Below are 144,179 nucleotides of genomic sequence, written 5' to 3' on the forward strand. Positions count from 1 at the left end.
ACCTACTCCAACAAAGCCACACCTCCTAATAGTGCCTCTCCCTTTGGGGGCCATTTTCTTTAAAATCACCTCAGGCACAAATAGCAGAGCTTTTATATCTCTTCCTCATGTGAGTCATTGGATAGTGGATGCTCCAGAAAGGCCTGACCTCCAACAATGCATCTAGCTGCTCTCTCCAGGTTAGGCAGCCTCTAAGGACTAGAAGGACCTGATGACTGTGCTCCCTGTGGCTATGAAGCATATCTTTCCTTAAGAGATCCAGGGAATAAATTCTTGTCTCTGACAGGGAGCCAGATGACCCTTTTCCTGTGGGGCAGGATGTGGTTTTCCTGACAGGAAAGAAAAAGGATTTGTTTTGAGAGATAAGAGCTAAAGAAAATTAAGTCTGTTTCAGTATCCACACTTAAAATTCCAACATTTGAAAGGGAGAAGGGGGAGGGTGAAGAATTTAATGTTGGTGTCAGCTACATAGTGAGTTTGAGGCTGTTCTGGGTTCCATAACGCCCTGTTTCAACAACAAAACAAAACAGACTGCAACAGAGACATGAGCCTATGGTCCCAATACTTAGAAGACTGGGGCACAAGAATCTCTTGAGCCCACAGCAAGACAATGAAACCATCTGAAAAACCAAAAGATTGGCAGAACAGTAAGTAAGCACTTAGTTGTTAGAACTGCACTGCTCAACAAGAACAGCAGTCTCAGGGCTTCTATTGCTGTGAAGAGACCCATAACCACAGCAGCTCTTACAAAGGAAAACATTTCATTGGAGCTGGCTTACAGTTTCAGAGGTTGAGTCCATTGTTAGCATGGTGGCAAGCATGGTGGCAAGTAGGCAGACATGGTGCTGGAGAGGTAACTGGGAGTTCTAAATCTGGATCTGTAGGCAGCAGTAAGAAACTGAGTTGCATTAGGCCTAGCTTGAGCTTCTGAGTCCTCAAAGCTCATCCCAGTAACACTTTGCCCCAAAAAATACTCTAACAAGGCCACATCTCCCAATAGTGCTTCTTCCTATCAACATATGGGGACAACTTTTCATTCAAAACACTGCAGTAGCACAGAATATAGGTAGTAGTTGTTCATCTATGTCATGCATTCCATGTAAGAACTGTGATAAAAAGTAAATTGCAGGCTATTCCTCTGGTCTTTTATTATCATTATACTAGTGAGTCTGTGCTTACTTGTAGTGCTAGATCATAATGACCATTGTGACTATAGTTCCAGGCCTTGAGTTTCTTCAGCTTAAAGAATTTTGTTACTTCATTTCAAGTGAGACAGAATTGTGTGTACGGGGGTGGGGGTTCAAACCCTATCTTGTTAGCAATGAGAAAAGAAAGGAAGAAAGGAAGGAAGGAGGGAAGGAAGGAAGGAAGGAAGGAAGGAAGGAAGGAAGGAAGGAAGGAAGGAAGAAAGGAAGGAAGGAAGGGAAGAAGAGAGAGTGAAAAGGGGGAGAAAGGAAGGATGGAAGGAAGGAAGGAATGAAAGGAAAAAATGAAGGAAGGAAAGGAAAGGAAGGAAGAGAGAGAGTAGAGAGAGGAAGGAAGGAAAGGAAAAGAAAGGAGACGAAAAGGAAAGGAAAGAATCTAACTTAAATTTTGATTGTTTTTGTCACAGTCTCTTATTAACAGTGAGTAGATGTGTCTGTCAGGAAAAAGTATAGTATCTCTAAAGTCTCAAAGGCTTAGTGCTGCAAAGATTGTTTCTCACATTGTATAAACAGCACAATTGGTGGCAGACTGCGCGCTATAGCCACCCAAGTAACAGAAGCCCCACCATAATGAGTGAATTTCTTTCAGAACACATGACTTCCTCCCAATTACATATACAATTATTATCCAAAATCCAATTACATGGCTGCAACCTCCAGCAAGGTAATCTGTCGACTGTAACCTTTCTGTGTGTGTCTGCAATAGCAAATAGAATTAAATGGAGAGTGAGCACTTATCACTGGCTCTGACACAATGAGGAATATTTAATTATCTGAGTATACAGAAAAACCTGGTGAATTTTAAAACCCCTCTGCCATTTTTGTTTATTCCAGATGTTTATTTTATGTGTGTTGGTGTTTTGCCTGCATACATCTGTGTACCAACATGCATGCCTGGTACCCATGGAGGTCAGAGAATAGAAGTGGATCCCTGGAAATGGACTTATGAATGGTTGTGTGCCACTCTGTAGATACAGGGAATCTAACACAGGTCCTTTGGAAGAACAGACAGTGCTCTTAACCAAGGAGCCATCTCTCTCATCTGCATTCTTGTTTTTTTTTTTGCTTGTTTGTTTTTTCAAAGCACAGCTGTGGTATGATTCAGGGTCTTTCACATCCTAGGCAACTGTTCTACTCTGGAACCACACTCCTAAGCCCCATCAGTTACTCCTAGGTATATCTGAGCTAAGTAATTCTTGTTTGAAGTGCATGCTAGCAGCACATAACAATTGTTTCCGGAAATAGACAGTTAAATTACACTTTGATATAATTTGGTAGTCAGAGATTATTGGCTTGATTTGTGTATAAATCTTGAAATAGTTGTGTTGTGCCCAGATTACGACCCCCAGAGAGAGAGACCACCAGAGAGGCCCAGACTGTAATAAGCAAGGTTTAATCAGCATAATTCAAACACGTTTGGAACTCATCTCCATCCCTGTTGCAACAAGGTAGAGAGGAGTTGCATCTCCTCTGTGGGGTAAGCTTTTAAAGGTATACCTACAAAGAGAATCTTTGAAGATGCTTTGGCATGGGTACAAGGACTTTTATTCCCTCCCATTCTGTTAAGTCAGCTTTGTTTTTGTTCTTTTTTTTTATTGAGAAAATGAGAAAAAAAAAACAAGTTTCCACCTCCTCCCAGCCTCCCATTTCCCTCCCCCTCCTCCCACCCTTCTCCCCCTCCCCCACTCCTTTCCCCCTCCCTCTCCAGTCCAAAAAGCAGTCAGGGTTCCCTGCCCTGTGGTAAGTCCTAGGTCCTCCCCCCTCCGTCCATATCTAGGAAGGTGAACATCCAAACTGGCTAGGCTCCCACAAAGCCAGCACATTACGTAGGATCAAAACCCCTTGCCATTGTCCTTGGCGTCTCATCAGCTCTCATTGTTCGCCATGTTCAGAGAGTCCAGTTTTATCCCATGCTTTTTCAGTCACAGTCTAGCTGGCCTTGGTGAGCTCCCAATAGATCAGCTCCACTGTCTCAGTGGTGGGTGCACCCCTCGTGGTCCTGACTTCTTTGCTCATGTTCTCCCTCCTTCTGCTCCTCATTGGGACCTTGGGAGCTCAGTCCAGTGCTCCAGTGTGGGTCTCTGTCTCTATCTCCATCCATCACCAGATGAAGGTTCTATGATGATATGCAAGATATTTGTCCAGTATTGCTATAGGATAGGGTCATTTCAGGTTCCCTATCCCCAGCTGCCCAAGGAATTAACTGGGGACCTCGGCTTGGGCACCTGGGAGCCACTCTAGGTTCAAGTCTCTTGCCAACCCTAAGGTGGCTCCCTTAACTAAGAATTGTGCTTCCGTGCTCCCCCATCCAACCTTTCTTTATCCCAATCCTCCTTTTTCCTCAAGTTCCCCCCTTCCTCCCCTTCTCCCTTTTCTCTCCCCATCTCCCCTAACCCCCATCCCACCCCACCCCCAAGATCTCAGTTTTCTCCCCGGCAACTTTGTCTACTTCCCATAGCCAAGAGGATAACTATATGTTTTTCCTTTGGTTCACCTTCTTACTTAGCTTCTTTAGGATCACCAATTGTAGGCTCCGTGTCCCTGTTCTTGAGTTAGGCCATCTTTATCAGCCTGTACCAGGTGGCTGGCTGGGCTGAGCTAAGTCACCTTGTGCTCAGAATCTCCTGGGTGGGAGAGGGGAAGGTCACTATCTTCCTGGGAAAACATTCTGCTAGGAAATTTCTTCTCGCCCCTTTGAGAATAAGGGGTGAGGGTCCCACAAGTTGGACTGTACAAAATGATGTACAACTGAAAAGTTGTGTTGATGTCCACACCAACTCAAGTAAATAGAGTAGTGTTGTATCAAAACACCAAAGAGCAAGATAAGCATTCTTCCATAACCCACTTGAAAAGGTAAAATAAAGAACTTCTTGAGCTGGGCAGTGGTGGTCCATGTCACTCAGGGGGCAGAGGGAGGCAGATCTCTCTGTGAGTTTGAGGCTAGCCTGGTCTACACAGTGAGTTCCAGGACAGCCAAGGCTACATAGAGAGACCTTGTCTTGAAAAGAAAAAAAAAACATAAGAACCCCTTGGGATTGTTTCTATGGATTATTTCCTTTAAAATATAAGTTAAATGTTTCCTTTAAAGCCATGCCATCTAAGATGAGGTATGAATATGACATCGGAATACCTTACATTCTCATATCCATTCATTCATTCTCTCTCTCTTTCTCTCCCTCGCCCTCCCTCCCTACCTCCCTCCCTACTTCCTCTGGCCCCTCTCCTCCTCCATACCTTACTGTGTAGCACATGTTGACACCTACCTTGTGATCCTTCTACCTCCCAAGAGCTGAAATTGCAAGCATGCTCAACAGAGCCTGGCCCCATCTCTTACTTAGTTCAATAAAATCCAATTCGTTAGCAGACAGGTACCACAATTTCTTAAGTCCTTAATTTAATAAAGCTTTGATTCATTAACAGATAAGTACTGCACTTTACCTCCTTCAAATGAATATATGATTTACACTCACTCTATTGTTAGACGTATATTATATATAAGACATTTTCCTCTAGAGAGAGAATGGTGACCATAACAGAAAAAAAAATTCTGACCCATAAAGAGTTTACATTGCAATGGATAAAGACAGGCAAACAAAGCATTCAGTAAAATAAAAGTTATATCAGAAGGTTGTATGTATTAAGGAGAAAAATAGGGCAGTAGATCCAGGAAGATAGATGGGGACTAACATAAGACTTATAGTTGCTTGGAGGATGCAGGTGGCACTGTAGCTCTGTGTTAGAACACTTGCCTAGTGTGCATGATGTCATAGCTATGAGTACTGTCAGAAAATAAAGGAACTCTTTGGGGATTGGGATCTGAGGAAATAGGAAAGAAGATGAGAGCTTCCTAGAAGACTACTATGAACCAAAATAAAGGTTGCAGTGAGAAACAGATAAATAAGTACTCAGAGATAGATTGGTGATGATAAAGGTTGTGGTGAGAAACAAGTAAGTAAGTATCCAGAGATTGGTGATGATAAAGCTTGTAGTGGAGATCGGGTGGAGGTTCTGGAAAAAACTATACAAATATCTGCCAGTGGAGGAATGTAGAACGAGGAATAGATTTTTGTAACCAGAGAATGTACAGTTCTGGAAATCAGTCTGGAGTCTTGCTCTCCATCAATCTGCCTGTCTTTCCTATGCAACTGTAAGTTCTTTGAAGCCAATATATTGAGTCAATAAATGTTAGATTAATAAATGTCTATAACATACACTTTCAAATATTTTGGCCAATAGTTTTAGAAATTTTAAAGAATAGTTTGAGGGTAATTTTAAATTAGGTCACCTTGAGTAGGCTGAACTATATTTTTCAGAATTTCTTTGTTTCTGTTTAGGGACAGTCACAAAAATAGATCCTGAGAACTGAGCATTGTGGTTATGCCCAAAAGTCCATCACTTGAGAGGCAGAGGTAGGAGGAATATGAATTTAATGTCTTTCTCAATGACATGGTGAGATCATGGCTAACCTCAGTTACTTGGTAAAACCATGGCTAACTCAGCTTACATAAGACTCTGAGAGAGGGAGATGGAGATTCCAGACTCAGGGTAATTTTCAAGTAGGAAGCAGCAGTCATTGCACACATTGTTGGTCTGCTTATTCACTTTCATGATGGATGATAGCACAAAATAATTTTACTTTAAGAAAAATTAGTAAATTGTTTATTCTGAGCCACAATCTAAATATGATTGTTCATGGCCCAAGAATACAAATTCAAGTTACCCTGAACAACATGTACTGAAATAAAACCTTTTACATAAACATTTACAAACCAAGGAACAAAGGGTGTCGTAAATCAATGCATTCAACAAATTCCTTGGTGATGATGTTCAGTAGGCGGAATATAGCAAAATAGGAAACTCTTTCCCATAGGTTTCAGGAGTTATCTTGTCACATTCTTAGCTCTAGGGTTTTGGAAGGTGGCGATCTGCTAATCTTAATACACTCCAAGTATCCCATTGCCAAGTAATCATAAGAATGTTAGTTCATATCCCAGAGTTAAAGATAATTGGATTTTTTTCTAAAAGGCCAAAGATATCCCAAGATAATTATGGCTGTGGACATTTAGTATTACTTCTCTTACAATCCCCATGTTTTGCTCACCTGGAGTCAAACATTCAACAGAATTTTTAACACAGATGTAGCTTTATGGGGATACAAATACTTCAGTTATCAGCATTCTTAAATAGTTAAGAGAAAAACAGAGGCCTGGAAATATTGCTCAAAGGTAAAGTATTTGCCTGGTATGGCCTATGTTCAATCCCTGGCAACCATCTCTGACACTCCATTCCCAGCATATACACACACAGGTAACAAAGAGTGTTGTACTCATGAAACAAGACAAGAACACCGTAATCAAACATTCAGAAAACAACCCAAATCTAGACCATATACTTGGAGAAAGATCTCTTGACCCTAGGCATCGGAGTCCAAGACGGGCAGCATAACAGAATCTTACCTCCACCAGAGAAGAATGCATGAAATGGCTACATTAAATACTCTTGTTAAAAATCCAAAAATAGTTTAGAATTGTTAAATTAAATTTAGCCTAACTCACCATGGCACATAACCAACTGTAACCTAACTTAAAGTGGAAACAAACTGCAACTTAACAATATATTCTTATGACAAGTAACTGAGTCTCCACCCATTATAGCAGTTTAGTTTTCAGCAAAGCATAGGATCCAATGTGCTCAGATATCTTTAAAAGACAAACACCAAAATTTTGTTCAATCCAGCTATTTCTACACATCTATTGCCTTTTGATTTTCTTTTTTCTTTTTGTTTTCTTTTAGTTTGGTTCGGTTTGTTGTGGTTTGGTTTAGTTTGGTTTGGTTCTTCAATACATGGCTTCTCTGTGTAGTCCTGGCTATCCTGTGTAGTCCAGGTCATTCTGTAGACCTGGCTGATGTTGAAGTCATAGAGCTCTGCCTGCCTCTGCCTCCTGAGTGCTGGGATCAGTCTGACCTATTCTGTTTTTTATAAATGCTGCCTACCCACCCTGGTGGGTGGTGCATTCAGAACTTTTGTTAATTCAGAGTGCTGCCATTGTATGAATTCTGTCTCTGCTTATGATATAACTTCTATTAAATTTAGTTTCTTTAGAGATTTTTTTCTTTTTACAGAATTACTTAACATAAATTTAACTTCAATAGAAAGGTGCTAGGAAAGGAGTTCAGCCACAGATCAGTTTTCTCGCACTCATAAGGCCCTTGGTTCAGTCCCCATCACCTCACAGACATTAAAGAAACGAGAAAGAAATAGAAATCTCTTGAAAAATACAGATTAAGAAATCACATTTTCGTTTTGGCACTTTTTGTTTGTGTAGTGGTATATTATTTGTATTTTGATAAATAAATCTTACCAAAAGACCAGGGGCAAAGCTAAAGCCACTAGAGGTCGGGCAATGGTGACACACACCTTTAATCCCAGGATTTGGAAGACAGAGTCAGACAGATCCCTGTTAGTTCAAGGCCACCCTAGGCTACAGAAGATCAATGCAGAAACAAATCCAGGGGATGGTGCCTCACATCTTTAATTTCAATCCGAGGGAGTCATATGCCCTTAACCCCAGCAATAGAGAAAAAATAAAATGAGAGAAGAGAAAGAGCCTTAGCTTGGTTTAGTTTGCGGTTGCCCTGCCTTGGTAGAGGTAAGACTTCTTGAGTGGCTTGGCTGCTTTGCTTTTCTGGTTTTCTGTTTGAACCCTAATTTCTGGGTTTTTATTATTCATGATATATGATTGCTCTGATGAAACCAATACCTGCATTCTGAGGTTTGCTGTGAAGAGGCCTATATGGAAGGAAACTTCAGAGAAACAGAGACTTTCCAACAACTAAATATTTGAATTTGGAAGTGGCTGTCCTTTGGTAGAAACTTAGGATGACTGTGGTCCCAGCAGACACATTGATAGCAGCATGTAGAAGAAGCAGAGGTACTCATTAAGCCAGCAGAGGTACTCAGCTAAGCCACTACACTTGAATTTCAGATCCATAACTGGGACATAAGAAAAGCTATGTAAGCACATACAAGACATAATGTATCTTTTTGGATTTTTTTAATTTGAAACAAATTTTTTGAGACAGGGTAAAATTTGATCATATTCTAGCACAGGGTAACCTGGAACTTGTTATAACCTAAGCCAACTTCAGATTCTTGAACTTGAAGCTCCTGAATGCTGGGCTTATAGTTGTCTACCACCATGTGTTTAGTGTTTGCTGTTTTGAGTTGCTAAATTTGAGGAGAACTTATTATGTAGCCATAGATAACTAATACACAGATAATGATTACTAATCTCAAGCCAGTTGAGTTCTATTCAGGTGTTATAAATGACATGTGATCTCTTATTACAGATATTTGTCCTGGGGGAATAAATACAGAGTAAATAGGGAACATCCCACTTGGACTATTCAAAATGATACAAACTTTGTTCTTTTCTTTCTATCTGTCTAAACGTGCCATACAATAATTTTGGTAGAAAACACCAGGGCAGTCTCCAAAGAAAATGATAGGCTCACAAAAGTATGGCACTAACACTAGAATTTGGTAAGGCTGAGATTTTTTTTGGTTTTTTGAGACAGGGTTTCTCTGTGGCTTTGGAGCCTATCCTGGAACTAGCTCTGTAGACCAGGCTGGTCTCGAACTCCCAGAGATCCACCTGCCTCTGCCTCCCGAGTGCTGGGATTAAAGGTGTGTGCCACCATCGCCCTGCAAGGCTGAGAATCTTAAAACCTTGAGGAAAAGGAGAATTTCCAAGACTGGGAGTTGGTTCAGTGGATAAAGCATTTGCTGTGTGAGCATGAGGTTGCAAATTTTGATCCCCAGGACTCATGCAAAAGCCAGGTGTGGCAAGAACTGGCTGTAATCCCAGGACTGGAGTGAGAAAGGCCAGTGGCTCCTGAGTACTTAGCGCCAGGCTAGTCTAGCTGAAACTGCAAGATCCAGGTTCAGTGATAGACCCTATCTACAAACTGAAGTTGTGATAAAGGAAGATTACCAGGCTGACCTTTGGCCTCCACACATTGTACTCATAGTCAATGCTTGCACACTACAAAAAAAGAACTGGAAAATGTGTTTCTTTGTTTGTGAAAAGACTTTCGTGAGAAATTTTCAGAAATGAATAATTGGCATTCTGTCAAGACACCTAACCCTGAGTGACATAGACAATTATTAAGGTTGTGTAGTATAGGTATGTATGTCGTGAGAGAATTGTTCACATTGCCACTCTGCTGTAGAGTCAGCAGCAATTGGCTGACTCAGATTAGCCATAGAGATATTGGAAGACTGAGGTAGTCAGTTAGGTAGGGACAGGAAGAGAGAAGGGGAAGCTGAGGGGGATTTCTGAGACTTTTGGAATGGGAAAATGTGAAAAGTAAGGTCAGCCAATCACCCCTTTGCTTTTCCTTAGATTTATCAGGTTTTTATCTCAATGTCTGACTCCTGAGTTTTTATTATTAACTACTACAATTTAGGTAAAATTACTTATATAGAACTGATGGCCTACAGTATAAGTTTACAAACAGCTGTGAAAAGCCAAGACCCCTCTAGCTTCAAGATTAGCCTTGGTTCTGAACTTAGTCACACACACACACACACACACACACACACACACACACACACGTATTACTATATATATAAAGTATATATATGAGTATTAAAAAAGCTAATATATATAGAAATATGTCACTATACCCAGTTGTGAAATATTAATAATACAAATATGTATATTTGTGTTTTACTTTGCTTTTTGATATGTACATAGTGCTGCACTGACCATATAATTAATAGTTTTCTTCTATGTTGAGAAAATAAATTCCATGAAAATAATGACAACTATGCTATTAGATTACAGCTCAAAAAATTCTATGTGAAAAAATCTTGAAGTTTTATGGAACTGTTTGGGCCTGGGGAAATAGCTTCTATGGCGGAGTGCTTACCTGACACTCACAAAACTCTGAGTTTAATCCCTAGCACAGCAGAAAACTGAGCATGATGGTGCATGCATTTAATCATAACACTGGGAAGTTGAAGGGTTCTGTCATTAAACCCAGCAAGACACTGGCTTAAGTCCCCAAGCACCACAATAAGAAGTTCAATTATCTTCAACTACATAGCAAGTTTGAGGCCAATCTTGGTTATATGAGACCCTGTCTTAAAAAAATATCCTGCTTTTGTAGTTTCTAGATAGTTATTTTATATTGCAATCAATGCTTTGTATATGTTTAAGGATTTAAAAATATTAAAGACAAGCAAAGCAAGCACACAGCTGAGAAACAGAGGCAGGAAGATTACTATGAGTCCAAGGACAGGCTAGACTATATATATAATGAATAACAAGCCAGCCAGGGCTACATAGCAAGATTCTGTCTCTAACTAAATGAATAAGTTATATCAAAATATTAATTTAATGCCTGCACTAACAGTGGGACCTAAACAAATGGAAACAATCAGATAATATTTCATGTAGAAACTAATGTTTTTGCCAGATCAAAGATGATAGCACTCATTGAGACAATGGAGGAGGGGTAGTAATGTAGAGCTCTGGAGTAGAATACTTGCCTAGCATGCCCAGTGCTTTTCTTTTTGTTGTGACGCTCAGGAACAAACCAAGAGCATCACATGTGCTAGGGAAGGGTTCTGTCACTAAGTGAAGCAAGACACTGGGTTAGATCCCCAAGCACCACAAAGTATATGATGATGGTGGACAAGAAAAATGATTTTTTTCTTCAACACTTGTAGTAATATGGGCGGCGAGGCTGTGTCCCCAACACCCCAGCCGCCTGCCCGGCTAGCTTATGCCCCGAAATAATTACATGGACACTGTATTCTTTTAATTACTGCTTGGCCCTTTAGCTCTAGCCCTTACTGGCTAATTCTGATATCCCGATCAACCCATCTCTAATAATCTGTGAGCACCGGTCTTACCGGGAAGATTCTAGCCTAAGTCCATCCTGGGTCAGAGCTGGGGCATGGCGTCTCTGAGCTCACTTCCTCTTCCTCCCAGCGTTCTGTTCTGTTTACTCCTCCCACCTATCTTCTAACCAATGAAATGGGCCAAGGCAGTTCCTTTATTAGCCAATGACCTTCCTCCATCAAACACTCATAGGTTCTTAGTAGCAATGAAGTCCTATAATTCAACAGTAAGCATAATAGGAAAAATGGGCAATTTTGTTAATGAGATATTCCATATAGGAGTCACTGTAGTAATTTTCAAAGAAATTGCCTTGAATGGTAGCTTACAATGCATCTTTAAAAACAACTAGTGCTTTTTTGGCCATTTTTCCTATTATGCTTACTGTTGAATTATAGGACTTCATTTCTACTAAGAACCTATGAGTGGATAAAACTGGACTCTCTGAACATGGCGAACAATGAGGGCTGATGAGGCGCCAAAGACAATGGCACGTGGTTTTGATCCTATGCAATCTGCTGGCTTGGTGGGAGCCTAGCCAGTTTGGATGTTCACCTTCCTAGATATGGACGGAGGGGGGAGGCACTAGGACTTACCACAGGGCAGGGAACCCTGACTGCTCTTTGGACTGGAGAGGGAGGGGGAGAGGAGTGGGGGGAAGGGGAGAGGGGTGGGAGGAGGGGGAGAAGAGTGGGAGGAGGGGGAGAAGAGTGGGAGGAGGGGGAGGGAAATGGGAGGCTGGGAGGAGGTGGAAATTTGTTTTTTTCTTTCTTTATTGTCCTTTTATCAATAAAAAAAACAACTAGTGCATTTCCAGCTGGGCATGTTATCACTTATCCATTCTCCTAACTCTCAGGAGGCTGAGGCAGGGCCATCATTAGTTCAAGGCTGGCCTGAACAGAGGTAAGAGAAAAAGACAGGGAAAACTGAAGGGACATGGGGAAAGATAATCCTGTTAGCCTTCTTAATCTGGTTTATATCTCTTGCTGTCTGAGGACCAAGAATTTTGATAGAATTAGCCATACCATACCAAAGACTTACTCCAATAGAAGTATATTTATCTGATGATCTCAAATAAGAGTATCGAAACAGCTAATAACTCATGCTAAAGGTCAAAATATATGTCATCATAAACTCATATGATCTTGATTTTAGCTTTATTAGCTATCTTTTCTCACCCATAAATCTGAACAAGCAACTCCATAGACCATTATACAATCTCCTTTACAAAATGGCCTTGAACTACTGATTCTTCCTGCCATCCCCTGAGTTATATCTAACCACACCCTGTTAGGCAGTTGATCTGAATTTCCTGTTGTGGGCGTTTTAAAACATGGTTTTATGTAGTTCAGGGGTGCCAAAAGCTAGCTGAGGCTGCGAGACAACTTTTTTCACCAGAACCTCCTGCTCCCACCTCTGGAGAAGGAGATTACAGACCCTTGTGCCATTACCATGATTTGCAGAGTGCTGAAGAATTGAATCAAGGACCCTTGGTGTGCTAGGAAGGCTCCAGGCTCACTGAACTGTATCTCCGGTCCTGCTAAGAAAGTCTTTTAGATTAAAAAAAAAAGAAGAAGAAATCAATTCACCTCTTAATTCTGAAGTGTTTTATGTAATCTTTAAACCTAGTTATACATTACAACCTTTGAACAATATAACTTCAAAAGCCATAAAATCACATGAGTAGCTATGACATTTCACTTAAATGTGTATCTTTTTATGTATGCGCTCGGGCCTGTCTCTTTGAGTCTGTAAACCCAATAAACTCCAATTCTGCTTCACATTGACTCATCCTGAAATTTTGTGGCAGAAGTCAAAAGCTTGATTTAATGGCGTAGAGGTCCCTGGAAGCTCTTCAGGCTGTACAGAGAGCAACATCAAGTTGTTGCCCCGCCTGCTCCTGTGGTAGAGCCAAAGTAAATGCCTTCCTACTGGGCCATATAAAAAATTGTCTCCAAAGAGGAAAACAAGTAAACATTTCAGACAAATAATAAGACAAGGTAAGTCAGGACACAAAGGTAGACAATTTGGTGACAGGGGAAAGAAATGAATTCCTTTACTGGAGCATCTGACTGAAATCTCTTGCCAGCTGCAAGTCAAGAATTCTAACAAAATACTATGTATATGTGTGCACATGGTCGTTCACACAAATGCTACAGTGCACATGTGGAGGTCAAAAGGCAACTTGCATGTGTAACTTCTCTCTTTTCACCATGTGGGGTGAGTTCTGGGTCTCAAAGTCAGGTTATCAGGTTGGTGGCAAGTATCGTTATCCGCTGAGTCACCTCACTTGTCCCTATATTAACTTTTGTTTACAATAAAGACGCCCTTAATTCCTACATTTTTGTTGTTGGGTACACCTTTGAAAGCACCTTATATTACATTTCAGTTACTCAGCAACCTTCTGAGGTCATTTTAATAGTCTACCAAAGAGGCGTATATGACTGTAGTAAAGACAATGGAGTGAGACTCTCCATTGAGAAATGCATCCCACACTCTCTTCTTTCCCTGAACATCATTCTTATAAAATAAAAAAGCACCACTCTTATAAAAGTTACATGAAGCTGTGTCTCCATCACAGCAGCCCACTGATAAATGGAAAAGAAATGTAATCTATAAAAGCAGTACTTGGGGGAAGCTATGCCTGTCAATCAAACATTCAAACATAGGCAAACCTTGTTCATTTAGATTCTTCTTGTAGCACTGTTATTTTAATCTGAAGTTGTGGCTGGAAGGCTTTTCACTATCCCAAAGTCCTCCTGGACCAGTTTCTCTGCCTACCTGTTCCCAATAACCACTCAGAGGCCCAAATCTCACCAAGAAAAAAAAAAGCCAAATGAAAGCAGTTTATTAATTGAGATTCAGGTCTGAGGCAAATGTGATAGACCTTCTACCTCAAAGATTCCCCCATTTTCAAAAAGGGAAGTATCTCAAGGTTTTCTTTTCTTTTTTCCTTCCTTCTTTCTTTCTTTCTTTGTTTTTTTTTTTTTTTTTGTTGTTGTTGTTTGAGACAGGGTTTCTCTGTAGATTTGGAGCCTGTCCTTGAACTAGCTCTTGTAGAACAGGCTGGCCTTGAACTCTCAGAGATCCACCTGCCTCCACCTCCTGAGTGCTGGGATTAAAGGCCTGTGCCACCACTGCCCTGCATCTCAAGGTTTTTCTTGTGGAATGGTGGGTTTGGGAGAGCGAATGTGTATTGTTGAAATAAGCATGTCCATGTTCAAGTCCCCAGTATCTCAGACCCATAGTAATGGCAAGACCTTTCCCTAGTCAGACTATGGATGTTGATTAACTGTTGACTTTGAGACAAATTAAAAAGAATATGTTCAGAAAACAGTCAGACACAGCTTCCTATTCCTGGGATCACTGCAGCCTGAGACAGCTCCCCTATGGAGATCCTCTACTGAGAGTAGACCTCCTCATGCCCCTGTGTAGAACAAAGCAGCTGAGGTTTCAGGCTGCTGCTTCACTTTCATTGGAGCAGACAACTCACCTGACCCCAGCTTTTCTGTAAGGCTCTTCTGTATGTGTGTCTGTCATTTTTTTCATTCCCCTTTGTCCCAGACAAGGCAATCTGAAAGTGTTCAGGTCAAGGCAGTGGATGGGAAGTTCTCCGTCTCTGGGTCTGTCTGTGTCTTTTCTTTGACACTTTGTTGCTCACAGCTTTCGCACAACTTCTTTTTGAATGAGCTTCAAGCCAAGTTTCCAGGGCTGCCGTTAATAACACCATTCAGTCCAGTTCTGTAAGTAAAAGTGATAAAGGTTGGGAGGAGGAGGGTGTGGAAGGGAACAAAGCTGAGATAACAAGACTGTTGACATTGCATATCAAATATGAGGGAAAGGTAAGCAATTTCTTCCTGGCTAGGCATGGCTTATTTCTCAAACGTTTATATTTTCATCTGCTTTGTAGGGCAAGTAGGGCCCAATGTTGTCTTTGTTCTTCCTGCAGAAAGGGCTAGAGTTCCTTTAGTATTTGGAAATCTGTACACTGCATTTAGTCAAAAAGGAAGGCCAAAAGAACACTCCTACATCTGTTTCTCCTTAACTGCCTTCATTTTGTTACTGGTAAAGGGATAGAGACACAGTTCTATATTGCTGCCCTCACTGGTTTGAGGAGTTCCCCTAGACTTTCAGGACCTTGATCCAGGTCACACTGAGGTTTGTGGCTTTGATGTTCAGTTGTGCTGGAATTCTTGCTACTTTCTTAGCAAAGGCCCCGGGTTGCTGTTCTTTTTTTCTCTTTCCCATCATGGCCCCAAGATTTTTTTCTGCTTTTCTATTCTGACTTATTATCTGCTTCTGATAGACTGAGTTTCTATCTTGCCACAAGCTCAACCACCATATTTGTGAGAGGAATATTTATATTTCCAATAAGAAGCTGCATTGCATTCTAGATCTGTTAGATGTAGTAAGATGTCTATGAAAAAATAACAAGATTTAAACTGCATTCAGATATATCATTGTCAGGATCCAATAGGAGAATCAACTTGTGGTTCCTTTAGGAGGAAAGAGCTGTGGGGGCCTCAGCAACCTTCTGAGGTCATTTTAATAGTCTACCAAAGAGGCATATGTGGCTGTAGTAAAGACAACAGAGTGAGACTCTTCGTTGAGAAATGCATCCCACTCTCTCTTCTTTCCCTGAGCATCATTCTCACTATTAACCCCCATTCCTAAATATTTTAAAAACAAGTTTTAATACATTCCAGCTCTGTTTTATATTGGCTTGTTCTGAAAAACCAAGCATCAAGCTTTACTTGAGTGAAGAATGCTGAGACGAACTACCCAGGCTGCTACAAGTTACAGCATGAAGCTGTGTCTCCATCACAGCAGCCCGCTGACAAATGGTGTTAGTTTCCTCTGCCACCTGAAAGTTCACTGCAATGAAGTGACAAAACATTAAATAGGAAAAAGGACACTGCTTTCTCAAAACATTAGAACCCTTCACACCTTTGGAAAGTTAGATAAGGATGGGGAGTTGAAGATCTCACACCTTTCTTCACAGAGAAGAGGAAGGTCTTGAGAGACCTTAAATAATTATTAAGGAAATTAATAGACCCAGGGACAGAAATTAGCTTGTACAATGATTCCCTTTGGCATTTAAATGAGCCCATGGGACTGACAGCATCTAGAAACAAAGTCTGTCTCAAATAGGCACTGAAATTACCTGGCACGAGTGAGAAGGAATCATAAAACACACACCCGCTTAGAAGTTTATTAGAGGGGGCGTGTACAGGCCTGGGGAATCCGTGTGCAGAGAAAGAAAGATGGTACATTCAGGATTTTAAGAGCTGCCTAGCACATGCACACAGAGTTTTGGTGTAACTACCTCATATGCAGATGAAGGGGCTCAAGCATACGCTCAAGGGCTTAGCTGAGTCATACATGCATGTAACCATGCATGCACACATGGGTCACACAAGGCCCTTTAATTCAGGAACTTCTGCCTGAGGATTGTCTTCATGTGCATGACTCTAGAACCCAGAAATCCAACCTTATTTGTGGCTGAATAATTATATTCCACCCTTTTGTTTATTATAAAAATTTGAGAGTTTGAGGGTCTTAATGGGTGGGAATGGGGCATTGTAAGGTCTCTCGTGACTGCTTTATGCTGATTTTGTGGGCATTGTCAGGCCTCTGGAGACTGCTTTTTGCTGATTCTGTGAGTATCAGGGAGTTGAGATGCTTGACCATGTTCTGGGGTGGCTGATTACTGTTGTGTTTTTCTGGGCTCTGTGGAACTGACTGGCTGGCAGCTTGGATCTCGCAAGATGCTGGAAAGGCAGAGAATTATGTCTGGAAAAAATTTTAGATCCTGGTGATTAAGGGAGGAGAGTCCCAAGATGGAAGACAGAGGGGGGTTCTTTTGGACAGGGGTAGAGGAGGGATTTTCCCAGGGGTTCCCAAGACCAGCAATGATAAGGAAATAATTAAATTATACTTATTCTGGGTAAGTCTGGTCCATTTAGGTAGGTCCAATTGGCTCCCTGGAGCTTATGGGAAAAATGTTTGAAAAGAAATAAATTTTATACATATGAAAAGCTTATGATTACAATAATATATTGTAGGAATGGAAGATTGTGGGGAAGGGGGAAAGAAGGGGGAATTATTGGAAAGGGGAATTATTAGACCCCTTAATGTTTTACCTGAAGTGAATCTTAAGGCACTTGTTTTCCTTTAGCATCATGGTGTTACTTCAACATCCAGGAGACACTGCTGCAGTCAGTGATAAATCTGTTATGTTAAAGTCTGTTTTGTGAGTTTTTGGAGTTTGAGGCTGCAAACTCGTTATTGTTTCTTACCAACTGGGCTTTTGACAGTCCTTGTACCTCTGACTCTATGTTTAATGATGGTCTCTGTGATAACAGCTAAGTGATTAACTGGAAATTTAAGCATGACATTGGAGATATAGAGAAGTTGGTAAAGCAGATAGGAGAAAGAGGAAAAAGGAGAGTATATGGAGTTTTGGCACAGGAGAGTTGAGTACAGTGATAAGACTTTTATTTTTTCAGAACTGGAGAAAGAGTGACTCATCTTGGTGCCCTTTGGAACTTAAGGGAACAGGGCCTTGTTTGAGTTTATATATACACACACACACACACACACACACACACACACACACACTAGGGAGTATCTTGAGATGGAAGAGTGAAAGGTTTAAAGTGGGACAGGTGACTCCAATGAGGACGTCCCTTGAGCTTGGCAGCTGTGGGAGTTACAAGAATTACTTTAAAGGGGCCCTGCCATTTAGGAGAAAGGGGTGAGAGGGATTGATCTGGGGGAGAGAATAGTACCTGATCCCCTATTTTAATTGGCGATGGGCATAAATTAGCACATGGTTAAGGTAATGAGTAGTCCGTAAAATCCCCTAATAGAGAGCAAAGATAGGATAACAGCAGAGTAAGCAGGTGATCAGGAAAGGGAGAGGTTTTAGGTGAGAGGCTGGGGACTAAAACTGGCCACCCATACATGAGTTCAAAGGGCGAGATGAAAAGGGGGCTTTTGGGGAGAGCCCTAAGCCTAAGAAGGGCCAGAGGCAAAAGTTTTACCCAGTCAAGGTGAAGCTCCTGTGACATTTTAACAAGAACATTTTTTAAGGAACGATTAGTTTGTTCTACCTTCCCTGAAGACTGAGGGTGGTATGTGATATGAAAATGCTAGGGAATTTTAAGAGCCTTAGACAGAGTTTGCAAAATCTGGGCCATTATCTGACTGAAGAGAGGTTGGGAATCCAAAATGGGGAATGATTTCTCAGAGAAGAAATCATCTGGGCCCTCTTGTTAGTGTTGGGAAACCCTTCAATCCACCCAGACACGGTGTCCACTAAAACCAGGAGATATTTAACTCTTCTGACCATGAGCATATAAGTAAAATTCAGCTGCCAGTCAGTTCCTGGAAGGGAGCCCCTGGCCTGGTGGGTGGGGAAAGGGAAGCTATGATATTTGGTCTTGGGATCTGACTTTTGACAGATTTTACAAGAGGTAGTGATAGCTTTTAAGAACTCTAAGTCCTCAGTGGTGGGTCAGAGGTGAGCCTTGACAAAATGAAACAGAGCTTTGCTATTAGGATGAAAGAGCTAATGTAGGTAGGACAGAATTTGTTGGGTGTCAGGGGGTGTCTGTGAGAATGAGGGCTGTACTGTGTTGTGCCAAGATTACTACCCCCAGAGAGAGACCACCAGAGAGGCCCAGACTGTAATAAGCAAGGTTTAATCAGCATAATACAAACATGTTTGGAACTCATCTCCATCCCTATTACAACAAGGTAGAGAGGAGTTGTATCTCCTCTGTGGGGTAAGCTTTTAAAGGCATACCTACAAAGAGAATCTTTGAAGCTGCTTTGCCATGGGTACAAGGACTTTTGCTCCCTCCCATTCTGTTAAGTCAGCTTTTTCCTTGTTCTTAGAGCAAGGCCACTGTTCTTTAGTTAGGCCATCTTTATCAGCCTGTACCAGGTGGCTGGCTGGGCTGAGCTAAGAGACCTTGTGTTCAGAATCTCCTGGGTGGGAGAGGGGAAGGCCACTATCTTCCTGGGAAAACGTTCTGCTAGGAAATTGCTTCTCGCCCCTTTGAGAATAAGGGGTGAGGGTTCCACATACAGTATAAACCCCCTAAGGTGATTGAGGTAGGTTTGGTCTCTGGAATGCTGCTGTTCTAGCTGCTTAGTCAGCTCAGTTATTACCCTTGGAAATACTGTTAACTGTTTGTCTGATGAGACCGACAGTGAATAATCTCTCTCTCTCTCTCTCTCTCTCTCTCTCTCTCTCTCTCTCTCTCTCTCTGTGTGTGTGTGTGTGTGTGTGTGTGTGTGTGTGTGTGTGTGTGTGTGTGTGTGTGTGTGTTTCAGTGCTGAATACAGAACCAAGGTCTCATGAACGGTAGGCAAATATTCTGCTATTGAACCCAGTCCTAGCCTCTCAAGGCACTGGTGATTTTAATCTGAACCAAATGCAGTAGCCTTCTAATTGTTTTTTCATGCTATATTTGTCCCCTTTAACCCATACTTCCCATAGTAGCTATAACATAGATTAGATCACTAAGGTTCTCTTCTTAAAATTTTACAATGGTTTCTAACTGCTCATAAATAAAACCTCAGTTCCTAGATATGTGTGGCAAGATTCTACTGGGACATTCTCTTGGTTACCTGTAGAAAAAAAATAACTTTTTTCAAGTTTCATGAGTTCTTGATTTCAATAGACCCCTGTAACAAAAGACAGATTAGCAAAATAAAAACTAACAAGTTATTAACACATTCAGTACACTGTACCTCGGAGAAATCACAATGAAAAGTACTAAAGGGCTGGGCTGGGTGCAGTGGCACAAACTTATAATCCTAGCACTCAAAAGCTAAGGTAGAAGACTAACCATGTTAGTCCCACTGGTGTGGGAAGTTCTTCTGTGTATGTGCTGCTTTTATTGGTTAATAAATAAAAAAACTTCAAAGACTTAAAGTTCTTGTCAAATAGATCTTTCACTTCCTTGGTTAGAGTTACCCCAAGATATTTTGTGCTATTTGTGGCTATCGTGAAAGGTGATGCTTCTCTGATTTCCCTCTCTGATTCCTTATCCTTTGTGTATAAGAGGGCAACTGATTTTTTTGGAGTTGATCTTGTATCCTGCTACATTACTAAAGGTGTTTATCAGCTGTAGGAGTTCTTTGGTAGAGTTTTTGGGGTCGCTTATGTATACTATCATATCATCTGCAAATAACGAAAGCTTAACTTCTTCCTTTCCAATACGAATCCCCTTGATCCCCTTATGTTGTCTTATTGCTATTGCTAGAACTTCAAGCACTATATTGAAGAGGTATGGAGAGAGTGGACAGCCTTGTCATGTTCCTGATTTTAGTGGGATGGCTTTGAGTTTCTCTCCATTTAATTTAATGTTAGCTGTCGGCTTGCTGTAGGGCAGGGAACCCCACTGCTCTTTGGACTGGAGAGGGAGGGGAAGGGAAATGGGGTGAGTGGGAGAGAAATGGGAGGAGGGGAGGAGGAGGAAACTTAATTAAATAATAAAAATAAAAACAAAACAAAAAAAATAAAAAAAAACTGCTTTGGGCCTATAGCAGGGCAAACAGTGATAGGCAGGGAAAACTAAAAAGAATGCTGGGAGAACAAGGTAGAGTCAATGAGACACCATGAAGCTGCCATGGAGCCGCCAGAAGGGAAAGACATGAGCTGCCAGTTGGAACCTTGCCAGTAGGCCACAAACATCATGGTAAAATATAAAATAATGGAAATGGGTTAAATTAAGATGTAAGAGCTAGCCAATAAGAATCAGGAGCTAATAGGCAAAGCAGTGGTTTAAATTTAATTAATATAGTTTCTGTGTAGTTATTTCAGGGTTGAGCGTCTAGGAGCAACCTAGCAGCCTCCTCCAACAAATTGGTGCACCAACGTGGGTAAGTACATTCATATAAAATCCTAAGAGACAGGAAATTCGGGATCAACCTAGCCCAGGATCCAGCAATACCACTCTTGTGGGGCCTGTGCTTCAGTGGATCTCCTTGCAATTGGTGCAGGTGGGGTCTATGGCTTAGGTGGTCACTCTTTTTCCTGGTGCAGGTGGGGCCCTACCTCTGGTAGTTGCTGTTGTGACTCTGGGGCTCCTCTCTAGGTGCAGTAGAGGCCAAGGCTCCAGTGGTTGCAGATGTGGTGGGGAACTATTGCAGGTGTGGGGGAGCTGCTCCCAGATCTCTGGGGCTTTGCTGCTGTTTGGGTGAGGCCTTCACCCAAACATCATGAAAAGTTTCTGCACTCGAAATAAGCCTTTCTGCCAATGCAGTAATCCAAATCAGATTAAATCAAACCAAATTAGAAAAATCCCAGGTTTAATAGATACAGATCCTCCTGGATAGCTTTCCAGCTCCCCAAAGAAAAAACAGGAAAGGAAGACAGAAAAACCGCAAACTTGTTCACTGGGGGTCACTTTAAATACTCTGTGAGAGTGGTCTTGAGCATCTCTGGGGAAGGGGTCATCATTTGGTGGGCTTTCTCGGGGGTGGAGTCTGGACTGAGGCAACTCTCAGGGGAGCAGACTTGGGTTGGAACTTCCACCCGAACATTTTTTAAACTCTTTGGATATTTGGATGCCAGGGGATGGGTTGAGGCTTTCATCCAAACAGCTGGGTGGGGTGGTGCACGGGATGTACCTCAGGGGGCTAGGGTCAAGAGAGTATGGTCCTCCAATGGAGAACCCAGACATTCACCTCACAAGGAGCAGTCAGGGCTAAGGCTCTAGTAGTCAGAGATGCAGTGGGGATGGTTGCAGGTGTGGGGAGGCTGGTAGTGGGGGGTAGGGTGTGGACTATGCCTGGGGCTAGGGCCTTCTAACAGGGAACACAGACAGTCACCTTTTCATAGACAGTCAGGTCCAAGGCTCCAATGGTCACAGATGTAGTGGGGGATGTTTGTGGACGTGGGGAGGCTGCTCCCAGGTCTCTAGATGTTCATTGGGTGGCAGTGGGGTACAGGATGTGCCTCTGGAGAACTAGGGTCTAGAAAGCAGAGTCCTCTAGCCTAGAACTCAAACAGTCACCTCTCCGGGGCAGTCAGGGCCAAGGCTCCAATGGTCACAGATGTGTTGGGGGATGGTTATGGATGTGGGGAGGCTGCTCCCATGTCTCTGGGGTTTTACTGGGTGGGGGTTCAGCACAGGATGTGCCTCTGGGAACTAGGATCTAGAGATCATGGCCCTTCAACTGGGAACCCAGACACTAACCTCTCCAGGTGCAATCAGGCCAAGGCTCCGGTGAAATAAATGCATTTTCAAAACTAAAAATAAATAAAATAATCAAAAGTGATATACTGTGAAACTTTGGAAGAAGTCAATATGAAACTTTAGAAAAAAGGCTTACCTACATATTTCAGTTTAAAATACAGGTATTTTAAAACTGGAGATAAAGGCAGAAATGCTGAATTTTCATTTGTGATACATTTTGCATAGATAGGCCAATGGTTTATATTTTTGATATTTAAGAAGCTCATATACATCAATAAATAACAACATGAATAATTGAATTATACAAATGTTTAATGATACAGATCCAGCAAAAACAACCTCCAGTAATAAAAATATAACTTAAATATTTCCCCATTAAATTAGCACACACTAAAAAGTTCTAAAATGCCTAAACTTGGTGGGGGAGGGAGGAAACAAGCGTTTTCTGCAAGTGAGGTAAAAGCTAACAGAGTCTCTTTGAGAAGCATTTTAACATTTTACATTAAAACTAAATAAATAATATTCCTTTTTTTGTTTGGTTGTTTTTGGCTTGCCAAGACAGGTTTTCTGTGAGTAGCGCTGGCTGCCCTGGAACTCACTCTGTAGCCCAGGCTGGCCTGAAACTCAGAGATTTGCCATTGCCTCCTGAGTGCTGGGATTTAAAAAAAAGAGCTTTGTTGTTGCTTGATTTTTGAAACAGAGCTTCTCTACAGAGCCCTGACTGCCCTAGAATTAGTTCTACAGAGCAGACAGGACTCAAACTCTGAGATCCTGTCTGCCTCTGCCTCCTGAGTGCTGGGATTAAAGTTGAGTGCCACCATTCCCAGCTTTAAGAATAATGTTCTTTTATTCAATGATGCCCTTAGTGTCTGTGCTGCTGGGGTTATACGTAGGAAGTGGTCTCCTGTGCCCATGTGTTGTAGAGTACTTCCCGCTTTCTCTTCTATCAGGTTCAGTGTGTTCGGACTGATATTGAAGTCTTTAATCCATTTGGACTTGAGTTTTGTGCATGGTGATAGATATGGATATATTTTCCCAGCAGCACAGACACTAAGGGCATCATTGAATAAATGGGACCTCCTGAGACTGAGAAGCTTCTGTAAAGCAAAGGACACTGTCACTAAGTCACAAAGGCAACTCACTTACTGGGAGAAGATTTTCGCCAACCCCGCAACTGACAAAGGTCTGATCTCCAAATTATATAAAGAAATCAAGAAACTAGACCGTAAAAGGCTAATCAACCCAATTATAAAATGGGGCACTGAGCTGAACAGAGAATTCTCAACAGAAGAACTTCAAATGGCCAAAAGACACTTAAGGGCATGCTCAACTTCCTTAGCAATCAGGGAAATGCAAATTAAAACAACTTTAAGATACCATCTTACACCTGTCAGAATGGCTAAAATCAAAAACACCAATGATAGCCTTTGCTGGAGAGGTTGTAGAGAAAGGGGTACACTCACCCATTGCTGGTGGGAATGCAAACTTGTGCAACCACTCTGAAAAGCAGTGTTTCGGTTTCTCAGGAAATTCGGGATCAACCTACCCCTGGACCCAGCAATACCACTCTTGGGAATATACCCAAGAGAGGCCCTATCATACAACAAAAGTATATGCTCAACTATGTTCATAGCAGCATTGTGTGTAATAGCCAGAACCTGGAAACATCCTAGATGCCCTTCAACGGAAGAATGGATGAAGAAAGTATGGAATATATACATAATAGAGTATTACTCAGCAGTAAAAAACAAGGACTTCTTGAATTTTGCATACAAATGGAAGGAAATAGAAAACACTATCCTGAGTGAGGTAAGTCAGACCCAAAAAGAGGAACATGGGATGTACTCACTCATATTTGGTTTCTAGCCATAAATCAAGGACATTGAGCTTATAATTCATGTACCTAGAGAAGCTATATAAGAAGGTGAATCCAAAGACAAACACATAGGCATCCTCCTGAATATTAACCTTCATCAGGCAATGAAAGGAGACAGAGACAGAGACCCACATTGGAGCTCTGGACAGAAATCTCAAGGTCCAAATCAGGAGCAGAAGGAGACGAAGCACGAGCAAGGAACTCAGGACCGCGAGGGGTGCACCCACACTCTGAGACAATGGGGATGTTCTATCGGGAACTCACCAAGGCCAGCTGGCCTGGGTCTGAAAAAGCATGGGATAAATTTGGACTAGCTGAACATAGCGGACAATGAGGAAGAATGGGAACTCAAGAACAATCGCAGTGGGTTTTTGATCCTACTGCACGTACTGGCTTTGGGGGAGCCTAGGCAGTTTGGATGCTCACCTTAGGAGACCTGGATAGAGGTGGGCGGTCCTTGGGCTTCCCACAGGTCAGGGAACCCTGATTGCTCTTTGGGCAGATGAGGGAGGGTGACTTGATCGGGGGAGGGGGAGGGAAATGGGAGGCGGTGGCAGGGAGGAGGCAGAAATCCTTAATAAATAAATAAATTAAAAAAAAGAATAATGTTCTTTGTTAATGTTAAATGTTTTCTTAAACGAACCTCGACACCAACGCAAATCATCCCAATCAGACTGAATAAGACTGAATTAAAAGACACCCATGTTTAATAGATGACCTTACTACCCACTGACTGGGAGAAGATCTTCACCAACCCTGCAACAGACAAAGGTCTGATCGCCAAAATATATGAAGAACTCAAGAAACTAAACTTTAAAATGCAAAATAACCCAATTAAAAAATGGGGTACTGAACTGAACAGAGAATTCTCAACAGAAGAAATTCAAATGGCCAAAAGACACTTAAGGTCATGCTCATCCTCCTTGGTGATCAGGGAAATGCAAATTAAAACAACTTTAAGATACCATCTTACACCTGTCAAAATGGCTAAAATCAAAAACACCAATGATAGCCTTTGCTGGAGAGGTTGTGGAGGAAGGGGCACACTCATCCATTGCTGGTGGGGATGCAAACTTGTGCAACCACTTTGGAAATCAGTGTGGCGATTTCTCAGGAAATTTGGGATCAACCTACCCCAAGATCCAGTAATACCACTCATGGGAATATATCCAAGAGATGCCATATCATCTCTTGTTCAACTACGTTCATAGCAGTATTATTTGTAATAGCCAGAACCTGGAAACAACCTAGATGCCCTTCAATGGAAGAATGGATGAAGAAAGTGTGGAATATATACACATTAGAGTACTACTCAGCGGTAAAAAACAATGACTTCGCGAATTTTGCATGCAAATGGATGGAAATAGAAAACACTATTCTGAGTGAGGTATCCCAGTCCCAAAAAGATGAAAATGGGATGTACTCACTCATAATTGGTTTCTAGCCATAAATAAAGGACATTGAGCATATAATCTGTGATCCTAGAGAAGCTAAATAAGAAGGTGAACCCAAAGAAAAACATTTAGTCATCTGCCTGGATATGGGAAGTAGACAAGATTATAGGGATGAGGTGGCATGGGGCTAAAGGGAAATGGGGTGAGGAACGTGAGAAGGGGAGAATGGGGGGGGAGCTTGGGGGAATGGGATGGTTGGGATAAAGGAAGGGTGGACACGGGAGCAGAGAAATATATAACCTAATTAAGGGAGCCATCTTAGGGTTGGCAAGGGACTTGACTCTAGAGGGACTCGCAGGTGTCCAGGGAGATGTCCCCAGCTAGTACCTTGAGCAACTGAGGAGAGGGAACCTGAAATGACGCTATCCTATAGCCATACTGATGAATATCTTGCATATCACCTTAGAACCTTCATCTGGCGATGGATCGAGATAGAGACAGAGACCCAAATTGGAGCACCGGACTGAGCTCTTAAGATCCAAATGAGGAGCAGAAGGAGGAAGAACATGAGCAAGAAAGTCAGGACCACGAGGGGTGCACCCACCCACTGTGACAGTGGAACTTATCTATTGGGAGCTCACCAAGGCCAGCGGGACTGGGACTGAATAAGCATGGGATGAAACTGGATTTTCTGAACGTGGCGGACAATGAAGGCTGACGAGAAGCCAAGGACAATGGCACTAGATTTCGATCCTAATACATGAACTAGCTTTGTGGCAACCTAGCCTGTTTGGATGCTCACCTTCCTGGTCCTGGATAGAAGTGCGAGGACCTTGGACTTCACGCAGGGCAGGGAATCTGGACTGCTCTTCATTCTCAAGAGAGGAGGGGAATGGAGTGGGGGGGAGGGGGGAGGAGGAGGGGAAGGGGTGGAGGGGGCGATGTGTGCGAGGAGGGGGAGGGAAATGGGAAATATTTTTTGCAACAACTAAAAAAAATAAAAAAGAAGGCATGACGTGAAAGACATAAAGAATAAATGAAAATTAAGTTATAACAAAACTAAAAAAAATAGATGACCTTACTCCTGGTGGTCCCAGGAAAACATGGAGAGGGGAAGAGAGAGAAGGGGAGACCACGCAAAACCTGGAGACCACGAGTTCATTCTGGGTGGGGTGTTAAATAGCCTGTGGGAGTAGTCTTGACCTTCCCTGGGGAGGGCTTACCATTTGGCAGGTTTTCTTGACCCTACCTGTGACCGGATCATTGTTTGGTGGGCTTTCTTAGAGGTAGAGTTTGAACTGAAGCAACTCTCAGGGGAGAGGGCTTATGCCAGGAGCTGGGGTGAAGCCCCTGGGCAAACAATCCAGACTTTTTGTATAAAAGGGTGTTAGGGAGCTGGGGTGATGCTTCCAACCAAACAGTTAAAGCAACTTATTTTTTAGAAGCAATTCCAAATATATGAACAACTTTATTCAATATATATTTTAATCATGCCATTAATTCAAATTGCAAAAATATGAGAATATACATGTGCTTCCTTTTTAAAAGTCAGTGTATTCATTTGATGAAGTGTTACACAGTCATTAAAAAGTGATTATGAGTTCATAAAATATGGAAAAAGCTCATAATTTAGTGTTAAAGTGAAAGATACATACATTCTGTAGTTAATCTCTATCCTTGAGGAGAAAATTTCACCTCCAGCTTGTAAACAAGCATTCCTACGTTTGTATTTAAAATATTTTTTCTCCCATTAAGATACTGAAAAGATATTGTGTAGGCAGGAAAGAGGGCTCAGTGGGCAAAACACTTGCCTGCCACCAAGCCTAATGAGCTGACTTCTAACCCAAGGACCCCCATAGTAGATAGAGAGAACTGACTTCCACATGTGTGCCATGATACATACACCTAAATGAAATAGTTTGCAAAGAAAATATGTCTGTATTAGTTTTACTTAGTTTTAAGATACTCTATATAATAGATGTAATATGTCCATATTAGTTTACTTAGTATTTATTAGTATTTGTATGATTCAATAACAATTGGAGCAGAAAGTAATACGTAAGAAGGTAAAAATCTTGTCTTACTGTGCTGCAGTTTTCAAGGATTTAAGGGCTTTTATACAGATCATTGCTCTTTTTGCTGTAGAAAATGCAGAAGACTATTTACTGAACTGCCAAAGGGATTTTACTTCAATAATGCTTGACCCACTAAGTCATGAGTAATAAAGTCTGGGGATGTTTTGTATTAATGTCCACCAGGGTTAACACCTCAAGCTGTGTGTCATTAACTGGCTGCTCCCTTTGTTGTTTGAGCAGCCCATGCCAGAAGTGAAAGTCATTGCTTTACAGCGTGCTCAGCTGCTGTAAAATACAATTCATTTTTAGGGCCTCAAAACCTAGATATGTTCTATTACATTTCCAGAGGAGTTATTTCTTTCTGGTGCTGAGAATGGACCGCAGGGCCTGCTGCTTGCTCGGAACCCATTCTACCACTAAAGCTATACTTACCAATGTGTTGACTACAAGATCTTATTATGTCTCAGATATCCTAGTACTCAAATGTAGCCAAGGATGAACTCAGTTTTATGGCCATTGTCCTGCCTCAGCTTCCCAAATGCTAGGATTATAGGTGTGTACGACTGTATCCAAATTGTACAACGTTTTTCCCCTTTTCTTTTTATGCTGTTGATGATCAAACCCAAATTCTTGAAGGGAGGAGTCCTCACTGAAGTGTTGCAATTGTCTTTCAGGAAACAAGAGGAGATGGAGATTCTGCCCTGCTGAAATCAAAGCCCATTGACTTCCTTAGCTCTCCTACTCTTTTATATCTCTGAATAAAGTGATTTGATCACACACACACACACACACATACACACACACACACATACACACACACACACATACACACACACACATACACACACACACACAGAGAGAGAGAGAGAGAGAGAGAGAGAGAGAGAGAGAGAGAGAGAAAACTGAAGTAAAAAACAACTAAAAAGCAACTCCATCTATAATATACTTCCTAAGTCTCATTGCCTCCAGTGACTTGAGTTTGATATATACAAAAGTCTATTTCTATTTAGTGTAGTGCCTTACATCCTAGCATTCAAGGCTGAAGTAGAAGAATATCCTTAAGTTTGAGTTCACTCTGGGTTATGTAACTAGTATCAAACCATCAGTGGCTACATAGAAACGTCTTCTCTCACAAAATATATTCCATTACTGGAACAGTATGTAAAAAAGCATGCATGTATTATCCAGAAATTTGTTAATTCTCAAACACTTTAAATATTGCTTCCTCACTACATTTCCAACTAAAATAGTATGGTGAGAAATACATCAGTTGTCTCCCTGCCCTATGACTGCAACAAAAACACTTTTGTTAATATGTAAAAAGTGTGTCAACTTGACATTATTAAAACCATAAAATGTGTAAAAATAGCCATATAAATACAAAACTAAGAGCTCCATCACTACTTTGTACTTGAATTTTATTGTCTTATTTCTTCCCAGTGGGGTATGCTTTTAAAATAACAGGGTAATATGAACCTGGATTTCAAAAGCAAGTAGCATTTATTAGATATTTATTATTATGTTCCAAGAATAGATTCTTCTACAAAAGCAGTCATCAACTCTCAATAGTTCCTCAGCTAGAGGTGAGTCTTCTCAAGGCCCTCCCCATCAATGCTGGAGTTTTGCTTTAATGCAAGTCTTGTGCAGATAACAATAGCTGTGAGTTCATGTTTGCAATGGCCATGCCGTGTCCAGAAGACAGAATTTCACAGCCCTCCTCCTTTAGCTCTTACATTTTTTCCACCCCCTTTTGTGGTGTTTCCTGAGTCTGTGTTGTGGTGGTTGATATAGATGTGCTGTTTAGAACCAAACACTCTGTAACAGTTTTTTTCTTTTGGGTCACAGCTAGTTCCCAAATCATGACACAGAGACTTAATAGTTTTGAATGCTCATCCTTAGTTTAGCTCTTATTTCAATGTTTTTCTCTTTATCTACATTATGTCTCGGGACTTTCAACATTTCATTCTTTCTGTATATATTACTTTCCTGCTGTCTCCATGTCTGTTTGGTGGCTACCTGGCTTCTGGTCCTGAGTGGGTCCCTCTTTTTCTCTCCATTTTCTTTTTTCTTCTTCTTCCTCTTGTTCTTGATTTCTCCTACTACTTATTCTCTCTGCCTGCCAAGCCCACATATCCTCTCCTGCCTAGCTATTTAATTGTTCAGCTTCTTATTAGACCAATCAGATGCCTTAGGCAGACAAGGTGAGACGGCAACAAATCTTTTCATGATTAAACAAATGTAGCATAAACAAATGTAACACATCCATATATTAATTAAACAAATGCATCAGAAACAAATGTAACACATCTTCATACAATTAAAGTAATATTCCACAGCAGAAATAAATGTAACACATCTTTACATAGTTAAATATTCTAAAACAGTACTCAAAGTTACTTATTCTCATCACTTTGGCAAGTAATTCCACTCTGCATTAACCAATGATCATTGCAAAAGTAAATTCCTTTGAGGACTTTTGACCAAGGAGCCAATAAGAAGAGGACTGGGTACTCCATGCCACTGTTGTATAGAGGGCACATCCTGATTGACAGATCAGTATTATAGCATGCAGCAGTGATTGATAACACCATTGATTCTTTTCTTCCCCAGGAGATTATTTTGTACTTTTCATCACTATGAAAGTTAGTCAGTAGAAAAGAAGTTTCCTCTGTCTGTTTGAGGTTGATTTCCTTATATTCTGCAACTAAAATATGCAGTGTCTTCAGCAACAGGGTTTTACTATGCAGTTACAGTAACGAAGAGCAATGACAGTAGTCTGTGTTGTTTAGAGGGCCTCTGAGGATACCTGAACACAGGAAGGAATCCTCTTTCTGGCACTGAGATTTTTTTTTAATAATCTATGGTTTCTGAAAGTACTGTCCATCTATACAAGGTACCTGTGCTCAAATTCCATTTTAAAATTCTATTGTAAATTGTCTTACAACATAGTGTGTTTCTACAGGCTTTTTCAGATATTTTTAATTTTGGTTAACCCACCTCATCCTCTCCAATCCCACATCCTCCTCCCCCATCCAGTATTTGAAACCACTAACCTCCAGTATTTTCCTCCAACTTGTTTAATATCACATGTGTTTTATTATCCACTCCATCTATTCATGTCCCTTCCCCCCACCCTTCTCAAGAACCTTTCCTGGATTCCTTATCTCTGAAGACACTTTGCTGTAAAAATTCCTACAACTAGTAGCCTTTAAGTTGCCCACCCACTTGAGCATGGCCTCTTATACTATATATGCCCGTGTAAAGCATGGGTCTGGCCTCTCTTCCGGTGGTGTGATTCAGTTCCTGTTTTCCGTTCATACAGAGGATTGTGGTCTGTGAATCTATCCCTAAAAAAATAGCCCTTTATTATACTCAGTTCTGAGCTAGTGTGGGATTTCTTTTTAGCATCCTTCATCAACACTTCAAGTTAAACATACAGTTTTTGGAAGTAAGGTCTTATGTAGCCTAGGCTGGTCTCCAAGTTGCTCTGTGGCTAAGAATGCCTTTAAACTCCTCATCCTGTCTATGTCTCCCAAATAGTGGGAATATAAGCATAAACCACTATACCTACATTCTTAGTATTCAGTAGAGTAGCATAAGCATATGGAGAAACTAGAACTCTCATAGATGGCTAGAAGGAAATAACATAGTACTACCATTTTGGAAAACAGTAAGATAGTTTATTAAAACAGTAAATGAAACAAAATACCAGAATTTCATCTTAAAATATGTCTTTGTGGTGGTTGATTTCTTATAAACATGACACAAGCTAGAGTTATTTGGGAAGAGAAATTTCAATTTAAAAAAATGCCCCCATCAGATTTGCCTGTGCTCAAATATATGGTACGTTTTCTTGGTTAATGTAGGAAGAGTGGCTGGTTGTTCTTCCGGCTGCCCGGCCAGCTTAGTCCTGAAATACCACACAGAAACTGCATTAATTAAATCACTGCTTGGCCCATTAGCTCTAGTTTCTTATTGGCTAACTCTTATATTAATTTAACCCATTTCTATTAATCTGTGTATCACCATGTGGCAGTAGCTTACCAGGTAAAATTCCCAGCATCTGTCTCCAGTGGCTTTATGGCATCTCTCTGACTCTGCTTTCTTCCTCCCAGAAGTCAGTTCTGTCTTCTCCACCTACCTAAGTTCTGCCCTATCAGGCCAAGGCAGTTTTTTCATTCATTAAACAATACAAGCAATACACAGAGGGGATTCCCACATCAGGTTAATCATTGATCATTAAAATGAGAAGGCAAGGCCTAGCTCACTGTGAGCAGTGTCACCCCTGGGCTGGTGCTCCAATGTGCTATAATTTAGAATGCTGAGCAAACCATGAGGACCAGACCAGTAAGCAACATCCCGCATGACCTCTCCTTCAGTTCCTACCTCTAGGTTCCAGTCCTGTTTGAGTTCCTGTCCTGACTTTTTCAGTGATGGAGTGTGACCTGATAGTTGAAAGCTGAAATAAATGCGTTTTTCCCCAAGTTGCTTTTGGTCTTGCTGTTTATCACAGAAATAGAAAGCAAACAAAGTCAGTTTCTTTTACACAAAGGATCTTTGAATTGAAGAAAATTAAGAAGCAGCAAAAAGAATTGTCCCTACCTTCCCTCTTTTCTGCCTAAGAACAGAGAATGCTTTACTGGTGAATATTCTTCATCAGCTAATACAACATTTAGGAATCTACAAACAAAATTTATCCCAAGATCCCAGGTAAGACATAGTGACTTATACCTATAATTCTAGTCCTGGGGGCCAAGAGCTAAAGGACTGCAAAAAGTTTGAAGCCAGCCTGGGATACATATTGAGTTTCAGGCTAGCCAGTGTTATGAAATGATGCCCTCTTTAAAATTAAACAAGCCATCACCACTGCCAAAAACAAAAAAATCCAATACCCAAAACCAAACCAAACCAACCAAACAAACAAAATACCTGTTCCATTAGGATCTTCCCATGCATTTTCCTTCCAGCAGGTTTTCACTTTAGAAACCCAAAACCTTTCCTTTATCCTACCATTTCTTCACAATTCTCCCTCTCACACATACATATACACACCCGAGTGACTTTGCATTAAAGTTTTCCCATGTGATATGCACTGTACATCTAATACTTAATTTTTCTTGTTAATATGTCTTTTATAATGGCATTTGTTTCGATTTTAATCTTATGAGAGTTAAGGAGGAATTCTCTTTCCTCTTTAACAAATACTCACTGCACAAGGTAGCTATTCTACTTGTAGATACTTATCCAAGTGAAGTGGAAGTATAAAACCATAAAAAGACTTCTATACAGATATTCACAGTAACTCTACTTGTAATAATAAAAACTCAGATTACACAAATGTTCATCAGGAGGCAAATAGATAAGCAAATTATAAGATATCCACAGTTGTCAGCATGTACAAATTTCCACTACTAGCAACAAAAGAGTGAATTATTAATACATAACAATTATTTTTTCAAAATAATTATGCCAAAGGAAAAGTCAGATTATAAAAAGTTCCATTTGATTCTATATATAAAAAATTTTATGAAATTCAAATTTTTTTAGGAACAATAGAAATATCAGTGAATATTTGCAAGTTAAATGTTTCAGTTGGGGTGGGAGAAAGGAATAAGAAATAAGAAAAAAGCTCAAAGAAACTTAAGGAGCTGGTATGTTTCCTTTCTTCCTTCCTTCCTTTATTTTTTTCTTTGTTTTATTTTACTGTGTTGTGAGACATACTCTCACTATGTAGTCCAGGATGGCCTTGAACTCATAATCCTCCAGCTCTGCTTTCCCCGTACTGGTATTACAGGCATGTACCACCACATTCAGAACAAATATGATCAGTTTCCTAAATGTGGTTGCAGTTCCAACTACATATACATATGCAGAAGCAATCCAATTATACTAAAGTATGAATATACAGTTTGTTGTGTGTGAATTATACTTAAATAAAGACCCTAAACAAAAATAATATTCAATAGAAGAAAATTTGTCAAAAAATTGATCTACAAGGAATGGAGATGTAGCTCAGTGATGAAGCACTCGCCTGGCATATATATGAGGCCTTGTCTTCTATCCTTAGCACTGCAATATATGTATATAATCTTCTAGAAATTTGCAGAGGACACTCGCCTGACAAATCACAGGTTATTATACATAATACATGGATGTGTATATGTATATATGTAACATGAGGGCCTGCTTGTTGGGAGTTTCTGTCCTGCCCAGTTCCCACAGCCAGTAAATTCCCAAAGAAAACCACACAGAGGTCTCCATAAGTTATAAACTGATTGGCCCATTAGCTCAGGCTTCATATTAGCTCTTATAACTTATATTAACCCTCATGTTACATATATACATATATATGATTATTTAATTTTTATGTAAAGAGATATAAAATGTATACAAACTTTTTTAAAGAATCACTTGGGGAGACATACAAGGACTAGTAATAGTGGTGGAAGGTCCTCTGAAAGAGAGAGTCACTATTTGACCAGGTCTCTATAAAAATAACAATACAGTAATCAGAAATTGGTGAAAGCAAAGGAGATACTTGAGGAAATAAAATATTGGCCTAAATGTAATATAAATTTCTTCTATTTCAGAAAAGAAATATGAGAAAGAACCTAGTATGGTGCTGCACACCTGTGATTCTAGTGAAGAGGTGGAGGTAGGATGATTGTGAGTTCAAGGCCAACTGGGCTATATATCAAGATCTTGTATATTTTAAAAGTTTGTATCAAAGAAGGAGGAGGAGGAGGAACAGGAAAAAGAGGAGAGGGCAGGAGACAAACAAAAAAATCTTCTAGAATTTACACTGACAAGTCACAGGTTATTATACAAGCCAGAAAAGGTGGTTGTAAGTGAAGGTGAACATAAGAAAATATAAACCAAACTAGAAAGTTTTTCTTAGTGAAATTCTTCTTGTGACCAATTTACCTAAGCAATGCATTAATATATAAACTTAAACCCAATTGTAACATTTTACAGTTTACTTAGAGATTGGGGCCAGAGGGGAAAAGAGAGAGAACAGAGGTGTAAGAGAGCTAGAAATCAAGTAAATAAAGATTAGAAGCCTGGGGATTTGCCATCTCTGACTTAATGTACCAGGAAGAAGATATCTTAAATGAGTTAGGATTATTGCATCTGCTGTCCTCCTTCAAGCAAAGGAATAATCCTATTTACTACATCTTCTCCTCAGAGGCAGTTTTGGAGCTGCTGATTCTATCTAAATCTTTTTAGAGACTCCTGGTAAACAAGCTCGAGATGATTTGATGAACCTGAGCTCTGGGTTTTGTTTTAATGACCTTCATGTAAACAGTATGACAGGATTCCATCAAAATGTCCTGACATGGCAAATGGCAAGCATTTGCAAACACACAAGTTTGAAACAAGCAAGAAAATGACAAGGAAAACAAAAATTACCAGAAAAGATGAGAGGAGGTGGAAAGAACCAAAGTATTGAGGACAGAAGACAACAGATAATTTGGATTTAGAAAGGCAGATACTTGGAATAAGTGGAACTCACAATATTTACTGATGAAACCAGATTCATAAAGCTGCTATTATTAATTGAATATAGGAAAATTAATAAGAATTACTCACGTAAAATTTATATGTAGGAAGAATAAAGTAACATGCCTCTATTGCTAGAGCATAGAATATATACTAGAGGTGAAGAATCTAACCAGGCGACAGACATTGTCTTAACAAAATTCACTTAGATACAGATATTCCTCAGACATTACCAAATAAGCAGAGAGATTAACAGGAAAAGATAAGCAAATATTTAATACTACTATATCTCATGTATACATGTGTCCATCCATAAGCCCAACTCTCACCTCAAAAAATAAAAAAAGTTTATTATAAAGTCACATATTAACACTCCTGGCCAAGAAACACAAATTTGCATGACCCTAAAGAACCACATTCTAAAATTGTAATAGTTTATTGAAGTTTGACCAGTCATTGAACAAAAGATAGTCATAAATTGAAGTATTTTTCTTTACATGAATGGGAACATCAGGTAACAGATTACAGCAATGTTGAAAAATTTCACCTATAGACGTCAGAAACTATCTTATGTTCTTGATATCCTTTGGGCTAGTAGAAGCTAGTGGTCTTTTAGTGCATTCCTAAAGGATTTTCCTAATAGTAATAGTCACAAGAATGGATGTTAGGTAGTGCACACAAGCTAAAGAACCCAAGATACTTTGGCTCTTGGCCTGCAATATTTTGATGCTTGACAAAGATGAAAGTTCTACAGTGCTTGTAGAATCTTAAATAAGTTTGGCTTTTTTTTTTTTGGAAACTTCAATTCACATGTAGGAGGTACATTTCCAGGTAAAATGAGTAAATCACAAGCCCTTTTTTCAAGCTTACATACCCTTATTTTCTGAAACAGAAAGAGAAGTCTGAGGCCAATTATGAAGAGATCCCAAGGGTAAGCATATAAACAATAATAAGTTTTGTTATATAGATTTTTTTTTTTTTTGGTTTTTCGAGACAGGGTTTCTCTGTGGTTTTGGAGCCTGTCCTGGAACTAGCTCTTGTAGACCAGGCTGGTCTCGAACTCACAGAGATCCGCCTGCCTCTGCCTCCCGAGTGCTGGGATTAAAGGCGTGCGCCACCACCGCCCGGCTTGTTATATAGATTTTTTGATGTCGTTATTATTGATAACAATATTTAGTCATTTGCTTGTCCTTTTTCTGAAAGAGAGAGAGGGATGGAGAGATAGAGAAAAAAAGAGAACAAGTGGAGCTACTCTATGTAGATGTAATTTCTCCTACCAAAGGTAATCTGTTTTCTGAGTTTCTCCCGTTGTGATAGTATCTTCTCAAACTAATCATTTCAAGAGTTATGCATGGTGCCACAGGTCTGTAATCCATAGCAGTTGAGAGGCTGACCAAGAAATGTAGAGAATTCAAGGTAAGCATTGGCTTCTCAGTCAGTCCCATACTGGTCTTAGCTTATAGAGATATGAAACTAGATCCCCTCCCCCAAAATTGAGCTCAAAATAATCATTACACCAAAAAGGCATATTTTAGGTTGCCATATTAGTCCCTTACAGTCATTGTGAGTTGGGATATGCTGGTCTTTTACACTGAAATACAAATAAAAGATAGTATACAATCTAAGTTGTTAATAAAAATTCAAAATGGAAGTGCTTCTACAGGAACCCCTGGAAACTTGCCTGCAGTGGTGGCTATGTAACTCAAAGATAATTCAGCAGAAAATAAAATTAGATCGAAATAGAAAGGGCTGCTTGCTGTTTTTCATAGAACCTAGAATATTTATATGTAAACCATGCCTATGACATATTCAACTTGGCAGCTTTGTCCTTTGTTCTTTAATTGTGGGTAAATAAAATTTCAAAAATGGCAGTAGGAAAAGTAATAGAGCATGGATTTGTCTGTTCCCACGGACTCCTGTTTCTAAGAACACTTTCCATGGAAGTTATTCCCTCCCTGACTCAATAGAAGTCAAGCCACTATTCTAATCATTCAAAGAGTAATGAATAAAGTGGTCATTACCACTAGAAGTCAATAGGTTTTGAAAAATTCAGTAGTTGGTGAGTCTTGGCTGGCTGTTTAAGCAAATGATGTTAATGATTTCTGTGCCAGTCTGGATAGCAATGTGTCCAAATGAACAAAATATCCATGATTACATAGGAAACCAATTACACTGAAACATAGTAAAGTGTTAAAATTTTACAGTAAAATAATATAGGTATCTTAATTAGTAACTTAAATAGCAAGGTCTAGAATTGGGGATTTTTATTAACTTTGAAGCATCATATCGATTGTAAAAGGATTTTATAACACAGCTATATAATAGTTAATGCCTGAGATTTTTGCTGGTGACAAAGTTACAAGTGATATAGGGTAGTTTATTTTCTATGCTTATAATTAAGACATATCAATTTCAGTGAAGTTAATGTAATCAATAATTATTTTTTAATTTACTATTAAAGACAGGATCCTTATTCCTTGGCATCCCAAGTTCTATAAACATGTGGCAACATCATACCCAGTTGACATTTTTTTTTCTTTTTAAGAACGCAGTTTCTGCGGTTAGATAGATGGTTCAGTGGTTAAGAGCGCTTGATACCCTCGCAGAGGACCAGGGTTCCCAGAACTCACATCAGGTGGCTGGAAAACCCTCTGTAACTCCAGTTCCAGAAAATGTAGTACCATCCTTTGACTACTGCAGACATGCACACATGCACAGAATTAAAAGAAAAGTATCTTCACACACACACACACACACACACACACACACACACACACACACACACACATACACACACACAAAACTGAAGGATTTCTAAAAGCACAGGTGCTCTGCATTTACAATAAGAGCTGTTAGCTTCAAAATTCAATTCCAAACATGGAAGCAATTAAAATTAGTGAGAGAAATAAATGTAAAAGAAACAAAACGAAAAAGGGGCTGGAAAGATGGCTGAGGAGGGTAAGCCATTTGTCACTAGATAGACCTGACAGCCTGTGTTTGATCCCCAAAACTCACAAAGGAGAGAACCAACTCTTACAGACTTTTGAACACATTAAATGTGGGACCCTCACCCCTTATTCTCAAAGGACCAAGAAGAAATTTCCTAGCAGAATGTTTTCCCAGGAAGATAGTGGTCTTCCCCTCTCCCACCCAGGAGATTCTGAGCACAAGGTGACTTAGCTCAGCCCAGCCAGCCACCTGGTACAGGTTGATAAAGATGGCCTACCTCAAGAACAGTGGCCTTGCTCTAAGAACAAGGAGAAAGCTGACTTAATGGAATGGAAGAGAGCAAAAGTCCTTGTATCCATGCCAAAGCATCTTCAAAGATTGTTTTTGTAGTTATGCCTTTAAAAGTTTAGCCCACAGAGGAGATACAACTCCTCTCTACCTTGTTGTAAAGGGGATAGAGATGAGTTCCAAACATGTTTGTATTATGCTGATTAAACCTTGCTTATGGTGGTCTCTCTCTGGGGGTCATAATCTGTGCACAACACTAAATAAATGCTAAATAAATAAGTGTAAAAATATGTTGAAAATAAGTTTTATTGATGCTCATCTTCATCTACCTAAACTGTCCTAAGAACTTGAAGAAAAGAATCCTATACTCTTTCCAGAGCAGCAAATTTAGAATGGTATATTGAGCAAGCTTATATACTGTATTACTATTTGATTTTTTAAAAAATGTTTTTGGAGACAGAATCTAGGTATTAAGCCCAGGCTGGCCTTGAACTTTTGCTACTTATGCCATCATCCTTTAGTGCTGGGATTGCCACCAAGGATTCTTCATCTTTGGGTGATGTTTTTCAGGCCCTCACTCAAAAGTATAACATACAAAGTAGATAGAATTTCAGTTCTGCTTATCAGTTGCCATAGTAGGCCCCATTTTTATAGTTGGTCATATTGCAGGGTCAAATGCAACAAGGAGCACAACACAGATTCACCTGGAATTTCTTGTTTGTTTTGAGACAAAGTCTCCCTCGGTATCCTATCTTGTCTCAACTTCCTGTGTGCTGGGATGCAGGCACCACACCTTCTTTACTACTTAGGATTTCTGAGTAGACATCCAAAGACTGGAATATTTACAAAGGTATGAACTGGGTTAACCAGAGATGCTGAAGCATCCACAGATTAGCAGCTGCTCGATATGGCTGTGCATGGAGAAAAACAGTGTTAAGGGATACATACCAGCTGAGAGCTGAAGCTATGGAGGATGGCAGCTGTAGTACTGTGGAGTTGACCAAGACCACGACCTCAGCTTAGTATTAGGTGGGGCTAGGGACAAAAGGATGTTAACAGTGATTGAATAAACACGTGAACTTTCTTTCCTGTCCTTTAGTCCTTTGTTGGTCCTCACTCCCATGGACCAAATTGACCACAACTTTAAAGGCAAGGGCACCAAAACCATGCATCTTAAGCATCTTAAGGAGGTCACAGCAGAACAGAGAAGGATGCAAAATGGGCGTGGAAGAGGAAGAAATGGAGGCCAGCATTTGCCTTCAGCCCTTTTAGATGGTGTTTTTATAAAAACAGGTCGAGGAAATTGAAGCTAGTTATCTGGCTTATAATTCAAGTCCTTCTTTAAATGGATGCTTTTAAGGAAGGTCCTGTTTGCCTCAAGTTCCATATTGATCAAACTGTGTAGATAACCGTTTGTTTATCATGCCATTTTCCTTTGCCCCCCCCCCTCAGCCAGTGGGGATGCCTGGAGCTGTAATCTCTAAAATGAAGCTGATTTGAACTTAATTGCTAATCTACTCATGGAGGGCACTGCCTGGCTTTAAAAACAATTCTTGTTTTTCAAATTATGTCTTGAAATATTGAAAGTTCAGGGCATGATTTAAAGAAGACTGGACTTAAATTTGCCTAGAGCCACATGATTCAGATGATATTCTGACTCTTGTCTTTTGAGGCGAAGCAAAAGCAAACACGTTTATAAATGTCAGACATGGCCCCTCTAGGCCCTCTAGGGACTATTGATATAGACAGCCAGAGCCAGCATTTAACAAATTATCCAAGGGACTTGATTCAATATCATCGTTGACCTGGAATCTGGGAAAGAATTGGTGCTGATGTGTTTGGAAAGTTTTAACCTTCTCTCAATATTCTGCCCTGCACATAGGAACTTCTCTTAAAGGGGCAGTAGTTCTTGGGATTTGAGGCTAAAAACATGTTCTTGAACCATAAAACAACTGGGATTAAGGATCCCCTTTCTCATCTCCACTCAAGTCACTTGTCATTGTTAAGGAACTTAATCACATTTGTGCTTTATGTTCTTGGGAGATATTTTTTGAGTTCTTTCATTTGATCCACATGTATCATATCTCAGTAGGACTCCTTTATACTATAGGGCATATTTCAAAGTGTTTTTATTATTGTTTTCTATTTTTCCCAGCCCAGTCATAACTGTCAAGATAGACTAAAGACCAATTTCACTCCTGCTGGCTACCATGCAGATCAAATAAACATGCACAAAATACTAATGCTAATACTACTAATAATAAATCATTCACAAAAACTTCTGGGGCTGTGGGACTGGAGAGATAATAGCTCAGTTGGTAAGGAGCTTGCCACACATGTATGAAGATATGAGCTTTATCCCAGAACCCATATAAAAAGTCAAACACAAAAGTGGGCATACCCTGTGATGGCCGAGCTTGAGAGGAGAGAGAGGCAGACTGGCCAGCCAGCCTAGCTGACACAGCAAGTCCCAAGGCCTACTAAGTGACGCTGCTGCCTCAAGAAGCAAGATAGGCTGCTCTGCTTAGGAACAACACCAGAGGTTGTCCTCTAGCCTACACACATATGTTCAAGCATTTCTGCATACACATATATACTGACATACACAGAAACACAAAATATGAGTTCAAGCAGACTAACTTAGGTGTCCTGCTTTGCTTTCCATTTCTGTGATAAAAAAAAAAAAAACAGGACCAAAGGCAACTTGGAGAAGAGATGGATTATCTATCCCAACACTTAGGGAAATCAGGGCAGAAGCTCAAGGCAGGAACATGGAGGCAGAAAGTGAAACAGATATTTTGGAGAAATGTTGCTTACTGGCTTGATTCCCATGACTCGCTCAGGGTGGCACTACCTGAACAGACTGGATCCTCCCATACCCATCATAAATCAAGAAAATGCCCCCATATACTTGCCCACAGGCCAATCTGATAGAGGCATTCTGTTAAAGTCTTTCTTTCTAGATGACCCTAACTTGTGTCAAATTGTAAAAACAAACAGACAAACAAAAAACCAAACTAGTTCATGTGCCAAATGTGGATTATCAACAGCATATATGTTACTTTTTCCTCTCCTAGGGAATTCGATAATTCAAGGAATAGGCAAAGTAGAAAGAGATGGCAATGTGGATTCAAACAGAACAACACAATAATGGGAGGAACGAACTTTCCTTGTCTTAAGAATTAGATAGTTAACTAAAAAGGATTCAAAGAAGAGCTATGTTTGAGTTCAAATTTCCTTTCTCCCTTCCCTGTGAATTTAGAAGCTATGGATTACATTAGAACAGGGCTAGGGCCTGGCTTCACTGGTAGAATATTTTAGCACATGTAAGGCTCTGGATTACATCTCTAACATCAAAAAATTACATTGGAAATTTTTTGTTCTCTCTCTCTCTCTCTCTCTCTCTCTCTCTCTCTCTCTCTCTCCTAGGTCTGGCCCTTTATCCCCAGATGCCCTGGAACTCACTGTGTAACTCAGGCTGACCTCAAACTCATGGTGATCCTCCTGGCACTCCATTTTGAATGCTGAGAATCCAGGTGTGAGCTACCATACTGCCATTGGCCACTTTCAAGTCTCCTTCACCGCTCACATATCCCACCTTCTACAAAAATGCAGAAGGTGGGATATGTGAGAGGAGATGCCCAGTCATTGCTAAGATGGAGCTGAACAGGACCAGATGGAAGTATTCTTGAACAGGGCAACAACTAACACATATTTAATTTTCCACATCAATCTAAAGAAGTATATAAGCCAGGTGTGGTGGTATATCCCTGTAATTCCAGCACTCAGGGGAGGATGGTGAGTTTAAGGCCAATTTTGAACTTTTTAAAAGAAGGGAAAAAATGCAACAGAAGTTGCTTAGTATCTGACATTCCTAGGAGACACAATCTCACTGCAAACTCCCAGTTCCTCTTGCTCTTACAATCTTTCTGCCGATTTATTTATAATGATCACTGAGCCTGAGGCTCAGAAGTTGTCTCAGTTGGGACTGGGCTGCACAACTCTGCATTTTGATTGGTTGTGATTTTCTGTAATTGTCTCTGTTGCAAAGAGAAGTTCCTTTGATGGGGGAGGGACTACATTCTTCTGTGGGTATAAGTACCAACATTTCGATGTAGTTAGGGAGTGTGATGGTTAGACATGCAAATATAGGCAGGGGAAAGCTCACAAGGCCTCAAACCTACCAAAGAACTATGGGAACCTAAGGAATGCTGAATGAGGACTAGAGAAAAATTCTTTTCCAGTGAAGCAAACACCAATTGGTTATTAGATACCAAATGGTGAGCTCTGAAAACATACATATGAATAACATTATACAAACTTATAAGGGTTATTTGTTTAGTAATACACACATACATATATACACAGGTATATATACATATATATTTCTCTCTATTTATCTAGTTAGCTACCTATTGTTTTAATGGGGAGCTATACTCCAGTTCTTGTTGTGGAGACAGAGTCTTACTATGTATTCTAGATTTGTCTGGGACTTAGTATATAGCCCAGGCTGGTCTTGAACTCATTATCCTATTATCTTAGCTTCCTTGATCCTGGGATTATTATAGTGTACCATATAAGCCAGACCAGTTGTTATATAAAATGTTGAGATTTTTGTCTGTTGCTCTCTGGTGAGTGAACTGATGCTAATTTTTGTAAGAATAATGTGTAAGCCAGAGGACATACTTAACTGCTTTGAGCTAAAGGACATACACATTAGATTAATGATGACAAGTGATTCAAAGTTCACCATTTCCACCAGGTGGGGACTGGACTGCCAGACCTCTTATTTATAAAATCATGGGATTTTTCTCCTTATAGTTAATAAAATAAAATAAAAAGGAATACTTGGAATAATCAGAACTCAGAAAGGCAGGCCAAGCTAACCGAATCTGGGATCCTGTGTTGGGGTTGCTTCACAAGGACTGCATTTTAGGGGTCAGGGATTTGGGGAAGGAAAAGTACATTATCTTCAGGTGAATCCACTTTCCTGATGGTTGTCCTCCAGCCAGGTCTCTTAGAGAAGGAGACCTGGACATGGGGAAATCAAAGGCATCCCCACATAGAGGTAGATTTATTAGTTACACTAACAATTGTGAGGATCACCTCAAATTTGACATCAACCTAATCTATACAGTAAATTCTAGCCCAGCCAGGGGGCTGCACAACGAGACCATGTTTCCATAAAGAAACACTCATTTATTTCTTCTATGTCGACTATTTGACAGTTTTTGTAAAGAAGAGCTTCCCATTTTCATTATGTGTGTGTGTGTGCGTGCCTGTTGCACGTGTGTGCGCGTGCACTGGAGACTGCATGCCAAACCACATTTAAGGAGATCAGAAGACAATTTTCAGGGTGAGTTTTTCACCTTTCACCATGGACTCCAGGGATTGAATTCAGGTTTTTGGGCGTGTGAACCAAGAACTTTTACCTGCTGAGTCATCTCACTGGCTGGGGATTCCCATTTTTAGTCCTTTTCTCTGTATTTGTAACAGGGATAAAGAGCAGAAACACATTGGTAAAATACAATGGGCTTTGGAATTTGTTTTTACTAAGAATTATCATCATTTTTGTTTTTGTTATAAGATGCGGTCTCACACTCTAGCCCATGGTGGACTAGAACTCATTATATAGCTTGGGTTAATCTCAAGATCACAATGTTCCTGGGTGCAGGGATTAGAGGTATGTGCCACTATAGCAAACTTTACAAGTTTTTAAAATTACATTTGCTTATTTGTGTGTGGTGGGGCACACCTATACCACAGTGCACATGTGAAGGTTGTGGGACCCTCACCCCTTATTCTCAGGGGGTCAGGAAGAAATTTCCTAGCAGAATGTTTTCCCAGGAATAGAGTGGCCTTCCCCTTTCCCACCCAAGACATTCCAAGCACAAGGTCACTTAGCTCAGCCCAGCCAGCCACCTGGTACAGGCTGATAAAGATGGCCTAACTCAAGACCAGTGGCCTTGCTCTAAGAACAAGGAGAAAGCTGACTTAACAGGATGGGAGGGAGTAAAAGTCCTTGTACCCATGGCAAAGCATCTTCAAAGATTCTCTTTGTAGGTATGCCTTTAAAAGCTTACCCCACAGAGGAGATGCAACTCCTCTCTACCTTGTTGTAATAGGGATGGAGATGAGTTCCAAACATGTTTGAATTATGCTGATTAAACCTTGCTTATTACAGTCTGGGCCTCTCTGGTGGTCTCTCTCTGGGGGTCATAATCTGGGCACAACAAAGGTCAGAGGGCAGTTTGTAGAAGTTCATTCTTTCCTCCTACCATTTGTGTCCTGGGGATTGAACTCAGGTTGCCAAGCTTAGCACTACGTTCTTTCCTCCACTGAGAGTTGTCTCTCTGACCCCATTACAATTCTCTTTAATACTCAAATTGTTTCAATTTTATTTGGTGACTTTACTTACAACAAATGTGCCTTCTGATTGGTAAGTAGTAGCTGGACTGATAGACACTCTAAAAAAGCTGTAAATTATTGAAGCAAGCTTAACCCCTGGTTTCTTCTAGTGTGATGACTGCTAATCTTGTATCTCATGTGAGAGGCCTTAGAAACTAAGGATTATTTTAATAAAACATACTTGCTTCTCTGAGGTATAAGGTTGCAAACCTAGGCTAGGTCTCCCACTTGTCTCGTGTGAATCCTGTTCCCTTAGACCTAAATTATCACCTGGAATACTAGACAGAACAGTTGGAATCCAGTTATTTGGACTGTTGTGTGATTTGGCAAGCAAACACTAACTGCCTGATGGCAAGTGCTAGTGTTTGCTGTATATCTCTTTCAGCTGATTTACAACTAAAACAGGTATACCTAAGAACTGGAGGTTTTCATAAAATCCATGAAGATGTCTTAATAAGAGCTGAAATATTTTTTAAAAATCCAAAGAGCAATTTCATTGCTATCTTGTGTATCACATCCTCACCCATTTATCTATAATTTATCCTCATATTTCTCGAGAAGTAAATATTTTTTTCCATGAGGATATAAATGCACAAGTATAAAAGTATGCTGTTTATATTCACAGCTTGATTTTATAAGTGGATAATATCCTGGAAATTATTGCAATTAGTCAGAGCCCTTCATTTTTAAAATTTGTTGTTTGGGGGCTAGTGAGATGGTTGAGTGCATAAAGGCACTTGTTGCCAAACTTGATGACCTAAATTAGAATCCTGGACCTACATATGGTAGAACTCCAGAGTTTCCTGTGATCTCCACAAGAAGACCAAGGTACAGGTATACCCACACACAAAATAAATAAATACAATAAAATTGTAATTTAGTGTGTCATTGTGTAGACATATGGTAACTCAGAAAACTAAACTTCCATGAATGGGCTTATAAACAATTCCAGAAGCTTTGCACGCTAATGTTTACACATAGCCCCAATTCATAGGGAGGCCAAGGTGAGGAGGATCACTTGAACTCAGGAGTTTGAGGCCTGTTTGATCAATACAGTGTCACTATGACACTCCATGTTCAAAAGAAAGAAACTTTAAGTAAAATAAATAGAAGTGGTATCTCGGGTTGTGAGAGGGGTGGATATGATCAAGTTACATTATACGCAAGTATGAAATTTTGTCAACAAATAAAAATTATTTTTTAACAAAATAAAATAACCATGTGTTTGTGGAAGAATACTGTTAGACTAAACTCTCCTTTGTCTCCCAACCACTCTCCTCACTCCCTAGCCATCCCCACCCCCATCCCCCTAGGGCCTGGAGCTCACGTGACAGAGTAGGCCAGCAATCCTTAAGTCCTGGCCTGAGGAATGCTTGATTACAAGTGTGTGCCACTAAGTTCTATACTGCCCCACAACCCTTCCTTTTTTTTTTTTAATTACACCTTAGGCTTCCTTTAATTTCAATTTTAAACTGTAGTGCCACTTAATGTGTGATATCGGAGTTATTTTTCTCGCATACTTGTTTAGACTCTGGTCGGTTCCCTTGAAAATATACCACAAAAAACTAAGAACCGCTCCGCAGAACAGGAATTTCATCCCCACCCTTCTGCCCCTCCCCCTAGCCCGTACAATACAGCGGCGCGGCTGTGCGGCTGCGCAGAAAGCCCCGCCCCATGACGTCACCGGAGGGCTAGACCAAACTGAACTAAGCCGAGTTCCGCCACTTTGTCCTTCGGCTTTTTCCCCTTTACATATTTGCTTTCTTGGGCCCACCTCGGCTCAGAACTCTTCAGGTTAAAAGATACTATGAAACCGGAAGGTTACTAATCCGCACTGCTGAGCGCGCAGATTCCGCTCACAGGCTCCCCCCCTCTGTTCGCGGTGGTATCGTCCAGGCCCTGAGGGCGGCGCCCTAGTCGCGCACTTTGGCGGGAAAGGCGGAGCCGCCCCGCGCCGACGTCTCGTTTCCCCGCCTCCGAGTGGGCCGGGCCCTTGGGTCGGGCGTCAGTCTGGTAATGGCTTGGGCCCTGAAAGCTGAGCGCTGTTGAGGGGAGGGTTCATTCAGGCTTGCCTTTCGCTGAGTCCCGCCGCTGAGGGAATTATGGCCGAAAAGAAGGCCTCCCCAGGCGGCGGCAGGCGTGGCAGCGGCGGCAGGGGGCGTGAGGGGGAATGGGCCCTCGGAACTCGGACTCCCCCTTCCCTGACCCCAGTGGAGATGTCCCACCAAGGCAGCACCTCTAGCAGCTCACACGAGTCCTCCCACTCTCAGTCGCAGACCGCCTCCCAACCCTTTTCCTCCGCTCACAGGAGCTGGTCCACTGAGGAGCTGTTTGGTTCCTTCAGTTCCATCAACCTCTCTGAGCTCAGTGATTATCCTGGCCAAAGGAATGATCCCAACTCAAAGTCTTGTTCCAAGGACTTTAACGTCCCTGGGCAGAGCGACCAGGTCCCCATACCTGCTTCGGACTCGTCCCACCTTAGCTCGGTCTCCCAGCACCTATCTGTACTAGAATCCTTCCCACTCCCGGATTCATCCCTTTCTTTTGGGCAAAGGTCCTCGGTGACTTTTGGGCAAGTGTCTTCGGTGCTTTCTAGACCTAGCACTTCTCTAGAGTCAGAACTTGGGTCTACCCAAGTCTCAGTGTTCAGCACTCCCCGAGGGTCGGTAGAGGAGCCCACTCCACCCTCATTGTCTAGCTACAACTGGGGATTACCACTAGAACTTCCCGAAGAAAGTAACACGTCCCTGACTTCCATACAACTACCCAACACTCCAGAAAATATCCCACTGGTGTCGGCAGAAGACTCCTCCATGCACTTTGTGTCCGTTTCTTCTTGGTTATCCACACCATCACCTTCTGCACCCAGTTTCCCTTCCCAGCTGCCAGTACAAAGCTCACTACTTAGGTCCCCACCTCCCCCACTGTATAACCCCCTAGGCTCGATGCAGGGACGTCCTCCTCCAGTGCCTTTTCTAGGGCCATCCGTGCCCAGTGTGTGGGGCTCTCCCTGGGTTTCTCAGCCAGGATCAGCCCCGCCCCTGAGCGCTCCCCTTGTCGTTGCACAAGGGCCTGCTCCGCCCTCAGGGCCGGGCTCCCCCTGGGTATGGGTAGAAAGATCGGCTCCGCCCCCGGACACTAGGCTAGGGGCCGTACAAGGGTCTGTTCCACTCTGGGCGGTCCCCTCTTTTAAACGCGAGTCTTCGGAGAATCTCACCCAAACCATGACGAGTCTGGAGAAGTCGAATATCTCAGGCCACATGTTCGACGTAGTCGTGATTGGAGGCGGCATCTCAGGTCAGTTTGTGTCTTTAACAGTAGCTTAAGGGGACCTGGCTGACCAGGTACTTGCAATGTTCTTGTTGTGTTTGGCAGGATCTTTCTCCTGCTTGTGAGAGTGTTTCTAATGGCAGGGCCCCAGATCCTGCCAGATGGGAGCAGGAGTTGGTCCCTTTCCTGGTGGTATGCACTAGTGGAGGGAGGCAAAATAATTTGACTGTTACTACTAAATACTAATGATTAATTAGTTCTTGCTGTGCACGTTACATGAGTTTCCTCTGCTCTCAACAGTCTTGTGAGTGGACAACACATTTACTATTTTACAAAACCAAGAATCTGTGGTTTGAGAGTTTCAGTAACTCTGCTGAGGTCTAATCTCCTCCCTGGGAAGCCGCAGACCTCTTTTCTTCCATGTAAGACTATCTCTTGCAATTCTTGAGGTGGTTGCTTGGCCTCCCTCATTTCACATCCTTTTCTCTGAATAGAATATCAGAGACTGTTGAAGTCGGTCATAGTAGAATTAGTTCAGTTCTGCTCTTCTCCAAAACACCATTGCTTAGGAGATTTGAGTAGGTAAAAAATGAGACAGAATCCTTTAGGAATAGATAATTTTTTTAAAAAGGAGCTACCTACTCCTTTGTTTTTTCCTACTTCTGGTATTTTTTTTTTTAGAACTTCAGTAAAACTGTGGGGTATTTGTTGCCCAAAGGGAATCTCTTCATAAAGCAAGAGCTGAGGGTGGGTTAGGGAGTATCCTGCACCTTGTCCTGGCTTAGATGGCTTATCAAGTAAGGAGTACATGAACATTTTCTCTATTTTCCTGGAGACTGCTTCAATATTTGTATATTAAATTGCCACTTATATTGTCATTTTGGAAAATTTTAGGGATTATGGTTTGGCTCTATGTAGAAGCCCAAACTGAAATGTCCCCTTTCCCTCATCTGTACTTAGAAAGAGGGAGATAGACTGGAGAGGGAGTAAATAGGGTGACTCCAAATTATCCATTTTAATGTATGCCCCCTTTGAGTTGACCAGGGATGTGCTTATATATTAATTTTAGATGCAGGTAGCTTTGGACTCACCCTGTTCTGTGAAAACAATCTTAATCACCAGCATGGTATGAACTGCTTCTTTGGTAGTCCTAGCCAGTGGAAGCATTTGTACTGAAGCATCAGAGGGAAGCAGATCCTGGTGAAGAGTTAGAAAAAGGAGGACATATAATTCTTTCCTTCTTTCGTTTCTTCTTTCAAGAAACACTTGTTGAGTGCCTACAGGTTAGTGGATTGGCGTTACCAAAAACCTGGTCCTTCTGAGCAAGTACCATAGAGGCAATGTGGTTGTTTATCACTGGAATATAAATATGATAATATGTAATATAAATTGGTTAACACCATACCACAATTTGCTGTTTTGCTGGGATTTTATTCTTCTTTTTTTCTTGGTTTATCTCCAATGGTCCTTAAAGAAAGCATTGTCTTTTTAAATTTTTTTGATGTTTGATTTTGAGTGTAGCCGTTAGCAGCTGAACTATCTCTCCAGCCTGACTTTTTAAATTTTTTATGAGACAGTGTCTCATGTATCTCATGATGGCATCCAATTTAATATGTAGTCATGTATGAACTTGGACTTCTGATTTTCTAACATATGACTGCCAAGTGCTCAGATTGCAGATGTGGGATAACATGTCTGCTTTATGTAGTATTGGGGATTAGCCCCAGGGCTTTATGCCTGGTAGGAAAGCACTCTATCAAGTGAGATATATCCTGAGCCCTGTCTTTTGTTTTTCTTTTGTCTAATTGCTTGGTCTTTCTCCTTTTTCACACTTGACTCCTAATATTTAGTCATCAACAGATGTGTATTTTGAAAGTAGTTGATGAACCTTACACTGGGATCCTTTCTGATCTCATTCTAAATGAATTACCAGCTTCATACTAAGTCGTGTTACAATTTTGCTTTCTTCTTTTGTTTCGTGGTGGTACAGTATTAAGACAGGGTCTCGTGTGCCATAGGCTGGACTTGAAATCCCTGTGTATCTAGAATGGCTTTGAGCTTCTAATCCTGCTTCCCCCTCTAAGTGCTGGGATTACGCTTGCATGCTACCATGCCAGGTATATTGATTTCTTATTTCTAAAATTACATGAAACCCCACAAAAAGTTGACCCTATTCTTGGGAATTATTAACTAGTTCATTTCTTTGGGAGGGTCAAAGAGACATTTTTCGTTTGCTCAATGTGCTTACTTATTTCAGACACCAACTTTCAGTTCACCAGCAATATTGGAAAAAAAGTGTCATTTCTACCAGTCACATCTGAGAGATTTTAGGAGCCAAACTGACTAAATATTCCTTTCTGTGTGTTGTCATCCAAAATGATTTATTGCTAATCTGGATGTGGGTGCTTATCTGACTCGGGTATTAGATACAGGCTGAATGTTTCACGAACATGAACATTCTTGTAAACTCCACGTCTCTTTATTTAGGCTTGCCATATCCGATGATGTGAATCCCACGATACAGCCCTAGTTTGTTTGTTTGACACAGGTCCACTATAGTCCAGGCTGGCCTCACATTTCACATTTGTCTGTAGTAGAGGCTACTATGATCTCCTGATCCTATTGTTTCTATCTCACGAGAGCTAGAATTAAGGTAAGGCCACTCCTCCCAGCTCCTGTATCAAATTTATGTATTTACTGAAGCTGAGTTGGAAGATTTTTTACAGTAATATTATTAATATAGATTTTAAGATCAAGGGTTAAAGGACAGTGGCAATCTGGAAGGAAGTTAAGATATGCTTCAAAGCATGGATCTGGGTTTCACAAAGATGAACAGCTCTGTGCCAGTTTTAAACACTTTGGAATATTCCTTAAAACTTCCTTGTTAGGATTTATATACTCTAATCATGCTACCTATGCAACTATAATCTATGACCAATAATTTGCCGTGTTAGGCTAATGTGTAGCTTCTAGAAGAGGACATATTTTAAATGGTGTTACTAATAATTGATTCACGTGTAGAAAGCTTATCTTTGTACAAAGAATAGTATTTCCATTTTGTCATTAGAAACATAAGACAGAACATTTCCAACAACCATAATACCCTATTTTCTGTCCACCCATCTAATTAATGCTTTTATCCTGTGTTAGTGCTTGTAAAGGGAAACAGCCCTGCTTATAATTCATAATCTATAACCCATCCCTTTTGAAAGAACTTCCGTGTTTTCTGTGATACTATTGAATACTGAAATTTTATCATCCATTGATCATATGTTTTCCATTTTCTTTTAAAATCACCTTGAGGCTCTGCTGTGCTTCTTGTTCTATACTCCAGTGTTCCCTTATGTATAGAAAGTTCTCAAGTATTTAAGTGGAATCTTTCTCTAAACTCATATGCCATAATTTATCTTTTTATGGATATTTTCCACTTATATAATGCAGGTTCCTCAGTTCCTTGACTCTTTTCTTGGAATCCATCTTTTCCATCATTTTTGATACATCCTTTTTCTCTGTTTTTATTTAATTTGTTTACTTCTGAGACAGGTTCTTACATAGTTCAGGCTGAATTTGAAGTCACCTTGTAGCCTAGGATGATCTTGACCTTTCGATCCTCTTGTCTCTGCTTCCTGAGTACTAGGATTACAGGCTTGCGCCACCACACCCTATTTTGTTTTTATGCATTACCAGGGCTTTGTGCATGCTAGGTGAACACTGCCAAATGAGCTACATCTCCATCATGTCCTTTTCTTTCATCTTCTATACTTCCTTACTAATTTTTTGATGTGCTAGACAATAAACACCAGGCTTCATGTATGCTACGCATATACATCTACAACCTACTTACATCCTCAGGCCTTTTGTATTCCCTTTTCAGGTCCTTTGAGCTGGACTGACTCATTTTCTGCTTTCTCAGTTACCGTGTTCAAGCCCCCATTTCCAGGGCACTCTCGACTCCTGAAGCTTCCATGACTATTTCTAGTGGCTGTGATTTACAACAATAACTCTCTTCACATCCATCCTGCATGCAGCATTCTCCCAAGCTTGATTGATTTACTTTAAGCACTTCTTTTTCACCTTTCCACTCAAGTTCTGCAGTGGTCTCAAATTACAAGTGTTTCAAGACCTAATCCACACTGTCAATTATCTGGCTTCACTTTGTTGAACAAATAGTATTACCCACTTTTCCTCAATATGGATGTGAGATTTAATCACAGTGCTTTCTGTCTTAGTGATAGTCTGTTTATTTTGTCCATTTGTCTTTTGTGTTTTCATCTTAGCATAAGAAGTGCTTCTAACAGTTCATCCTGTATGTTCTGCAATACCTGGATAATCACCCTGGCTCTCATCGATTTTTCTCCTTTTTTAAAGAGATTTTAATCTATGTTTAACAAGATATATTTATTTTCTGACTATTAGTTTTCAGTTTTATTTTCAAGAACAATGTATCATTCTCAGACTCTAGATGCTAGTTCTTAGTCGTAATTGTCACAGATGGAATAAATGACAAAAATGATATTTGTCCTTATCCAATAATTTTTGAAATGATTTTTTTAGAGAGTGAAATAAGAAACAGAAAAAGGCTACCTTCTTAGGACAATATATATATTCTTCATAGGACTTTTGGAATCTTAGAAGTTTGGGTCAGAGGGGTTTTAAAAGGCAACCTAGCTTAATCACCTACAATTATAACCCTCCTGAGCATCTCCTTAGTGATTATCTAACTATAGCTCTGAATATAAGTAGGGAAGGGGAGTACTCTATTCCTCTAAGCAACTCAGGAGCTCTGGCCTGAATTTATTCAAACATTTTAGAGCTTCTACTATGTGCTGAGCAGTAGCTAGATCACAAGGATGGAAGGATATAAAGATAACTAGTATCCTTGCCAGAAATGTGTCCTTGTCTTCTTATAAGAAGTAGTAGGCAAATAATCAACATGAATACAGTAAGATAAATATTAATGTTAAGAATATGAACAAAGTACTGGGACCTTGAGAATGAAGTATGATTTATCATAATAGATAGGGATGAGACAATTTAAAAAGACATCCCAAATAGTAGACACCAGAGGAGCATTGGTGCCGAGTCATGAATGTATATGCCAGACACAAGTAGTACTTAATTTAAATGCATGACAGAAATACCGGGGTTGGAGTGTGGTGATGGAATAGTTTTCCTTTGTACCTCTAGGAATGTGATCCTGGGAGCTACTTGGGGCCTTCACTGTGAGTTTTGTGCTTCTGAACTGTGAAGAGTTAGCATGTACTTAATGAAAATATCTTAGTCATATTGCTGGATGGTTCTTGGTGAATAAAATGTTTTTTGTTTGTTTGTTTTCAAGTAAATACTAAGTATTATGTAGAAAGAGCTCTCACTGTATACATTTTTATCTTTAAGCCAAGCTCTACCACGATTGAGAGTACCAGAACCTGGTACTTTATTAAATTAGCAGGGATTGAATTTTCTCATGATCAAAGACAGAATAATCATTTTGTGAGAAAAATGACTAGTGCATCAAGTTCCCCCTTTCTGACGTACATCACTTGTAAAAATCATTTCTATAAGGATCATTTTAAACATTTTAACCCAGAACATGGTGGCACATACTGGTGGTTTTGCAGTGATTTTTAAAAAGCTTCCATTTTAAAAGAGGGCACTGGTTTTTGATAGCTTGCTTATTGGATACTCTGAGGTTCAGTGGGCATGAGAATTGTGTGCCTTTTAGGCTATTTCTTTTCATTTGTTTTTTTTTTCATTAAAAGCCTGCCAGTATACTTTCATTCTATTGTGTAATCTATTTTTGTTGTTTTTGAACAATAATACAAAAGTTAAATTTATTTGAATTCTGCTTAAAAATCATTTTTTAAAAAATAGTCAAATGAACTTTTGGGTGAATCTGACATTGAATGAGCAGTTTTAACATTTAATCGGTGCTAATTGATTTGACTTTTATATAACTCTCAGCTAATGTGATAAATGTTTTTTAAGAATAAATCTAAGTATAATATAATTATATGTACCACAGAGACCAAGTATGGAGAAAAGGAATGTTATAATGCATTATTGATGAAATTGTACCCCATAATCTGTGCAGTTGTGGTGCAGAGATCTTTTAACATGAAAAATTTGCAGTATTTGGATTCAGCAGTAGCCAGCAATTGTGAGAGTGTATTATAGCTTTCTTTCACATACTGGAACTTGCAAAAGTATTCAACCCTGTGATTTAAGTATTTGCCTTGTGAATGTGTATACACATTTGAGATACATGTTTTTCATAATAAGTGTTTTTAATATTTTTTAAGATTAAAACTTTACAAAATTTTTCTAAATATTGTGAGCATTTGAGACAAGTTGATTGTTTAGGCTGTTTTTCCTCTTTATTGTGACAAATATGTAATTTTAAACAGTAGTTTTTGTTTTCCTTTAGATAGCACCGTCTTTATTATATTGTCAGATAGCATTGTGAATTAGGGAAATTTAAAGTCTTTTAATTGTTGTTTTGTTATTTAGTGGTAAGATTAAATAGGAGTATAGCTCAGTGGTAGAGTACACACATGCCTAGTACAGGCAAAGCTGTAAATTCAGTTACCAGCATTGAAAAAAAGGAGGTGGGCAAGGGATGTAGTTCAGTTGACAGATTTGTTGCCAACATGCACAAAGCCTGGGTTTGGTCTCCAGCACTGCATTAACCTAACATGGTGTTAATGCACCTGTAATTCTACTCAGGAGGTGGAAGCAGAAGAATTAGAAGTTTAGGGTCATATTCAGCACATAGTATGTTTTAGGCCATCATGGGATACATGAGATCCTATCTCAAGGAAAGAAAAGAGGTTGGCTATGTGATATATCATCTAATATTTCAGTATTTTCTTTTCTTGGTAATTAACCAGCTTCATAAAGATTTTCATCCTTGTGTTTACTTTTGCATCATTCCTTAGCACTATTTTCTTCCATGCTTTATTCTGGAATTGGTTTGTTTTATCTTTTATACTAACACAATATAGTAGTGTAAATTAGCACCCAGGACTCTTCACAGATATGTGTTCACATTTACCCATGGCTTCTGAGTCTTTGTTTAAAAGCACTTTTCCAGTTGGTATTCCAAAGTAAACAAAGCTCCACTTAATAACAGTATTTGATTGACCAGGGTAAAAGTGTTAATAAGAGGTTAAACAAGGTGATTAACTTTTGTGGAACCCTCACCCCTTATTCTCAAAAGGGGCGAGAAGAAATTTCCTAGCAGAATGTTCTCCCAGGAAGATAGTGGCCTTCCCTTCTCCCTCCGAGGAGATTCTGAACACAAAGTCACTTAGCTCAGTCCAGCCAGGCACCTGGTTCAGGCTGGTAAAGATGGCCTAATTCAGGAACAGTGGCCTTGCTCTAAAAACAAGGAAAAACCTGACTTAGCAGAATGGGAGGGAGCAAACGTCTTTGTACCAGTGGCAAAGCATCTTCAAAGATTCTCTTTGTAGGTATGCCTTTAAAAGCTTACCCCACAGAGGAGATACAACTCCTCTCTACCTCTTTGTAACGCGGATGGAGATGAGTTCCAAACATGTTTGTATTATGCTGATTAAACCTTGCTTATTACAGTCTGGGCCTCTCTGGTGGTCTCTCTCTGGGGGTCATAATCTGGGCACAACACTTTGATAGTTAGTTACATATTAACCATGTCTGAGGGTCTTAGTAACTACTCATAATATTTCAAAAGGGCCAAAATGGAAGCCCAAAAAAGGCAAATGAATTTTTAAATATCCCAGAAGTCTCAGTGACTCATCTAAACCTTTGATCCTTAAAAATACGTACTTTCAGGACATTCCTTTTCTATTCCCTATCTCCCTAGTTTGCTGTGAAGGTTTATCCATGGATCTGTAGTAACTGTGTTTACTTACCTTGGGCATTGATTGATGAACTAAAACCTAGTTAGTATCTGCTAGCTGAAAGTAATTTACAGATGTGACTGTATGATACTGCTGTTGCTTATGGGCAGCTACATTGAAAAATGTGGGGTATCCTATTAGGTTTGGAAACTCTCATGTGACAAATATATTTGCCTTTAAACGTCTATTATTATTGTCTATATGGTGTGTGTGTGTGTGTGTCTGTATGTGTGTGTATGTGTCCATGAATGCATGCATAATAGCTATGCAAGTGTTACAGCAGACAGGTGCTGTTCTCTCCTTTCACCTTTATTTTTACCTTTATGTGGGTTCTGGGAATTGAGAACAGATCACCAGGCTTGTGCAATAGCTGCCTTTATAAACTGAGCCATCTAGCTAGCCTATATATACTTTTATTTATTCCTTTTTGTACATTTTAGATATATTTATTTTATTTTATGTGTATCAGTGTTTTCGTCGGAGTTTATGTATGTGAACTGTGTGTGTGCCTGATGCTTGAGGAGGTCAGAAAGTAGCATGAGATTCGCCTGGAACTGGTGTAGGGATAAGTCCCGCCCCTTAGGGGGCGTGTTCGCCTCGGGCTAATGTCTGCCTATAAATTTGGCGAGCATGCTCCGAGCTCTCGCTTCTACTTTCCTGGTCTCCGCGGGAACGGTGGTTCTGTAAGTCTATTTCTACATTAAAACTATATATATTTTTACAAACTGTCTGCATTCATTTACGCCGCTACATTTTGGCGCCCAGACGTGTGGCTAACTGAGCCCACAGAAAGCCTGAGAAAGCTTGGGAAAGAGTAAAGCATGTTTTCTTGATTGTGACAATTTCTCTGGTCTACTCTGCTTGCTAGAGGCAAGGAAGCGCCTCATCTAAGAGAGGCTTCCTGACTCAGCTTTAGCTGCAAAGCCTGCAGCTCATTAAGAGGTCCTGCCACGAAACACTTAAACGGTGTTGACAAAAAGCTGAACGCATGCTTTTCGGTTTTAAGCTGTAGCAGGAAAAAAGCTGTGCCGTTTAAAAATGCCGGCTTTCTGGGCCATCCTGCCAGGGCAAACTCTGACTGTTTGAGGCAGGAGGGCCGGCTACCAAGAGAGGATTTGAGTGTTGTCTGTTGTAGCTTGCTGGCTGGCAGGGACCTTGAAACGCCATAGAGGTGTGGCTATAAACATGGCTGCAGCCTGTATATCCGCCATGAGGCTGGAAAGCTAAGGAATGGACTGGATCTAGCTGGCAAAGCCAAGCCTTTAGTCCTACTGATATTGCTTGGTAAATTAAAGACTCATGTGGTCAGAAAAAGAGAGATATACAATAAAGAGAGATTCAAAGACAAAGAAAATTTCTAAATGGTTTAAAGTGTGTTAAAAATATATGCAGACTAAAAGTTAAAATTCTTAAAGTAAACCTCTGTGACTTCAAGGTGTGGTAGCACACGCCTTTAATCCCAGTGCCTAGAAGGCAGAGACAAACAGATCTCTGTGAGTTCAAGGTGTAGAAGCAAACACCTTTAATCCCAATGCCTGGGAGGCAGAGACAGGCGGATCTCTGAGAGTTCAAAGACAGCCTGGTCTACAGACATACGCTCAAAAAGCAAAAAGTTAACCTAGGAATGTCACAGCTTAGATTCTTAAGCGTCTAGTGATTTAAAGGCGTAAATCAAAAGTGCTCCTGGATAGTAAAAAATTGCAGATTCACAAGAGGACAGATTCAGACCACTAAATGAGTCACACTGTTGGATGAATGTACGTAGGCTTGGGAGAGAGAAGAAAAAGAATATAGAGAATAAAGTTAATGGTTTAAAAAGAAAAAAGTAAAAGTAAAGTCTTTAAAGAGACAGTACAGATAGTTATAGATATAAATAAAAATAAGCCGCGTAAAGATGGAAAATTCACAGAGAGTCTGGATTATGTACATTGTGTTTTCTTTAAAATTTTTGACTGTGAAGGAGCTAAGTACAGAGAGACATTTCATTATATGGGCTGCCAAGTGGAACCAGAACGGATATCATGAGGGTATGATTTCAGAATTTGGATCTAAGGATATGATACTTTGGAAAAGAGATTCTTATTTTGTTTTCACAGAGGATGAGACCCTGTTCATTTCTTCAATTCCGATTTGGTATGATGGACCACGTCCTCCTGAAGGCTTGCTGTGAACATCTTCAGAAAATTGCTTCGCTCAACTGCCAACTGAAATGAAACTAGCACACGGGTTATACCATGAAAGACCTAATTAACGACGCCCCTATTCAGCAGGAAGCAGTTTGGAGAGAAAAACCTGCGCCCATGTTCCCAAAATATTGTTTATAAATATTCTTTTACATTTAAAGGGGGAAATGATATAGGTGGGAATAATTTGCATTGATAGAGATTTAAGGTCAATTTTGTTATATGTATACGTGTTTCTGATTTTGATTGGGGTGTTGTGATTGTGTAGTTCATTTAAATATGTACTGTATAATTAAGAAATATAGGTTGTTAATGGATAATCATCAGTAATAGTCAAGCTTATAGTCATGTTAGTTAGATTTTCTAGATATATAGAGATACATTTTAGTTAGATAGACATTCTTCATATCTTTCAAAGACTGCAGAATATGGCATTTAATGTTTTAATAACTTAGGACTTTTCATGACAATGAGACACTCTGCTCCTGGCAGCACCAATCTACTTCAGGAAGAAGATGGGCATCGAAGAGGATCCTTATGGAGTTTGATAGCCATTTGGGCAAGAAACTGCTCTTGCCTGGACTATTGCATAAACTGGACACAGAGAACCCGCAGAGAGAGGACTACTGAACTTGCCTAAAGGTGAGATGATCTTTCGGGGTTCCTGATTCATGAAAGAGTCTGCAAGACATTCTGCAGGACACAACAGATAGTGACTGAACTGACTTTGAATTTTCCTGCTTTATGGAAATGTCTGCTGGATACTATGGGCCTGAAGGCTGAAGATGGATGCCCCAACGGTACAGAGGAACTTTGGGTGACTGTCCAGGCAGCGAGATGTCTCTGTCATTTCTAGAGTTTTAAAAGTTGCTTTTTTCTTGTCTGCTTATGTAGTATTGTATCTTTCTGGAGTCTTGGATGGAGTTAAGAATAGTTAGTTATAGTTATAGTTTTCCTTAGTTATGATAAAGATTATTGTAACTTTTACTTGATAACTGTTTTGTTATATGTAATTTTGCTATGTTAAAGTTAAAGCCTTTTTTTTTTTTTGTTTAAACCGAAAAAGGGGAAATGATGGAGGAAGGTCATTGGTTAAAATAAAAGGAACTGCTTTGGCCCATTTCATTGATTAGGACATAGGTAGGTGGAGTAAACAGAACAGAATGCCGGGAGGAAGAGGAAGTGAGGTCAGACTCCACAGCTCTCCTCTCCGGAGCAGACGCAGGAGAGACGCCATGCTACCTGCTCCAGGGAAGACGCACGCTATGAAGCTCCGACCCAGGATGGACTTAGGCTAGAATCTTCCCGGTAAGCGCACCTAGGGGCGCTACACAGATGATTAGAAATGGGCTAAATTAATATGTGAGAATTAGCCTAGAAGAGGCTAGATAGGAATGGGCCAAGCAGTGTTTAAATGAATACAGTGTCCGTGTAATTATTTCGGGGCATAAGCTAGCCGGGCAGGCGGCTGGGGTTTTGGGGACACAGCCCTGCGTCGCCCCTATTACTACAAATAACTGGAGTTATAAATGGTTTTGAATCACCATGGAGGTGCTGGGAACTGAACCCAGTTCTTCTGTAAGAGCAACAATTTCTCCTAACCTCCGAGCCCTCTCTCCAACCTATTCACCTCTATATACTTTAAAATAATAATTTGGGACTCTGAGTAGAGATTAAACAGTTATTCTTAGCTTTTTGGACCAAATATGCCCTTGAAAATCGGGCATGGTAGCTTAAATTTTTAACTCTGGCTTTTAGAAAGTTGAGGCAAGATAATTATTTCAAGTTGGAGTCAGCCTGGACTAAATAGTGATTTCCAGATCAAGTTGTGATATGGGATTTCCCTCTGTATGGTGTGAATACCATGGTGTAGCGGCGTAAACGAATGCAGACAGTTTGTAAAAATATATATAGTTTTAATGTAGAAATAGACTTACAGAACCACCGTTCCCGCGGAGACCAGGAAAGTAGAAGCGAGAGCTCGGAGCATGCTCGCCAAATTTATAGGCAGACATTAGCCCGAGGCGAACACGCCCCCTAAGGGGCAGGACTTATCCCTACACCATGGGTAAATAAAGAAACTGCCTTGGCCTGTTGATGGGACAGAACTTATGTGGCTGGGAAAACTAAACTGAATGCTGAGAGAAAGGAGGCAGAGTCAGGGAGCAGTCACGTAGCTCCACCTGAGACAGATGCTGGAACTTTAGCCGGTAAGCCACAGCCATATGGCAATACACAGATTAATAAAAATGGGTTAAATTAAGATGGAGGAGTTAGCCAATAAGAAGCTAGAGCTAATGGGCCAAGCAATGATTTAATGAGTACAGTTTCTGCCGGCAAACAAACAAGCAGCCCTCCTTCAACAAGCCTGAGGTACTGAGTGAGACTGGTTCATAAACCAAAAGAAGATGCTAGGGAAGTGACGCAGTGGGTAAAATGTTTCCTCTACAATCATGAGGACCTGAGTTTAGAACCTTTATAACCACAGAAAAATTCAGTATGGTGGTGCATTTCTATAAGTCAAACACTGGCAGTGGGGTGAGCTGATTTGGACTGGAGCTTTGGAAACATATTCTGGGGACTTACTTGTCAGATAGTCTAACTAAAAGGCAAGCTCCAGGTTCAGTGACAGACACTGCTTCAAAAAATAGGTTGGTGAAATGGTAGAGGAAGAAAAAAAGTCAATTTCTGGTTTCCACCTGTTAATGTACCACAGGCCCCTACCCCACACACATGGTAGAGGGGCGGGAGAGAAGTGGGAGAGGGAGGGTGGAGGGAGAAGAAATCACCACACAAATATCCCTTTGAAAATCTGTTAAAAGCTTTTTGAATTTTTCATTTTAAAGATGGTCATATTTTTATAAATAGACTTTTTCATTTTTATCCTGGGTTAACATTGTATGTTCTTGAAACCTTTTCATTGTCCTTGTGCCTGCAGTGTAATTTGAACTGATTCTGAGATTTCACAGAAGTGGTAAAACATAAGAATTGTAAGAAAATTCAACTGGATGCATGCTTTTAATCTCAACATTTAGGTAGAGGCAGGAGGAGGATCAGTAAATAAAGATCTTTGGCTACATATCAAGTTCAAAACCAGCCTGAGTTATATGAAAATTTGTCTCAAACAAATAAGTGAACAAGCAAACAAAAGATAAGTTTACTAACATAAGAAAGTTAGTAGTAAATAGACTATGATGGAATAGTTCTAACATTCATACTAAAACTAATGAACGTAATTTTTTTTTGTTTTGTTCATCTCTTTTTTTTCTCTTTTATTGAGACAGTGTCTCGTGTATTCAAACTGGCTTCAAAATCATTATGTAGATGAGGATGACTTTGAACTTCTTACTTCCCTGTACCCACACTTGAAGTGTTGGGACTATAGGTTCAAAGCCAGTTTTTATGATTCCGGGGATCAAACTTGATCTTGGCTTTATGCATCGTATATAAGCACTCTACCAACTGAGCCATATCCCCAGCCAATAAGATTACTTTTAGTCAGTTTGAAAGACTAATATTTAAAGATCTTACATTTTGGAGTGAAGCCATTGATACTAAATATGCATTTATTGTTTATTTTGTATTTGTTATAGATTATAAAGATCAATGGCCTTCAAAGCATTAGATAAAATTTTGACTTACATGAAAAAAACAAGTTTGATCAGAGGGTGCTCTCTAGTTTATCTGCTAGCTCATTTCTCTATACAGTAGCTAATGTAAGACATAAGACCCATCTATGTAGCAGAATTTATATCTATGAATATGAAGTGCTGCTGGTACTTGCTGAGTATCCCTAACTTGAAGATAAAAAATCTGAAAGTTTTTGAGTGCTCACATGATGCTACATGTGGAAAATTCTGCATCTTACATCATGTGGCAGGTTACAGTCAGAAAACACATGAGAAGTATTGCATAAAGCTACTTTAAGCCTATGCATAGAAGGTGTATGTTTAAAATAAGTGAATGCAGTATTTAGATTTGGGTCTCTCCCTCAATCTTCCCCCCTGCATATATATACATATATATTTTTTCATGACAAACAGAAAAACATAGAAGAGTTCTTTTTTAATGCTAGCAGGTAAAGCACAGATAATCTTTGCAGTCTAGAAAGACATTTTCTTTCCTTAAGACAGGCTCTTGCTATGCAGCTCAGGCTGGCATTGAATTGCAGCAATCCTCCTGCCTCAACCTCTATACAATACTATCTATCTATCTATCTATCTATCTATCTATCTATCTATCGAATTAGGGACAAGACCCCCCCCACACAAATAAAGTCTAAACAAATAATCTGAAATCTAAACAACTTAGGGTCTAATAAAGTATTACAAGATGAGGGATATTCAGCATATGCTTAAGATTGGTTCACAGTGTCAGGAGCAACTAATTCTGCCTGCAGGAAATTGCAGAGGAATTATTTTATGAGGAAGTAATACTTGACGAAAGTGTTCTGTACTTTAGATAAGTTATGAACGATAATGAAAATGACATTTGAATAGATTGTTTCCAAATTAAATGAGTTAACTGTGAGCTGTGGCTTACATTAAAACCCTTTTTATTGTATGCTCAATTCATTCATTTGTTCATTCGATCATTCATTCATTCATCCATTTATTTATCCATCCATTCATTCAGTATTTGTCAATAAAGTGTTCACTACGTGCCTTCAGTAAAATTTGTAAGGATTTGCTCTCTGTTTTCCGGCTATGAGAATGTTGACTAGAAACTTTAATATAAACTGTGTTTGATTATACTTTTTTATTGTCCCTGAATCCAAGTGTGCAGTTATATAGGAATTTTGTTAGTCAGGGATCACATCACAAAATAGTAAGAAATTAACTGTGCACATTCTGGGGTGATGATCAATATGAAAAGTTGGAAATACCACTTGTAATTATAGAATAATCTTGTGAGGTGTTAGAGGATAAGCCATGACTTTATCAAAGCTTTGTTCCCATACTTATCTTATGTTATAGATATTATGATGTTATTTAACTAGGGCCCTGCTTATGGGAGTTTATTACTGTAACTATTTGAACAATTTTGAAAGTGATTAAACCAGCTTTTCCTAACTGTATTTTGATGCACAGTTTTTTTTTAAAAAAGAATAACAGAGAGTGGAGAGATGCTGAATTTAATGAGTATTTTATTATTATCATTATTATTATTATTTTGCTGCAGGACTGCTCAGGGTTTTGAATATAAATGGTGTTCTCTGGAAATTTATCCCAAAAGGAGAAGTATAAGTATCTCAACTTTTATGAAAATTAATGCTCTTCCTTGGAGTGTCTTATCTGAGGATTAATGTTCATAAAACTTATTGCTTTAAATTTAGACTTTCTCTTTGTTCAGAATTTGAGAATATCTTTGTGGAACATTTTTAGTGTACTTTAAATTTCAACGAAAGACTTAGACAAATAACGAATTAAGAAGTAATTACATTTCCCAACTTAGGTGAGATTTATTTATCTAAAGTGAAGATAAATGCTGAGCAATAATCAAATAAGTTGAGATTGTCTAGACAACCAGTCTGTTGAATTAAGGGCAAATTGAAGTTAACTGTTAGATTAATTCTATTTATCACTTAAGACTGTGTTTTTAGCTTAGTGAAATTGAAAGGATTGTAAAATTTGGCCTCTTTAAAAACACAGAATTATTTATCTGCCAGTCAGCACAAAATCCAGATAGACAGATAGGTAGACAGACAAACAAGAATGTTTGTATGTATCAGTAACCAGCTTGTGTGCATACTGAGATACTTTGTTCTTATCTGTCAGCAATACGTGCTTAAAATTCAGAAAAACCGGCTATTAATACTTAGAATATTCTGACTCCATTGGGCATACACACACACACACACACACACACACACACACACACACACACACTGACGTGATAACTATCCTCATGAAACTTTTTTGGTTACTTGAGATAAAGGTAATATAAGGGCCAGAGACAACTCAGTGATCCTTTGCTGGCCTAGCTAACATGTATAAGACATAGCTAGCATGTATAACATGTTCAACTCTAAGTAACAGTAAAACCTACCCTGTTGCAGGGTATAGTGGTGCACATCTTTAATCCCAACAAAGACAGAAGCTGGCAAATTAGTCACGGCTACATAGGAAGGCCTTATCTGAGATGAGAAAAAACAAAAAGCAAAAAACGCTAAACCAAACAAAACCAAACCAACCAACCAACCAAACAGTAAAACAAACAAACAAGATACCTCTGTTGCCTCAGCCATATGAATGTGGTTTTGTTTTCTTAGCATAGTTTTCCCACTGACTGCAGCAAGCATTTGCACACCTGCAACATAGCAGGGGCTCTGCTCTAGGGAAGCAACAAGTTTTCATTGAGCTGGCATAGTTGCATGGGCTTATAATCCCAGCACTCTGAAGGCTGAAGAAAAACAAATCTCATGTTTAAGACTTGCTTGGGACTCATATCTTGTTTCTGTTTGATTTGCTCCTCATTTTTTGCTATCCGAGCACATTAGCCTCATTGCTTATAGTACACACATAGAGCCTTTAGACATTTCACAGCATACTTTGAAAATAGGATCCTTGCTATTTCTTCATAATTCCTTTTCTCCTGACTACTTATTTTAAATATTAATTTTATTCCTTCCCTTTCCCCTTCTCTTTTCTTTCCCTTCTTCCCATTACTTAATTCTTTCTTTGACATATATAGTCTTGCTACACAGCCAGATGGGCCTCAAAATTTATATCTTCCTGCATGAGCCTTCTGCATGAAGGAATTACAGGCATGTTCCACCATGCTCAGTTGAGATCTGTTATTTCTACAAGTGATTATTGAGTTTTGTAGCGACTGGGGAGAGGGAAGAATGCATGGTTAAGGAGTATAATCTCAGAGACTTGTATTTATAGTAGGTATCTTCTTTTGTTTTCCCTCCAAATTGACAACCATAGTTGTTACATTAGGAAAGCTTCACTGAAGCTGAGCATGCTGCTGTATACTTGTAATCACAACACTCAGGAGGCTGAGGCAGGAGTATTGCTGGCAGTTCAATGCCAGCCTGAACTGCATAGCAAGACCCTGTCCTCTTTTTTTTTTTCGAGGCAGGGTTTCTCTGTAGCTTTGGAGCCTGTCCTGGAACTAGCTCTTGTAGCCCAGTCTGGCCTCAACCTCATAGAGATCTGCCTGCCTCTGCCTTCCGAGTGATGGGATTAAAGGCGTGCGCCACCACCGCCCAGCAAGACCCTGTCTTATAAAGAAAACGTCTTTCTAGACTGCAAAGATTGTCTATGCTTTACCTGCTAGCAGTAAGAAAAGAACTCTTCTGTGTTTTCTAACCTTCTGTTTGTCATGAAAATTCTTTATTGGTCATTGTCATCCCAAACAACATGAAAACTGAAACATTAACATTAATTTATTCTGCATCATGAAAAAATGTTTGGCATAAGAGTCATAACATGTAACCTGGGCTGGTCTCAAACTCATAATATAGTTGTGAATAGATGCTCTTGAAGTCCTGATCCTCTTGCCTTTACATCCACTTGCTGGTATTATATGCGTGCACCACCATGCTAGGTGAACTAGATAGACACAATCTCTAAAAAAAAAAAAAAAACCACTCAGTATATAGTTGATTATATTTGAGGATCCATGGATAGGGATGGCTAACACTAGTTGATTTTCCTAAATAGCATCCTATTTAAATTCCAAGACCAATTATTCAGATTAATATTTAGGGCCACAGGGAAATTTTCTTATTCTTATCATTCTTTATTCACATACCAAAAATTGTGCTTCTCAGTGATAACAAGCCGATTTACTCCCATGTCTTATAGCACATTACATCCCTGACAAATCCAGGATAGTAGTGCTAGTGATAGCATCAATGCTATTACTAATAAATGCTAATAAAATACTATTTTGCAGTTATTCCTAGCTTTGGAACATATACCATTAAAATTTGTCAAATTAATTGGTTTATAATCACTCTAAATAGCACATTTCTTCAGCCACTTTTATATATATATATCTTGATATTATTTTACTACCGTCACCTCTACTGTAACTCATTTTTCTCTAACATTCTAGTTAGCCTTTCTCCCTTATATTTACCTCTACAGTATGATTTATTTCATTTTAACAGATGGTTCAAAGATAAACAGATACTATGGTAGTATTTGAAATATAATGTATGCAGGCTGAAAAATATGTATATACAAATATGTATAGCCTTATGCTGAGAATTAAGAGTTCCTGCAAGCAATGGCACTCCAGTAATCATAAAAACACCACATTTTGGTTTGTAATTTTATTCCTTCCCTCTCAAAAGGGATCAAGGCTCACTACAGAAATGGGTGATTATAAGGTTTGGACAGGCAGGGAAGATACTGTGAGCCTGGGGCATCCTGTGGCACCATAAAGTAAAGAAGTTCATACACATATACAAACACAACTAATAGAGGTATGCAAAGACACACAAGAACCAAAAATTTCCAGTGAATAATTTGAAAAATTTAAGCAATAAATAATACAGTATTAGATTATATGCTGGAGTCCAAACAATTATGAGTGAGTTCATAATAATGACTGAAAAAATAAACAAGAAAAAGAAACAATTTGTATTGTTGAAGAATTCTCAACAATTTATATAAATACACTAACTTCAAAGTGCTAGACCATAACTTCCATTTGTTCAAATGCAGAGTATGTATAGCAGTCCTTCCAAAATGTACAGTATTAAAAGGAGAGTGATTGTGTAATTTTATAGGGGAGAAAGCTTGGAAACCCTTGCTGAGCTGGGTGATTAGATTATGATTATCATAAATGATCATACATACTGATATCATGTGACTTTGATAAAATAGTAATTTATAACACTGTCTTAACTTTTCCACTGCTACAATATTGAATTTGAAATATATATTTTATAAAAGCTTTTATTTATAGATGAGAACCTGTTCATTAGCTTTGAGCTAATGAATGAAATTAAGTACAACTCCTAACTCTAAGAATCTTATAATCTACGGAGGGAAACAATATTTAGGAACTATGTAATATAGATATAAGTAATAGGAACTGGTGGTAAAATTTTAATTCAGAAAAGTCTAGACATCTGAGTGCGGCTGCAGGTATGAAAGTTTTACAGAAAAACACCATATTCTGTTTATTTAATTAAAAATTTTAGTGCTAAAGATGGAACTCTGGGTATGAGGCATGGTAGGCAAATGTTCTTCCACTGAATCACTGAGTCCTATATCTGTTTATACAGTCCAAATTTCTGGAAGAGGGATCAGAGGATTCTCTAAGTGTGATTTGACTACTCTAGAAAACAAGATACACTTTAAAAAATATTACTATTTTTTTCCAATAGCTCACCTTAAATACAAGATGAATAAGCTAGTCATTTGGTCAAAGTTTGTTACAATAATAGCAAAATCAACAGATTAAATGTACTGTCCTTTACTCATTTTCTGGATAGATCTGATCAAGTCTGGAATGTCTGGCATTTAGATGTTAATGCTTCGTCTCTTTTATTTTGCCTTTAGGATTGGCTGCTGCCAAACTCTTGTCTGAATATAAAATTAATGTCTTGGTTTTGGAAGCTCGTGATAGAGTTGGAGGAAGAACATATACTGTGAGGGTAAGTGATTTCAATAATTATAGCATGTCACTTAAAAGTATAAATAGGGCCACTTGAAGTCATAGCACTGAATAAGATCACACAGTTAAGCCATTTGCCCACCAAGTCTACACTATTTCATCAAGTAAATGTTCTTTTCTTTCCTTCCTTCCTTCCTTCCTTCCTTCCTTCCTTCCTTCCTTCCTTCCTTCCTTCCTTCCTTCCTTTCTTTCTTTCTGAGACAGTATTTTTCTCAGTATCTAAGGCTGGCCTTAAACCCATTATATAGTTCTGGCTGCCCTCAAATTCATTCTCATACCTCAGTCTTCCAAGTGCTGGGATTATAGACATATAGTACTATGATCATTTTTTAACAAGTGCTTACTAGACAGTGATGGCCTCTGACTTCAGTCACTAACATTCTAATAAAACAACAAATGTGAACAAATAACTTTATTACAGTGTTATAATCTCTATATTAAGAGAGTCAAATTGAGTATATAGTACCTGAGGTAACGTAGTAGTTTGGCTGTACTAAAAGTAATTTTGTAGCCACACACACACACAGACACACACACAGACACACACACACTCAGTGTAGGTTCCTTGTTTATTCAACAAATATAAAGTATAAAGAAGTGTAGAAGTAAATGTAACATATCTTGTGTACTTTTTGCTTTGGCCTCTTTGCTCAGCTTAAGTCTGGCTATGTAAAAGAAGCGCAGTTCTTGTTATATCACTGCCTTTTATATATTGACTACATTAGTATTTATTGTTTAATATTACTGTGTTTACAAATAACTGAATCTATGGGTGCTCATGAAAAAGTACATTTGGAGAAGATATAAGGAAATAAGGTGAAAGATGGAAGTTTGTAGGGCATGTAATGAGACAAGGAGACAGAGGGAGAAGGAGCTAGAGAAAAGCCATAGAAACTGAGAAGGAGGGCCAGCCTGAAACACTGCTATGCTACCTGTCACTGGAGGGAAGAGGAAGGAATGCTCAACAGTGCCAAATGATATAGGATAAAGGTAGAAACATTTCTTTGTTTGTGGTAGTTAGAAATTCATTAATGATCGATCTCCTTTGGTAGAATACACAAATAGAATGGTAATGATTGAGTACTAGTAGTGTAAAACAAATATTGTTTTTATTTATTTATTTTTTTTATTATTTTTTTTTAATTCAAATATTGTTTTTAAAAAAAGGCTAGAAGAAGAGAATGCCTGCCTAGGTAGATGTTTCTGTTAGGCTAATAACAGAATGGCCTATGCAATGATAGTAACAGTGGCTTAGGCAGTGAAAACATTAAATTATTTCACAGACATTTACTAGTAGATATTCCAGGACAGTACAGGAGTTTAGCTTTGTCATTAAGGTTTCAGGTTTTCCCTACCCTTTTTTCTACCGTTCTTTGCATGTTGACTTGTTATATTTTGGTAACAAAGTGAGTACTGTGGCTCTAAGCAAGTCTTCTCCCAAGGGAGCAAGAATCCCTGGGCCTTGTGACTCACAGTAGTAAGCACTTGAAAGGCCTAGGCAAGAGGGTAATGAGACCAGCCTGTGCTACATAGTGGTGTCTTGTTTAAAAAACAAAATCAAAACAAACAAACAAAAGGAAAATAGAATGAAAGAGCAGCACTATCCTTGGCTGAGACAAACAGAACTTTTACCAGTAAACTCCAGGCAGACATTTGTCTCATTAGGCAGAGCAGCTATCTCCACTGTAGGGAAAGCAAATATTTAACATTGCCAGGCAGTAGAGAAGAAACCGGCATAAAAAGGAGATTTGGAATACTGCTGCAATAGCTGAGTAATGGCATCTCAACTAGGATGATACAGTAACTCTTCCAGTCATACCATGTCACGCATTCTTTCTATTATGTGCATCTACTTCACTAGGCCCATGAGGCCTGTTTCTATTTTGCTCAGGCATCATCTGGAAATTTGTGAGTAAATTCTTAGGACTTCTGAATCTCCATTTGCTTTTTTCCCCCTTTTTAATTTTTTTAAAACAGGGTTTCTCTGTAGCTTTGGGACTTGTTCTAGAACTAGTTCTTGTAGACCAGGTTGGCCTCGAACTCACAGAGATCCGCCTGCTTCTGCCTCCCCAGTGCTGGGATTAAAGGCGTGCGACACCACCACCCAGATTCCATTTGCTTTTTAATGAGTTTCCAAGGGAGAGGGGTTGCAGATATGCTTCTCTGCAGTATAAAATATGCTCAATTCCTTTACTTTAATGTAAATCAATCGACATTAAATTTATTTGGAGTATTTCTGAGTTTTTCCTTAGATATAGTCTGTTGCAAGTTTTGGTTAAGAGCATTTGTTGCTCTTGCAGAGGACCTGGGTTTGATTCCAAGCTCCTATGTCATGGTTAACAGCCATTTATAAATCCAGTTCCAGGTCTAAAGTCCTCTTATGACTTCTGTGGGCAGGAGGCATACCCATCGTGCACACACATACATGTAGGCAAAACTGTTGTATACATTAAAATGAACAAAACGAATAAGGAGACTAGAATCTCTTCACTATACCTACCCAAGTCTAACTTTGGTAAGTCCTAATATCATTTTCACATGCAAGTCTTCTCAGCTGAGTGATAAGATATATGTCTTTCAAGAAGCTCCTTTATACGTTTATTTAAATTTTCTGTTTTCTTTGAGACAGGGTCTTACTCTGGCTGTCCTGGAACTCATTTGTAGACCAAGCTGGCCAGGAACTAGCAGAGACGTTCCTGCCGCTATCTCCCAAGGCTGGGATTAAAAGCATGAACCACAGTATCTGGCTCTTCATTTTAAATTTTTGAGATTGGTTCTTTCTGTGTAATCAGACTGACTTTCAACTTGAGATCCTACTGCCCCAGCCTTTGGAATGATAAGAATCATAGGTGTGTACCCCTACAACCAGCCCATCTTTACATTGAAATTGAAGGCATTGTATGGTAGTGAAAAAGACAAGTTGAATATTTTGCTTATATTCACTTAGTAGATGTGATTCTGTCATTTTTGAAAAATAATCTTTCATTTTAGAGATACACATTAAGTTATCCCTTAGTCCTACTTTTCTTATAATTTAAATCTTTTGCTTATTAAAAAAGGAACACCAGTCATGATGCAGATTTTCAGTTAAGAGCAAGTCATGTAAAGGAAATGAAATTCCAACATGCTTATCCCAATCTATGTTATTAGCTTGAGCTACTTGACCATTTTGCTCTATTTATATATGTCAGCAGCAGACAGGAATTATTAGCATCTATTCAGTACTGTACTCTTTGGTATATGAGAAATAAATCTTAGAAATACTTAGAAATGAACACTTAGCATTTATATTTCAAATGCCTAGAGAGAGATAAGGAAGGTATACGAAGGGTCAGAATGGTATTAATAGAAAACATTAAACAACAATCAATCAGGATAATTGTGGAAGAAGAAGTCATATATACTATTTGGAGCTTAAAAAACCAAAATTCCAAATGTGATATTCTCACCTGACTTCTTCTGATGGATTTTTTCCTACAAGTTCAGAACTTAACAATCTTTCATTATTAAACCATCTATAATTCTACAGAATCAAATTAATAAAGTTGGAATGCCTGCAATGCCACCACGAGGTCAACATATTTGTCCCCTAATAGATTTCCATGTTTGTGGCCTCGTAGGCTGAGTAACATACTCTAAATAAGAAAAAATAAGCACAGCTTGACAGAGCACCACATTACACCTCTTAGAGTCTTCCTGCAGAACTCAAGGTACCTCATCTGAGTATTTCTGATTTTTAAGGAAACCTTTTATGAAATGTCTCAGTCTTTTTCCTGCTTCATTTAGGATTATATGCTTTAAAGAGAGTGTCAGTATTCTAAAGATATATTTGGAAATTCTCAAGAGTCTCCTTGTTGTCTGTGTTAAAGCAATAGAAATTTATTGGTGCACTGATTTATTCTTAAGAAGATGTTGGAGACTAAAGAATCTTCAGGAGACAATATTGACAGTGAAAGAAAACATGAAGATTATGAAATCCAGATTAAAGAAATTGAAATAACCCTTCACTACTACTGCTAAAGCAGAATGGAAACCTTGAGTGACTACTCTATTATAAGTAAAATGTTAACTAAAATTCACTGTATTGACCTGTCAGGGAAGTTAGAAATTAGTAAATATATATGTTGAACAGACATCTTAAAATTGACCATCCAAACTGATGTGTGTGTGTGTGTGTGTGTGTGTGTGTGTGTGTGTGTGTGTGTGTACTGGGCATGAAACCCTGAACATAACTGGGCAAGAACTGAATCATTGAGGTATAACCCCATGCCTAAAGTACATTCTTGTTGAGGAACATAAAACATTCACTTTGGAGAGCTGCTGCTGAATTGCTCAGTGGTAGAATAATTTTCTACTTCGTTAAATGTCCTAGGTTCCCTTGCCAACAACTGCAAAAGCAAGATTCATTCCTACACAGCAACTTATCAATACTTGGGTTCCTATTTAGCACTTCCAGACCAACGTTCATTCTGTGTGAAATTATTTTGCCTTTGTCTTCAAAATACATCTGGAATTCACTGTTTCCTATGATTGTCACTGCTATATTATGGGTGGAGCCACTATAACCTCTAGGTCACATTACTGCTTTAGTTTTCTGATTTCCCTGTTTTTACTTTTGTTTGTATTATCTATTTTATCACAGCAGTGAATGTGAGTTCTTCAAATCTAAGTTAGACCTTAGCACTATTTAAGCCTTCCAAAGGCTCACCTTCTCACTTATATAAAAAGCCAATGTCTTTCCAGTGCCCTGAGAAGGACTCCCTAATTGACTTTCTCCCTTGTTCATTTTCTTCCATCCCAGGGAAATATGTGTATGAGGAGGGGTTTTCAACCCCTCTTTTCAGGTTGGCCTGCATCTTAGAATTAAGGGTGAACTGCAAGAAGACTAGGCTACATGTGCATTTCCTCCTAGCTTCAAATCTCAGATACTGAAAAGAAACAGTTATCTTGTATTATTAGTATCTTGTAAATGTTTTCTGAGAAAAATAACTCTCAGAAGTTTACTTATGTCTGCAAGATTTTTAAGTACAGTGATTACTACACAAAAAAATAATCAGTTAAGTAATGATAAAGGCAATATGTACGCATAATAACTGATGGAAACAATAGAAGACAAGTACACCTGAAAACTTATTAAAAATGCACAAAGGAGTTGTGTGTTGCTAATATTCAATTTGTTGATTAAATCAAATGCATTAATAAAAAGTTGGAAAAGTAGAGAGCTGCATTTAAGAGGGAAAATAAAATAGTTTTAGTGTATGAGAAAGTACATATTTGTAAATAATTAAATAGTTATATGAATATTTTTATACTTTTAAATATACTTTTGCCATGATCCATTTTTCCCTAGAAATGTTTTAGATTATCAGCAAAAGTCCACGAATGTGGGCTGATTTAAGATTTCATCTAGCAGAAATCAGGCAATTAGGATTATTAAATACCTGGAAGACTCCTAAAGCAATAACCCTAGAGAAAAGTACATGTAATAAGCTAAGTGATTTGCAAAGGATCTAGGTCAGCAAGATGTACTAGTGTTTTTTTTTTATGTGTTGTATTGCTGAATCAGCCTCACCAATAGTTCTACAAATGGACATGCCTATTGAATCGTCAGACAGTGTTCCCCAGTTTTTGAGTGGAAAGGCAAAAGGTTTTGAGTTTCAGGTGTACATTATAAAGGACATGCAAATCACAATTAAGTTAGCAAATAAACAAGATCTTTCATGACAAAAAGGTTTCTTGATTACAGAGTTTAAGTGACATCACTTTTCCTCTTTCTGCAGAATGAGCATGTTAAATGGGTAGATGTTGGAGGAGCCTATGTGGGACCAACCCAGAACAGAATTTTACGCTTGTCTAAAGAGCTAGGCATAGAGACTTATAAAGTGAATGTCAAAGAGCGTCTAGTTCAATATGTCAAGGTAAGCCTGACTTTTTATTCATATGACCAATTCAAGAACATTTTATTTGAGGAAGATTGTTTATTTGTGACTTTTTCTCCCTTTAAAGTTAATTTTTAAATTCTTTCATTGTGTATTTTCACTTTGCATGATATGTTGCATATTACATAAGTATATTGTCATATAAGCATATATTGTATGTTGAGTATGTTCCTTCTCCTATTCTTCTACCTTCTTTTCTTCCCCCTCCCATTAGTTTCCTTTATTCCCGCATGTAGTTTTGCTTCTACTTTCATAATTTTTTGTATCTGTATAAAAATCTAGGAAGTACAAATAAGATAAAACATAATATTTCCCTTTCTAAGATTGTCTTAATTTGTTTAATATAATTGGCTTCAGATGCTTAAAATTTCCAGCATAATTTTATTGTTTTGTATAACTGAAAAATTCCATAATTTATATCTACATTTTCTTTATCAATTCCTGTGACACTTAGGTTGGTTCCATAATTTAGCTATTATGAATAATGCTGCAATAAATATTTATGTGTAAGTAGCTCTGTGATATTTTGATAAGGAGTCTTTTGGGTAAATACCTAGGAATGGTAGATTTGGGCCATATGGTAGATCTAATATTAGTTTTTTCAGAGACCCCCATACTGATTTTCATAGCAACTAAAATAGTCTACATTTTTACCAGAGTGGTGTGTAAGTGTTTCTTTTTGCCCATATCCTTCTCATGATTGGTTGTTATTTGTTTTTTTTAATGGTGACCATTCTCACTATAGTAAGATGAAATCTCAATGTAGTTTTCATCTCTAATGGTTATTGTATTTCATCTTTCAAAAACTTATCTGTACATATCATTAGTCAATTTATTGACTAAATTCTTTGATTTGTTATTGTTTAGATTTTTGTGTTTTTTAAATAAATTCCAGATATTAATTCTCTGTCTGTCAGATAGGCAGAAGCTTTTCTTTCACTGAAAATATTTTTTTTCATGTTCAGGATATTCTGATTATGGCTTCTCTTCCCTTATTTCCTCCTAGCTCTCATAACCTCCACTTCTATCCAACTGCACACGTTCTCTCTCTCTCTCTCTCTTTAGAAAACAAATAAATATAATAAACAAACCAGAATTTAAAAAAACAAAAAAGCATAAGAAATACACATGCACAAAACATAACGACATAAAAATCAAAAACTGTAATATACAAACAAAAGACCAGTAAGACAAATGCCCCCCAAAACAGCATGAGACAAAAAAAAATCTACAAATACCATTGCTGGACATGGAGCTTACCCTTACGTGTGGTTTATAGACCCAATGAGAGTCCATTGGTACAAACTAATTTTTCCTTTGCAAGTGGTTGCTGATTAGAAGTAGCTTCTTAGTTAGGGATGGGGGATTGTGTCCACTGCCCCCTCTCAGCACTTGCACCATCTGGCTTGGATCTATACAGGCCTAGCAGAAGTTTTTTAATTTCATGAGGTTTCATTTGTCAGTGTTGATATTACTTTCTGAATAACTGGAATCCTATTTAGAAAATCCCTAAATATGCCTAAACTTGAAGTGTTTCTCTACTTTTTCTTGTAACAGTATTTAAAGTCTCAGGTTTTGGAGCCTATCTTAGTTACTTTTGTGTTGCAATAACAAAACACCATGAGCAAGGTCAATTATGAAAGAAAGCATTTAATTGGGCTTACGGTTTCAGGGAGCTAGAATATTTGATAGAAGAACAATGAAACGGTGGCAGAAACAGCTGAGAGGTTACATCTGAGTCTGCAAGCAGGAGAAAGAGACAGAGAAGAGGAGTGAGCATACTGAGAATGGCAGTCTTGAAATCTCAAAACTCTTCACAAGTGACACGTCTTCCAACAAAGTCATATCTCCTAATCCTTCCCAAATAGTTCTACCAACTGAGGACCAAATATTCAAATATATGAGCTTATGGAACCATTCTCCAAAGTAATTTCTGAGAGTATAAGCAATCTTTTAATTGTCACCACCTGTAAAATCAAAAAGCAAATTACATACTGCCAAAATACAATGCCAAAGAATATATTTTACCATTCAAGAAGGGATGAATCAGGGCAAAACAAAGAAATACTGGACCAAAGAAAGATTGAAACCTGACAGGGCAAACTGCCTGTAGTTTCATGTCTGATGTCAAAGAGCTTAGATAGCTCCATCTTCCCAGCCTTGATACCCGCAAAGATAAGTGCTCTCTCTCTCTCTCTTCCTCTCCCTCTCTCCCAAGGTAGTTTCACTCCGTGCATGCAACTCTTCTTTAAAGATATCCCATGGCTCTGGAATTTCTAACATCTTGGAGTTTCCAACAAAATCTGAGTTTCACTTTTACATCATTACAAGTCTTCTCAGGACTCCTTGTAAAGACTCTCCTGCCCCACTCTTGACCTCAGCAACTCTTCTTAACCATGGAGGAAGATTCCTCAACCTTTTATTCGTGTACCCTTCATGATTCTAAAACCAGAACCATGTGGACAACACTGCAAAGCTTGACTACCAACTTGGGGTGAACCTAACATCCTTGAGTCACATTTGTAGAAACTTTGATTTGGTGTTGATTTTTAGGAGCAGAAAATTCCATAGGCCTTTTATTTTCACAAGTTTGATGGGGTCTTATAATGAGGGCAACCCTTCCTTTATCCCAATGCATATCAGGCCTTTCTCATCTCTTTCTGCAAAAGCCTTGGCTCCAACATTAAATTTCAAGCTATCTTTTTGCCCCAGTTGCTCTCTTTCATTGTAGACTTGCCTAAGAGTGATTACTAATAACAAAGCAGCAGAGCCAATATGCTGCATTGAAATTTCCTCTGCCGAAGAAATTAGTCCATTGCATTTTAATTTAGCCTCAAACAAATTCTTAGGACAAGAGCAAAAAGCTGTTCCATTCTTTACCAAAATATCACAAGAATGGTTTCTAGCCTGGATTATGTTGTTCTTCTCCTCTAAAGCCTCTTGAGCTTCATAGGCAACATAGCTTTAAGCACTGTTTCTGCCATGATCCTACTAGGATGACCTATTAAGCCCCACTTATAGTGTAAGTATGGTCCTTATAGGCTCATGTCTTTGAATACTTGGTTCCCACTTGGTGAAATTGTTTGAGAAGGATTAGGAGTTATGACCTTGCTGAAGAAGGTATGTTACTGGGGATTGACCTTCAGGTTTCTAAAAACTTGTGCCATTCCTGGTGTGTTCTCTCTTTGTGTAGAAGGAGCGGCATGTTGTTTCCCGCCGCCCGGGAGGGCTCCCGGCCACCGGCTAGCTTTACCCAAAATAATTACATAAAAACCGTATTCTTTTAAACATTGTTTGGCCCATTAGCTCTAGCCTCGTATTGGCTAATTCTCACATCTTGATTAACCCATTTCTAATAATCTGTGTAGCACCACAAGGTGGTGGCTTACCGGGAAGGATCTTAACCTGCATCCATCTTAGAGAGGAGAGCTATAGCGACTTCCTGACTCAGCTTTCTTCCTCCCAGAATTCTGTTCTGTCTTCCCTGCCTACCTATGTTCTGACCTATCAGCCCAAGCAGTTTCTTTATTAATTAACCAATGAAAGCAACAGATAGACAGATGACCCTCCTCCATCATCTTTGTCTCATATTTTCAATCAATATGTGAGCTTTCAGCTGTTCTTGCCACTAGGCATTGATCTGCCATATGTATTCTACCCCTCTGAAGTGGTAAGAGCAACTAAATTCATTCTTTTATAAGCTGTCTCAGTCATGGAGTTTTGTCATAGCAATAGAAAAGTAACTATGATACCTACCATAGCCTTCCTAGGCTGTACCATACTTCCTTTCCTAATCCATTTGCATGCCACAGGAGATGGATTTACTTGAACAAACAGACAGACACACAGACAGGCACACACACACACACACACACACACACACACACACACACACACACCTGTGCATTTTTCGTAGTTCCAAGCAACTCCTGATTCACCCAGGAGCTAGTTCTAAAGGCCCAAAAAACAGAACAATTTGAAGCCATTTTAGCTTTTGAATTGGTTCTTTTTTTGCATTGTTACCCAGTATGTCTTTGAATATTTTGTGCATTTGCTTTGTACCTGGCATTTCCTCTTGGAAAATGTAGCTTGTTTGTGTGTTTCCTAGTGTTTAAAGAAGAGATTGTTTAAACTCAGCTCCTCAGATCCACCTAAGAAACAATAGCCTTTTCCATTATTATTGTTTCTCACTGAAGCCAAACATGTAGTGACTTGAACCTAGAAAAATGCTGGAGAAATTAACTTTACAATCTGCTATTGTAGGACAGTTCCTGAAACTATGAGAGAAAGGGACATTTACTCATACCAAATGACATGATTTCGATACCAGTCACCACACCTCTTTGCAAAAGATACATCTTTCCCTGACTGTATATAATCATGTTGGGTCTGGAGGCTAAAGCATTGGGAGTTTTCTAGGAATTAAGGACACTTGTGATCTATGCATAATAATAGACAACCAGGAGGTCAGGAATCTTAGCAAATTTGATAAACATGTAGTTTCGGATGCTTAGGATTGTGTGACAGTAATAGGTGAGAAGACAAGTATTCTTTAGAAATATTGAGAACTCAGAGGTTAAGCGAAGATCAAAAAAGTATTAAGAGATTTTACAAAGTGCTGACAACTAAAGATATATCTCGGGACAGAGAATTTGCATAGTATGTAGGAGGCCTTTGATTCAATCTCAAACACCATAAAAGAGTTATATAAACTATTTTGAAATGTTGGCTTTATTAGGGCACAGTGAAAACAATTTCCTATTTTCTCATTTCTATAAAGCATAGCATTTTCCTAGCCTAATGGGTGATAATAACAATAAAAGTAATAGTAGTTCCCATTTACAGAAACCTTTTACATTTTTATATTTGATGTGAAGAAGGAAACCAAATCCCATGTGCTAAACTACTTAAATAGTCATAGCAACCTACTCTGCACTTCAACTGGGAAGTGTGGGAAACCAGTTGAGTAGACTCATGTACGTTATTCATTCTTTCAGTGAGTCAGGTGCTTAAAGAACTTTATTGTTCCTAGAGGGTAACAGTAAAAGAACTGATTCTCTTTTTATGTATTAACTCATTATATTCTTATATCTGTTCCCTAGGCTGTCATGATTTTCCCCATTTGCAGATGAGAAGACAAAGGTTCAATGAGATAGAGTGACTTGAAAAAGCTATGAAACTAGTAACAATCTACTTATCCCTGAAAGCATGATCTTATTTACTTCACTATGTATTCCAGGAAATGAAACTGAAGTAGTGAATAGAAGAGCACTTTGCCTCTTCTGTTTGAAAATATCTCGCCATCAGTTTCAGTGAAGACTGGCTGATAAATAAGCAGATGTAGTTAGTGAAAGACAATGATTTTTTTCCACTCCTTTACTCTGCCAGTTCCATGTTCCTTTTTGTATATTTTAAACACTGAAAATTTGCTGTCAGTTATGTCCTCAGCTAAGTACTTTTTGATCTCCTAGTTATATAAGTCCACTCTAAACCATGAGAGCAATATAAGAATTTGGCAGGGGCACATGGTGAGTAATTCCATGTCCTAGATTCAGTTTCTCTCTCTCTGTGTATGTATGTATATGAGTGCCTATGTGTGTCTGTGCACATATGTGTGACTATATGTTGAAACCATACATCAACTGTTTTCTACCTTACTTTTGAGACAAAGTCTTTCACAAGAATCTGGAGCTTACTGATTCAGCTAGACTGACTGGTCAGCAAGACCCAGGTACCTGCCTGTTGGTGCGCTGGGATTACAGGTGTACAATGCTGCACCCAGGCTTAGGGATCTGAACTCAAGTTCCTTCTTGCACAATAAGTACTGTTCTGACTGTGAACCATCTCCCTAGACAACATCATTATTTTTTTTAAATCATGTTTAGTGCATATACATAGGTGTGTTCATATATATGTGCACATACTATGATACAGGTTTGGAGATCAGAGAACAACCTGTGAGAGTCACTTTTCTTCTTCTACCATGAATGTATCAGCGATTGAACTCAGGTCATCAGACTTGATGGCAAGCCCTTCCGTCCATTAAGACATCTTATCAACTCTTCATCCCATTATTCTTAGTTGAGACAAAGTAAGATTAAAATGAAAAACAGATGTTTAAGAATCTGAATGTTGCCTGCAAGTTATGAGATTCTGGTATGCTGCTCAACCTTCTTGGCATGACCTTTTGAATTTAGTATATTCAATTAAGTATTGATCTTTCCAATACCCATGGAATTTTCTGGATTTCACAGAGAATCATAACTTTTAGAAATGCTGATGTAATAATATTATATTTTGAGAGAACCTATCTTCAAGATTTAACAGAGCCGGGCAGTGGTGGCGCACACCTTTAATCCCAGCACTCGGGAGGCAGAGGCAGGCGGATCTCTGTGAGTTCGAGACCAGCCTGGTCTACAAGAGCTAGTTCCAGGACAGGCTCCAAAGCCACAGAGAAACCCTGTCTCGAAAAACAAAAACAAACAAACAAAAAAAAGATTTAACAGAAGATGAGTTCATGATAAGTTTTAAGGAAATGCTCGTGATAAATCAGGTGTTTAAGCTAAAAAAAGAGAATTATTTTAAAAGTGGTGCTAGGGTTGCCTATATTGTTGGTGAGTCCCTCTCTAACAGGTAAATAAGATCTTTGATATTTCTGTTTCCAAGAAAAGGTACACCATTTTTTTTTCTGGAGATGGGACATGCTCACCCCCTATTATATTTTTCTTTTATCACAACATAAATGTCACTGAGCTGTTACATAAGAGCTACTGGAAAAAGGTACCTTGTAGCCTTAACATTGATATTCTGAGGTTGCTCTCATTATATAGTTATTAGCTTAATGTGTGGGCACACTTGTGAGACTAAGGCAGGAGGATGGTTGTAGCTGGAGGTTTCTCTCTCACTTGCCAGTTCCTGAAAAGCCACTCTGAGGCTTAAATATTAATTACAAACTGTTTAAACGATGGCTCAGACTTATTTCTGGCTAGCACTTGTGTTTAAATTAACCCATTTCTATTAGTTTACATTTTATGAGGATTGTGACTTGTTACCTCACATCTTGTTTCCATGGTGGCTGCTGGCTTCTCTCAGACTCTACTTTCTTTGTCCCTCTCTTTCTCTCTCTGCTTGGATTTCCTGCATATATATATATATATATATATATATATATATATATATATATATATATATATATACATACACACACATACACACATATATGTGTGTGTGTGTGTGTGTGTGTGTGTGTGCGTGCATCCCTGCCATGGGCCAAAGTAGTTTCTTTATTAACCAATGGTAATAAAACATATTCACAACATACAGAAGGGTATCTCACATCAGATGGTAAATTCAAAGCCAGTTTAAGCTATATACTACCTTGTCTCAAACAACAAAGTAGTTATTAATCTCTGACTTGTTGCTGTCTCATGGTCATGCACCTCAGCACAATAGCTCTATTAGGTCATAATTATTAAATATGTAGTCTATGGAAACTTTGGTGATAAACTCATGCATCACTTGCATTTTGGACAACAAATGGTGTATTTGAATCTCTCCCATACAGCCATGCTTGGTGGTACATGCCTATAATCCCAGTACTTGGAAAGTGGAGGCAGGAGGTTCAAGGGGTTTAAGACAAACTTCAATTATATGAGACTATGCATTAATAACCCCCTTCAAAAATAAAAACAATCTCTGCCATGTACTTGATTCTTCAAGGTCAGCATGGTAGTAATGATAAAAGTGGAGCCCTTACTGTGTTCCTCTATGGAGACCTTACTGTGTTCCAGGCCTGATTTCAAAGTTTTATTTCTGTTATTTCACTTAACTCTTACTCTCCTGAAGGCTCTTATATAGGGACTGTAGCTCATATTACTGAAAAGGCCTGAGTTTCAGAGGCCAATTAACCTGCCAAGTAAAGAAGAGCCACTGAAGGATATGGAGAAGGAATGCAAATCAAGCTCTTTCTACTCCTCTGTGCTGTGGGGGGTGGGGGTGGACTCCAGGAAGCAGCTTTACAGTTTGTATTTGTTCTAGTTCTTTGGATGCTTCTTTTCTAAGCATCATCTCATGTTTGTTCCTGTGTCCCCATGTGTGAGGCGGGTGGGATTTTGAGCAGTCATTTGGTCCAGAAGCCTAAAATAGCAATGTTATAATACTAAGTGTAGTGGATGTTCTAAATATGATGAGGAAACTATAAATGGAGATTCTTATAGTAAGGAAAAATAAGACGATATTGAATTCACTATTCTAGATAAGATTGTTAATTAATGCTTTTATGAATGAGTTCCATTAAGTAATAGAAACATTTTGTTAGGTTTTATAGTGTGTGATGAAGGATATGGAGAGGGAAAACCCAATCAGAACCTGAACAGGCATTTTCAGGACCTGCTTTGTAACAGAAATTGAGATATTGATGCATTCTCACTTTCTCCCTATATTTTACATCCTCTCTAAGTAAAACTGGAGTCAGAAGGACCGCGAGGGGTGCACCCACACACTGAGACAATGGGGATGTTCTATCGGGAACTCACCAAGGCCAGCTGGCCTGGGTCTGAAAAAGCATGGGATAAATCCGGACTTGCTGAACATAGAGGACAATGAGGAATACTGAGAACTCAAGAACAATCGCAGTGGGTTTTTGATCCTACTGCACGTACTGGCTTTGTGGGAGCCTAGGCAGTTTGGATGCTCACCTTAGGAGACCTGGATAGAGGTGGGCGGTCCTTGGGCTTCCCACAGGTCAGGGAACCCTGATTGCTCTTTGAGCAGATGAGGGAGGGTGACTTGATCGGGGGAGGGGGAGGGAAATGGGAGGCGGTGGCGGGGAGGAGGCAGAAATCCTTAATAAATTAATTTAAAAAAAACTGGAGTCAGAAATATGTACTAAACATTTAGTTTTAGAGAGTGGTGTGATAAAGCTTTATTTAAAATTTCAGAAACTTAGTAACAACACGGTATTTTCTATTCTGTCTATGACTATTTACTCCAGGTTTCTAAGCTCAAAAATGTTTCAGAATGTGTGTGTCCTAGAATACTAAGTATATGTTGTTGCTAAGAGATGAACTTGGTTTCAGCCTAAGTATCCTGTAGAAGACAAAAGGTCTGCTTTTGTGTTACTTCGTCTCAGTGCTTACTAATATGACCTTGTTTTTGATTCTTGGTTTAAATGTGTTTCTTTTGAATAGGGTTATTTAATTTTGAGATTATTTTAGCATCTTTTCTATACTAATTTATAAAATATGGTTCTTTTATCTCAAGAAGAAGTTGTAGTTTTACTTCCAACCCCTTTCAGAAACCTGAAAAACCAAAGGGATGTTGCTATCCCTTTTAACTTGCTAACTGCATCCTTTCTGAGTTCATGATACTATTATTGCCTTTTACATCATTGTGCTTATAGACGTTTTATCTCATTTGAATTTCCCATTTATAAGAAGAATTTTTGTTTGTTTGGTTTGGTTTTTCGAGACAGGGTTTCTCTGTGTAGGTCTCGCTGTCCTAGAAGTCACTCTGTAGACCAGACTGGCCTTAAACTCAGAGATCTGTCTGCCTCTGCCTTGCAAGCACGCAGAATTAAAGGTGTGCGCCACTAGACCTGGTGGGTAGGTGTTATTTTTTTAAAACAGCGGCTAAAATATTTAAATATATTTAGTTTGATTTATCAAATATACAATATAAATGTGTATGCAGGTAGCTTTTAAATAGTTCTGAGTAACTTACACACACACACACACACACAGAGAGAGAGAGAGAGAGGTTGAGATTGAGAGAATTTTTTCAAAAGATTTAATTTGCTGCTTGTGGATCACCAGAGATCTAAATGACAGAATTATAAGCTTAAAGCTTTTGACACTGGGTTTTCTCACAGCACTGAAAGCAAATGCCACTATCCATTTCCTCTCAGAAGTTCCTTTCTATGTTCTATATATTCCGAGATACCACTCAGATGTGGTTTCTATAGTAGAAGTATTCTACTCAGTCAAAGTGGAAGCCCATAACATAGTTAAGAGAGGTTAGTAAATTTTTTCCTATCATTACTCACCATTTTAGGTATATAACTCATTGTCATTATGTGCATTCATACTGTTGTACAACCATCGCCGCTAACTATGCGTAGAAATTCCCTTTCTCATGGTACTGGCAGTGAAACACAGGGACTGGTGCTATCTCTTTTCACACAGAGCCCGTTTGATCTTTGCATGTTTCTTCTTCCTTCTTTTTCTATCCCTTCCACTCTGGTTTGTTTGTTTGTTTTGAGACAAGTTCTCACTATCTTGCCTCAACCTTCAAAGTATTGAGATTACAGAGATTCACCACCATTCCTGGTTATTCTCTCATGTTTTATTAGTGATAATTCATTGTAGGAATTTTCTCTAACCATTCATTGAAAAGTACTAGAATTGCCTTACTGTCTTGGAGTGGTTAGATATGAATGGTTTTGTTTACATCAGGTTGTGGATCTGCAATCACCTTCTCAGTTGTAGCTTTGGTATTTGGGTTAATAGTCACAATAACTTTCTGAGTGGAATGAAACATTAAATAAACAACTTTCTCCAGAGAAATTATGCTAGTCTGTATGATATCATCCAAGATGAAAATATCCTCTTTCTTAGAGAAAACCAACTCTTCTTTCCTTTACAGCTAGCAAGTGTTAATAGTTCATCATGCTAGGCATGTTACTTCATGTCCAACATTCTGTGTAGCTCCTGATAAGTCAACCATGCTCCAATGGAAGTTACACATCCACGAATATTTGAGCAGCACAAATTAGTCTTGATGTTTTTTAATGCACAAAAGTTGGATAGGTAGTTAAGGGAGATGGATCTGAGAAGAGTTGACTAAATATGATCAAAGCATGTTCATAGTTCTTAAGAACTCATTAAATATTTTTTAAAGAAGGAAGGAAGTCTCCTTTTTCTTTTCCTCACTTTTGCTTCCTTTGTGTTTCCATCTCTATTAACCCCTACCTTCACACTACAAAACATATACAAACTGCATTTAAAATGCTTAATATTTGGTCCTCATTTTTCAAACTTCTCCAGAGTTGCATTGTATCAATTGAAACCTGAAAAACACCCCAGTATCTTATGAATCCCTTTCTCATTCCATTCTGGGCACTTCCTGAAGAAGTGAAATTCAGTTGTCCCATGTTGGTCTAACCAGCAAGTGTTTCTGCCATTACCCAATACTCTGCCACTTGACAAGATTGGTGCTGCCGTGTAGTTCTCTGTCTCAGATATAGACCCAAAACCTTTTCACCTGTAGGTCATATTTAAAGAATACCTTTTGAAAACTTGATGGATCTTAGTATTTTAGTGACTGTTTCTACTTAGATGAGAAAAAAAAGTTGTAAGAATGTCTTTGGTTCAAGGTCTTATAGAAATGACATAAAATGACAGTTGTGAGAGCCTCATCAATAACTCTCCTTCCCAAATATAATTTGAAGTTAAAAACATACAAATAATGATAATATTGTCAATAACTAATAATTGAAATATCCAGTACTATTTCTATAGAACTTCCTTTTATTTTTTTTAAATTTGTTTATTTTTTCATTGAGAAAAGAAAGAAAAAAAAACAAGTTTCCACCTCCTCCCAGCCTCCCATTTCCCTCCCCCACCTCCCACCCTTCTCCCCCTCCTCGCACCCTTCTCCCCCTCCTCCCACTCCTCTCCCCCTCACTCTCCAGTCCAAAGAGCAGTCAGGGTTCTCTGCCCTGTGGTAAGTCCTAGGTCCTCCCCACTCTGTCCATATCTAGGAAGGTGAGCATCCAAACTGGCTAGGCTCCCACAAAGCCAGCACATTGCATAGGATCAAAACCCCGTGCCATTGTCCTTGGCTTCTCATCAGCCCTCATTGTTCGCCATGTTCAGAGAGTCCAGTTTTAACCCATGCTTTTTCAGTCACAGTCCAGCTGGCCTTGGTGAGCTCCACTGTCTCAGTGGGTGGGTGCACCCCTCGTGGTCCCGACTTCTTTGCTCATGTTCTCCCTCCTTCTGCTCCTCATTGGGACTTTGGGAGCTCAGTCCAGTGCTCCAGTGTGGGTCTCTGTCTCTATCTCCATCCATCACCAGATGAAGGTTCTATGGTGATATGCAAGATATTCGTCAGTATTGCTATAGGATAGGGTCATTTCAGGATCCCTATCCTCAGCTGCCCAAGGAACTAACTGGGGATATCTCCTTGGGCTCCTGGGAGCCACTCTAGGTTCAAGTCTCTTGCCAACCCTAAGGTGGCTCCCTTAACTAAGAATTGTGCTTCCGTGCTCCCCTATCCAACCTTCCTTTATCCCAATCCTCCTTTTTCCCCAAGTTCCCCCCATCCTCCACTTCTCACTTTTCTCTCCCCATCTCCCCCTACCCCCATCCCACCCCACCCCCAAGATCCCAATTTTCTCCCCGGCCATTTTGTCTACTTCCCATAGCCAAGAGGGTAACTATATGTTTTTCCTTTGGTTCACCTTCTTACTTAGCTTCTTTAGGATCACCAATTGTAGACTCTGTGACCCTTATTTATGGCTAGAAACCAATTATGAGTGAGTACATCCCATATTCATCTTTTTGGGTCTGGGTTACCTCACTTAGAATAGTGTTTTCTATTTCCATCCATTTGCATGCAAAATTCGAGAAGTCATTGTTTTTTACCGCAGCGTAGTACTCTAATGTGTAGATATTCCACACTTTCTTCATCCATTCTTCCATTGAAGGGCATCTAGGTTGTTTCCAGGTTCTGGCTATTACAAATAATACTGCTATGAACATGGTTGAACAAATGCTCTTGTCATTGTATTTGGGTTTCATGTAATCAGAAGAAAATTCTCAATGGAACCATACAAATATTCTCAAATATTAACGCCCACTCAGTATAATTTGTGTAAGTATTTTCATTCTAGAAGATTGTTCTCATGTTAACACTTTCAAACAAAAGGAATGATTACTAAACTCTTCTATTTTATTTCATTCCCATACCTTTCCTGTAATTTTTCAGACTCACATGATAGACATGTGAATTGCAAACTGAGATTTAATTTTATGTGTTTGTCAAAGTACTCTGTGGCCTAGTTTCCATAGTTATCCAGGAGGTAAATGTCTCACAAAATCAGATGTAGGAGATAATAGGAGGGAATCAATTTGGCAACACTTGCTGGCTAATGTGATAAAAGGAGATCCTGAAGCACAGAAATTAGAACAGCTGCTAATTAATTATTTGTGCATCTACTACTGGAATAATCTTTAGTACTTGTGGCTATTTTTAAAAAATACTTCTTTGATGTACAAATACTAGGAGGATTGTATTTAGTCTGGCGTCTGCAGATCCTAGAGCAGTCTAGTTAAGTAATTTCTTCCAATACAAGGGCAGACCTGCATCTGTCCCATCGTTGGAAAATACAACATGGACATACTCAGCTAACAGTCTAGCTATCAAACTTTGTTATGCCTTGATATTTTATGACATATTTTCTTATTTTGTTGTCTTGTGATAAAGGGAGAAGTGCCTATGGCAGAGATTCTGTACAGAGCCCATGATACCCTTTTATTTTTAACTAGATATGCAAGTCATTTCAGTTTATTTCACGTGTGTAATGGGATGATGTACCCTCTTGTACAGAAGGGTTCCAAGTGAGAATGTCTTCTCATGGGTTACAGGTAGAAAGTTCTCTCATGCTGTCTCAGTATTCTGCCAGTACAAGCAAGAATGTGAAAAAATAATATCTATGGAAATATTTTCTGAGTATGTACTTTCTAAATGACATCAATCTAAAAACATGCACCGCATGAGTTTGGTAGTCATTTACATTTTGAAAGTACTCCATATTCTAAATTTGTATTAGAGAGTCAAGATTCCCATTAGCAAATTAAAAGTCCTACAGAGTCAGGCAATAAAAAAGATTGCTTCACTATAAGCCAAGATTTCCCAGATTTATGACCCTAGAGCCCATTTTCATATAGCATCTGGAAAGATTAGTGTGAGAAATGCTATCATATGAAATGATTTTAGAGATTTACAATTTAAATTCACAAAGAGACTAAGTCTTCTATCTTTCTCCATTCCCTTCATCATCTTCCATATAGTAAGTTCTTATCAATTTGACAGTAATGTTGGAAAAAGTTTGTATGTAGAACTGATACTAAAAGTCAGTGCTGAGCGGGGCAGTGATGGCACAAGCCTTTAATCCCAGCACTTGGGAGGCAGAGGTGTCTGAGTTTGAGGCCAATCTGGTCTATATAGAAACTCTGTCTTAAGAAAGCAAAAAACCAAAAAAAAAAAAAAAATCAAAGAACAAAAACTAAGGAAAAGTCATTGCTGAGTTAGCATTTTACTAGAAGTTGTTATTTTTGTGGGGCCATGGAAGGGAAGAAAAAAGAGGGACTTGTTTGTGTTGAAAATGATCAAACTTTTTCTGGGAAAGATAGATGTGATACAAGCTAGGCTGTAAAAAACAGGCACCTCATTTTCCACTTCGTATCTTTTTTTTAAACAAACATTTATTGGAACTCACCTAGTCACAAGGCAGTCTAAATAGAGCAGGTACAAACACATTTGAAGCATAGTCTGTCTTCTTGGGTGCATTGAGAATAATCTGGAAAGTTAGCCATGTGTATAAATCAGTATAACATAGTGGAGAGCTTGGCAAAAGGCCAAGGGGTCATGTTCTTGTCATTCAGCAGAGGATGCACAAATGGTTTATGACTGAGGTATCTAGGTGGGATTCTTTTTTTATTTTTTTGTTTTTGTTTTTGTTTTTTGAGACAGGGTTTCTCTGTGGCTTTGGAGCCTGTCCTGGAACTAGTTCTGTACACCAGGCTGGTCTCGAACTCCCAGAGATCCGCCTGCCTCTGCCTCCCGAGTGCTGGGATTAAAGGCGTGTGCCACCATCGCCGGGCTTCTAGGTGGGATTCTTGAGACCACATCTTTCCAGGTCATTGTTTGCTCATACATATAACTTCCAGGTCTAGGGGCATGCCTGATAAGTTCTCAAAGGAGAATCCAGCTCAGTGGCATTGTAGGATTGATCTGGCTATCTCTTACTAACATGGAGGTTGATGGGGTGGTAGTTGGTATGACAGGAATCTGAACTAAGAGCATAGTAACATAAATTTAATTCTGTCTGTTAGGCACTAACGGGGTTTAAACATAATCTGTTTATACATACATACCTCTCTACAAGTATGCTTAAAAACAATGTATATTATAAATGACTGAATATCTTTAGGCATATATAACATAAAAATCATCCAAGGCTACCTATATTATATCACCTTATGATGCATTTGCTAATGATAATACAGTGTTATCTAGGAGCAATGAAAGGAAGAGAAATCAGATATGGAATTAGAAGTATATGAAGAATGTAAGAAGAGTAAAATTGTAGATGGAAACTGCGCGTTTGTTTCCGTGCTGCCCGGACCTGAATAATTACACAGAAACTATATTAATTACAATTCTGTTTGGCCAATAGCTTAGGCATATTCCTAACTAGATCTTGTATCTTAAATTAACCCATTTCTATTAATCTATGTATCATCATGAGGCTATGATTTACTAGTAATGTTCGGTATCTTTCTCCTTCAACAGCCACATGGTATCTCTGACTACAAATTCTTTGTCCCTGCATTCAGTTTATTTTGCCCACCTAGCTCATGTCTGCCCTGCCATAGGCCAAAACAACTTCTTTATTAACCAATGGTAATAAAACATATTCACAGCATACAGAGGGGAATTCCTCTGTATTAAATGAATAAGTCTCTTAAAACAAATTAGGAAGGCAGGCATGGGGCTATAATCCTAGTACATAGGTAATTGATGTAGGAAGATCGCAAGTTTGAGGCTAGCCTGGGTTATAAACACCTGTGCCTTCCCACCCCTTAAAAAGAAAAGTAGGAAAGAATAACAAATGAACATCTAAAACAGAATGGATCATTTCCCTTAGTGTTTTGGGTTGTTTGTTTTGATAGGGAGGGTCTTGCTGGTTTGAAATTTGTGATCCTCCTACTCCTTAAGCTTCTCAACTGCTGGGATTACAGATATGTCCTACAATATCCAGCTTTATTGTTTTTGAAGTTTAATGAACATAAATTAAAAACAGATTGTGTTAGCAAAATTAAGCATTTTTACAATTTTGGCATTTTTTCAAAGAATGTCATTAACTTTGCCAATAACCATAGATAATGAATAAGATGCTTTTTTAAAAATAAGTACTAAAGTGGGCTGGAGAGATGGCTCAGCAGTTAAGAGCACTAACTGCTCTTCCAAAGGTCCTAAGTTCAATTCCCAGCAACCACATGGTGGCTGACAACCATCTGTAATGAGGTCTGGTGCCCTCTTCTGGACTTCAGGCATACACGCAGAAGGAATATTGTATACATAATAAATAAATAAATAAATAAATAAATAAATAAATAAATAAATAAATAAATATTTAAACAAATAAGTACTAAAATATAATAATGGATAACTATTAGTATCAGGATGATCTGCTACTTATTAAAAATATAGATTCCCTGGTTCAACACCCTGATATAGTAGGCCTAATGATAGGATCCTTATACTCCATATTTAAATAGGTAGCCTGGAATATATTCTGAAGAAATCCAGAAATACTGCAAACAAAAAGAGTTTAGTTGATCAGTGGGAGTTGAAGGGATGGCTTGGTGGTTAAAAGCCCTTGCTGCCTAATACTAATTTGAACTTGGATTACTGGAACTGACTTCTAAAAGATTGTCTTCTGACCTCCATATGCATGCTGTAGCATGTGTAAGCCTGTACACACACACACACACACACACATGATGTGGGAGTGTCATATATCAATCTGTTGATTTCATTCGTTAAGCAATAAAGAAAACTGCTAGGCCCATTGGATAGGCCCACCCTTAGGTGGGTGGAGTAAACAGAACAGAACGCTGGGAGGAAGAGGAAGTGAGGCCAGACTCCACAGCTCTGCTCTCCGGAGCAGACGCCTCAGGAGAGACGCCATGCTACCTGCTCCAGGGAAGACGCACGCTATGAAGCTCCGACCCAGGATGGACTTAGGCTAGAATCTTCCCGGTAAGCGCACCTAGGGGCGCTACACAGATGATTAGAAATGGGCCAGAGCAGTGTTTAAAAGAATACAGTGTCCGTGTAATTATTTCGGGGCATAAGCTAGCCGGGCAGAGCCAGGCGGCTGGGGTTTTGGGAATGCAGCCCAGCCGCCCCTATTACTACAGATGGCGCCCAACGTGGGGCGCCAAAATGAAGGCGTAAGTCACAAACAATGCCACACCAATTTGGGATTATGATTAATAGGGTGATATTTATTTAAAGGGGAAAAAACTTACAGATCACTGTCCCAGGCAACGGCCCTCTATGCAACGCAACCAGGAGTCTAGTCGCCGGCGGAGCAGGAAGTGAAGAGAGAGAGGAGAGGGAAGTGGCTGCTTTTTTAAAGGGAGAGAGACCACGCCCCAATGGGCTGGTATCTCAGCGGCTATTGGCTGGAGGAGTGGGAGGACCTCCCGCAACACACACAGACACACACACACACACACACAAATGATGATGATTATAATGATGATGATCAGAGCTGGAACACACAACAGTTTATGATATTCACAGTTTATATATCTCTGTTCAGCATGATTTATCAGTTTTGATATTTTGATGAGATAACTCTTTGTTTTAGAGGGCTGCCCACTTCACTATAGGATGCTTAACATCATCTTGTGCCCGGTTCTAACAATCAAGACTATCTGCCAACATTAACAAACATATCTAGGGAACAAACTCTCCCTTGGTTGAAAATACTTACTTACTCTAACAATACTGATCATTCTAGCTTAATGATTAATCTACATTGTTTAGATTAATGAAGACTACATTCCCAAATAAAATGTTCTTGCATATTGTAATGGTGTGCCCTTGTATCCTCTTAGCTGTTCTATTCAAGTACTTAAACACATGAAACTCCATTATAAGTTTGTGTGGGATTTGGTATAAGGTAGATAGATTCTCTCTCAAATGCTTTATGGAAGAATTTTCCCGCAAAAGAGCCAAGTGATCACAATATGATACTTTATTGGTCCTACTATATAGAACCTGGAGACTGTGTTATGGGAAGACACTCGGGACAAGTCTTTAATAACAATAAAATAATAAAAATAATACCACAACTGAAGGTTAATAGAATCTAAACAGTAGAGAGGTGAATTCTGTGTGAAATGAGCAACTTGTTAGTTTTCATTTTAATGGCATTTAAGGTATTTTAAAAGCCAAGTACTTTATATCTGTTCCTCATCCTTTCTACTCTATCCTTTTTAGCCTTGGAGAGAGAGTCCTCTTTGGAGTTTAGAAGTAATATAACCATTCCAGATCATGCTGTTCCAATGCATTTACTCATTAATTCATAAAACTGATTTTGAGAGTGAGGATACAGTTAAGTGTTAGAGAACTTGATTAGCATGTGCAAGACTCTGTATTAGATCCATAGTGTGCATAGATAGACAGGCAGACAGATAGATCCATAGTGTGCATAGATAGACAAACATATGGATGGATGGATGATAAATGTGACACAAAAGAGTTTTCAAGGAAGCTTAGAATAATAAATAGCAAATTGTTCTACAGAGGTGCTGTCTTCAGTATGAGCCCTATTATCATTTGGCTAATAAAGCAGCAGAGCTAGTGAGTTAGAAGTGTCATGGTGGAAAGATGGTAACCTCTACTTAAATATTGTAAGCACCAGGAGTTTGTGGCACAAGCCTTTAATCCCAGCATTCAGGAGGCAGAGGTAGATGGATCTCTGTGAGTGCCAGGACAGCAAGGGCTTTTACACAGAGAAGCCCTGTCTCGAAAAACTAAAAGAAAAAAAATAATATGAGCATAAGTATTGTAAGATTTAATTTTGTTTATTAATATTTTTTCTTTGAGACAAAATATTGCTGTATAGCCCAGGTTCTCCTTGAACTTATGATCCCCCTATGTGAATATCACTTGAGTCAAGAGTTTGATACTAGCTAGCCTGGGCAATATAGAGAGAGTATCTCTCAAAACCCTTTTCAATTTAAAACCAAAATGAATCTGGATGGGGAGGCACATAGCCATAATCATAGCACCCCGTGAATAGCAACAGGAGAATCATGAATTTGATTCTCTATCTAGTATAGACTCTCTTGTAGTCTATACTACATTATCAAGACCGTCTCCAAAACAATAACAAAACTTCACACCCTCTAAACAGCTATTGTTAAAAAGACAAAAACAGTATTGCATAAAGACAAAGAGGTCTTAGAACCCTCATACATTACTGGAAGAAAACGTAAATATTGCCCCAACTTTTGAAAAATAGTTCAGCAATTCTTAAAAATGAAGTGGGGAAGGACAGAGAATGACTACTACAGAGTAAGAGATTATACATAGGGTGGAGAAAATGTTCTAAATTTGAATGTAATCGTGGTTACACACTGACTTTAAATGGATGGATTATGAGGTATGTGACTGATAGGGTAATATGGCTATTAAACGGCTGTGCATCCTCCCAGTATTTTCATCTTTCTCTTTACTATCCTTTACGCCTAAATTAATGGCATCTGTGAAGGAGGGAAAATACTTTTTAAAGGCTTCCCTGCCAGTGATTTTTACAATTACCCAAAAGTCTACAGAAAAACTTGTATTGTTTCTATTTTTTACAAAAAAAAATATTTTGTACTGTTTATTCTAATTACGATTGTGTAATTGCTTTGATTTAAATTTCTGTAAATAGCTAGAATCTTTTGGGAAGGACCACTTCCTTTTGCTTAACTAAAATATGAAAGTATTAAGAAGAGAAAACTCTTCCTTGTGCCAGTCAGGAAGTGCTAATTTACTTAGTCTAAACAGTGTATCTTGTGGTTTATGACAGCCATAAACTATCATGTCCTGTTAATAGTCTGCTATTATTATGAGCATTGATAGACTGAAGATGTGATTCTCAAGTGGACTTAAATATTTGGGAGCGTGATTCCAGGAACATTGTATTCTACTCAACATAAATTTCTGCTGTTTCAGTCCTTCAGGCAGTAAAAGCTATTTTGAAAAAACAGTATGATTTCAGAATATAGGCATAACCTGAACAACTGCTACTCTAGGTTCTTTATTTCCTTTTATTTTTAAGAGTATTAGTCATTTAGAAGTAGGATTTTAGAGCTTCTGCCTTACTCTCAGGTCATGAAGTCATTTCTTGAAGAGAATTTATTTCAGATTGAGAAACTGCTGACACCTTGCTGATAAGTTATGGAGTCTCATTTTGGGACACTGAGAGAGCCTCTGCATGTTTCCCTTAGCCAAGAGACATTCTCAGTGCCTCTTCCAATATGCCACACATGTCAAAGTAGTCTCCAGTTGTGTAATCTAGAAGTAGCCATTGATAAGTAAGCCCTTTTAGGTGTTTGTGAGAAAGGAGGAGGCTGTTGCCTTAAAGTTCCCAGTTCCTAGCAGCATCTGTGTGCTTTTGTAGCAGATTTATGTTTTCCGGAAAATGAAAACAGAAAAGCCAGAACTGTTAAAGAGGAAACTACTTGATGTCTTTGTCAGCAGGATAAAAGTTTACATCTTTTAGACTATTTATGGCTTCCAACATTAAGGAGATTGCCAGGCTAGATTCTCCCTTCACCCTGTTCTTTGACCTTTCTGGGTCTCTGTGTGTTTATAAACACTTGGATTGAGGAAGCCCTTAAAACGTTTTGTAAGCACACTCAAGTTGGTGTTGTTCTATGAGGAGAATTTCATTAGTAATACAACACTTATAATACTTCATTAAATGATTAATGAAAATACTTTTTAAAGTACTTTTTGGCCGCTGATCTACATGTTGAGCTCCAAGTCAGCCAAAGTTACATAGTGAGACCCTATGTCAAAACCTTTTTTTTTTCAAAGCAGAGATCAGTTTTGCATATGAGTATTGTTTGAGTACAGTCATTTATGGAAGAAATACAGATTTTTTTTTGAGATTTCAAGTTAGGGAAGAATTGTAACAAGAATCAGCTATTCTCAAGGCTCCCCAGGCTATCAAGTAAGTCCAGCCTTTCTCCTCTCCATTTTTCTTATGTAAAATGTTTCTGGCTGTTTCTTTTAGAAAATATGTTAGTCTTTCCCAAAGATGGCTACATTTCCTTGGCAATCACACTCTTGGTGCTTCATCCTCTGTATTTTACTCTTTAGAAACAGAAAAGACACATAGAGAAGATTTGTAATTTTCTCATGTGAGAGTTCTCTTTATTTTATTAGAAAAGTTTAAAATGTATTTAAAACAAAACTATCTCCATGTTCCATCAACTATATACGAGTGAGGAAAACATTTTATGAAAAGTTTGGGAGAGGAAATTACCCTTATACTATTTCCTAGCTGCTGTCACTAGACTTTAGTTTCCTTATTTATAAAATGGAAATATTAGTAGTCCTTGCCCCCACAGAGCTGGTGCAAGCATTGCATGAGATAACGCATATAAAGAGTTTCAGCTGCTGCCAGGCATGGAGAAAGTTCAATAAATGTTTGGTGATGGTCATGACAGTGATAAAGGATTTGGAGTCTCAGAAAGTTGTATTGTAGCATTTCAACATAGTATTTTCTGATAGGAAATCAGATCACATAATCAACCAAGGTTATTTGAATTTGCTAGTGGAAAGGAAATTTGCTTCTTTGTCATTTAATGGATGCCATGTTTTCTTATTCAGTTGTGGGGGTGGGGAGAGTATGCACATACTGTCATGCCTTGTGCCTCTGCCTTGGTAATCAGGATTTTTTCTTGAACCTTTTTGAAAGTCTGGCACAACTTTTGATAATATGCAGTGCTTGCAGTTGACTTTCTACAGATATTTGTTAATAAAAAATCAAATTTTCCTGAGAAATTCTACTAGCAGGAAAGATTTGTGCTTTGTGAATATTGAGACATCATTTATTTTTAACCATAATTGCCCCTTGGTATTTGCAGAGGATAGATTTCAACACTTCCTATGAAAACCAAGATCTGGGAATGCCTAAGTGCTTAAATAAAGTGGAATGTTATTTGCATATATTCTATTCATATTTTCCTGTTTACTTCAAATCATCTTTAGATTGGTTATAATATCTAGCATATGTAAATTCCAGCTAAATAATTGCTATAATTTTTGTTGAGGTAATAATGACAGGGAAATGTCTGTGCATGTTAAGTATAGATAGTTTTTTAATGCTTTCTATCTGCAGTTCGTTTAATCTGCAGACGAAGAACCCGAGGAACCACTAAATGAACTAAATTTTCAGATAGTACCTTATAAATGATCTAGTCTGTCTTTTTCTAAGAGTCCACCCTCTATTTACCCTTGTTTTTGCTTAGCATAGTATGTGTCACACAATAAAGTAAATGTTTTCTAGATATCATGATGTCTTCACATTAGAAATCTTAGTACTGAGTCACACAAACTCATTTGAGGTTACAAAGGGAGTTTATGAGGCCGGAACATCACACTTCAGAATCTACAGAAAGCAGGAAAACTTTGACAAGTTAGGAACAAGAATCATGGTCTTTACAACAGAAAGTATCTGTTTGGCATGCTGTCTTAGGGAAGAGAATCCACTTTCTTCTGTACTTGGCTATGATGAACTAACTACAGGGTCAAGTCTTTGAACAGTGATTAACCAAGGTCAGATCACAAACTCATAGCTGGGCTAGATGAGGACTTGGGAGGAATCTAGCCTCTACCTATTTTAATGGCAGCTGGCACCATACTCCTTACTTAATAACTACAGTGAAGGCTGGCAGTTTCCCAAAAGGAAACCAGGGTACATCTAGAAAAGAAAGATGGCTGTTGAACAACCCAAACTGGTAAATGCTTGTGATTCCACACTGCTAATAATCTGGCTCTTTACATCAGACATAGTAGCCTAGCCAGCCTTCATTTATCCTGTGAAAACCTTTAAGACTTGGTCTGAAATGTGACTTGTATGTGTCTAAAGATGGTCTTCCATTTATTTGTTCTATCACTCATATTAATAAGACTATTATGGTTTTAGCATTTACACTAATATAATTTTATCTTTATATACTTATTTGTCCCAATAAGTAAAAAAGAGTCAAGGCTATAATTTCCTATAAACTTAAAACACTTAATACAACATTGGGAGAAATTTTAGGAATCTTATTAAAATTAGGATTATTTAGGTAAAATATATTAACATCAAAAGAAATGTCTTTGTGGTAGAAGATCCTGTTGCTTGAAAATGTTTTAGGTTAGGGTTGGTGGGTTTTGTACCGGCATGAGGACCTGAAATCAGTTCTTAAGCACCCTGGTAAAAAAACAGTCAGGGAGAGATGGCTCAGTGGTTAAGAGCACTGTCTGCTCTTCCAGAGGTCCTGAGTTCAATTCCCACCAACCACATGGTGGCTCTAAACCATCTGGCGCCCTCTTCTGGCGTGTGGGTATACATGGAGGCAGAAAGTTGTATATATAATAAGTAAATATATCTTTATTGCCGGGCGGTGGTGGCGCACGCCTTTAATCCCAGCACTCGGGAGGCAGAGGCAGGCGGATCTCTGTGAGTTTGAGGCCAGCCTGGTCTACAGAGCTAGTTCCAGGACAGGCTCCAAAGCCACAGAGAAACCCTGTCTCGAAAAAACAAAAAAAAAAAAACCAAAAAAAAAAAAAAACAGTCAGACACAGTGGTGACCAAGATTCTAGGCTAGGGAAGCAGAAGCAGACAGATCCTAGAGACATAATTACCAACTAAGCCAGCTAGTCTTGGTCAAACTAGTGATCTGCAAGTTCAATAACAGACCCTTCCTTAAGAAAATAAGATGGAGAACAATCACAGAAGATACCCAAAGTTGACCTGATCTTCATGTGTATCTACACAGGCAAGTGTGCCAGCACAAACTTGTGGACACATATTTGTGGACACATATACATACACCATACTTTATGTATCCTCTCTCCCTCCCTCTCCCACTCTGTCTCTGTCTCTTTTCTCTCTCACTCTCTCTCTCATACACACACACACACACAGAGAGAGAGAGAGAGACAGACAGAGAGAGAGAGAGAGAATGATTTATATTTTTTTAAATTTACTTATTTTTTGTAGTCTTGGAGATGGAACCCAAGACATTATATATGCTAAATAAAAACTTTACCATTTAATAATATGCACAGTCCTTTTATTCCTTCTTATTTTTAATACAGAATCTCACTAAATTGCCCAGACTGGCAATTTGGAATCCTTCAACTTCCTGAGCTTGTGGGATTATAGACGTGCATCTCAGGCCAACCTGGTTCTGGTGGTTTTAGGATGCCAAGTACCTTAAAAGTATTAATTCATTTTAAGTTGATTCCCTTTGCTGTTATGTTCCAGGGGAAAACTTACCCATTTCGTGGTGCGTTTCCACCTGTGTGGAATCCCTTGGCATATTTGGATTATAACAATCTGTGGAGGACAATGGATGAAATGGGAAAAGAGGTAAAATGTGTGTTTGGTTTTCATGTATCATATTGCTGAAGAGTAAAACTGATTAATATCTTTGTAAGGTACAGTAGACATTGCTGATTTCCAGTGATGTATGCCCTTCTAGTATAATCAGCAACTCTGCAAAACCTGGAAGGATTTCCACTTGACAGATGGAGAAAATGAATACCAAGTGTTTATATAATTTACTCAAAACTATGCAGCAAGGGAACCAGAATTCAAAGCCACTCTTGCTTATACTACTGCCTGGGTAGCTTCACTTCTATGTCTCTGAGCATATATATGACATTTCTACTAAATATCTACTTGCAGTTATGTATCTACAATGCTACTTTAAATAGTAAACGAGAGAAGAACTTTCTGCATCAAAGTTTATTGGGGGGCTAAAAATGGGTGTGGTCTTCCAATAATAATATAGATATTAATAATGACCACAATTATCCCAATTACAAGTAAATTTATACATGCTGTAGTTATGAATGCTGTTATTACTATTGTTTGACAATAGCATTAAGGCATGAATTCCAGATTTATCTCACCTCTCTATGCACTTCCAAGCCAACTGTAAACACCAAGAAACAAGTTTTTAGAGGTTAACATGAAGGCTTCTCTGGAGAGTAGTAGAGCAATGGTGGCAGTTTCCTTCACTCATGAGTGTATGACCTTTCATTGCAGATCCCTGTTGATGCACCATGGCAAGCAAGACATGCTGAGGAATGGGACAAGATGACCATGAAAGATCTCATTGATAAAATCTGCTGGACAAAGTATATGTGACTACTTAAAATCATCTTTTAAAAAATCTTTCCCTCTGATCTTTTGTATCCTGTCTTGAATAGTAGTGCTGTTAAGTAATGGGAAAGTTAAGAAATATAATAATTTAAGATTATTAATCCAAATTATTAATCTAAATATAAAAATATAATGATAATAACAAAGTCAGAAGGTTTGAGCAGGAAATGAATAAAAGAAAAGGTAGATGTTGAGAAAACATGTATGTTACTGGTAGATCTTCTAGGAAAGGACAAGGTCAGAACATAAAAAGTGATTGCTATGGAAGGATAGTGTCTTCCTAAAATAGTCCAAAGTAGCTATGGGGGATAAATGATCAAAAATGGAGATGGATAGTATTATCATGGGATGATGTATATAGGCTTGAATACTCAGAGGAGTATAAATATAACTAAGATGGTGTCTTCTAGGTATAATTCATAGGGAGAGACAAGATATGTGGTTTGTATGATTGTCCACTGCCATGAATGATGAGCAAAAAGTGTCCTACTCCTTAGGATTTTGTGAAGGAAAGAGTATATTTCAGAAATGACTTAGGGTAATGTGGATACAAGAATGGTAGCAGTGGTGGTGGTGGTTTTGGTGGTGGTGGTGTGTATGTGTTTATGATTTCTTCTAGGAATGACCAGAATAGTAAGTGAATCTTAATGAGTAGGGCATATACCCAAGGAATTAGTAATAGAGACTGTGGAAAGACAAGGGAGAATAGATTAGTTGGAAATGGTAATACCCATGAAGGAGAAATAGAGTTTGACACTGTTGGGATGGTGTCTTCCCAAAATGATCTGCAAGGCTGGAATGTATTGGGTGTTTTTGTTGGTTGGTTGGTTGGTTGGTTGGTTGGTTTGCTTCTTTTGGGTGGGATATATTTCAGAAACTGTCTGTACAGACAGGGAAAGACAAGAATGACGGATATGATTACTAGAGGGATTTTTCCTGGAAGAAACTACTTCTTGCATAAAGGTAGAAAGCACGGAAATTTGGGGATTCATGACTTCCAGAAACAAGATAGGGAAGAGAGGGAACTGGAAGAAGGATGGTATAGAGATACACTGTTTTCTAAGAAAAATCTGAGACTCTGAGGGCAGGACAAGTAGAGAAAGGGCATTTTGGTGTTTATCCAGGATGACCTACTTGATATTGAAGGATTGAAGAATTTGTCATATCATCTAGCATCACCCTTAAGGGCTTGAGTAAGATAGGATAGGTTAGATATTGCAAGGTGGAATGATATCTTCTAGGAATGAGTCACTAGAACAGCATAAAATCTAAGAAGGTTACATGGCATCTTCCAGGAATGAGAATGGATGCAAAAAATTGTGTACCATGATGGTATATATTCTAGGAATAATTCATAGGGGCAATGGACAATTGGAGAATAGATTGTGGATGGCATAGTTTATTCTAGTGATGTACTATTGAAACTGAGAGTGAGACTGATTGTGGTAGATGATCTCTTCCACGAATGACTCACAGATACATGGGGAGTAGGATGTATGAATATTTGGGGGTGAGTATTTTCTAGGAGGGACTGGTAAGGATGATGGGAACACAGAAAAAGTATCATAATTTTAATAGATGGTATTTTCTAGGACTTGAGCCACTGAGCAGTTAGGGTAGATGCTTGAATGGAATGGTATATTACAGGAGTAATGGTATATTACATAGATACAAGGGCTAAAAGGATGGGTAAATGGTATTGGGGTATTGGTATCTTTCTACAGTGATCAACTGAATTGTAGGAAGGAAGACATGAAAACTAAAAGTTGTGAGGAGGGATAGAATCTTTCAACAAGATACCAGCCTAACCTTTAGTGGAGTATAAGGAAATATGATCCTCATGAAAAATGTGCAGAAAAGAACCAGGGTTAGGGAAGAAAAGGGAGCACTGTAGTAGGGTGGCAGGATGGTATTCCAAGGATAATCGCCAGGAATTGGAAGAGATCAGAATTGTAGGTAGTGGATCACAAAGCTGGATAATAGCAAAGGGGATAAAGTGCTTGCTCTGCAAGTATAAGAACAGGATTTTGGATCCACATAAAAGCTATGACAGGTATGACAGCCTGCCTGTAACCTTGGTGCTCCAGAGGTAGAGACAAGGAATCAGTGGGGCAAACTGGGTAGTTAGACTAGCCAAAGTGGCAAGCTCCAGGTTTAGTTAAGAGATACTGCCTCAATAAATGAAGTAGAAAGAGATCCAGGAAGACACTTTGCTTCAACCTTTGCCGTCCCCCCCATGCATGGAGATGAGTTCACACACATGTGAAAAATACACACACATGCATAAACACTACACACTTACATGCCAATACAACATCAAACAGAATGTGCCACAGTGGTTAAGGGGAAGTAAGGTTGTATTAATGTGGTGGGAGAACATGTTCTAGGTGACCCAAAAGGGTGAGATGTTATTTTCTAGGTATAGGCCAAGGTTAGGGGTAAGCCTGATGTTAGGTAATGTGGGAATAGTAATATCTTCCAGGAATAGGTCATAGCAGCATTTGAGAGTCAGGGAAAGACAGATAGAGTTATCTTCCAGGAATAAGTCATCACAGCATTTGAGAGTCAGGGAAAGATAGATAGGTTTAGATGCTAACTTCCAGGATAATTCATAGGGCCAAGGGTGGGGAGATACAAAAATAGATATAAAGTGAGGACATCGTATTTCCTATGAAATGGCCCAAGAAACATGATACCTTATATGAATGACAACAAAAGCATGGGGATACAGAATAGATGGGTTTTTCTGGAGCAGCATCTTTCAGGAATGGTATATTGTTAGTATAGGAGAGAGTAAAGAGTAGATGTAGTTGGGATGTTAGGTATTTCTTACAGAGAGGAGAATAAGGAAGATGATGTTGAGGAATATCTTCCAGGATTAACCAAGAGGGAGGGGAGAGATTCAGACTTGTGAGTGATATAAAGCAATAGTATTTTCTACAGAAAAAATAAGGAGTAGCTTCTTGAAATGGCTTGAGAAGGGAAGGAAATTGACACATTTTGACAAGTCATTATGCCTGGAACATAGAGCAAGTAGTGAGATGAGTAATTGGAGTTGAACAGCCTATAAATGCATCTATTATATTGTCTGCATGCAAGATTTTTCCATTTTAGGCCATTATAGAATTTTTTAAATTTTGTGTTTTAAAACTATGTTTTTAGTTTAGTTTAGTTTAGTTTTGCCTGTGCATCAGCATGGCCTCTAACTTGCTATCTTCTTTCCTCTGCCTACTGCATGCTGAGATTACAGACCCTGTTACCATGCTCAGTTTATCACCAAAATGTTTTGAAAGTCCCCATTGTGTTTAGCATGGCAGAGAGTACTAGAGACATGTAGGGTGATAATATGGAGTTCACCACTTTCTCTGTTCATGTAAGAGATTATACAGTAGCATGGACCAGAGTGGAGGCAGAAGAGATGGAAAATTGAGGAAAATCTTTAAAATAGATGAGATGTATGCCTAATGATCAAGGATATCGAATCTTTAGATAGACCATATTTGGGGCTAACCATATTCCTTAAAAGCAGGAGAAAACTTTTTCTTTTTTTTTCAAAAGTTAACAAATGATTTCCTATGGACATTGGGACCATGTGGTTTTCTTTTTTGTTGTTATTGTTGTTTTTCCAAAACAGTAGAATCACTTTCTATTTGTAAAGGTTTTGTAAAGGTTCATTCCTCTGAGTTCTGTATACATTTTTAATTAGGTTATTATTGATGTGTGTGTGTGTGTGACTGGTATATATATTTCACAGTATGTATGTGTCACGTGTGTGGAGATTAGAGGATAACTTTCAAGATTTTGTTTTCTCCTTCCTCCTATATGCATTGACATGTGATTTCTAGTCTTATTCTGTGAACAGAACTGCTCGGGAATTTGCTTCTCTTTTTGTGAACATCAATGTGACTTCTGAGCCTCATGAGGTATCCGCCCTGTGGTTCTTGTGGTATGTGAAGCAGTGTGGTGGCACCACTCGGATATTCTCAGTCACCAATGGAGGCCAGGTTTGTTCTGAAACTAACTTGCCAAGAACAATGCCTTGATAATATCTTCATTGTTACAATCATGTATGGTAGTATAAAATGATCTAAAACTATGTCTGAAAATTTTCTCATTTCTTTTTTTATTCCTGAAAATTCATAGCTACAGAAAGTTTTATTTTGAATTAATTAATGTTTCATTTTGAATTATGTCTTAATAATTAAGTTCTTTCCTTTAAAATGTAGCAAAATGAAGCCATTTATATAGAAGTAATTAATTTCCAAGAATATTGTAGTGCTTATAAAATTAGTATACTTAAAATCATGTCTGTTCTTTATATAGGCTATAAAATTAGTATACTTAAAATCATGTCTGTTCTTTATATAGGCTTCTTTATTCCACCTGTTTCTCACAAGTATTCTTTCTTGTTAACTACTGTAGAATGGAAATCACTCTTCTAATTCACACAAGTCATTTATGTCCATTCTTTTCATAACAAGTTCTGTAGTTGTATTTTAGAATTTAACTGTCCCCTTGCAATTTGTTTTTGCTTCTATACATTTCTATTACTAACGATGAAGCAATTCAATTCATTGACCAAGTACATAATAAATAATAACAGCAAAGCCTAAATACTAAATCCCAAGTCCTTAGACTCTGACATTCATTGCAAATCTCTCCCTTACCCAAAGAGAATGCGAGGAATGTTATGCTCAAGTAGGATGTTAATTAATTTGTTACAGGTAAATTCTAGCTTATGCTGTTACCTGAGTTCCAGAATTCCGAGTGCATTTGATGAATTTAGACTTTGTCTTCAAAGTGAACCATTGTTCTTTTCAGGTGATCATCTGAAGTTTCCAAATTAATACAGGACATTTACATTTTTAAAATGTATACTTATGAACAGAAACTCAGTATTACTCCGTTTAACTCATTTTACCTTCTGAGGCATCTTACTCATGGGTTATCTGTATCCTTCATTTGTAAGGGACAGAATACTTCTAGACAAGCCCTATATGATCTTTTAGAAAGTAGAATTTTGATTTTTTACTCTCAAGCCATTATCACAATATCTTTTAAAAGACCTTAACATTTGCCCCTTTATAATTCAATTTAATAAATTCTAAACACAGAAAAGAAGATAGTGAACAGATAGAACTAGTCCATGATTTTTATGTTATACTAGATTTCAAAGCACCTGTTTGGAAACATAGATCAGATTCAGTATTAAATAATTTAAATTTCTTCAGCAAGAATAAATGATAAATTTAAGTCTTAACCACTCTGTGATCATTTTTATAAAAAACTTTGATGTCTTCACTAAACGTCAGTTGCAAAAGTTACTGCATAACTACTCATAAGTGAGGTATCATAATTGTCAGTTTTGTCCTGCCCCACAGTTTACTGACATGCATTTGTAAAAACTCAAAAAATCTACAGAAGGCTAAAAATATTCCCTATGCTGTAACCAAATATGCTGTATTAAGAACTTATTTTTTTTTGGTTTGTGCTTAAGCAATATTCATGCTGAGAATAGCAGGTTACAGAAGGTAGAGAACTTCTGATCCTTTAGTGTTGCTCAAGAGAAATACTCAGCAATGTTTAAAAGAATAAACAGATCGCTACTCTGCCATGACTATGAAACTTACAGTTAGTTTTAAGAAGAAGATATTCAAAAGCTGAAATTCAGGTTCCTAGGACCTGATTTGGCAATTTCTGATAGGGCATTGCTAACCTTAATAGCATGCTAAGCTTATTCTTTTAGACTAATGTCATGTATAATAAAATATTTTCTATGTTCTTATCTGCTCAGGCAAGTAACAACATAGATACCTTCCCTTCTCAGGGCACCTTACATATACCATACTTGTGCAAATTTGAAGTTCCTAGGCTTGCTGTTTGCATTTTATCAGAGCAGCATTGGCAAAAGAGAACATTTTTTTCCTGATATCCGATTTTATATGATAGTAATGGCTTTTCCTTTCTGGAAGCTGTATTGATGATGATAATTGAGGTACCTTGGCTTACTCTCTCTATTCTAATGATTTTTCCCACAATTGGCTATGGCAATGATAGAGGTCTGGCATTTACCTTCTTGGAGATTCATGAATTAGTGGCAAATGTTCCACCATTCTCCTTTTATATCTTTTCTGCTTACTTTCTCCAACAGGAACGGAAATTTGTAGGTGGAGCTGGCCAAGTAAGTGAAAAGATGATGGATCTTCTTGGGGATAAAGTGAAACTGAACTCTCCTGTTACTTATATTGACCAAACAGATGACAACATCATTGTAGAGACACTGAATCATGAACACTATGAGGTAACTCATTATAATCAAAGGAGTTTATAGTCAATAGGTTTTGTGCTTTTTGCAACTTGTAATCATATATAATCTAATCAGTAATATAGTTAACTCTAGCATATATCTACTGCAAGTATTCCAGATTGACAGATTTGGTTTACTTAGTATCCGACTTTGCTTCTTTATTTCTGTGATAAATACCATAACCAAAAGCAACTTTGGGAAGAAAGAATTTATTTGGCTTTCAGGTCTTGATCACAATCCATCATTGTGGGAAGTCACTAGAGATATTCAAACAGGAGCAGAGGCAGGAATCATGCAGAAGTGCTACTAATCGACTTGCTCCTATGACTTGTTCATTTTGCTTCTTATACTACTCAGGACCACCTGTCCAGGGATGATACCTTCCATAGTGGGCTGGACTGTCCCATATCAATCATTAATCAAGAAAATGCCCACAGACAAGCCAACATGCCAGTATGATGGAGGCAGTTCCTCAGTTGTGGCTCCATTTTCCAAGCTAACTCTAGTTTGTGTCAAATTGACAAAATATACCATCCCACCTATCTTGTTTTGTTTTCTTGCTTCACAGATGCTTGATTTGGTATTTTTTAATGATGCTTTGTACCCTTTGCAAAGGCTGCAACTCATGTGTCAAGTGATATTTTTGCATATTGCATTTCAGTGTAAATATGTAATTAGTGCCATTCCACCAACTTTGACTGCCAAGATACACTTCAAGCCAGAGCTTCCACCTGAGAGAACCCAGTTAATTCAGCGTATTCCGATGGGGGCTGTCATCAAGTGCATGGTATATTACAAGGAAGCCTTCTGGAAGAAAAAGGGTAGGTTACTCTTATTTGTGTTTGAACTATTAAGTAAAGAAACCACATTTTAGGGATATTGAGAATATGCTGAATAAAAAAAGACAAATGTTTTAAAATTTGTAGAGAAATTGTAAATCTGTCTCTAAATTTCACAAAATGGCCTCAAGAGTGACTGTTGACAATGGGAGAAAAAGATGGGCATGCAATAGGAATATCAATTATGGGTCCACCACTGTCAAGTTCCTGGCATTTATCTTGCTGCTTATCCTTCATGAGCAGAATGAGACCACGGGACCTTGTGGAAACAGTGCTGCTATGAAACCAACTATTCCTGGACTTCACCAGTTTATTGGCATCAGTCTCTAAACATAAAATGATTATAAGGCTTTGTGATAAATGCTTATTATGGTGTTGTGAATATTAAATGAGGCAGGGTTTAGGAAACAGGAACTTTCCAGATATGGTTCTTCCTCATATCCAACAGAATTCTTTTCACAACTTCTGGTGTTAATGGAAGTGATTCCTTCTAGCGCATTCTGTCTTTTTCTCCATTTGTTCCTACATTCAGGGCTATTTTACCATTTTCCCCATCTTACCATTTTACCATGCATGAGTCATAGCCCTCTGTGGAAAAAATGATAGAGATGGGCCATTTTCCACATAAGGAATAGATGTTCTTATCTAGTCATTGTGTCTTTAAAATACAAGGGTCTAGAGTTAGAGCTAATAGTAGTACTTTAAAATTTTCCTTCCTTCTACTAAAATAGTTTATATACATTCTTTATATGTGTGTATCTCCAATGTTAATTTCAATTCCTTAATTAATTTTCTCCTGCTTAAGACTATTGTGGATGCATGATAATTGAAGATGAGGACGCACCAATTGCAATCACTCTGGATGACACCAAACCGGATGGATCAGTGCCTGCCATCATGGGGTAAGTTAGAGCTGGGTACAGTTTCTAATTTGTGTTGGTATAGGTGCTGGCAAAGTATATTTCTTTATAATTAGACTCAATCAATAATACATATAAACTATATCATGTTTCCATGTGTTAGCATATCCATAGAAATGTTTTTGTGTGTGGCACAAGAATGCCAGAAAACTACTAAACTTGACACCATTTTTAACTTGTACTCACCTACCTATTCTCTATAAAAACTTACATGCTGTATGATAGTCAGTGTTTTCTAAAGACAGGATGTCTGCAGTCATTTTGGAAAGAGAACAACTTTACCCTATAAAACCTTTCAACTACAGTGTCTCTGTACTTGATCTGCTTTCCAAACACTGGTTGCATACAAAGTATCAGTGTCAATATAACCCAGGCCACAAGTGGATGGCCTGTAGTTATCATTCACCAGCAATACTTCTTTTGTCTTCAGAAGTGCACTGATAATTCACCAGTCTGGGAACTAGTGCTCTGGAGAAGGAAGTGGGCCCTCACAAACGAAATGCTAAGGAGAGACACACCTTCCTAGTTGCCTACCTTTGTCCTTCTAAAATATCCTATATACTTAGAAAGTCCTTTAATTTTATTGCACTATAACAAAATAACACATGTTGATAATAGTCAAATGACTTTTAGAGACCAATGGTTTCTGATTTGGGGAAATGCAGGCCTCCTTGCTGAAGAGATGGTTGAGCTTTATAAATATCGCATCATGCCATTTTGGAAAAGCTAAAAGAGAAAGGGGTCAGACCCAAGTTCCAAGGAACCTAAGAAGCAGATTCTGCCTGGGTTACTCATAAAATGGTTACTAAATGCTCCTCTGGTTGTAATGTAAGAAATAGTACTAAATTCCTGAGGCAGGCAGGAACATACAGTATAATTACCATAAAAAGCCATATATCCTGTTCATTTTTAGTCCCACTGAGCAAGACAGGATCCAGGTAGTTTAGCCAGCTTGGCATTTCTATAGGCAGCAAAAAGCAAATCAGGGTACGAGTTTCAGAAAGTCAGTGATAGTTCAGTTATGGATGGAAGAACTTCAGATGTCCTTCCCTTATGCTCCACTGGAGTTGGTTGGCTTTATAACAGGGACATATGTGTTGACATTCTTCCAAGTATGCTGGAATTATTTAGGAAATGCCTAAAATGATGTATTTTTTTGTTTTAACTTTATTTTATTGCTAAAAGATGTATATCTGCGTGAAAAATGTTTTAATAATATCTACTTTGTAGAATGATCAAATCAGGTTTGTTATTATATCCTTTACCTCATATGGTTATTTTTTTATGATAAGAACATTGAAAACTTTGTTTAGCTATTTTAAAATATATAATAAATTAATATTAACTATGGCTACCCTACTGTTCAGTAGATCACCGAATTTATTCCTCCAGTTTAACTGGTACTTTATGTTTATGGGAGGCCAGACATTACTTTTTTCAAATATGAAGAACCACTGAAAACAATTATGATGCAAGAGATCTCATTCCTTCCTTCTGTTTAAAATGCAGAACAGAGATTTTAAAAGGTAGATGATTTCTTTGTCCTCCCTTGCATCTCACTTATGTTAGGAGATAAGTTCTCCTTTACTGTAAATAGCATTTTATTAGCTTGGAGCCAGAGCCAGAGGAATCTGCAAGCTGACCTCCAAAAGTAGCTTCCAGTGTACATGCCTTCTCATGATTTCCCATTTCCACAAACCTAAAACTCTGTTTCTTTGTTTCTAAAATGTGTTGTTCTTTGTTATATATGTAGTATAAGCCAGACTTGCCACTTCTAGGATACTTTTCGCCATTGTGTCTCCTAAAGGACAAACACTGCGAAGGATAATAAACTTGCATATTTTTCTTTTCTTTTTTTATTTAAATTTTTTTATTTCACATACAAACCCCAATTCCCCCTCTCTCCCCTTCTCCCACCCTCCTCTCTTCCCCCATCCCACCCCAAACCACTCCTCAGAGGGGGTAGGGCCTCCCTTGGGGAGTCAACAAAGTCTCGCATATCATTTTCCTTTTGTAAATCTCTTTTGTTGTTATTGTTACAACAATATGAGGATTGAGAAGAAATATTTCATCTTTCATTATTGTTGTTGACAGCTATTCTTGTTACATTAGGTCAGTAGTTTCCATCCTCTCCTATTTTGTATGTACAACACTGCATATTGAACCTAGGGTCTGGTACATGCTAGGCAAATGTCTTCTACTATTTTGTGTGATTTATTTTGATATAGGGTCTCACTAAATTACTCTGCAGCAAAACTGGTTTTAAACTTTCCTGTTTCAGAATCCTGAGTAGCTGCAATTGCAGGACTGTGCTGCCAGACTCAGTTCAATGGCTTGTGCTTTTTTCCTTCCTTCCTCTAACCCTCCTTTCCTCCCTCCCTCCTTTCTTCTTTCCTTTCTCTTGAGGCAGGTTCTCCTATAGCCAAACTTGGTTTGTAATTGAGACTGATCTTTAACTCCTGATCCTCTGGCCTCCACCTTCTAAATGCTGGGATTGCAGACATATGTCAGCAATCCGACTTTGTACTTTGTTCCTGATAATGAAAACCTTGTAGATTATCACTTCTACTTTGGTCTTTGCATCTGGCCCTAAGAGCCTCAAAAACAAGGGTAATAATTAACTAGCACTGTGTTCGTAATAACCATCACCTTTTAGAAACTGTACTTTAGAACTATTAAATGTCTTCGATGCAACTCCAGCATGTTTGATTTCCACAGTAAATGGCTTAAGAAAGTTGAACAGTATTTGTCTATAGTTAAAGTGATTATTGTATTCCTAGTGAGATTTTATAGTTGATAAACAACACTGTCTTTGAAGTCACAACCATACAAAATCAGCTGACTAATAATTTAATTTTTCATCAGATCTTGGTAATTTTCTTTAAAATAGTATACAAGTCTAAACTTAATGATTATTGCGCAAACCTAAAATATAACCAAATCCATTAATTTTGAGTCAAAACTAAAAGTGATAACTCAAGCAAAATTATTATTGTATCCTATAATGTTGACTAGTTCAAATATCATTTTAATTCATTCATTTTTAAATATTAAGACACAAATGCTGGATTTCATTGTGGCATTTCCATCCATACATTGTTTTCGTAGATACTTCTCTTCCATTCTCCATCCCCACCTCTAGTACCCCTCTTGCTGGTATCTTTATTTAAATAATATGCATCTGCCTCTGAAACTCAATCCTGTGTTAATATTCTTTGTATCTTTGCTTCTCTGAACATGTTCTAATAGCAGTTTTAAAAGAGTTGCTAGTCAAATTGATGAACACTTCTATTCAGGGGTGAGGAGAAGAGGAAATATCCCCTTTCAGCCTTGATCTATCTATTTGATCTCTCTAGAAAAAAAGTAAAATTTTAGCCATTTTTAGTGAAGAAATAGTTTCATTACACTAGTTCATTTAGATTGGTAGTGGATACTGGAAAATAGATCCAGAACTTTCTATATACTAATCAAGTGCTTTACCACTGAGCTATGTCTTCACACCTCCCATGGATTTTATAATATATCTATTTCTATTAATAGTATAAATAAGGATTTCATCTCACAATTGAATTCTTTAAAATGTATGTACAGTTAATATCATTGACATAATATATAGGATCTATTTGACTAAAGGGACCAGATAGATTATAGTTGAGCTTTACTGAGTTAGTTTGTTGGGAGGCTCTATTTAATCATTTTCCAAGGAAGCTGACTTAGAGATAGAGACATGGATACAGGAGACTTATTGGGGTGAACTTTAGGGAGTACTGCTTTTGTGGAAGGGAAGGAATCAGAGAGAATGTTGAATGTCAGTGCTGTCTAAACCAAGATCTCATCCAGCCCCTAGAAATAGGGAAGCTGGAATGACCTTTCACACTTGTTCCAAACTTAGACAAGGGAATGGGCCAACTTAATCATTGGCTATCAATTGCCTCTTAGGAGGGGCAGGATATTGTTTCAGGAACTTATCTGCTGGTGAATATAATTGCTGGGGAAGGGTTTAATATGTGAGCTAAGGGCACCAATTACTGGTTCTGAAGAGCATTTGGGCAGGGAGTGAGGAGTGTATCATTGCATTTATGGTAGGTGTATATTAATAATTGTCCAGTTTTTATTGAGTGTCATTGCCATGATAATCATCTAATGCAATCTTAATATGCCTAACATCTAATTTCCTATAATATCAAATATGATGTTAAATTTTAGAAGTAAAATATTGAGCAAGAAATTATCTGTTAATTAGGAACTCACAGTCTAGCAGAGTTTTGGATGCAGAGGAAACCTGAAGACAGGATGGCATTTGCTGTAGGGGAAGGGGAGTTTTGGGAGAGTTCATTAATGCTGAGCAGATAGTGGTATGTATTTATCATGACTATAACTGCCCATTCAAATGTGGCTTCTTTCTCCAGCTTCATACTTGCCCGGAAAGCTGATCGACTTGCTAAACTACATAAAGAAATAAGGTAAACAATTTATATCTGAAAAATCAATAAATGTTGCCTTTACATTTTGTTTGTTGCACCAACAATAGTAGAACAATAGCAAGAAGAGCACAATAATTTACAAATATTCCCAACCTCAACAATTCAACATTTTAAATACTTTGCTATGTTCTCCTTGGTCAAGTCAATGTCTATGTGCATGTGTTAATTTTACACATTTGTGTTCACTTTATGTGGTTAAGAGATAGGGTTTTCCTGTGAGATAATTGAAGGTAGCCAGAATACTGTAATAGAGCCCTCATGGCTTAGCCACTTTTCCGAAGAGCACGCCCCCTTTGAATACCATCACTTTGGTAATAAAGTTCTAACAAGGAAAAAACTTAATGTGGTGTGTGTGTGCACGCACATGCACATGTGCATGTATATATGTTTTGGCTCATGTATACCATAACACATGAGTGGAGAACAGAGAACAGTTTTGTGGTATCAGTTTTCTTCTACCTTGAAATGGGTTCCAGGAATTGAACTCAAATCATCAGGATTATATAGCAAGCATGTGTACTCACTGAATCATCCTACTAACTCCAACATAGGAATTTTGGAGGGTTGCATACATTCAGATCTTAGCCACTAACATGTGACAAAGTCAAGAGAAGCAGATAACACATCCACACTTTTTTTTCATTCCACCACAGTAAGCTTGACATTTTCTGTTGGATTTCCTGCATTTCCTTTCTATTAATAATAAAATAAATACCAGACTGGAGGTAGACATTTGGTTGTGATTCCACATACGGACTGAACTGTAAAGTTTTTGTAAGCCAAAACCTTTACTGAATACATCAGTGATAAGAACAGTAGTTTTCAAAACTGACCTGTGCCTAACTCTCACAGAAAGTATTTGGAAAGTCTAATCTCTTGAGGCTTATAGAATATGAATCAGTAGGTCTGAAGTAGAGACTTAGAATTTGTATCTTTTAACTACCTGCTCAAGTGATTATGAGGAGGAGACAGTTTGATAAGCTAGTGGTTTAATACAACTATAAAATGTTGTGCATGGTGGCCTCATTTGGCTGCAGCTTAAAATATATTCTATTATTTTTAAGGACAAACTAATCTAAATACATTACTCTGAGTGGAGAATATATCTCAGTGGTAAAACACATCTTTTTTGTGTGTGAAACCCAGTGTTTCATCCCTGTCACACATACATAGAACCTATTTCTGTATAACATTATTGTCTTCCATATATCTTCTCAAAAGTTTTAATTTAAATGAGGGAAGGGAATGGGAAAGATAATTCTCTGATGTGTTTATACAAGCTTGTCTTTGGCTCATATAATAATATGAAATACAGTAAATGTTATTTTATTATGTTTTTATTATTTATGATTAAAAGTTAATTACAATGAAGGTTGAATTTTAGGTTTAGTTCTAATTTAGTAAAGATTTTATTATACGTAAAGAAAATAAGTTAAACACATCAAGCTTTTTAGAATACTGATTGACAATATTCTTATTTGTCTTGGCAATGGTCTTAACTGACTCTGAATGTCTGAATTACTGCTTATAATCTCTCATAAAGTTAGAATCTGCAATCTCTTTGTGGCACAGAAAAGAGGATACAATGTAGAAGGAACTGCTGGCAGGCTGCGATTTCACCCAGCTCCCACAGAGCTACTTTACACCTGAAATAACAACACACAAATTGTATTCATTTAAACACTGCTTGGCCCATTAGTTTCAGCCTCTTACTGGCTAACTCTCACATCTTGATTAACCCATTTCTAATAATCTGTGTAGCACCACCAGGTGGTGGCTTACTGGGAAAGATTCAGCATGTCTGACCTGGAGGCTGGCTCCATGGCGTTTGCCTCACTTTCCTTCTTCCCAGCATTTTGGTCTGTCTACTCCACCCACCTAATTTTCTGCCATATCAAAAGGCCAAGGCAGTCTCTTTATTAACCAATGAAAGTAACACATAGACAGAATGCCCACCTACATCAATACAATACTGGACTGAGCATAGAATTTGACTCAACACATATTGAGCACCTACTATGGACAGAATACTCTGAATAGTACAGGTTTGCCTTCCCATTGCTCAACTTAATAAAGGAATCTGAAGCTCACTGAACTTCAGCTTCATCTTTTAAATGGAGAATTTAGATTAAACAGAGAAAGCAAGTAAACTTATGACTTCTTCCTGTATGTTAAGGCTTTTAGTCAAGCGTTTCTAACAATCCTAGAATTAACATATCCACTTAACATTATGTGACATCATTCATGAGTGACATTTGTCTCCTTTAAAACCTTACATAAAAACAGTATACCAATAAATAGCATGTATAATTCTACCTCCTCTTCTCGACTTAACCTTCTGTACATACATGATAGGAGTCCAAGAGTTATATATATCAATGGTATAAAAACAATGATATCAAGAGTGATAAGCTTAAATTTTGTTCCACACTATTTAGAGAAATTGGGGTTATGTTTTAAAAATATTTTCTAATGTAATTGGCAATATAAACTTGTATATTTTTATAGTTGGTTCTTTAATACTAGTAAGCTTGGCTCTTGCATGTATGTGTGCACTCACACATACATATTTTTAACCATTTCTTTCACCTGGTCTTAATGCTTTTTATGGGTTTGAATTACACCTTTCCCTCATTTTCATAAAAATTATTTTCTGCTTGTTCATTAGCCTTTAACAAATATTTCAGATGCATTTTCACATGTTTAAAAAGAGTAAATGTCAGTAGTATATATATATTCAATACTTGAGATAGAGCCATTAACTTAGAAGATGGGTAGATTTAGTAACTTAGGTTTTTAAAAAGTTTACCAGGAATAGTTGTGAGTTTTAATTGTATCTTCTTTCAAGAAGAGATTAGCTAGGCATGGTAGAATACACCTATAATCCAAACACTCAAGAGGCTGAGACAAGGGAATCACAGCAAGTTTGAAACCACCCTTATCTCCATAGCAAGTTACAGGCTATACATAATAAGACTTTGACTTTTAAAAAAGGAAAATTCTGTTGCTTCCTCAAATTATTGTACTGAGACATATGATATTAACCAGCATACAGAAATACACTAAGACATATAAGCTGAGTACAGGGATTAATTGACTATTTGTTTTATAGTTACAGAAGGCTATTAAGTTTCATTTTTTTCTTCAAGGAAGTCACTATCAAGTACCCTAGAACGTAATGTGTTTATACTATGCCCATCAGTTATTACTTATTTAACATACCTTTGCTCTTCTCTATAGGAAGAGGAAAATCTGTGAGCTCTATGCCAAAGTTCTGGGATCTCAAGAAGCTTTACATGTAAGAACCCCTAGTCTTACATGTAATCTAAGTCTTTAGCAGACTTTGCTCTATTGGGTCAAAGTGGTAAATTAAAGCAAGTTCTGGTTTCTTGTAAGTCTTAAGCGGCGAATAGAAATAGGTGTGTTTAATTTAGAGAATTAATTTCAGTAATCCAAAAGTATTAAAAACTAGTGTCAGGTACATAGAACTTGTGATATGACATTCCTTTGGGCTTTTTAAATATTCACTGCATAATAGACATTCAACTGTAGTAAGAGACGTGGGGCTACAATCACTATGTCACGGATCATTGAGATTAGTCTGCAAAACAGAGATCCTGTGCTTCTGTCATTGTCAAGTGCTTGCTATTAAATAAAAACCCTAGATATGTCACCATGTGTTGCTGAAGGCTTTGTGATATATATTTTACACACCAGGCTTAATGTTTGCCCTGGTCAAAGATATACTAATTCATTTCTCCACGTGGAGAATCAATTCATACCTCATTTGGCACTCCGAGATTTTTTTTATACTGCTTCTGAAAGTAGTGAGAAGGAAACGGCTTCTGAAGAGCCTACCAATAGCTGAGGACTTTTTTTCTGTGGATTATTGTTTAAACTGTGCAAATACTAAACATTTAGAATGTGATAGGGGAGTCATGGGGAAAAAAGTGCTCCCCAAGGAGTACTTTCATTTTGTGTCCTTTGAGCAGTATTTTTATCATGTACTTTTCCAGCTTAGCAAAGGGATATGAAATAATGTTTTGTGCTCATCTTTTACTTGTTCCCTCCCACCCTGCCATTATTAGTGATGCCTGAGTAGATTGGAAAGTAAAATCCACTTTCTTAAACACTCCAGAATTTGGAGAAGACCTTTCCAAAAGCTAATTGTTAGTAGTGTTTCCTGAAGGCTTAGCTTTACATTCTACTATCTGCATGGATGAGAGCATCCTTGCTACCAATTATTGGGCTACGTTTTGACTACTTTAGGCAAGATGTTAAGAAAATCTGTGTTTTTATTTTACAATGTACTCTTTTTTTGTCTTGCAGTGCTGGGAATTAAACTTGGGATCTTGTGCATGTTATGAAAGTGATTTACCACTCAATTTTATTCCTGGACTGAAGTTTTTCTCTCTTCCCCTCCTCCTTCTTCCCACTTTCCTTTTCTTTCTAATTTTCTTATTTATTTTCATTGTGCTGAGCTCAAACTCAGGGCCTGGCACATACATTCCACAGAGTCCCATTACCACTTTATGCTTTAAATATAAGCTGTTTTGTTAATGTAGCATACACAAGGCCTTCACTGTTGGCAGGTAACAATTCAACTTTTATTTCCTTTTGTAATTTTCTTCTCATTGAACTACAGCCAGTCCATTATGAAGAGAAGAACTGGTGTGAAGAACAGTACTCCGGAGGTTGCTACACAGCCTACTTCCCTCCCGGCATCATGACCCAGTATGGAAGGTACTGCCCCATCACTGCACCAACTCATACAGGGCTGGCACACATTCAAACAAGCTGTGGTCAATAAGACTTGTAGAAATAGGCAATACTCTTATTTGTACATCCCTGATAAATAGCTTGTAAATCAATGGATGCCCCCAGAGAAATGGATGTTAACACATAGAGTTGTAGCAGAGTACTAGGCAGGATGTCAGATGTCAGCAGCACTTGTGAGATGAAGACAACCACATTGTCCTTTGAGAAGCCCTTTGAATTCTCCTCAGCATTTATTTTCACAGGGTTACCCAGCCACAGGACAATGGATGTGTTTGCCCAACACATCTGTCTTGTCAACAGAGAGGCATCATATATTCTTCAAAGGAAAAATTCCTAAGTGTATACAGCTGAGATGGGAGGAGATGAGATCTACATGGCCTGGGAGTCTACCCTTACTTAGAAATACCATGTTTCATATACATTGTTATTTCTTTGTCATGTAGGCATAGGATTCAGGGTTTCTTGCTCAGTTTCAAGAGATGCTACATAAGAGTACTGTACCCATATTTTCTCACAGGCTGACTAGCTGGCTGAAAATATGTCATCATCACCTTTAGTGATGAGTAAATTTACAGTCTACTTCTCCCAGGCTTGATAGTTTAGATCCTTGTGCACAGGTATAGAAAGCAAAGAATAGCGTTTTACTTTGGGCTGAGTCTCATGAGTGTTTTCTCCTTGATTGGTTTCCCTTCCTTTTGTGGACTAGATGAAGACAGTGATTGGCTCATTTCCCCTCAGCACATTTCCATTTAACTCTGTGTGACCTCTTTATTTCCTTGAAGGGTGATTCGCCAGCCAGTGGGCAGAATTTACTTTGCAGGCACAGAGACAGCTACACAGTGGAGTGGCTACATGGAAGGAGCAGTCCAAGCTGGAGAACGAGCAGCTAGAGAGGTAAGGAAGGAATCTAAAGTGCACTTCTTTTTCGTTGTAATTACATCTCAGGAAGCAGTACTGGGAATTGAATTGAAGGCATCATGCATGAGAGGTATGGGGTATACCAATGAGCTGTAGCCTAGCCCTGTGACAGCATTCTTGTCATCTTGTCTTTCTTGTTGTTTGTTTTATGTTTATATGGATATACTACAACAAATTAGATGCTTGGGCTATTTTATCGACATGTATACATGCTATTTGTATTTCTTGTGCATATTTGTGGGGTACACATTGATATTTTGATGCCTATGAATAATATGCAACAATCAAATCAAGATAATTAGCATCTCCTTCATATCAAACATGTATCGTTTCTTTGAATCGTTCAAAATCCTTTCTTCTAGCTCTTTGAAACTATATAGTAAATTGTGATTATCCATAGTGACCCTATATTGCTATAGAATGTTAGAATTTGTTCTTCCCTTTGAACTATATTTTGATACCTGTTATTCACTCTCAGTAGTCTTACTCCCTGTTGCCTTTCTTAACTTCTGATGGCCTCTGTTCTTTTTTCTACTTCTATAAAATCCACTTTATTTGGCTTCTACATATAATGGATAGCATGTACTTTTTGTATTTCTAGGAATGACAGATTTCATTTAAGGTTATATTGTCCTTTAAGCTCATCCATGTTGTAAGATTAATAACATTTCATTCTTATTTAAGGCTGAATAATGTTCCATTGTATGTGAATAACAAATTTTCATTATCTATTCATCCATCTATTTCTTGACACTGATAGACACTGATAATTATGTATAGATTTCTTCGACACCCACCTGTGTGTATATGTTTAATATGTTTTGAGTCTATCAAAAATATATAATGTCACATTATAATGCCATAGTCACTTCTCTTTCAGGTCTTGAATGCTCTAGGAAAAGTTGCCAAGAAAGACATATGGGTTCAAGAGCCTGACTCTAAGGTAAGTTTGGCTACTCCATCTCTATAGACAAGCTACAAGGCAAAAAAAAAAAAATTGCATTGCCCTTCTTTCAGCCTTTATTATAGATGTAACTGTCTTGGGTATAGAAATGCACACTATTACATATAGACTTTGTTTCTTCTAGCTATGCAAGAATTTCTGTTAATGATCTATGTTCATTCATCTAGGATGTTCCAGCATTTGAAATTACCCACACCTTCTTGGAGAGGAACCTGCCTTCCGTGCCTGGTCTACTAAAGATCACTGGTTTTTCCACCTCTGTGGCTCTTCTCTGCTTTGTATTGTACAAGTTTAAACTGCTGCCGTGATCCTGAATTTTTTTCACCCTCAGGCCTCCTGCTTGACCATCCTTAGCACCATCACCATCAAAAAGAAAATGTGGATGAATTACAGCCTGTGTCACTGGGCCATTTAAGTGCACTTGATTTAACCCTCCTCAGTTTAATCTCAGTCATTGTAAAGTGATAACAATCCAAAGAATCACCTAGCTAATTTTAGTAAGATTAAGTTTCATTCTGTTTATTACACTAATTTGTGTTTGCTGGTAGAATAAAATCCCGTGAGTATTTGATTTCAGAAAGGTGAAATACTTGTGAGGAATAATTTCTGGGTTCTGTTTTTCTTGCCTTTAACGCGAAATAGTTGATGGTTTCAGAAATAAAACATTTGACTTATTGTGATTTTCATGTTAGCTACCCAAATGTGCAGAATAAAATGGTGGCTGAAATGTTCTCTAGGTATCCTCACTGACCAGTTCCATGTGAGACAAACTACCATAGGTACTTTCTTTTCTGGACTGTATCTATATATGAATTGGCCCTTGTAACTAACATTCTGTGCTGATTTAAAAAAAGTAGCATTTTTTCATAGAATTGGATCCCTAAACCACCTGTGTCTTCAATGTGGTTAAATATTAGTATGCCATTTTCTCTCAAGTACCAAAGGACACATAAAATTTTCTCTATTGTTATTTATTGAGACAGTCAAATACAGAAATAAAATTAAGGCTCCTTATTTACTGGAGTAAGGCTCAAATCTGATAACATTACTTGTTTTAATTATTAGGTTTTATGACAACCATTAAATTAAATGATTTTATATACCCAGACTGAGTTCTTGATCTTAGAAGTATTGTGAGCCTGGAATGGTACCTATCTATTCTCTTTTCCATTTGAAAAAAAACCTGTCAATTAAAAGAAAAAAAAACACTTTCCAAAGGTTTCAACCACAAAGCCCTTCCTCTTTTAAAAAAAATATAAACATATTTTTTATTTAAGAAAAATTAAAAGATTGCTAGCACATGCCAGTCAACCCAAGTTTATTACACTAGATTTGTCCTAAATACAAACTTAAGCCTCTGGATGATGATATGAGGACTTGAGATCTTTAAAGTTTTGCCCATTCTAAGAGCAAAGATCTAGTTTTTCTGCCCTGCTTTATCTTGTAATTCAAAAGCATTTTAACTAACTTAAAAGATTCAGTGATGTCTTATACTCCAGTACATAAGGAGTTGCCTGGATTCATATCAAACTGCAGTGAGAATTCTCATCACTAATCTGTTAGAGTTGTGTGTATTAACTTACTGATTAACTCAGCCCTGACACACCTTGAGAAATGATTTAAACAGCTGAATTGGCAATGGTTCTAACGGTATTCAGATTATTAGCATTGAACTATTGAACGTTGAAAATCTCCTGAGTTTGCAGTTTACCCTCTTCTGCTTCTTAGAAATCCAATTAATCCATCCTAATTATATCAATCCTATTAAGCTACAGCTTGGGTATTAAAATGATTTCTAGTACAGATGTGCTTTGATATGTAATGAGAGTTGAGAAACACCATACGTGAGGTTGTCTACCACAAAGATATATCATAGATCTTTTTTCTATGACAGAGAAAAAAAAGTCATTTTAAGAGGTTGATAATCCTAATCCCCTTCACAGTTCTGAATACCAGTTGGCCTTTTTAATAGTTAGGATGAGAATTAGATATAAGAAGTACACCTTTTTGTCACAGCTGTTAAATATGGACTCATTATGATGAAAAAAGTTAAACTTTACTGAAAGACCGTGAACTTTATTTTGCTTGATGGTTGTGAACTTGGTGCCCAATGTTCCATGTCCAAAGTTGGCCCCAGTGCTACATGTGAGTTTTTGCCTATGTATATGATTTGACACTGAAGTAAGATTTTGTCTGTATGGTACTGGGTTTTGTTGTTAATAAAATGTGATGCCACCTTCATTCAGATAGACTTCTCTTTTTGGCTGATAGTTCTATCAAAAGGTTCAAAAGGGTTCCCATGGCCAGAAATGTATAGAGGATGAACTTCTAAAAAGCATTTGATATTGAGACTTCAGATTCTCAACACTGGGTTTTGTCTTCAAGCCCAGGAGTAGATCAAATGCTATAATATTATAGTTGATCTGACTGGGCCACAGTTGTGTGTTCTACCTACAATTTGTGGTTTCTCACCTAATTAGTTTATAATGCCTAGAGCAGGTCACTGGGATTCTCTGCCTCAGTTTCCCTAACTGGGCAAAGTTTATCATGAGACCTTATAGAGAAGTAGAGAGTAGATGACCTATGAGTTGTGTATCACTCAGAAAGGTACAAATTCCTTTTGACGACTTCTGGTCATCAAAAATTAAAAACTGTTGCTGATGGTTTGGTTCGCTTGACCAAATTGTTCACAAGTCTCTCACTTTAAAAAAAATAAGAAATCTGTTTTATATCATTTGAATACCAAATTATTTGTGGTTGCCTTTTATTCTCACAAAATACCAACCAAGTAATATTACTGGGGTGGGTAAAAGAGGCCTACGTTAGAAGTTCAAAAAGACAGACGACACAGGAAAAGCCCTGTTTAGTGCCTGTCCTAGCAACACCTGTTATTCATATGTCCTGCTCATATATCCATGTCATGGCTGACGAGAGCATGCTATATACCATAACATGCTGGGCGGGGGTGAGGGGGATTTCTCACTATTCTATAGGAACCACCATCTTTCTTCTGTGTTGACTTACAGAATTCTTGTAAGCAGGAGGGCAATCGTGAAATGGTTAAATCTAAAACTATGCTGTTCATAGTATACAGAAAAATCCATAACAGTCCCTAAACAGAACCCTAAACAGAAGAACCTGGTGAGATCTTGAAAAGAGGAGGAAAACAAAGGAAGGCACTATGTAACAGCAACAGTTTCCTTTTCCTCTAGAAAACAAAGTTACTAAGTAACAGCAACAATGTTTTGTTCTTGTCTCTAACTCAGGGCTTTTGTTCCCTTTGGCCAAGGCCATTCTCTTAACAGTTCTAAAATAAGGCAAGCCTCAAAGTGATAATTTGTTTTTTGTTTAAATAAGAGTGATTGATTTAAACTGTAGTTACTGAAGGTAGCTTTGGAGGCCTCAAGTAAAAATATGGCCAAGACATACTCTAGACCTCCTTTAATTCATGTGTAATCATTCTGCCCACTGACTTAAACTCCTTTACAGTCTCACTTTTGTATGAGCCAGCTTTGCCTATTAATAAGCCTCAGATATTTCCCATAAACCACTGAAGTCCATGTATGGGGAATGAAGTGGTATGGCATGGGTGTGTACTGGGGGAAAGGAGTGCTGGTTGAGGCTGAGGGAGAAATGGGAAAGATGCTAAAAGGTTCACAAAACAGCACACCAATGAGAGTCCTAACAGATCTATAGCAACAATGTGGAATCATTTGTTATAATGCTCCTAGACAGCATCTCAGAATGTTTACTTTGCAGGTTTCACTGTAGTGGTGAAGTACTGCAGGAAAAGCCTTAGGATAGAAGCAAAAATCACTTCTTAAATTGTGAGTAGTCAGGATTTTGGATTTCTTAACATCACTTAACACCTGTGTGCTAAGTAGCCACTATGGGTTTCAGTAGTGAATCAGCGCACATATGATTAGAGACACCAAGTCTCTATTAATTGGGACTCTGTGCAGTGCTATTATAGAAACGCACAGGGTACTAAGGGTACCTTACACAGGGTAAGGCAGATTTAATGGGAGGTTATTAGGATGTAGTCTCAAGGCTCCAAAAACATCACCAGATGCAGTAAGTCAGTAGAGAGCCTGCAGAAGACAGAGAAAGAGAGTAAAAAAGAGATGGCATGGCTCATCACAAGAAGCATCATCAAGTGTCAAATGTTAGGGTTCATTTGTCCTGTTGACAACAGTTCAATACCACCTGTCTTTACCTTCATCCCTTCTCTACACAGCCCCTTTCTGCCTTAGAAGATCTTCGAGAATTTCATATAATATTTTGATCATATTGATCCCTTCTCCCCCTAACGTCTCCCATATATACTCCTCCCTTCCTATTATCCAACTCAGTGTCCACCCCACCCCCCCTTTTTCTTCTCTTTTTGAATAGCTCATTTTCTTTGGCAGTGACTCCTTATCTCCCAGGCATGGTGCTGCGGAGTAAATTTGTTTGAAGAAAGTGCCATCTACTGGTCAAACACAGTTCACTTCGGATGGAAATTCTCACGCATTCAGTGCCTTAAGCAAAAAAAAACCCAAGAGCGTCTTTTTCTTTTCAGTTGTTGAATGTACCTAAATGTTTATAATTAATAATCCTAGCCCTTTCCTTACCCTATTTTTTGAGGAAGATTTTTTTTCTGTTAGAACTGCTTGTTCCTCAGACTCTGTTGTAATTCTCTGAATAATGGGCAAGAAGAAAAATTCATGGACAATAAGAGACGTGCAATAAAAAGGGAAAGGGAGAAAAAAATCATGAAACGCTGTCTTCTCCTAGAGAGGTGGAAAATTATGGAGGGAAGGAAGCTGAACTTCTACATTAGCCAGGAGTGTGTGGTAGATATAGGTCTAAATGACTTTAGGGGTTTGGAAACTAAAATTGTGTTTATTTTAGACACTATATTATCCTGGACCATTTAAGATGTCTTTAAGGCAACCTAGCTTATTTTGGGGCTGTTAAAATTCAGGAAACATACATCATTTGGCATCTCAAGGAGGACTCATGTACCCGGGAGAGGAGGTCACTTAAGAGACCTAAATGGAACTGAACAGAAAGAAGCCTTGACAAGGTCAGCATCCAGGATGGTAAACCGTGCCCTTGGCCAGACCCATACTAAATACATCTATCAGTGATCTTTGTTTACATTTAAAAATGAGTAGTGCTCAGTTACCCAGTGTGTATATTCATCTGTCTATTATATATCCTCATAACCAAATGAACCAGCAAACACTGGGCTAGGTAGATGTGAAACTTCTCAGTGGGCTCAAGGAGGCAGCTAGCAGTGGATGGGCACAGTGTCTAGACTGTGCTGAGAAAGCCCCAGTATTTTATTAAGGTAGGTTCACCTAGAGATGGGACAAATTCATATAAGCCAAGGGGAGTTAAAGACAGCAAGTCAGTTTTTTTTCCCCCAAGCAACCTGACCACTTTTGCTGTGACATCCATTTAAACATTACAGGCTTTATCAAGTGCTCTACTGTCCCTGTAACAAATGACCACACAGTTGGTAGCTTAACGTGACACTCCCTTCTTTTTTATCTATGGTTCTGCATTTCACAAGTTCAAAATGAGTCTTACAGAGCTAAATTGAGATGTTGGCAGTTCTAGTTCCTTCTGGAGACTCCAGGGGAGAATCTGCTTCTTGCCAAGGCTGCCAATATTCCTTGGCTTGTTGTTCCATTACTCTAGGGCCCTCTCTTTACTTTGCTCCTCCTATCTCTTGCCTGTGATGCCACTGGTCATACTAGGATAGAAGAGAACAGATTCATTGGCAGAAAGATTAGTATCTAAACATCTTTAGTAGGACTATTATTCTGCTTACCATGTGGGTCTCAATAGTGCAAACAAAAAGTTAAATGTCACATTGGTCACTCTTCAAATTCTTCCTCTTCCAGGCATACTAGCAAGGAGGAATACATAAAACCTTTGACAATTTCAAACTTTTTGGGTTCTGCCTTGCTCCCATCCTGGCTTTACTCTCTTCCATATTCATGTACAAACACAGACATAGTTACCTGCACAAGTGCATGTACACACACAGCTGATTTAAACAATTTCCTAGTTTTGTCTTTTGCATAAAAAAGGCTAGAATCTGGCACCCTGAGATACAGCATATTATACCTTCTATAAGTACACAAATGGCCTCTAAGTTTGCACCTTTTATAAACTAGAATAAATATATATATGCATGAATGCTAGTGTCTTAGTACCTTTCAAACTGCACATGACTGAAAATTGTGCCTTCATAGGGACTTGATAGGCCTCCTTTTATATGGTAAAGCCCCAAACAAGAACATCTTACAAGGTATTTGCCAGTGTTCACTGCCCAAAGATGTTATGTTGTCAGGGTTTCTGTCCAGCCCTGTTTTCGCAGTTGTTAAGTCCCAAAGAAATTACACAGAGGTTTACATTAGTTATAAACTGAATGGCCCATTAGCTCAGGTTTCTTATTAACTCTTATAACTTATATTAGCCCATTATTCTTGTCTATGTTAGCCACATGGCTCAGTACCTTATTCAGCGGGGCAGTCACATCTTGCTTCTTCTGTAGCTGGGACAGGACTACAGAGAACAGAATATTCTTCCCAGAATTCTCCTGTTCTCATTGACCCACCTCTTCTTCCTGTCTGGTTGTCCTGCCTATATTTCCTGACTGGCTACTGGCCAATCAGTGTTCATTTAAAACAAAATTGACAGAATACAGACCATTGTCCCACAGCACTTTCCCTATTTTTATATAAAAATACCCCAAGAACTCTGAATCTAATATCATTTGTTGACTGGGTTTTCTGTCTTTCCCAGTTACCACAATCATTAAGTCCCAAAGAAAATCACATAGAGGCCTACATTAGTTATAAATTGATTGGCCTAGTAGCTCAGACTTCTTATTAACTCTTATAACTTATATTAGCCCATTATTCTTGTCTATGTTAGCCACATGGCTTTGGCGGGGCAGTCACATCTTGCTTCTTTTGTGGCTGGGACAGGACTGCAGAAAACAGAATCTTCTTCCCAGAATTCTGTTCTCATTGGCCCACCTCTACTTCCTGTCTGGTTGTCCTGCCTATACTTCCTGCCTGGCTACTGGCCAATCAGAATTTTTTAAAAATATAATTGACAGAATACAGACCATTGTCTCACACCAATGTTAGAAAAGGGTCCAAGCAATCAAAGCAAAGTTTATCAGACACACAGCAACAGAGCAGTGGGGGTGGGGATGAGGTGAGGGTGGGGCTTTACATCAACAGAGCTCAGTGCTTTGTAGGTATTTTTATCCTCTGCTTCTTGTTTCTCTGATCCTTCCTCCTTATTTTCTTTAATATTTTTCTTTTTCTTTTTTCAGGGAAGGAACACAGGGTCTGGTGTAACTTAGTATGGCCTTCAAAATGCTATATAGATGATATGACCTTGAATTTTCAGTTCTCATGTACCCAACTCCCAAGTTCTCCGATTAGAGATGTGCACCTCTATGTCTAGTATCTTAAGATGGAGAATTAGGGAAGGATTTATAGGGCTTGCAAATATGGTTGATATTTTTTTAAGTCAGGTTGAGCAAGGCAGAAAATGGGTTGGAATTAGAAAAGTTTATGACATAGCTGTGGGCAGAGTGAAAGTGAACTTTTGAAACAAGCCCCACTGAGCAACTGTAAAACATTATAAAGAACACACTTGTTTAAATTTAGTTCATTCTTTTATTTTTGAGGTTATATTTCATCATTTCCCCCTTCCCTTTCCACCTTCAAAACCTTCTCATATAGCACTTTGTAATGGCTGGTCTTGGTTGTCAACTTGATTACATCTGGAATTAACTAAAAATCAAAAATGGAGATGTACACCTGAGGGGTTTTTTTTGTGTGTGTGCTAAATTTGAAGTAGGAAGATCTGCTTCCAATCTGAATCTCTAAAATAGGAAGATACACCTCTAATCTAGATCTTTTGATTTGGGAAAACCCAAGCTAATCTGGGTCATGCCTTCTGTTGGAAGCCTTTATAAGGACACAGAGGAAAGAAGCTTTTGCTCTTTGCCTGCGTGTTCTCACCTTGCTGGCAAGTCCATCCCTTCACTGGCATTAGAGCCTACTTCTTCAGGATTCTAGCATATACCGAAGACCAACTAAGACATCCAGCTTCATGGACTGAACAACTACTAGATTCTTTGACCTTCAGGTCATAGGCAGCCAGTCATTGTTGGACTAGCTGGACCATAGCCTGTATGTCATATGTGTGTATGTATGTACATATACATATATATTTATATGTGTATGCATATATGTACATATATATTCATTCCATACATTCTGTTACTCTAGATCAGTGGTTCTCAACCTATATGTTGTGACCTGTTTTGGGGTTCCATATCAGATATCCTACATATCAGATATTTACATTACCATTCATAACAGTTGCAAAATTACAGTTATAAAGGAGAGATAAAAGAGTTTTATGGTTGGGGGTCACCATAATATGAGGAATTGTATTAAAGGGTCTTAGTATTAGAAAGGTTGAGAACCACTGCTCCACAGAAACCTGACTTGACCCCCGCTAAGACCCTAAGCAATAGAAGAGAGGGGGCTCAATCTTGACTTGCCCTGTAGTCAGACTAATGAATATCTTAAATATCACCATAGAACCTTCATCCAGCAACTGATGGAAACACAAGCAGAGACCCACCGTAGAGCACTGGACTGAGCTCCCAAAGTCCAGTTGAAGAGAGGGAAGAATGAGAATATGAGCACAGGGGTCAAGACCATGATGGGTACACCCACTAAAACAGTCTACCTGAGCTAATGGGAGCTCACCAACTCCAGCCAGACTGGGAATGACTAAGCATGGGACTCAACTGGTCCCTCTGAGGGTGGTTGACAGTTGCATAACTGGGGCAGACTGAGGGGCCACTGGCAGTGGCATCAGGATTTATCCCTCTTGCATGTACTGGCTTTTTGAGAACCTATTCTCTTTGGATGGATACCTGGCTCAGCCTAGATAGAGTAGGGAGGGCCTTGGACTTTCCCCAAAGCAACGTGCCTTACCCTCTCTGAAGAGTGGATGGGGGTGGGGTGGAAGGGTATGAGGAGGGAATAGGAGGAGGGGAGGGAGTGGGAACTTGGATTGGTACTTATAATGAAAAAAGATAGCTTGCTTGCTTGCTTTTAAAAAAATTATGACAAAATGACTGGAGGAGCAGATTGAGGAGCTCATTCCTATTATGACAGACATTTGAGAAAAAAAACATAATTTTCTGCAAAGATTATTTGTTAATTAAAAAAACCTGACTAATGTACCCTTTATACTCTTTTTTAAATTCTTGGCTTCTTTTTTCTTTAATTGTTGTTATATTGATACATGTTCATATATATACACAACATGCTCAATCTGTGTAATGTTACTTGCATGTATGTTTTCAGAGATGACCATTTGATAGTGGATAACCAATTGATGCACTCTTCCCTAAAGAGTATTTCTCCCACTCTCAGCTTTCCTTTGTTGCCTGTGGTTCTTTGTGTAAGGCTTGGACTTTCCCCACCAGTTTAGCCCGTCTTTTGTTGCTCTTGTTCAGCTCATGTTTGGACAATCATATTAGTGAGACTTTATGGGTATAGTTTCTAATATTACTAGGAGACACAATCTCACAGCAGATTCCCGGATCCTCTGCCTCTCATGATCTTTCTGCCCCTTCTGTAATATTCCCTAAGCCTTAGATGCAGGAGTGTTTTGTAGATGTAGCCATTGGGACTGGGCTCTGAAAGTCTGAATTTTGATTGGTTGTGACTTTCTGGAGTGATCTCTGGACTGATTTCCAGAAAATACCATGAAAGCTAGTCCTCAGGAAGGGCACTTTCAGGTCATTTACAGCTCAGAGGCCTCTGAAGTGCATGGTGTCTTTAGCAGTAGGGACTTACCTTCCACCTCTGGTGATGGGCACTAGCAATAGCTTGTAATGTTTTGGGAGTTTTTTGGACAGCCCTGACCAACAACTCAAAAGAGAGCTTCTTATACCTGGTGTTGGGGCTTTTATTAGATAGTGTTTTACTCTTGGAAGGAACATTTCTAGCTCAGATGGGAAAATTTTGTTTAAACTATATTTATACATTGACTTTCATGTGTTATAGGTGTTTTTAGTAAATAGTTAATAGAATATTTACAAATTTTTATATATTTTCCTGTTATTTTACCTTCTCTTTCCTGTTTTATTTATCTCCCTCCTCTTCCTTAGAGTCTCTGTTTTCTCCATCATGTTACTTGTAGCCTGCCATTCCTCTAGCTATTGCTCTCTGATGCCCCATGCAATGATCCTTTTTACTTTCCTGGTTTCTTTGGCCATGCCAGGATATGTATTCGCATCTGAAGATTTAGAGCTAGAAGCTTCCAGTAAGTAAGAACATGTGATATTTGTCTTTCTAGGTTTGGGTTACACCATTCTATGATCTTTTCTAGTTCTATCCATTTACCTACAAAATTCATGATTTCACTTTTCCTTTGCAGCTGAATAATATTCCATAGTGTATGCTTACTGCATTTTCATTATCTATTTGTCAAGTGATGAACATGTATGTTTCTTTAGTTTCCTAGCTACTGTGGATAGAGCAGCAATGAGCATGGCTGAGTCCTTTGACTGTTTTTTTTTTTTGTATTTTTAGTTCTTAACATATTCTGGACATTAATCATTTGTCATATGTATAATTGACAAATATTCTCCCTTTGTGTGGACTTCCTCTTCATCTGGTTAGTTGTTTATTTAGCTGTGCAGCCCTTTAGTTTTATAAACTTCCACTTGTCAATTGGCCTTAATTCTTAGACAAATGGAGTTCTTCTCAGAAAGTCCTTTACCGCATGTAGGATAATGCTTATGTTTTCATTCATAAGTTTCAGTGTTCCACACTGATGTATTTGATCCATTTGGAATTAGCTTTTTTATGCAAGGTAAGAGCTAACTGTATATTTCATTATTCTACATGTGGATCTCCAGTTTTCTCATTATCATTTGTTGGAGATGCTTTCTTTTCTCCAGTTTATGTTTTTAGCATCTTGGTAAATACAATTGATAGGGTCACTGTACTTCTGTTTGGGTCTTTGATTTTGTCCCATTGGTGGGCATATCTCTTTTATGCCTGTACTTTATTGTTTTAATTACTATGGGTCTGTAATATATCTTAAAATCTAGATTGGTAATAACCTCAACATTGTTTGTTTTCTTTCTTTATTTCTTGCTCAGGACTCTTTTGGCTATGTAGAATCTTTGTTATTCTATATGAGATACAGGATAGTTTTTTAAAGAATCCATTTTTAGTATTTTAGAATTTGGTGCTACAAGAAGCTGTGTTTCCTGAGATAAGTAGCCAGATTTTTTTAACTGGTTTCCCTATGACTTAACTCAGCAACAGGAAAGTATGGTTTTTGTTTGATTTTTCTAATTCACATATTCTGGGGAGTATCACAGATTACTGTATGTTGGGGAATATTACCTTTGTGTTACTTTTGTTTATGTTGCATTTGTATAACTCTGTGAAGCTGTGTTACTGTGCCTTTCTAAAACACTGGATGTCTGGTAAAGAACTGAATGGCCAATAGCAAGGCAGGAGAGATGAACAGGTGGAGCTGGCAGGCAGAGAGAATATATATGAGGAGAAATCTGGAAGAAAAGGGATCGGGGGATGAGAGAGGAAGAAGGATGACTTCAGGGGTCAGCCACCCAGCTGCACATTCAGACACAGAATAAAAAGGGAAAAAAAGGTATACAGGAATAGAGAACGATAAAAGCACCAAGGTCAAAGATAGATGTGATAATTTAAGTTGAGAAAATCTGATAAGAGACAAGCCAAGCCGAGCCAAGGCCGGGTATTCATAATTAAGAATAAGCCTCTGTGCGTGTTTCATTTGGGAGCTGGGTGGTAGGCTCCTCAAAAAGCCATAAGAGTAAAACATTGCACAATTGTAACTGCACATATACACTTTCTATAATGTTCAACTCAGGGTAAACTACCTACCACTTCACATTTATCATTTTCTAATGATGAAGCATTCAAAATCCTCCTTCCTGTTTTGGAAATACATATTTTGTCATCACCTATCATCATCATACTGTGAGATATAGTACCAGATTTACTTTGCCTAACTGTGGCTTAGTGCCCATTAATAAATTTCACCTATTTATTCCTTCCCTTCCATTCTCTCCCATTTCTACCCTCAATGTCTATGAGATCAGTACTTTTAGATTTCTTGTATGAGTGAATATGTTATTTTGCTTAACATAATAATCTCCAGTTCTATGAATGCTTCCAAAAATCAGAGTTTCATCCTTTTTTATGGTTGAATAACACCCCATGGTGTGATATGTAATACATTTTCTTTAACTATTCAGCAGTCAGTAGACACATAGGTTCCTTCTATTTATTGGCTATTATGAACAGTGATGTAATAAACATGAGGGTGTGCATGTGGCTTTGACATAATAATATCATTTTATTTTTTAGACACCTATCTCTCACCATATATAAAACTGAGCTCAAGATGGATTAAAGACAAACAAGGTCTAAGTGTAATAAAAATATACAGTGACATTGGGATGACAAAGAATTGTCTGGATAGGAACTCAAAAACACTGAAACAAATGCAAAAATACACAGTGGGTACAACACACTAAAAAGTTACTCGGCATCAAGGGAAAACCAGCAAAATGAAGAATGAAAGAAACTATTAGGATACTCTGACAAAGAGTTAGCAGCTAGAATACATAAGGAACTCAGGACAGTGGCAAAAATAAAAGAAAACAAAAACCATAATCTGGTGAAAAGTGGACAATATTCCTAAACAGATATTTCTCAACAGAAGATCTACAAGTGGCCAACAATTCTGTGTAGAAAAGTGCTCAACATTGCTCACAAGCAGGAGTGGGTTTTTGATCCTACTGCACGTACTGGCTTTGGGGGAGCCTAGGCAGTTTGGATGCTCACCTTAGGAGACCTGGATAGAGGTGGGCGGTCCTTGGGCTTCCCACAGGTCAGGGAACCCTGATTGCTCTTCGAGCAGATGAGGGAGGGGGACTTGATCGGGGGAGGGGGAGGGAAATGGGGGGCGGTTGCGGGGAGGAGGTAGAAATCCTTAATAAATAAATAAATTTAAAAAAAATGAAAAAGAAAACCATGGCCAGGTACCACCCCATTTCAAATAAATCAGCTATCATCAAAAGAGAGATCTCCAGCACCCACATGAAAGCTCACAACCATCCCAAACTGCAGTCCTAGGGGATCCGATGACCTCATCTGTCCTCTATAGGCACTGCACGCATGTGGTACACTGTCATACATGCAGGCAAAACACCCTTACACATAAAATAATTAAAACAGAAAGCATGTTGATTTCTTTCTTACATTCACTACCAAACTGAAGCTACTTATTAGATTCACATTTGAATTTAGTAATCCTCTTTCTTTTATTTTTTAATATTTAGTGTGTGTATGTGTGTGTGTATTTATGAGTACCTGGTGCCCGTGAATGTCAGAAGAGGTTGTCATATCTCCTGTAACTACCAAGAATACCATATAAATTCTGGGAACTGAACCCGGGTCCTCTGTTCTGAACTACTGAGTCAGCTCTCCACCCACCAACACAAAGCATTTTCTTTAGAAACAGATTACTGGTTCAGTTGCCCTACTATCAAGGAGAATACAAATGTTAAGAGCTCACATTTCCAGAGACAGCTAGGCCTGGTTTTCAGTCTTGATTTTGAGCATATGTTTTTCTTAAATGAATTTAATAAGACAATGAAGGTAGAGCTATTATCAACAATAAATTTTGATCACAAAAATTACGTTTGTGGTCCACTATTATTCCTACTTGTGCACATCTTGAGTTATTTCTCATCAATTAAGACGTCTCTGTTGTGCCCAGATTACGACCCCCAGAGAGAGACCACCAGAGAGGCCCAGACTGTAATAAGCAAGGTTTAATCAGCATAATACAAACATGTTTGGAACTCATCTCCATTCCCGTTACAAAGAGGTAGAGAGAGGAGTTGTATCTCCTCTGTGGGGTAAGCTTTTAAAGGCATAACTACAAAGAGAATCTTTGAAGCTGCTTTGGCATGGGTACAAAGACGTTTGCTCCCTCCTATTCTGTTAAGTCAGCTTTCTCCTTGTTCTTAGAGCAAGGCCACTGTTCTTTAGTTAGGCCATCTTTATCAGCCTGTACCAGGTGGCTGGCTGGACTGAGCTAAGTCACCTTGTGCTTAGAATCTCCTGGGTGGGAGAGGGGAAGGCCACTATCTTCCTGGGAAAACATTCTGCTAGGAAATTTCTTCTTGGTCCTTTGAGAATAAGGGGTGAGGGTCCCACAGTCTCTGGTGAGTCACTGCTTGTTAAAATGTGTCCTAGATGTTCTTTGACCAAGCAGTCCACATGATCCCTTCACCATTTTTCATTCTTGGCATGTATCACCACGTACAGCCCCAAAGGGCTTGCCAGTCCAGTTTCAATTATCTTCAATAGTTGCTCTTTTGCACTCTGGATATAACACACCATGGCTACCAAGGCCTTCCATGCTCTATTCTCATTTGTTTCCCCAGATTTGCCTGGGACCTTCCTACTCCTGCTCAGAGCCTTCCAGACTGCTAGTTTCTGTAAATCCTCTGAAAGGTCCAGTCTTTTTTCTATCTCTGGAAGATTCTTTTCTCCATTTGTGCCTTAGCTAATCCTTTAGATCACTGATGAAATATTACTTCCTGAGAGCTACATTTCCGACAATGCCTCATTCCCAGTTATTTCTCCATCATGACCACTAAGCACTGCTTCCACCCCTAATTCATCACTATTTGAAGTTCTTTAATTAGGCTTAATAGTTTACATATGGAATACCAGTATTCTGGAGTTCAAGGCAGAAGGATAGCTATTTTGGAGGAAATGAAAATAAAAACCATAATAAAGCATCACTTCACTCTAGTTAAAATAGCTATAATCAGAAGGCGGCCGGAACACCGGGCGGCGGAAGGCCACCGGAGGACGCCCTGCGCAGCCGGCGGGGACCGCCTGGGACTGGCTGGGACCAGAGCAACAGCAGAGAACACAGGCTGCTGGCGGCAGGAGCAGAAGCAGGCTGCAGGGACGGCGTGCAACACCTAGAACAGATCGCCCCACTACAATTAAACCAAAGAGGTAGGCCTTCGGTTGGGGAGGTCCCTGGCAAAGGAGGAGCCGGGTCCTATTCCTGAAGACCCTTCTGAGGGTTGAGAGGGATCTTGGCCCCCGGCAGGAACCAGGAAACAGAGCAAGGGCATTTTGTAAGAGGAGCCCCTGACCAGCAGGGAAACCTGAACCAGTTTTAACAGACCCCTTAGATAGCATCGATAGGAGGAGATGGGCAGGTGCCAAGGAAAGAATTCACCCAATAATCTGAAAAACAACATGAAAACACCAGAACCCAATGATCTTACAACAGAAGGTCTCCAACACCCTAACACAGAAGAAGTGGAAAAAATTGACTTTATGAAATCAATAGAGTCCCTTAAACAACATGTGAAAAATGCCCTTATAGAAATGGATGAGAAGTATAACCAAAAATTTGAAGAAATGAGTAAATATGTACATAATACCCTGGGAAACCAAGAAAGAACAATCAAACAGGTAATAAAAACAGTTCAAGAATTGAAAACTGAAATGGAAGCAAGGAAGAAAACACAAACTGAGGACCAGCTGGATATGGAAAATCTAGGTCAACGAGCAGAGACTACAGAAACAAGCATAATCAATAGAATACAAGAAATAGAAGAAAGAATCTCAGATTCTGAGGACACCATAGAGAAAATAAACGCTCTGATCAAAGAAAACAGCAAAGCCAACAAAAGCTAAATCGCAAAGCATTCAGGAAATATGGGACACAATAAAAAGACAAAATCTAAGAATAATAGGAATAGAAGAAGGAGAAGAGTCACAGCTCAAAGGCCCAGAAAATATTTTGAACAAAATTACGGAAGAAAACTTTCCCAACATAAAGAAAGATATTCCTTTGAATATTCAAGAAGCATACAGAACACCAAACAGACTTGATCAAAGGAAAACATCCCCTCGCCATATAATAATCAAAACACAAAATATACAGGTTAAAGAAAGAATACTAAGAGCTACAAAGGAAAATGGCTAAGTAACTTATAAAGGTAAACCGATCAGACTTACACCTGATTTCTCTATGGAAACAATGAAAGCCAGAAGGTCCTGGATAGAAGTACTGCAGAAGCTAAGAGACCATGGATGCAAGCCCAGACTACTATACCCAGCCAAGCTTTCATTCACTATAAATGGAGAAAACAAACATTCCAGGAAAAGAACAAATTTAAACAATACGTAGCCACAAATCAAGCCCTACAGAACGTAATAGAAGGAAAACCTCAACCCAAGGAATCCAACATTGCCAACAGTGCCTACAATAACTCAGGCATCTAGCGACCCTTCACTAGCACAACACAAAGAAGGGAGACACACAAATTCTACTTCCAAAAACAATAAGAATATCCGGTGTAAACAACCACTGGTCATTAATATCACTTAATATTAATGGTCTCAATTCACCTATAAAAAGGCACAGGCTAAAAGATTGGATACGAAAACAGGATCCAACATTCTGCTGTTTGCAAGAAACACATCTCAATCACAAAGACAGGCATCTACTCAGAGTAAAGGGTTGGGAAAAGGTCTTTCAAGCAAATGGTCCTAAGAAAAAAGCAGGTGTGGCCATATTAATTTCTAACAAAACTGACTTCAAACTAAAATCAATCAGAAGAGATCGAGATGGACACTTTATACTCATAACAGGAACAATTTGTCAGGATGACGTCTCAATCCTGAATATTTACACCCCTAATATAAAAGCACCCATATATGTAAAGGAAATATTACTAAAACTCAAGGCAGACATCAAACCACACACACTAGTAGTAGGAGACTTCAACACACCTCTCTCTCCAAGGGACAGGTCAATCAGACAGAAACCTAACAGAGAAATAAGAGAATTAATGGAGGTAATGAAGCAAATGGACTTAACAGACATCTATAGAACATTCCACCCAAATAGGAAAGAATATACCTTCTTCTCTGCAGCTCATGGAACCTTCTCAAAAATTGACCACATACTTGGAAACAAAGGAAACCTCCACAGATACAAAAAAAATATCAGTGTCCACCTGTGTCCTATCTGATCACCACGGATTAAAGTTAGAAGGCAACAACAATGCTACCCACAGAAAGCCGACAAACTGATGGAAACTGAACAGTCAACTACTGAACCACACCTGGGTCAAGGAAGAAATTAAGAAAGAAATTAAAGTCTTCCTTGAATTTAATGAAAATAAAGAGACAACATACTCAAACCTATGGGACACTATGAAATCAGTGCTAAGAGGAAAGTTCATAGCACTAAGTGCCCACTTAAAGAAAACAGAGAAAGCATACATCGGAGACTTAACAGCACACCTGAAAGCTTTAGAAAAAAAAGAAACAGACACTCCCAGGAGGAGTAGAAGACTGGAAATAATCAAACTGAGGACAGAAATCAACAAAATAGAATCGCAGAAAACAGTCCAAAGAATCAATGAAACAAAAAGTTGGTTCTTGGAGAAAATCAACAAGATCGACAAACCCCTATCCAAACTAATTAAACGACAGAGAGAGAACACGCAAATAAATAAGATCAGAAATGAAAAGGGGGACATAACCACAGACACAGAGGAAATTCAGAGACTCATTAGATCTTACTACAAAAGCCTGTATGCCACAAAACTAGAAAATGCAAAAGAAATGGACATTTTTTTAGATAAGTACCACATACCAACGCTAAACCAAAACCAGGTGAACTATCTAAATAGACCTGTTAGTCGCGAAGAACTAGAAACCGTTATCAAAAATCTACCTTCCAAAAAAAGCCCAGGACCAGATGGTTTCAATGCAGAATTCTACCAGAACTTCCAAGAAGAGCTAATACCTATACTCCTTAATGTATTTCACAATATAGAAACAGAAGAGTCATTGCCAAATTCCTTTTATGAAGCTACAGTTACCCTGATACCAAAACCACACAAAGACCCAACCAAGAAAGAAAATTACAGGCCTATCTCACTCATGAATATCGACGCAAAAATTCTCAATAAAATACTAGCAAACCGAATCCAAGAACACATTAGAAAAATTATCCATTATGATCAAGTAGGCTTCATCCCAGAGATGCAGGGCTGGTTCAACATACGCAAATCTATCAATGTAATCCACCATATAAATAAACTGAAAGAAAAAAAACATATGATCATTTCATTAGATGCTGAAAAAGCATTTGACAAAATTCAACACCCCTTTATGATAAAAGTCTTGAAGAGAATAGGGATACAAGGGTCCTACCTAAATATAATAAAAGCTATTTACAGCAAGCCAACAGCTAACATTAAATTAAACGGAGAAAAACTCAAAGCCATCCCACTAAAATCAGGAACACGACAAGGATGTCCACTCTCTCCATACCTCTTCAATATAGTGCTTGAAGTTCTAGCAATAGCAATAAGACAACATAAGGAGATCAAGGGGATTCGTATTGGAAAGGAAGAAGTTAAGCTTTCGTTATTTGCAGATGATATGATAGTATACATAAGTGACCCCAAAAATTCTACCAAAGAACTCCTACAGCTGATAAACACCTTTAGTAATGTGGCAGGATACAAGATCAACTCCAAAAAATCAGTGGCCTTCCTATACACTAAGGATAAGGAAGCAGAGAGGGAAATCAGAGAAGCATCACCTTTCACGATAGCCACAAATAGCATAAAATATCGTGGGGTAACTCTGACCAAGGAAGTGAAAGATCTATTTGACAAGAACTATAAGTCTTTGAAGAAAGAAATTGAAGAAGACACCAGAAAAAGGAAGGACCTCCCTTACTATGTTGGGAGGATCAACATAGTAAAAATGGCAATTCTACCAAAAGCAATCTATAGATTCAATGCAATCCCCATCAAAATCCCATCAAAATTCTTCACAGATCTGGAGAAGACAATAATCAACTTTATATGGAAAAACAAAAAACCCAGGATAGCCAAAACAATCTTATACAACAAAGGAGCGTCTGGAGGCATTACCATCCCTGACTTCAAACTCTATTACAGAGCTACAGCATTGAAAACAGCTTGGTATTGGCATAAAAACAGAGAAGTCGACCAATGGAATCGAATAGAAGACCCTGACTTTAACCCACAAACCTATGAACACCTGATTTTCGATAAAGGAGCTAAAAGTATACAATGGAAGAAAGAGAGCATCTTCAACAAATTGTGCTGGCAAAACTGGATGTCAACCTGTAGAAGAATGAAAATAGACCCATATCTATCACCATGCACAAAACTCAAGTCCAAATGGATTAAAGACCTCAATATCAGCCCGACCACACTGAACCTGATGGAAGAGAAAGTGGGAAGTACTCTACAGCACATGGGCACAGGAGACCACTTCCTATGTATAACCCCAGCAGCACAGACACTAAGGGCATCATTGAATAAATGGGACCTCCTGAGACTGAGAAGCTTCTGTAAAGAAAAGGACACTGTCACTAAGACAAAAAGGCAACCTACTGACTGGGAGAAGATTTTCACCAACCCCGCAACTGACAAAGGTCTGATCTCCAAAATATATAAAGAAATCAAGAAACTAGACCGTAAAAGGCTAATCAACCCAATTATAAAATGGGGCACTGAGCTGAACAGAGAATTCTCAACAGAAGAACTTCAAATGGCCAAAAGACACTTAAGGTCATGCTCAACTTCCTTAGCGATCAAGGAAATGCAAATCAAGACAACTTTAAGATACCATCTTACACCTGTCAGAATGGCTAAAATCAAAAACACCAATGATAGCCTTTGCTGGAGAGGTTGTGGAGAACAGGGTACACTCACCCATTGCTGGTGGGAATGCAAACTTGTGCAACCACTCTGGAAAGTAGTGTTTCGGTTTTTCAGGAAATTCGGGATCAACCTACCCCTGGATCCAGCAATACCACTCTTGGGAATATACCCAAGAGAGGCCTTATCATACAACAAAAGTATATGCTCTACGATGTTCATAGCAGCATTGTTTGTGATAGCCAGAACCTGGAAACAACCTAGATGCCCTTCAACAGAAGAATGGATGAAGAAAGTATGGAATATATACATATTAGAGTATTACTCAGCAGTAAAAAACAAGGACTTCTTGAATTTTGCATACAAATGGATGGAAATAGAAAACACTATCCTGAGTGAGGTAAGCCAGACCCAAAAAGAGGAACATGGGATGTACTCACTCATATTTGGTTTCTAGCCATAAATCAAGGACATTGAGCTTATAATTCATGTTCCTAGAGAAGCTATATAAGAAGGTGAATCCAAAGACAAACACATAGGCATCCTCCTGAATATTAACCTTCATCAGGCGATGAAAGGAGAAAGAGACCCACATTGGAGCACCGGACAGAAATCTCAAGGTCCAAATCAGGAGCAGAAGGAGAGAGAGAGCACGAACAAGGAACTCAGGACTGCGAGGGGTGCACCCACACTCTGAGACAATGGGGATGTTCTATTGGGAACTCACCAAGGCCAGCTGGCCTGGGTCTGAAAAAGCCTGGGATAAAACCGGACTCTCTGAACATAGCGGACAATGAGGACTACTGAGAACTCAAGAACAATGGCAATGGGTTTCTGATCCTACTGCACGCACTGGCTTTGTGGGAGCCTAGGCAGTTTGGATGCTGAACTTACTAAACCTGGATGGAGGTGGGGGTTCTTTGGACTTCCCATAGGACAGGGAACCCTTATTGCTTTTCGGGCTGAGGGGGGGCGACTTAATTGGGGGAGGGAGAGGGAAATCGAGGCGGTGGCAGGGAAGAGACAGAAATCTTTAATAAATAAATAAATTAAAATAAATAAATAAAAAATAAAAAAGAAAAAAAAAGAAACAAAAAAATAGCTATAATCAAAAAGAAGAACATGTTGGTTTCAGTTGAACCGATTGCTTTCTGTTTCCCCAAATAATAGACCCTATATAATGGTTTATTTTCATAGAGATTTTCATTCCTTCAGAAAGAGAAAAGGGAGCCCTAGTGGCTGTAACCCTGAGTTTTTCACTTCCAGGCATGTAACAACCTTATCCATCTACCAACATGCCATACAAATGCATTCTTTTGTTTTTCTGTAGAAAAGGATGTTGGTAAGTTCTGCCTGAAGCCAGGAATATTTTTTTTTGCCAGGTTAATTGACTTGAGTTTATTCTGCTGGAGTTAGATCATTTTCTTTTTTTTTAATATTTGTTATGTGTACATCATTCCTTCCATGTGTGCCCGCAAGCCAGAAGGGGGTGCCAAGTCTCATTATAGATGCCTGTGCCCACCATGTGGTTGCTGGGAATTGAACTCAGGACCTCTGGAAGAGCAGTCAGTGCTCTTAACCACTGAGCCATCTCTCCAGCCCCTGAAGCCAGGAATTTTAGTACAGACAAATTATAAGCAATCAAGGACCAAGAATCTGAATTAATATTCAGGGTTTACTATGAAGCATTACTTATATGCAAAAAATTTAAAGTTTCTGTCATTTCCCAGGATCCCAATTTCATGTGATACCCTATATCATAATGGCAATGACATAGTTTTAAATGCATCCAATCACAACCTCAAGTTTGCTGCTCTTTAATTTTTTTTATTTCCATTGTAACATGCTCTCAGAATAAGGAATGTAAATGAGCCAATTAGTAACCAGAGGTCAGTCTGAAGAAATAATTGATAAGACTAGACCTCATATCTCAGCAGGCTCCTTGGACTTAAATTGGAATCCAAGAGAGAAGCATTTATTCATTATTTATTTCATTCGATCATTCATGACATGCCCATTCTCTAGGGGAAGTTGAGAATCTGGCTGAAATACAAAATTAACAAATTAAAATTAACAAATATAGAAAAGAAGAAAGAAATGCAGTTTTGTACCAATTTACTTCAAGGGATAGAATGAATGCTGGGCAGTTCCAGCCTTTTGCTTCTCAGAATTAGGCCAACCTTCTCCTCCACTCCTTTAATCCCCCCCCCTTCTCACATATGAACCCATGGCCAAAATTTGATTTGTGTTTAAGTAAAGAGAGGGAGGGAGGGGGAGAGAGAGAGAGAGAGAGAGAGAGAGAGAGAGAGAGAGAGAGAGAGAGAGAGAGAGAGAGAGAGAGAGAGAGAGAGAGAGAGAGAGAGAGAACTTGAAATGACACAAACATTGTTTGGCATATGGATGCTGTCAAGCACATGGCAGATAGCATCCTCCTCCATGGATCAGTGCTCAGGGACACTGTGGTTCTTCAGGACCAGTTGCCCTGCTACAGGGAGAAGGGACACATACCTGGCACAAGGCTTTCTCTTGCTAGGGAACAATGTGATGGGGTCCTCAGGGTGAAGACAAGCCTCTGTGGTCAGGAAGTGTTATAAGGGGAGGTGGGTTGGCTACACTAGGGCGCAGCAATTTGGGTTTCAAGAAAATAGATCCAGGTATTCTCAAGGAATTGACTGAGGGATAACAAGAGGAAATTCGTGGTGAGATACAATTTCTAGTTCAGGCAGGAAATCCTTCCCCAGGAAGCACAGGGTAGGGGCTGTTCAGTAACTGGGCATAAGTTTTGTTCTCTAAGGCAAGTATGCCTTTAGACAGCAAATGATTACTGGGCATCTACCTTAACTGCTTTGTTCTCCGTACATCTCCTTCTGCTATTAATTTCCACTCCCACTGGCTGATATTAATTCTCATGTGCCTGTGGATGGCTCCAACCATGTATCCTTGCAGATTGCTCTCTGGTCTGCCCATCCATCTGGGTTCCCCACCAAGTAGAACATCTGCTGTGCTCTCCACTGCAGCCACAGTTCACTGGGGCAGAGGATTCTGGATGTAGACAAATCACCTTAGCTTTTGGAAAAGGAGAATTTCTATAGCTGAGTTCAGAAGCCTTATCTAATTATTCTTCACCAATAAAAATTTGGGAGTCAGATATCTGGATAAGAACCTGAAAGATCAGAGAAGCAGAGGAGCAGCCATCAGTGGCTTCTTCCCTCTTCTGTTCCTTCCTCCAAAATGGGCCAGATCCTCTCTCAGCCCTGCCTTACTACTTTCTGTCTTTTATTGGCTACAGTTCTCCAAACTCTTATGGTTAGTTTTGGATGGCTAGTGACTAGCTCCACTCTCTGACTCCAAGGAAGCTTTATTTATCAGAACACAATCAAAATATCACACAACAAAGTTCTAAATACAAAGTGTAGCCATTCTCTAGGAAAACACCCAAGGCAGAAGGAGGAGTGGGACCTGCCTCTACATGTCCCAGTAAGAGACTCTGGGCCATGATGGGTTAGATGTTCAAGAGGACAACAGAATTCATAGGAGATTAAATACCATATCTATTTCTCTTCTCACAACTGTTATAAAATACTGATTGGGAATAATTTAAGAATGTATAAATTTCTTTTGGCTCAGGGTTTTAGTGGACTTCAGTGGCAGAGAAGGCATAACTGAGTTCCTGGTCATGAGAATGTATGGTGGATGTTTCTTGGGTCATTGCAGACCAGGAAGTAGAGAAAATGCCAGAGACAGAGGCTGAGCTATGATATCAAAGGCCTACTACTAGCGGTCTAGCTTATGTATGAGGCTCCAACTTCTAAAGGGTTTTCAATGTCATAGAATAGTTCCACCAGATACAGAACAAGCATTTGAAAAGTAAACATTTGGGTGGACATTTCATACTCAAATTATAAACTGAATCCTGTATATCTAGTCTAGTTTTCTTTCCCATTTACCTTTCAGGCAGGGAACACACACTTCTTAGGTCAAACCATGAAAAATGTTTTGGAAGCATGCTCCTGCTAAGCCTTGCATGCACTGGACATAGTCAGACACTTTTCACACACTGAGCAAGATACTGAAAGTGGGAAAGGCCAACCACTGAAGGACACTACTGCTCCAGATATAGGACAAGGGGAGACCCGAGAAAAAGCTGTTGTTTAAGGACATAGGCAGAAAGAGGAAACTAGTAGTGGTATGAAACAAAGAATCATTGTATCTCCCAATGAACAATATAGTCACTTTCTGTAGCTGTGCTCCAGGATCCTGTCTTCTAGGTTGATCCAGTTTAACAGAGTTTACTTACACTAAGGTGAGACATTCAGGTATATATCCAAGAGATTTTCTGATGTTATGTTTCTGACAAGGTGACAGAATAGAACAAGAAACTTCTAGGCCTTTGTCAATGAGTTCTTTCTGGAGTTAAAGTACCCTACACAGAATATAATTGTCCTTCTGTGTAACAACCTGCTTGTCCAGCTTCCACTGACCCAGTTGCTGTTCATCCACCATCTCCTGTTGTGTTCTTTTGATGACTTCATATTCATACATATGACTGACTGTTGTTCATATTTCTGAGAAGTAGAAGACAATACGCAAATCCATAAAGCAACACTTTGTTTAACCAGGTGCACAAACAGCAGCAATACACAACAGGCATGTTTTTAAAGGCTAAAAAGAATCTTCATTCACGTTTAACCTTGAAACACTGTAAAAATAGTGATTATAAGGAATGACTACACTCAAATTGCCTTATTCTGGGTACACAAGTTATGACAGGTTTTAGATTTCTGTTCAAGGGTTATACTTGTCTGTAACTAAACAAATGCAATTATCTCCTGGTACTCAGCAAAGACTAGTTCTTGGACTCTATAGGACACCAAATTTGTGGAGGCTCAAATTTCATTCATAAAATGACATATTATTTGCCTATAACCTATTCATATCCTCCTATATACTTTAAAAGTAAATCATCTGTAGATTACTAATAATACAATAAAAGGTACACACTTTGTAAACAGCTGATATTTTGTACTATTTGGGAGGAAATGACAAGAAAAACAACTGTACTTAGTGAAATGCAGATACAACTTTTTTTTTAAATTGCAAGTGATTTTTTGATACCATTACTCATGTAATTTAATGGATAATTTTATTTTTTTATTTTTATTACTTTATTAATACTAGGAATCAAAATTTCCACTTCCTCCCCTCCACCGCTCCCCCCCAACTCCCACACTCACCCTCCTCCCCCACCCTCCAGTCCTAAGAGAGGGCAGGGTACCCTGCCCTGTGGGAAGCCCAAGGCCCTACCTCAGGGTCCAGCAATACCACTCTTAGGCATATACCCAAAAGGTACTCAATCATACTACAAAAACATTTGTTCAACTTTATTCATAGCAGCATTATTTCTAATAGCCAGAATTTGGAAACAACCTAGATGCCCCTAAACTGAAGAATGGATAAAAAAAATGTGGCACATTTACACATTAGAGTACTACTCAATGGTAAAAAAACAATGACATCTTGAATTTTGCATGTAAAATTTTTGCATGGAATTAGAAAACACTATCTGGAGTGAGACTCAAAAAGATGAATATGGTATGTACTCACTCATAAATGGATACTAACCATAAACAAAGGATATTTAACCTATAGTTCATGATTCTGGAGAAGCTAAGTAATAAGGTGAACCCTAAGAAAAACATATATACATCCACCTGGAAAGTTGAAATAGAAAAGATTGCCTGACAAAATTGGGAGCATGAGGATGGACGGAGAAGAAAGCATGGAAGGGGAAGAGGATGGTAGAATGGGAGGGATAAGGAGAACTTGAGGGAATGGGCTAGTCGAGATGGAGAAAGAACAGAGATGAGAGCAAGGAAAGAGATATCTTGACTGAGGGAACCATTATAGGGTTAGCAAGAAATGTCTAAGAGACATTCCCAGGAATCCACAAGAATGACTCCAGCTAAATCCCTAAGCAATAGAAGAGAGGAAGCCTGATCTTGACTTGCCCTGTAGTGAGACTGATGAATATCTTAAATATCACCATAGAACCTTCATCCAGCAACTGATGGAAACACAGACAGAGACCCACATAGGAGGATTGGACAGAGCTCTCAAAATCCAGTTGAAGAATGGGA

General features: G+C 38.7%; 1 protein-coding gene across 1 annotated transcript; it reads left to right on the forward strand.

Annotated features, from left to right (window-relative positions):
• Positions 1–46,747: 46,747 nt before the first annotated feature.
• On the forward strand, positions 46,748–120,422 carry Maoa (monoamine oxidase A). The gene is made up of 15 exons (XM_075957129.1): positions 46,748–48,116; positions 67,674–67,768; positions 73,569–73,706; positions 98,068–98,172; positions 98,854–98,945; positions 102,833–102,974; positions 105,122–105,271; positions 105,939–106,098; positions 106,922–107,018; positions 111,446–111,499; positions 114,761–114,818; positions 116,166–116,263; positions 117,082–117,193; positions 118,098–118,160; positions 118,349–120,422. Exons 1-15 carry the CDS (start codon positions 46,922–46,924, stop codon positions 118,487–118,489), a joined length of 2,700 nt encoding a protein of 899 aa, XP_075813244.1. The 5' UTR covers positions 46,748–46,921; the 3' UTR covers positions 118,490–120,422.
• Positions 120,423–144,179: the final 23,757 nt, after the last annotated feature.

This window comes from Microtus pennsylvanicus, chromosome X (assembly GCF_037038515.1).
Source record: "Microtus pennsylvanicus isolate mMicPen1 chromosome X, mMicPen1.hap1, whole genome shotgun sequence".
NCBI classification, from domain to species: Eukaryota; Metazoa; Chordata; class Mammalia; order Rodentia; family Cricetidae; genus Microtus; species Microtus pennsylvanicus.

Bases quoted from the DNA above. Each gene is read 5' to 3' on its own strand.
- Maoa (XM_075957129.1), top strand. From the start codon at position 46,922: ATGGCCGAAAAGAAGGCCTCCCCAGGCGGCGGCAGGCGTGGCAGCGGC. The intron at 73,707-98,067 runs GTAAGCCTGACT...GTTATGTTCCAG, and splicing joins GTCTAGTTCAATATGTCAAG to GGGAAAACTTACCCATTTCG. The intron at 98,946-102,832 runs GTATATGTGACT...TTCTGTGAACAG, and splicing joins GATAAAATCTGCTGGACAAA to AACTGCTCGGGAATTTGCTT.